The 144,179-nt window shown below is 33.8% G+C and overlaps 1 protein-coding gene across 1 annotated transcript; it reads left to right on the top strand.

Moving 5' to 3' along the window:
• The first annotated feature begins 51,678 nt into the window (after window positions 1-51,678).
• LOC124364965 (zinc finger protein Gfi-1b) lies at window positions 51,679-129,883 on the top strand. The gene is made up of 6 exons (XM_046820817.1): window positions 51,679-52,184; window positions 76,962-77,141; window positions 93,296-93,967; window positions 96,877-97,168; window positions 98,232-98,431; window positions 126,400-129,883. Exons 1-6 carry the CDS (start codon window positions 52,040-52,042, stop codon window positions 126,660-126,662), a joined length of 1,752 nt encoding a protein of 583 aa, XP_046676773.1. The 5' UTR covers window positions 51,679-52,039; the 3' UTR covers window positions 126,663-129,883.
• Window positions 129,884-144,179: the final 14,296 nt, after the last annotated feature.

Genomic DNA, 144,179 nt, shown 5'->3' with positions numbered 1-144,179 from the left:
CTGGCCAAGAATCCAAGAAGTACATGAACACTTTTTAGATGCCGAAATATGCTGGTTTCTTCATAAAGGTATTGCTCACAATGACAACAGTTGCGTCCATCATTATCTATTATTTTTAACATTCGTAGGATAAAAGGCGGAGTCCATACTGAAACAATGACTGGATCAATGTTTTAAAGCGTAATATATTGAATAATTGTTCTGAATACATTAATAAATGATTTAAGCTTGCGCTTTGTCAGTATCAGGGTTTAAAATCCGAAGGTCCAATTGTGGAAACGTATGTGCTTAATTGTAATCTTCCTTAATATTTTCCAAGTGATATTCATGGTTTGACAGGAAAAATCCTCAAGAAAGAACTAATACTACTTTTGGACAAACCGGTGTTATACCTTGGATGAGTTCCTGATACTTCTACAATGAACAGTAGGCTAAGCTTTGACATAATAATAATAAATTATTTATTGCGTAAAACATGAAAAAAGGTTATAACAATCGTCAAGTTGTTTAGCAAAAATGTTCATTCATTCTATCACCGAAGTCCCTCTCAAACATACAATTTTTTGCGTTCACTCTCTCTCCTTCAATCGAAATTATCCACCACTTCCCCGGCAGTCAACCAATTGAGACGTCTCAATTGTGTACCATAAACATGAATCCATTTCTTTATGTCATTGGATTTGTAATGTATAATAAATATTAAGTATATGCTTTAAATTACCAATTCTAAAAATTGGTTATGTTGGATTCATGAGTTTCAGCTGGATATTTTGTGACGTCTAAGAATCCTTTGACCACGTTATTATGGCTTTTATACAATACTGGTAGGTCTCTACCCACATTAAGTTGTATATCGAAGCGTTAGAATGAAGCGTTGCGGGCATAGCGAGTGTGCCACGGTCAAGGCTGCCTCTGTCCTCTGCGCTCTGTAGGACGCGATGGGATTGTGTGGGGCTCAATTGTTGTGAGAACCACCGTCTTGTTGTACGCTTGATGGCCATTATTTCATAGAAGCTGCGCGCCCTGCCCACTGCTGCCGTGACTGGCTTGGCAATCTGACCGTGACTCATCTGTCGTGGTCGCTTGATTTTGCTGGGCCGGTCCTCACTGGATACGAGTTTCAACATTCTAGGGCATTCTGGTATTTGCGAACTATTTTTTCGGTAAAGGTGAGTCCGCTCTTTTCAGTCCTATGATGTCCATCTTCATGAGCCTGTGCGAGGAGAATATTATCAAACAGAATAAAGAGGAGAGTCGATACAGTATGAGGTCGTCGGTGCTAATAAAACTTACATTGGTCACAGGCAGAATTGGAATCTGCGCTATCTTTACCTCGAACCCACAGTCCGATGCATTAGAGTGTGTGAACACTGCTCTCCAAACTAATCTAAATGGACGGCTTAGTAAGTTCTTTACTTGTACACCCCACACTCTAATCACTCACGCATTTATCTTTGAAGAAAGGACATTCCATATTGTATTAATATTTCCAGCAAGACGAAAGGGAAATTATACAAAAGTATGAATAGTGTGGCAAGATTTAACAAGGCTTCAAATTATTCATGTTCATACGATTTATACAGTCGTTAGACCACGTAGTACAACGTACATACGTGTAATACTTGTTTTAAAATTTCATCCGATAGCTCTTCAGATTAAAATTTGTGATCATCGTGAAACATGTCTTGATGGATAACTTGGAATACCACAGGGCATACCTCTAGATTATTGATTTTTAGTTTTTAAGTTACTCGTACATAGCTAAGTCGAAAAAGTAGAATCTCCATTGTCTAGAATGTCATAAGTCAAAACCTTTCATAATACTAGATACTGATTTCTCGGTTTAACACTAAATTATGCAATAAAACAATTATTTACTGCTTAAAGCCAGTGCAGAGGTCTGCTCCTCTTGTTCTTTGAACGGTCTTGATTACATTGGACAACGAGACACGTCGAGTATGCGATTCCTAATCCTCATCTTCCTCAATAAATCCTCATCTTCCTCATATCAATCTTCCTCATAAATCCTCAACTTCTGACTATTCCAATGGACAATAAGACCTTCTTCGGCAGTAATCATTATTCGAAATCTTGAAAGATCTTCTAATGCAAGATTTTTATTTCCGGTACCTACTGAACTTCCATTTCATCCTTTTCTGAATGTATATCATAGAAGAGTTTTAACGGCACACAAACCAAAAATGTGTTCGATGCTAACTGTCCACGTACGTTTTAATGTTAATTACCTTTTAAATCTCCCCCCTCCCCTCGGGGGGACTAACATTGGAAAACAGTCTAGGTCCCGAGAGACAATTTGCACTGCATAAGTACATAAACTGTTTTACGATAGATATATGTTTTCCTAAGAAAGTAATCGATCAATCGTCAGCCGCACTAATGTTGGTGGAAGTTGAATTGAAGTTTATGAAAAGGTTTAAAAATATAAAACAAAACTTTTTTATGATTACCTTTTTTCCTGAAAACTGAAATTGACCGTCATAAACATAATTAATAGTCAATTAGATAAAAAGACTGAAAGTCTCCACATTGAGGGTCTGTATATTGTATGCATATGTTTGTTGAACTAAGAAAACATGATCTGTGAAAAACGAGAATTTCAGGAAGACCTTGTTTTAGATGGTGACCTAAAATCCGGGCGAAATCTTTTGCTACCCGTAACTCGCTAAAAAGCATTTCTGAATCCATGTTTACATAAACCTTTTCATTATTTTTACACTTATAATGAATGTTTGTGTATGTCTTCGTGAAACATCCTGAATTTATCATTAATCTTGGTGCTAGTTTAGATCACATTATTTTATATACCCACGAATCTACAGCTTTTTCAAAGATATATAACGGCCTAAAATTATTGAAATAGAAATTTAAAGCAAGAAAATCAGACTTTATGATCATCTAAACACGATTAGAATGTATTTATAGTTTCCACATTTTCTGACAATAATGCCTTCGGCCGTCAGTGTGGGACAGCTCTAAAAATTAGGGAATAAAACTTGAGTTAACCTTCCGCCGTGATTGTTATTATCAATCTTGAAGTTTGTGATGCTTAGGTTAGTTCGATTCTAACTACCCGTGAGCTTTTTCTAGGTTTTCGGTTTTTAAGAGTTACCCTGACTCCCAGTCTTGGAACTGATACAACCAATATTAGAGTGAACAGTCTGTGGCTTAATGCAGCCTGCTACGAATTTTTCCCTATAGTTTCTCACCATAACCCTATAGCAACAGACCTAGAAAAAAAATTTCAAAAATCAAATGTTTGTGGTATGATTTATAGTTTAGATACGTATAAACCCTGGCAAAACAAACGTGTGACTTTAAGTCCTTGGTTTTTGCCCTTAGACCCACAAAAAACACAATCTATGAGAAGGAAACATGCCACTACTAATCTTCTTCTCTTATTTAAGCCATTTTCGTTATGTAACAAAATTTTTATAGGAACCAGGATTTTCCCGGACATTTGCCGTCGTTCAGCGAAACAAAAAATCAGTAACACTACGTTTCGAGATCTGCAATCTGATCTCTTCTTCAGGTAAATAACTAACCTAATACATAATTAATTACAAACTAGGTTAAAATAAACAAATCATACCAAAGCGTTGTGGCATGCCTAAGTCAGGAACGCCTAAGAATCCTAGCAACGATGGCAAATGTCCGGAAAAATCCTGTTTCCTTCACAATCCTTCCATCGTCAAAAATAAACTTCAAACAAAGAAACTTTTTGATTTTTTTTTAGACTTCCTATTTGATTCAGCAAACCGTTACAAATCTGTTAATTAATTTAAGAGAATGTGTTATAGTAACAATACTTGCCTAATTGTTGTAAGGCCCTCTATTTATAAACCTTTCAGAAATTATTCTGGAAATATATTGTCATTGGGAGTGACAAATGTCTCCCAACAGGAACAATCCCTTAAGACAAACCGTCCGGTCGCGACCGGCGCAGATACGGGAATGTCCCGTGACGGTGAAGTATGGCGCGAGAGATTGCCCTCCATCCCGGCGAGTGGACCATTTGTCCCCCGGTCCCTGGACATCCCTGGAGCGGTGGTGGCGGAGGAGGGGGGCGGGGTGTGAGATACACTTATCTCGCGGTGAAACAGGTGTTTGTCGGAAGCAATGATTCACTCCGAGACATCTCGCAGAATTGGATCTCTTTTGACCCTGTTGGTACGTAACATCGCAGTTATTGTCCTCGACTTGTGCTTACAGTTTATTCTCAATTACCATTTACTGGGGTTCAGACATTTCAAATTATAACATTACAGCTTCGTGGCTTTACGAAGTGGGAACATGGAAGGTTTTGAGTGTTTTTAAACACTCGAACGTAAGAGAATTGCCTAATGATTATTTCTGAAGCTATTCTCCTTAAATTATTGCATTATTGCAATTATTATACTCCTGTGTATAACCAACCCCTGGGGTCATATATAACCCTATGAGTAACAAGATCCCGAAAGTCTGTCTATAAAGTTTACAGTATTGCCACTTCTGAAACAACCTAGGTCCCAAGACCTCAATGTTTAGCATGGTTCATGTATTGGAATATCTAGATTTTAGGAACAGTCTCCAGGACCACTTATATACTGATTAATTTAGGCTATTCTCAACTGCTATCTTTAGAAACACAGGTCATGCATATGTATCTGCCTCCAATACACCTTTCGAAGCCTTAGTTCTATACCTTCAGTACTAAGCCAACCTATGGCTTTTAGACATCCGGAATTTTGGACTTTTGGACACCCTAGCCTCAGGGCATATCGTGCTGAGAGAATCTTCTTTTTTTCTACAAGTCTTTGGGGTGATCCACTATTTGGGTGCTTTAGCCTTTGATTGATCTAGCGTTTAGGTGATCCATGCTTTGGGTACTTTGACTTTTGAAATCAAATGGCTCATAGGGTTTTGGTGTTTGGGCCGGAAGTCTGGAAATTTGGCCAGTTCTGGTATGAAAATTCTCCTATAGGAAATATTTGCACTTAAAAAAACTCCCAATTACAGGAAATAAACATTTGACCAACGTAAAGTCTTGTAACTGCCAATCCATTGCTATGGAAAGTCCTATTTTTCTTAGCTCTTCGACTCTAGACTTCAAGGAGTTCCCAATCACCATGGTGATGCTCTTGGTCTATGATAATTCTCTTCTCCTGAGAAGTCTTGGGCCTCAGGAATTAGAAACACGCTGATAATGGTCAACGTCAATAAGGCATACTTTTCTCAAATATTGGACTACAACTGTCACAATTTTTACTGTGCTCTTAAATGATTAGTTATAAATTTTATAATATTTAAATTTATTCTTTTATAAGCTGTATGAAAAATTATTTTAAAGTGTTATCATGAATTCCGTATTGATACATTACTTACAAAGACTTACTGAGAGAACCGATGGCCATACGTTATAAGACATTAGACTTTGGGTCGCAGGTTAAAATCCTGTCTGTGATCATAAGACTTTTTCTTAGTACCACCGGTATTTCATTGTATTTCCTTATTCTGATTGATAAAATCCTCATGCAGACTCATGGAGTTGGGGAGAATAAAGCTTTAAATAGGATCGGGTTTTTCTAAAAAAGAAGATTCCTATTGCTGATTAGTAAGTCTTTTGTTAAAAAATCTAATGTTTATAAATTGAAAGACATTGTTTTATTGCGCAACCTATTTAAAACACTTATATTGTGCCAAAATATTTGATATGGTAAATATAGCTTTTTGAAAATTTCAGCCAAACACCTAGAAATAGATGGATTTACTCTGCTTGTATTGGTTATATATATATATATATATATATATATATATATATATATAAATATATATGCGTAAACTGTACGGGACTGACAGTTACAAGGCTTTTGCTGGTCAAATGTTTATTTCCTGTAATTAGGAGTTTTTAAGTCCAAATATTTCTCGAAGAAGGATTTTCAGATCAGAACTGGCTAGATTTCCAGACTTTTCCAGGCCCAAAACCCAAAACCCTATAAGCCGGGTGATTTCAAATGCTGAATTACCCAAAGAATGGGTCACCCAAAAGCTCTGTACTGTTGTTAGCAAAAACTATAGATATCGGAAGCTATAAAAGTAAATTATTAAAGGTCATTAAAAAATATGTTTATATTATACGTTATAGGCTGTCTGATAATGCATCTAATTAAAAATGTTCAATGACATCACAAATCATTTTATTTTTAAATTTTTTTTTTATAACAGTGGACTTAGTTTGGCATTACAAAGAAGAAAAGTACGTATCATAAGAAAAATTACGTTAAAATGAGGAAAGGCTTCTTGTGGAAAATACTCATAGTCACAGATGAATACTAAAGTAAAAAACTAATATTAATTGCAATCATTTGTGTAAATAAAACTTTACAATGCTCCTTGAAATAGTCAGTAAAACCTTTAAAAATCCCCTTGTGTTCGATCCACTCACTAAGGTACCCTCTTCACCATTGACCTCTACCCCCTCCCCCGCAGATAAAACTACCAGCTGGCCTCTCTTACCAATTATTTGGAATTGTTTTGATGCGGGCCGTCCAGCTGACGCCGCGCCGCCCCCTCCGTCGAACTTCGATCACTAAACAAACATCTCCCGCCGTGCCGGGTAAACTGTCAACTGTTGATTCACTGATTATACCTCGTGCCGTGACGTCACGAGATGTGGGCTGCCGTGACAGTTGGGCTGGGAACGGGTTGTCACCTCGATGGGGACATTTTTAATCCAAATTATAAGAAAATAAGGGCTCAAAGAAAATACTGGAATTAATTCAAACTGTGTCGTTGACACTGGGGTGACATGGAAAAGTGACACGCTTTAATTGGAATTTGTCCCATGTGAAAATATTCTCATACACAGTCTATCTATACACGAGTTTCAAATATTTCCTTTATGATGTGTGCGTTTATGTCAGTGCGAGGAGTAGTGATTCTGATAATCCATAGTCTAAGATTGTACACAAAGTGCACCTGATGAGACAATGCGAATACCCCTTTACTTATATTTGACTGAATTTAGTAATCTAGGTGTTTCTGATGCCAAACTATGTAAAGTGTTTATGCTTCGCTTCTTCTTCGGCGAATTATTTTAAATCTATTTAGACGAACATAGCTCCAGATTTCAGTCATAAAACACACACACACACACACACATATTTGTATAAGTTACTAGCGGAGGACGTACTGTACACTGAGGTTTTCAGGAGCCTGAGGGCGATTTTACACAAATCGGCAAAACCGGGATTGCAGTCCGGATGTATCTAATCCGGGCCGGCTTCAGCAGCAGGGGCCAATGCAAGTACGTAGCCAGCGAGGAAATCCAAGGGGTCCGGACCCCCCTAACAAATTGTTCAATTACGTTTTTAGTAAACGATTATTATTATTTTAATAATTCAGTATTACTGACATGTACTGTTGAAATATCGTTCTCAACAAAGAAACGGGTCAAGAGCTTTTTAAGGAACAAAATGGGGCCTTACTCTCTGTCCACTACGGGCAAATATCAGTTGTCTGGAAGCCCCCAAAATGTTTTCCTGGCTAGGTTCTTGGGCTAATGCTTTCTTACGTGCATGCTCAAACATGTACCGATTCACAAGAAGCAATGGCGATGGAGGAAACTTCTTTTCCTGCAGTATTGGTAGTTTCTATGCAGTGGATAGTGATGGCGCAATTTAAACGTGATGTTATGTCATTAATTGAAATTTTAGAATCAAGACCCAGTTTGTATTTTTTAACTTTCTAACACTTTTTTACACCATTACATTTTTATTCATTGCGCATTAAAATACCTTTCTCAAAGACGAGAATATTTGAAAAAGTGTTTGTTTTTTTGCATGGCAGGCATTAAACTAGTATTTGAGATTATCTTGTAACGAGGCTTGCATAAAAACTGATGTAGGATATGGCATTTTTTGCATTTCCTTTAAAGATCTCTGTAAGAGTGTCATGATTGTATTGATAAAAAATGTAAAAAATGTTGCTTCAACTTGCCTTCATTCATATCACGTATTGCAACCAGGCTTACCTCTTCCTTACACTATTTACTAATTCACAAGTAACAAAGAAAAAAGAGGACTGACAGTCCGATTTGACAGTCCAGCTGGCGCAGTTCCAGTGGACACCAGTTCCGCAAAGTTCGCCCATGACCTCTGCGGTTCTGTACATTGGTTCGGAGGGAAACTTCTAACTCGCCAGTAGCCCATGTTGCTCTCCTGCAAAACTTTGAACAACCCTACCGTGTCATTTCGTTGTCGGTTTTGAACGACCCCTCGCTACGTGAGTTATACTGTAGTACAATATTCAAATTTCCCAAAACAGAACAAAAACTGTCTAAAATTTTTCAGATTTACAAAACTATGTTTTACCCGTCTATCGTGTATTTGCTAAAACAACTTTCTTCGTCGCAACATGAATATCAGAAATGCCTTCTACCAAATTACTTTTGAGACTCAGAGATAAACATTGAAATCTATGAATTGCATGCTGAGGTATAGAAGTAACTGTATTAGCCAAATAAGTTCCTTTAGAGAGCTTCTGCAATAAAGAGTTCACATTTGTGAAGCAGTTCTAACGAATAAAATATCAAACCGACATAAACGCTTTAAAAACATCTTTGTTCTTGTACACATTTTTATGACTGATATTGTTTTCGCTCTCGTTAACTTTTCTTATGATGGTAATAGCGCACAGTTTAAAAAAGTATGTGATAAAATAAAAGAGCATTTCTGTAATTTCCAACCAAACGTAAAACTCTTTTGAACGGAACTCTTAAAACTGGATCTCCTAGTTATCTTTCCGAGCGATTTGTCTTTATGTCTTCCATAAGTGCGCACAATACCCATCTTGGGTCTTCTCGACTCGTTGTTCCTGTCCATCGCACAGCTATGTTCAACAACTCTTACACAGTTTCTGCCTGCAGACTGTGGAACTCCCTTCGTTGCATCTTTGAAAAGAAAGCAGGATTTTGGAGAGGTAAATGGATTGGTTTGTGTGTAAAGGGCGGGCGTGAGCTGCAGTGCTTTCGCGGTGACAATGCCATTAGTGTAAATAAGGAAAATATATTAAATATTAATTAAGATTAGCGCATGTTGTATTTTATTTCGTTACTTTGTCCGGAAGGGTTTTAATTATGATTCATTATTTTAAGAATTTGTTGAAGGCTGTCTGTAATATTATATTTTTTTATTTTTGTATCTGTTTGATGTTATTTTTCTGTTAAATAATAGAGGGGACTCTTTAGTCATAACTCTGCCTTTTCATTTCACATTTTCACTTTTTTCCGACTGTGCTTGAAGGGTCATGTACCCACGGAGTCCCGTAAACAACAGATATTAAATTAAATGTACTTTCTTGTAGGTCAAATTTTAATTTTTTATGAAGCAATGATGACAACCAGATATATTTTTAATGATAGTACGACAGTTTTAATTGACAGTTTTTTAAAACTGACCAATTAACAATACATATAGTTGTATATGTACGTTTAAACTATATTCACCGTCAATATATTAAGGGTTGGTTTAGCGTATTTTCATGAGAATTAGAATAGCACTCACTCTCTTCAGTACTAAATATACATGTTTTTACAACCCTTTCCTAGTTAGTTTATTTTGGCTGCTTGGAGGTTGTTCGGAAAAGTATGGATCTGTTCGTTTCCTTATTTTCAAATTTAAATGATATGAGTTGAATGAATTAGTCTACTTTGCAAGTATAAAAATTAGTACGGATTCCTTTATTCATAAATTCAATTATAAATCCAATATGTCTTAGTTATTTTTAATATTAAAACTTTATTATGTTTGGTAAATAATAATTACGTAAGTAATAAACTAGATAAACACGGATGCTCAAATAGTGATTTCACATAATTGGCCACTAAATGCGCGAGTAACGAACATCGAAACATTAATTTTAAAAAGAAAAAAAAACACCTGTAAGCTCTATTGCCATAGAATAAGTTTTTTGAAGTTTAAAATCACGAGTAGTACAAAAGTCGTCCAAGAAGATACGAATACGGGTTTATCTATTGGACAAATAGATAAACCCTAACGAGGATATAACTATGGCACAAATACAAAACTAACTACGGCATATATGACTCAAATAAGGCTATAACTATGGTATGATTAAGGAGGAAATATTATGACTCGAATGAGGATCTAAGTGTGACACGAATCAAAAACCTAAATACGGCATGAACATGTATGACTCGAACAAGGATCTAACTATAAAACGAATTAAGATCCATAGCGTGAATAAAGATCTATTTATAAGTCGAATGAGGATGTAACTATGGCACAAATACAAAACTAACTACGGCATCTATGACTCAAATAAGGCTATAACTTTGGTATGATTGAGGAGGAAATATCATGACTCGAATGAGGATCTAAGTGTGACACGAATAAGAAACCTTAATACGGCATGAATATGTATGACTCGAACAAGGATCTAACTATAAAACGAATTAAGATCCATAGCGTGAATAAAGATCTATTTATAAGTCGAAAGAGGATGTAACTATGGCAAAAATACAAAACCAACTACGGCATCTATGAGTCAAATAAGGCTATAACTATGGTATGATTAAGGAGGATATATCATGACTCGAATGAGGATCTAAGTGTGACACGAATAAGAAACCTTAATACGGCATGAATATGTATGACTCGAACAAGGATCTAACTATAAAACGAATTAAGATCCATAGCGTGAATAAAGATCTATTTATAAGTCGAATGAGGATGTAACTATGGCACAAATACAAAAACTAACTACGGCATCTATGACTCAAATAAGACTATACCTTTGGTATGATTAAGGAGGAAATATCATGACTCGAATGAGGATTCTAAGTGTGACACGAATAAGAAACCTTAATACTGCATGAATATGTATGACTCGAACAAGGATCTAACTATAAAACGAATTAAGATCCATAGCGTGAATAAAGATCTATTTATAAGTCGAATGAGGATGTAACTATGGCACAAATACAAAACTAACTACGGCATCTATGACTCAAATAAGGCTATAACTTTGGTATGATTGAGGAGGAAATATCATGACTCGAATGAGGATCTAAGTGTGACACGAATAAGAAACCTTAATACGGCATGAATATGACTCGAACAAGGATCTAACTATAGAATGAATTAGGGTCCATAGCGTGAATAAAGATCTATTTATAAGTCGAATGAGGATGTAACTATGGCACAAATACAAAACTAACTACGGCATCTATGACTCAAATAAGGCTATAACTATGGTATGATTAAGGAGGATATATCATGACTCGAATGAGGATCTAAGTGTGACACGAATAAAAAACCTTAATACGGCATAAATATGTATGACTCGAATAAGGATCCAACTATATAACGAATTAGGGTCCATAGCGTGAATAAAGATCTATTTATAAGTTGAATGAGGATGTAACTATGGCACGAATACAAAACTAACTACGGCATCTATGACTCAAATAAGGCTATAACTATGGTATGATTAAGGAGGATATATCATGACTCGAATGAGGATCTAAGTGTGACACGAATAAAAACCTTAATACGGCATGAATGAATATGTATGACTCGAATAAGGATCCAACTATATAACGAATTAGGGTCCATAGCGTGAATAAAGATCTATTTATAAGTCGAATGAGGATGTAACTATGGCACGAATACAAAAACCAACTACGGCATCTATGACTCAAATAAGGCTATAACTATGGTATGATTAAGGAGGAAATATTATGACTCGAATGGGGATCTAACTGTGACACGAATCAAAAACCTAAATACGGCATGAATATGTATGACTCGAACAAGGATCTAACTATAGAACGAATTAGGGTCCATAGCGTGAATAAAGATCTATTTATAAGTCGAATGAGGATGTAACTATGGCACGAATAAAAATCTAAATCACGAATGAGGGTCTATTTTTGGTAGAATCTGACTATAGCACGAGGATCTAGCTTTGGCACGAATGAGCTTCCTAGAACTATTTCTCCACAGGAACATTTAAAACGTTAAACATTTAATGTGGAAGATGTCCGAACAACGGAGAGCGGAGATGGATTAATCCCTCGGTGGTCTTTGGTGCAAGAAAATAATTGAGCAAGTTTAATCCGAACTGCGAGTCCGGGGTGAGTTTACGCTTCAAAAATCCTGGCTTATTGCGGGCGGACTAATGAATGGCCCATAAAGCGAATGGTCCGGCGGCGGCCACTTAATGAATTAATCCAGGGTATAATTGTAGGGGCAAGGATGGAACTGTAGGGTGGTAGAGTGGTCGGTCACTTGTAACTTTGCTCCGGCCCTAGTCCGAGCCTCCCCCTACCCCGGACCGTCCACGATTTTACTTTACTTCTCTACTAGTTTATAGGGGATATCCGTCGCAACTGTGACTATACATTATAAGTTAAATGTTCTGTGACGTTTGCTGATAACACAATAGAATCTTCTGCTGTATTAGTTTGTGAATAATATTATAATAATTCTATCAGTTGTTATGCTTTTTTTGCAGTCGTTTCAACTGTAATGCATTATTAACTATCAGTATTGCTCGTGTTGTGTTACCAATAAATATACCATCGAATTTCTGGTAAGAAAAAACTGTCTCGAGTTATGTTTTAAGAAAGTTATTTTTAATTCTGGACAGAAGGTGGAACTGCTTGTAAACTCGAGTGTAGCATTTCTCGTAATGTTCAATTTCTAGTGATTTGAACTAAAAATTGTTAAATAAAATAAAAACTGTGCATATTAAAATATATATAATAAAAATATTACGTTAGGTTAAGAATACGTTTCTCTTACGTGAAGATGTTGTGTTTAACAACTTTGGAGAAATAATTAAAGAAGTTTTGATTTGTAAAAGGCCTGGTATTATGGCATAAATTAAAAAAATACACAGTTAGTACGTATATTTTGATTAGTAAGTAATTAAAAATTATATTTTAGCTTTATTTTTAAATTCGGCGGAGTTTTGAGATTGCAATCCCCCATTTAAAAGCTTTTAAAGGGTTTATATATATTTTTTTAATACACTTTTTATCTATATACAATCGCTTTCGAGTGAGAGCTCTATAATTGATTTGCAATGTAAAAGTTGAAATCTGTTCGGTATTATTATTCGCAATTATAACTACAGCGTAAATATATTTTATTCAAAGCAAGGTTAAGTATTAGTATACAAGTTTGTACTGTGAAAACAACCAAACCAAAGTATAATAAGTGTATACTGTTCAGCAATGTTTCTACTTATTATAAAATACTTATTGGATGTGACAATACAATTGGGTATGCAATTTGTTTTTGTATAAAGTAATACTATTCTTAAATAACATTTTTTAGACTAACGATTCAACTGTGTTGACTAATTATTCCATTCACTATAAAAGGACGGTTTCTTTATATCTATAGATGTCTTTATTGAACAGTTTGCTGGTACGTAACTTTGAAACAATATAATGAATCAATAATTTTAATTTCAGCAAGTTAATTAGTTCTCAACACCGGAAATCCACTTTAGAGCTCTATTTCAAAATCAGCAAAAGCAAGGAAAATGTATTTACTGAAAAATATATTTACTTTTCTACACTTCAACAAGTTTTTCTCAACACTGTCCAATCCTAGTCCATAATAATTGATAATTAACAACTATTTTAACTTTTAAACAGTATTTATTGATTTTGGACATAGGAAAATATTTGTATGTATGGTCTTATGACACGATATTCTGAAGGATATTCTTAAACGGTTTTGAAAAACTTGAATTTTTTATGTTTTGTCACGATTTTGAAACTGTTAAATAATTTGAATATAATTTGAAAGGGGTTTAGAGGACTAATAAAATGTGTGATACATATATGCATGTGGAAATTTTAGGACTTAAATTGGGACTTCTAGTTCAGGCGCAACGTTTACATGAAATCTATAAAATTTGCGAGTAAGGCCCTTTGGTTGAAACAGCCAGGTTAATTCCCACACACGCACGCACCCCAGCACTCACATGCGCAGGGGGTTGAGGGCAGCCCGGTATCTGCAGTTTTCCGGGGTAGGGTACGATAAACGGACCCGGTTTTTTATATCGAAATTGGCAAACGATATTACTTAATCATAACCATCGATATAATCAATCGATACTGATTAATTATTTTTAACGATTAATTAAATAAATAATCTATATCAATAGCTGTAAACACTTTCGAATAATACTCTTAATGTAATATTTCAATTTAACATTGTAACATTTGATTATTAAAAATGAAAGTCAATTTTAGAAAACTATACGACATTGCTTTGGAAGATGATAAGACATGTTTTTCATGACTTCAACATGTTGGACTCGTGCAGAAAAACCCTATTATGTGAAGTTTGTGGGAAAGAAACAACTGTAACTGTGAGAGGAGCAAATATGGTCGTCTTCAGTTTTCATAATTTTGGTTATAATAATTTGTTTGATCACTGTAAATATTAGATTCATATTTTAATTTAAAACATATGATTGTTATTGAGAACTATAGATACTTTATATCGATTGATAGTCTAGGGTTTGAGATGCGAATATTAGGTATCGATGATTACATTCTTCGATATAAAAACCGGGTCCGCTTATCGTACCCTACCCGTTTTCCGTTCCGGCTTCTGGGAATTCAGATAAATCTTAGACTCACGAGTACAATTTCATTCTCATTAGCTATGTATTATACGTTGGTTGGTATTATTTTTCTCGTTGCGATTTCTATCTATATACTGTATACTAATCACTTTAGGATTTAAAAAATAAATTAACAGACATCTGGATTTGATTGAAGAAATGCACTAGGTGACTGATAGGGTGGACATGCGACCGGTCCTATCCCTTGCACTTGTGAATCTATCTGAACCCAGCCGCAATCGCTATTTGCTAATACTATAGGAAAGCAATTTAACAGAATTTTATAATCGTCATTTAGGAGGATTTATTTTGGGTTTTTACCATAGTTTTAATGTAGTGGATTTAGTTTATATTTATTTCAATGTTAAATTATTTAAGATGTTAAGATGTTGTTGATTATTTATTAGGTTTACGCATGTTCCTGATTATTTATCTTTTCTTGCATGTCCCTAGTTATTTATTGTTACTTTTGCATGTGTCAAATTTTGTTATCACTTAGTTGTTATTTAATTCTTATCATACACTACACATTTATTACTGTTGCTTCGTTTTTATATTTAACTATATTATATTTTTTTTTAACTATTATAATTTTTATTTATTATTGATTTTTTGTTTTTACCTTTTCGTTGATTATTTGTTAACTTATATTTATTACTAATTCGCTGTTTTTTATTACTTATTTTTAACACTGAATTTGTTATTTAATTATATTGGTATGTATACATTATATTAGTGCTATTATAGTTTATACTCCTTTTAACTTATTACATGTACAAGTGGTGTAATTCCGTTGGAAGAAAAAATAAATAAATAGTTTTTCCCGTTATTTAGAAAACCTTATTTTATACTAACCTTGAATACTTGTGTATAAAACAGAAACAGAAACTTACAATTTACTTGAAGCGTTTATTTAATGCTTTTAAGACTGTTTTATCAGAAATTTTAAAATTTTGAATGTAATTAAATATACTGGACCCAAGTGTATTCTAACGCATGTGAGAATAGAAAATCTAACATGTGTGATAGTTATTCCATCCAAGTACTCCTGGAAACGTAGGAAAAGTCTTGTTTTCCTTTATTTACCATATGTGGGGTTTGAAAATGTGCAGTTTATTGAAATAAAATTATGACCGTTGCTGTAATGCTAATATGCAAAATGCCGTTTGAAATTATTGAATTTTTAAGTTATATTTCAATGCGTTTATACTTTCATAATTCAATTCTTTAAGGCTTACTGAATTTTCGTATATACTTTTCCTACTTCCGTTTTCCTGTCACTAAACAGTTTTGAAATAAACGATTCAAGAAAAACGCTGTACACAGTTTACAGCGAAATATTGAAGGACGAAACAAATAACTGTCAAAGATTTTCATTACGTGGGGACGTCTTTAAAAAACAATGCTGATAAATCGGTTGACACAAGTCCCCTGAAGATGGAGCGCCATTTTTATTTGAGTCCATTTGTTACGACGTGGGCAGGGAGGCGACTGGGAACAAATGTGCTGTCGGGAAAAGATGGGAAAGTCGAAACAAAGAGTGCCCTTAACAGGGACATTTCTCATTTCATAAAATAGCCTTTTGAGCGCAATTAAGAGGCTCTGTAAGGAAGGAAGCGTTAAGCGGTGGGATTGGCGACCCGATTGGCGCCGATTGGATCTTGATTGGTTGAGTTATAGTAGTACTCTCTGCTTGTTAACTCATTAAGAGATTGGACACAAAAAACGAGAAGAACAACTGGTGGATTTATGTGATGAACATCCTGCGGTGACCAAGCCCCCTCCCGCCCCTAAGTGGTGATAACAGCTGATAAACTGCTGGGGTGAGTAGTAGAGGGGGAGGGGGCTTGTCTCTGACAAGTGGAGGCTGTTTGTTTACAGGCTTGGTATGATTTAAACTGGATCCAGCGGTCTCCTTACATTCAAAATTAGTTGTGATGATTAAGTGCGCCGTTAGTTTATCAATTAGAGGAGTTTAACCGGCAACTATCCTGGCGGGATCTTAAATGATGTTTATTCATAACTGGAGTCGTAAACTGAGGAGAATAGTGATCTCTACGTCGTACATGTCTCATAAATCATACTTGGTTTTGTTCTATTTCTCGGAGCTGATGTGGTAACTGAGGGAAGAGGCAACCTCTGGCGGGGGAGGGGGTGGAACTCACCACTCATAGATAACGATCGCTTTTTCTTTCGAAAGTGAAGCGAACGTTTTGAAAAAGTAAAGTAAAACTAGCATATTCCACTAGGAAACATGAGTTTTCCAATGCAATAGATAAAATAAGAACCCTAATATTAATAATTTAATTTGAAAAATTTTCGTTCCACCCTTGATTAACTATATAAATATATATTTATTAAATATACATATGATACATAGAAATTACTCAAATTGTTTAGATTGCGAACATTTTTGCTTTATCTCATTAAAATCAGCTGTTTTGATATATTTTGATGAGTGTTACTAATTCCTAGGGAGAAATTTCTGTTCTATCTATCTAGCTATTCGCAGGATATCACGATAACTAATAATTGAGGTCCAGACTGTATATTTGACATTAAAATTCAAGTAGGTAACCATACGGACACAGTGAGTTTGATGATGTTGTATGTATCTTCATTGGATTTGGCTGCGGGTTAATGAAGTCTATCTTTTCACGCGATATCTCAAGATTGACGAAGACAGGACTCTAAGGATTAGAAAGATTTTCCCTTACATAACGTAGCTATGGTGGAAACTACGTTATGTATGTGGGGCTTGATTCAGTGTGAATGTTGAGTTTTGCTCCAGTTCACCTGGAGGACGCTGCCACAGACCTGACTCCTGGAATCTTAAATCATGTTCGTCTGAAGAGTTGAAAAAAGATCAGTGGCGAAGAAGTGAACGATGTAAAATTTTCACATCAAAGTTCTTTTAGATCTCTTCAGAGGAACATGATTCCAGATTTTAAAAGTCAAGTCTGTGACAGCGTACATTCCATATGCTGCACTAAGAGGAATTTGAACTATCGCTAAATTTACAAAATTCCCTTGTTTGTCCGCATGGTATCTCGAGAACAAATCTATAAACTTGAAATTGTACATGAAATTTAATTTCTGGATAGACAAGATCGATTTCGATGATGGTGCAAAGCTCTCATATGGCCAGGGTCCAGTAGGGTCCATGACCTCTAAACATCAGGGGAGAAGGGTAAAATAGTCCTCTTGTCATGATTATAGGGCAATTCTTAGCTATTTTTGGGTAGTATTTGGATTAAGGAAGCTATTCGAAAACTGGGATGTATCATATTCCGCTAGGATACCACCGATAAAAACCCATCTCCTTGAATGCTGGCCGCGAAGCCCAGTGGTCTGCCTTACTACAACTTTGTACTCAAATAAATTAATTGAGTACACCACACCAATATAAACTATCAGTAACATTCGTTCGTACGTCTCCACGCCAACAAGAATGTAAATTCAGTCAGTAACGTCGTATTTATTTATTGTTATTCATGTAAAAATGTTAGATGATATATTTTTGATTTTCGAGATCGTTCGAGTTCCAAACTTTAAATTGAATGGTTGAAGCAACAGTGGACCAACCCATAAATTTTAAGTTTTTATATCACCCACTACCTTTTGAAAAAAATTATGTAATGGTAAAATGGATCCACTTTTAGCAGCTGTACTCTTTTTTATTGACGATGAACTGTTAGTTCAAAACAAATTTCTCAGTTATTTCTAGACAGACTGAAACTTTACTAGACTTTACTGTCAACTAAATTAGAGAGAGATTTGCTGGAACACCCCAAAACACAAATGGCAAATTAGGCCAACTTTAACAGATCAATCCACATTTTCGAAAAGGGAAAACGAATTACTGCGTGAACAACAAAAAATACTAACTTCACAAAAATAATAATTCAAACAAAAAGTATGGCAGTGAAAATTTTTATTCACAACATGTTTAAGATAAGATTCATGATTTTAAACATTGTATACTGGGATACTCGTTTGCTACAGAAGAGCACACCAATGATGACACTTGCATTATTGCACATTTAGTCTTCGGGTAGCCAAAGTGTTAATTAACGTAGAAATATCAAAAATTTGGGGTTTGGTTATGGTCCACTTTGAATTTTGACCATACAACATTTATATATTTATACGTTTACATACCGTAACATCTGCAAAACTACTTTGCTTAGATGTTTACTGGTAGAAATCTATCCATACAATCTTCCAACAAAACGTGTCACTATTAGACTCACATTACAGCGCATTGTATCTGTTATCAGTAAGACAACCGTGAAGCACAGGCTGATTGATAACGCCCCTTCACTCCCCACTGAGGGCGTTCATGAAAACAATCCCATAGATCATTTATAAGGTTAGGGAAAAATGGGAGCACGATCCATGAGCCTGAGCCGGGGGGGGGGGGGGTGACCCGCAATAATAGTAATGATTATGAGCTGTTGGGGGTGAGCCCCCTCCCCCATCCCATGCTGTAACACCCCCACGGTAACACTCGACAAATGTTTTTGCACATCTTGATTTGGCCAACTGCTCGCCTCTCTTAATGTTGCCGTGGCTTAAAAGTATGGAGAGAATTGGAAGTTACATGCGAAGGGCTGATAAGGATACTGAGTACATTTTTCTTAGAACAATAAATTAATATAGTGACCGCGTTAAAAGTTATCTTACGAGAATGTATATCAGAGGCGCTGAATTTACAGAAACTAATTGTACAACACAACTTTTCGAAGTTTGAAATCTATTCTCTTCATCAGTTAAAAAAATAGTCCATTACAAAAGAAAGAATGACTTTTTTGAAGTGGACTATTTTTTTCACATGATGAAGAAGATAAATTTCCAACCCTCGAAATGTTTTGTTACACATTTTGTAACCTTCCATCTTCAATAACTAGCTTTAAACAAAGGAACGAATTCCTAATCATATAGACCACTAGCTGTTACCCGCAGATTGGCAAGATTTTCTTAGCATTATGGCAAGGGCTTCATAAGCGCCCTTCTTAAATGCCTTTCCTAGTATTCCTAAGATGTCATGAACTGATGACCGTTGCAAGACATCCATCCCCCTTCGGATCTTCACTGCACCCATGTTGCCAGTGAATTGAAGTTCTGATGTTGGATAGTTCACAGTGATCAGAGGTAAAACCATTGTCAATGATAAACTTCGTGGCTTGGTTGAACAGTTAGTAAGACATTTGTAAATGATAGTGAATCACCTATCTGCAAGGGAGGCCCTCCATTCTGAAGTAGAACAGCTATCCACTAAGGTAGAAAGGTCTTCTTCGCTCTCGCACGGCGGTCGGTTAAGTAGTTTCTATGACTTTCAAACTTTGTATTGAAATATACAATGCCATAGGAGCAGAGCACTAGTCGGTGACCTTAGCCTTTTCTAACAAAGCATCTAGATTTAGTAGTTGTTGAATTTGGAATATAATAAAAAACACAATTGGTTGTGTAGATTAAACGAAGGGATTAGCTCATACACTATCAGAAAAGGTAGATATGTCATGGGAGAGATTTAACAGAGAGCCCAACCTCAATCTACACTTGCTTTTTTTCTATGTTACATTTTTAAAGCCCCTTCCCTGTCAGGAATTGGTACATTTTGATTCTGGTCACCATCGTTCGTGTCTTTGGATTTCATCTCGGTATTGTTGGTCATAGGCAGAACAACAACCCGATTTTGTAGTCTATACAGCCGACACTATGCTGTTGGCTCGAATAATTAAAAAAGTTCACCCAAACACACCACTTGAAGACTTTTTTCTTTAACTCTTCCAGGGATATTGTACTTGTTCTCATCTAAGACCCAATAGCCAGGTTAAATTTTAGAGCCTACTTTCATCTGCCTATAGACTTAATTTACTGTCTTCTATACTTAGTTAGCATAAGTTACAAAAGCGCTCTTCAATACTATGTTCAGGTCCGTACTTCCACTTTAATTTACAGTAGTTTTAATTTAGGGATTGGCTAAAATATGTTATGTACATTTTTTATTTTCGGTACAACTGGTCTTAGGATTTTCTATTCTAAGCGAAATTATATAAAATTAGGTACAGAATGTAGTGTTTCTTCATAAGAATTTTCATGATGTAACAGATCTTGATGTGACAACTATGCTATAAAAATTAAATTTTGATGGAGCTAAAATCAAATGCTATAGTTTCAAATCATAAACATTCCCTAACACATTTCATGTGCAGTTCAAATTAGGAATACAGTGAGTAAACATTTTAGGTTTTTGTTATTAATATACGTTGCTAACTAATTTCCTAATTTATACCCATTGTTAAGGTATTACTATACAATTTTTCAAATGGGAGTACCACGTATAGATTACCGTATATTCAGCTTCTCAATGAGTTCACATAAATGATAAAGTTATACTTTTATTTTTAACATATTAATATAGTGAAATATTAAAAAAGGAAAGAACAATTTGAATCAATATTTACTTTATTCTTAGTTAGCAGAATTGAAGTAATATAATTTTTTAATTAATTTCTCCGTAATGTGACCCCAACACAATAAAGAACGATTTGCAAGATTAACGTTCTGTGGGTGAGTTGCTGCCGGAGAACAAAACAAAGGCGACGATTTTTCATGTCTGAAACCAAATTAATGAAACGGATAGATACAGTTTTCTGGTCCGCGGAAGCGTCAGCAAAAAGTTCGCGACCGATAAAAAATGTGGGAACTCTTGCAGACGCGTGGAGGAAACAAAGCAGCGATTGTGCCGTTATTAACAAGGTGGATTAGTTTGTCGCTGAGGGATAATTCGTGCGGTTCAGTTGGCACCATCCGCGCTGTCTCATGAAGAACTATTACGATTCTATACATAGAAACATTATAATAATTCTGCATGTGCCGTAACCTTCCCACTTTTTATTTGGAGATTTAAACGTAAAATGAATTGATTGACAATAATGATCATGTGACTTGATAGTATCACGGGTGCTGGGTGCTTACAAATATTCTAATTGTCTTGCTAAAAATGTTTGAAAATAGAAAAAAAATTGATGTATTTAGATAAATTTTTGTTTTATACGAGAAAAAAAGTTCCTTGATAAAAAATTTTACAATTAATTCCATATTTACTTAATTTTTAGTGTATGCAAATTGAGTTTTGAAAACAATAAGTTATTGAAATAGTGTACAGTTGAAAAAGAACAAAGATTTTGGAATTAATACATACTCTAAACACTGATATATGTTTAAATATCCAAATTAAATACTGGTTTAAAACACTTGTTTTACCAATACTAAATGTTCCTTTTATATTAGTGTGGAACATGCATGTACATTGTATAATGTGATATGCTGATAATGGGACATTTTTATTGTTAATTCAATGCTTTTCTACAATATTGGGTAGGAATAGAAAAAGTATTAAATTACTGTTGTGTAACTGCATCTCAAGAATTAAATAACATGTTATGAAAAGTTTAAGAATGTTTTCAAATTGTCAAAGTTTGATTAACAGCCGTCTGTTCTGGCGGCCATTATCCTATGACTGAAATTAAGGGCGAACTTTAACTGACATTTAACTAAATCGTTCTTATGGTGTAACACTGCAAGTTCGCTTTTCTACAGCCGACGTAAGCAGATATATTGTACGTATTATATGAAATAAACAACCTAATTTAATTTGTATACAAATTGAATCTCAAAATACTCTATATATTACGTAATAATTAAATATTCAGAAATCAATTGCTCAGAACTCATGGAACCCTGTTACTCGACTAAATACGATCTTTTCAGTTCCATGCTGGAGATCATGGAGAGGAAAAACTATTTCCATGATCTTTGCTCATCTAAGAGGGCTCCCACTAAAGATAAAGATATGTTTTTTGAGAAAATGAAAGACATTTTAGATAAATATTTAATGGGGAAACAACAATATGAGCAGCTACACTTTTTATGTTAGGCAGGAATAGTTGGGGCGAATAATGTCTGTAACGTATTCTAATTTTAAATTTAATTGGGTATACGTATAAGATAGAGAGCAGTAATGGTTTGGATAATATAGCGTCGTACGTTTTTGCAGGCGCTGTCCAAGCAGTAAATAAACGTTTGTAAAATAAGTTGGATTGTTTAATGAGAAGTGTTCCAAAAAAGTGAAAGAACATAATTGTTTGTCACAAGAACAATTTAATACCTCATACAATCTTATGCTCATATTTTTTATGTTAGAAATCATTGGAGGTATATCTCCTTAAAGATAAGATGAATAACGGTTTTTTAGAAGTTTTTGTATAAAACACGTACCTGTGAGTAGTTAGATGCTTGTAATAAGATCATTCTTTTTTGAATAGCTAGTAAAGATATAAAATCAAATACTTTTGTTTAAATATTAATAACATATTTAAAATGAGAGACCTCTCATAGTTTTTATGACCAATTAATCCGGTTTTACTATAATATAAGTAAGGCCGATCAATATAAGGGGTTTAACAACGTTCACATCGTTCTAATGGAAAGTTTGCCACCAATACAGCCCTCAAAACAGTTTCAACCAATACCAATATCTTTGGTGAGATGAAATAAATAAATTAAATAACAATTAATACAATATTAAAATAGCATGTGGATAAACAAAATGGATAAATAATGGATAATGGATAAACAAAAATATTATGGATTCAGAAGATAAGTTTATAAAAATTTAACAATCATTACTTTTTGACGCAAAATAATGCACTTATTGGTCAGATAATTGCTATCTAACTCTGGTGCTTAATTTAAAGATCATTAAATTCAAATCTAAATACAAATTATAAACGCCTTAATTACCGTAAAACTGTATTTTCGATATATACGAAATGTTCTTGAATTATTTCGTCACTAACATCGAATTTCAAGTCTACTGTTGTTTAATGCCAATTCACATATTTAACAATTCTTGACAGATTTGTTTCCGATTTTTTAAAATTATATTTTAATTACATCCTTTAAAAGCACTTGAGGTCTCTCGTTTTCATGGTGGAAAATAATTTCACTAACGGTGGGTCTATAATACAAGTATAATCACTACTATCCTTATTTTAATAATTGAGTGATCAATTTCTATTTTTTGTACGTTTTCTTTTTTCATCGTCCTATCTATGTCGTATATGCTGAAATTATATTATTCGAAACCGTCGTTTAAAATGTTAGTGCAAATGTTTTTCTACTGTTATATAAATATTAAAACCATTTAAATTGATCTGATTCTGCAATTAGATCCAGCTTCTGACAAAATAGATGGAAATAATCGCAGGGGTGTCCCCTAATCCCAGCCTCCGTCAGGTCCCCAGCGACATATGCCCGGCTCCCCCGTCATCGGTCCATTCACAAATTAGACATCTAAATCACTTGGTCACTCTCCCAAGGCTCTCCTAATCACCGTGGGGGCTCGGTGGGAGGGGGTAGAGGAGTTAAGGGGTGAGCTAGACCGGAGGGAGGGGGTGTGGTTTGTTTTGATATGCTAAACGTTTCAACTGCCTGATTTAGTTCTACAATTTACCACTGGCCATTGTTGTGATAATGTTGAATGAAATTGGGAGGGAGGGAGTTTTGTTTTTTACCGCGACAATTGATTCGACTCTGAATGTGCCATAGCAGAGTACAATACAAGAGTCAAATTTTGTTGTTATCATAATTTCACCGTAAGAAAGCAAATTTTTATTTAAAGAGACTGGGATGATCATCATTATTACGAAATAAGTCTTTATTATGTTCATAATCTGAACACCACCTCAAGCTGGAAGTTGTGGACTACTTAATTAACAATTCGATAACATGAGGATCCATCTCAGCTCCGTGTGTGGTACAAACTAAGTGTAGGCTACTTAACACTCATTTAAGTTCTATGCTGACATACGCGCTCAAAAAAAGTTTATCAGATATTTTTTCCTTACAAAACATGAGACTTCACTTGTAAGTAGATGCCGAGTAAGTATCAATCACAAGATATGCAGTGGGTTTGGCTTATTATTTAAAAAAATATCATATGAATAATTTGAAAGGATAACACGATTTTGAACAATTCTAAAAATCCAAAAATACATAAAAGACGTCTTTGTGCTGCAAACTTTCAGTCTGTCATTTAATAACAAATATGGTTCATGACGTGATGAAAAATAAAAAATGTTAAAGAAAATAACAAAAAGATTAAGGTATTATTTTCTTAATGTCAATATTACAAAAAGGTAAATATTTTTATGGCTACGAAAGGTTTCCATGGAAACCCTTCAGACCCTAAAACCCTAGACAATAGACAATAGACAATATGCTTTATTAACAACATCATCAAGACATGTTACAGAGTCAAACAGTTTTTAAAAGTGAATTGTATTATTAAATGAGAGGTCTATTTAAAATTCATCATTCCATGAGAAGAACTCATCGAGCGTGTAGTATGCGTGGTCTTGCAGCCAACACCGTAAGGTTCTCTTTATAGCTCTTGGGTTATCTTTCAGATGATCTGGTAGCTTGTTGAACAGTTTCATTCCAGCATATGATGGTTTTTTTCTCGTACAATGCTGTTCTATGGATTGGTAGAGTGTAATCCCCTGCTTGTCTAGTGTAGTGGCCGTGGAGATCTCTTTGTTTTGGAGGATTCTTAGTTATGCAGTAAAGTATGGTTTCTATGATGTAAATGAATGTTACTGTCAATATTTTCCAGTTTTTGAAGATGTTTCTGCAGCTCTCTCTAGGTCCTATTCCAGCCATTAACCTTATTGCTTTTTTCTGCATCACCAGAACTCTGTGGAGATTGCCAGCTGAAGAAGCACCCCAGACTGATATTCCATAACGCAGGTGGCTTTCGAATAACGCATGATATGCTGTTCTCGTGGCTTCATGAGTACTAGTTGTCTTGGTTCTCTTTAATGCAAACAATGCTGAGTTAAGCTTTAGGCAGAGGCTGTCTATATGGTTTTTCCAGTGCATGTTCTCGTCAAGTATTATGCCAAGATGTGTAACTTCATCAGCTGCTTGGATATTTGGTAGTTCAGTTACAAGGGCCTTTTTACTGCCTAGAGTCATTTGTTTTGTTTTTTTTTTCTCATTGAGAACGAGGTCGTTTCTCATTGTATATTCTTGAGCCATGTTGAAAGCTATGTATGTGTTTGAAACAGTAATCTGAAACTAGTTCAAACAAATTTTAAAAATCACTGATGATAATATGTATATTTCGTAATACAAATTTAACTGACACTAAACACACTAACTAAACAGCTGTTGACAAAGAAGTTTAAAAACTTACTTTGGTGGCGACAGTTTAAAGGTTGAGAAGCTGAAGTTCATCATAGAAGCTGATACATTTGTTTCCATTTTAATTTTATAAATTATTAAGTTCACAATGGTTGATCAGTAGTGTAATGCAGATAACAAAGACAAAGTTACCCTATAATCTTTAATCCATATTGTGCTAATGGTGAATAAAAAGCATTTTATGCATTTTAAATACTTTTTTTAAGTTTGTTTTTCGGAAATACTATTAAATCCTTGGGGTAGGGTACGATAAGCGGACCCGGTTTTTTATATCGAAATTGGCAAACGATATTACTTAATCATAATCATCGATATAATCAATCGATACTGATTAATTATTTTGAATAATTAACTTAAATAATCTATATCAACAGCTGTAAACACTTTCAAATAATAAACGTAAGGTAACATTACAAATTTACATAAGTAACATTTTATTATTAAAAATGGCAGTCAATTTTAGAAAACTACACGACATATGCTTTGAAAGATGATAAAACATGTTTTTCGTGGCTTCAACATGTTGGACCGAAAAAGCCCATTATGCGAAATTTGTGGGAAAGAAACAACTGTAACTGTAAAAGGAGCAAATATGGTCGTCTTCAGTTTTCCTAATTTTGGTTATAATAATTTGTTTGATCACTATAAATATTAAATTCATATTTTAATTTAAAACGTGATTGTTATTGAGGACTATATATGGTTTTTATATCGATTGATAGTATAGGATTTGAGATGCGAATATTAGGTATCGATGATTACATTCTTCAATATAAAAAACCGGGTCCGCTTATCGTACCCTACCCAATCCTTGTTATAATAGAACCTTAATGAATAAAGCTGTGAGTGATTTCACATATGGTACTAAAAAATGGTTGTCTTCCTTGATTTTGTGAAATGGCATTTTTACAGTGGATTAAGGAAAAACAGAAGAATGTGCAGTAACATGCCTCAACAAGCCATTCTTCCCCAGAGTACAGTTATATATTCCCCACAAGACTTCTATATCGCAAACCTATTGTTAGTTATTTTGACAGTAGTAGGCTTCTCGGTTCTAGGTATATATCTCCTGCAATCTTTATTATCGGGACAATAAGGTAAACTCAACGATGAGGCTTGAAATATCTTATAGCAAAAGAATATTGGAAAGGCCGAAAGTAAACTCTTTCTTAATAAAGTAGGTTTCTAAGATCTACATTTGCATATATTCTTTACCGGAAGTAGATTAAAAGGGCTGTAAATAAACGAGTTTTTACACGTGTGGGTTTCCGAGACCTGTGTAATGTATATATATTTTCAAACTCAGTTGTGGCGTCAAAATGTCCAATTCAATCAAACGAGAAATGCCCCTAAAACTTGATATAATAGTCACTTCATAAACCTATGATCATATTAACTATGAGCATTAAAATAATGTAAAAAAAGTAAAGAATGTCTTATTCCACCAGGCGAAGTTAGGGCTTAGAAGCCCTCTCTAACACTAAATACCTGATGGTTACCATGGGTAATGTGTTCCTGATGTATGCTTACTTTTGAAACATATAGGACACTATCATATTACATCATAAACAGGACATTGTTTTTGTTTTAATTGATTGCGAAGCAGCGGGTAACGACTAGTTCAAAATGAACATGTATTTTTTATATTGTATAAAAAATATGTAAGTTGGTTTTATGTCCTATGAACTTTGGCAAGTGACAATTCGTACATAAACAAATTGAATTTTTTAAAAGTACTTTGTCTAAGTTTTTCTTAAAATATTTAAGAAATTACTATATTTATTAAGCTAAGTATAAAAAAGGATTTTTTGCCTTGTTTATAGTGAGACTTGTTTTATTACAAACACAATAAAAGTAAAAGGTACTCATACAATTTTCTAAGATTATGTTGGGTGTACTAATACAATCTTGTCAGTACACTACACGTAACTGTTATTTTGTATAGCGCATACGTTTTACACTCTTCTATTTTGTGATAGGTTTCATATTGTTTATCTTCTCATTGTGATGAGCTCATATACAACTTTACCAATGTACCATAATAACCTAAAACTATCTATAGGCAGATTAAATTTTGAGCTGTGCCAAGCTCCATGTTACTCGTATATGTTTAATTAGTATGTACTAAGGATAGATACCAGAGTTTGGAAGTTAACCACAAACTAACTTGTAGAGCTACGAAAAACTAGAATTTTCTGGAGTTCTTGTCTTAAAATTCTGCGTTACGAGACTCATATCAACCGATTTTTGAAAAAATATGTTATTCAGCCTTAATTCTGAAATAATACAGTACAATCATGTCTTTGCTCATGGACTTCATTATACCAACCTACCGAATTAAATCCAGCAATTTTAAGCTATTTAGTTTATGGTCCATCGTTGTTTCATTTATCTTAAGTTATATGATGGTTTGAACACATCCGAGAACTTGGTAGTTCTTATGTCGGCTACCAACATTGAGTGATAATGCCAACATTATTTGCCAAAGATTTTGGTAGTTTTGCAGTCAATTATTATAATGTATTTATGGACCCAAAGTAGTTACTAGTGGGTCTTTTACCTGTTAGCCAATAACATAGACGGTGTAGGAGTACGCAACCCAACCTGTCAAGAGGTTTCGCTGATGTTACATGCACAAATCTATGGCTTATTTTGCGAGATGCCCTGACAAATAGGCAGGCAACCAGTCATACAGAAAATACATTTTTACATCTCTACGACATATAAAAGGAAATTGTGTTACCTTACTGACTTACAGGTCACAATGACACTCAGCAAAATTCCATGATTAGAAAAGCACTTTCATAGAACTCACACGTTTCTATGTAGACATGGAGTTTCATACAAAATTTACGTCTACGGAAGATATATTTCTCGAGATATCTTGGTAGATGATACTTTCACTTTTTTCATTATTATGTTTGTTTCATAGCAGCCAGCGTTTTAGCAGACACACGATTTTCTTTTTACTTTACACTACGTAAAAAGTTGCTAAAATGTTGTTTTGTGTTTTGGGATAGTTAGGCTAAACTAGTTAATATGTAACATGTTATACTTCATATACACATTAATATTGTTTACAATATTAGTTATTCTGATATCTTCTCGTAACCATCATGATTACCCGTAAGATCACTGTACAATGCCTATATAGAAATTAAGCTCCATGCACATTTCCAGCTCCTGAAGTGACAGGCTTTGCTAACGCTCCGCCAAACTAGAGAGACTCAATGGATTGCGTGGATGACGATACAATACGTGTTGTTGTAACACTTGATCTCCCGCGCCCCCGTGCTTTCGCACCCTCCAGTCGCGCGTTCGCGCGGAAACCACGGCATCTGCTGCCGCTCCCTGACCGACTGCTCATTCGATTGTCGTCACCCCTTGCCTGCTCAGGGGCCACAAGACCGCGGACTGGGGTGAGAGGGCATTAAACTTTGATGTGATCGTGATCACAGTAGTTATTTGTATTGAATATTGATAAACTTATTTTCCGCAAAAATTGTTTAGTTCCATCGTGTTCGCTAAGCAGCATGACTACTAACCACATGGTAGGCTTAAAAGCCCAATAGAATGTACTCTGTATGGGTATATTGAGAGAATTGAGAGATTTAATTTCTAACTGTCCGTACGATACCTCGAAAATGTCACTCGAAATGTCACTCCATGGGATTTGGCCAAGCCTTAAGGAATATTTTTACATTGGTCTTGTGGGTAACTATGATGGGAAACAAAGAATTGTACCAGGAATAAATCAATGTTACAGGTCTGTGACAAGATTTTTCCAGCGCACTCTTGCATTGTGGTACCCTCCCTATAGCACACGGCAAATTTTATAATTTGAACAATGCTATGAAACCTATCGTAATGAAACAACTGTGAATTTACCATGTGGCCAGGTACCTTGAGAAAGAATTCATCAGAAGACATAGACAGGAGTGAGTTCTGTGAAGGTGCATATCCAATAATGGATTTGGCTGAAAGTCATTAAGTAGTCACTCATTAGTCTTAAGATTTCTGTTTAGCCTACCGGAGAATTTAAAAAATGTCTTTTCTGAATGATTTTCTGTCTGTCCGCAGAACATCTCAAGAAAGATATGTGTTTATAGATTTCAAATTTGACATGAGCTTCAGCAAAGCTATTTAAACAACACGTGGTGGTGTACCCTGCCTTCTTATAAGGATTATAGCTGGACACAGATGATAGCGACTGAGGACAAACATAAAAAAGACAACAAAATAATCAGCGTAACCACTTGTCTTCTCAGTCAGGGCTCGGGTTAACAAACATTTTATAGATCCTAGAAGTACCTAATGTTGATTTTGTGCATAATCTTAGATCTCAAGTTCAAATACAGATGCAATTACTTGTATTTTGCAGTTGAAAGTGTTCATAAGAAAATGGAAAGTGTACGTCTATCTTAAAACTTTAGTGACTAGGTCAAAAACTGCATTACTGTATGTTATATATTAGAACATTTTCACTACAAATATTAAACCACTTATCTTAGTTAAGAATTAATGTACATGAATGTTGTTTTGGAATGCCTTAAAGCGATAGGAAAAGCATAGTTTAGTATGCTAGCAGAGCGTGTAGTGTGAATTCAAAAACATGACAGATCTTGGAACGAAATGTGAATGTGTAAGTGACACGAGCAGGTCAACATTGCCGCCTATCTGGTGGCGGTTTCTGCGTGTATCTCGGTTATAGAAGGACAAAATAAGAGATTTTGACAAAAAAATTATTCTAAATGTTATTGCAAAAAGAACACAAATGACATTAAAATCATGCTAGTTTGAAAATTTGTATTGACCTCCTCGGCAATCGAGTACGTCAACGGTTATAACGGTTATTGCAAGATAACCAGATCAAGCAGCGTCGAGCATGACTGCTGCTTGGATGGGTGACCGCTAAGCGATCCTGTCCTTGCAAGCAGCTCGCCTGCCCGGCCATTGGTGGTGGTTCAAAAGTCACCTTTAAGCAGTTGGTCCCCTCGTTAATTGTTATAGAGCTTAGTCCTAACTTCGCCTGGTAAAATAAGACATCTTTACTTTACTTACGTGATCTCTCGGTTACAGAGAAACAGCCTTACACAGTTGTTTTATTTATGGAACACAGCTCCAGTTGGCAAGTGCATTAATTTGCTAGTATGCCTTAATTTGCTAGTATGTTTTTACAATTTACATTGCACTACTTTGATGTGTGTGTACTTTTGTGCACTTGAGTGTTTCATCCGAATTTCCCGAGTTCCCGATCCAAAGTTCTAACTACAGATGTCAATGGAAAGACATGGTTGGAAACGAAAATCACTGTTATCGTTGAAGAAATCAACATCCACAAGCAAATATTTAATTCTGACGGTTAAACAAGGGTTTCCTTTACCAGACCATCAACATTTGTCAGGTTTTCTGATACAAGATTGAAAGGTCACGGGTGGCTTGAAGGTTAATAAGGAAATCATAGATATCCTCGGTAGCGCTGCGGTGACCGCGGCGCCTCGACAAGTGTGGACTTCCCGTGCCGTGGTGTGGGCGGGCTGCCGCTGCCTCCCTGCTCAGTACCCTCGGCACGTGCCGGCTAGTCAGGAGATGATGATCGGAGAGCGTGCCCGGTCCCGGCGCCAACATAGTTAACGATTGGATTGGTGACAGAACAGAAGGTGATCGCTATGTATCTCCTGTACCTTTCTATTCAATTGCGTTGATGTATTGGTACCAAGCTTATAATCTTGAAGCAACCTAACTATCTTAACTTTAGGAGTATTAAGTATAATATAATGATTGCATTGTACCTACTGTGCTTGTGGAGTATGCTCCCCACCATATTTTAGGGCAAAGATAGTCAATATAGTCATGTTTTTGATTGCGTGTACATCAAATACATGAATGTATAGCATGCGTCAATTCCTCGTATATAAAATTTTACTACACACTCCAAAATCAACATTCAAACATAAAATAATTCATTCACACGTTTTCCTTTCATTCACCAATTTTCCCACCTATTTTTATCCCGATTTTCTGGTCTCCCAGTTTTATGCCAAAAACTCGTTGACATCACAAAATGCCTGTGACGCTAAAAGTGTTTTAGACTAGTTCTGAGCGCCTTGGGTGTTGATCCAGTGTGGCAGCTTGTTAATAAACATAAACAAGAAACATTTTTGGCTTTTTTATGGTAACCCATTTCCTTCAAGAATCTTAGACTGGAAATGGCTGAGCTAATATTACATATCTGCTTATAATTACTGGATGTGTCAGTTTCAGTTTAAATTTGTTTAAAGGAAATGAGACTCTTCAGTTGGAGGGCGAAATTTCTAAAAAAAAAAAAAAAAAAAAAAAAAAAATACTGATCACAATTCCAATGTAATGTGAACAGTAAAAGCTAGGAACTCTGCTTTGACCCTTGTAAATTTTGAAAGGTCATACAAAAATTATCATTCCAAGGTAGAATTTAAAAGTTGGCAGTCACTCAATTTTATTACAAATCGCACAATGCTTTTGGATCTCTTGCTCTTTCGAACCGCAGCCGGGCGTAACTTTAAGAGTATTAGGTTGAAAATAATGACTGCATTGTACGTACTGTGCTTGTGACGTATACTCCCCACCCTTTTTAGGGTTGAAAGTAGCACCTTAATGATATGTAAATGACTAGTAAGCTTTTGATGTTTACCTAAGTGTGAGTAAGTCTTTAATCTCTCAAAAAATGTAACCGTTTTAAATGAAGGTTCTGTTCTACAATACAATGATTACTCACTGAAGTAAAACATGTCTCTAGCTGTGTTAGTAAAATGGTTAACGAATATTACCAATTTTAATTAATACAATTTGCTTTGTAGCAAATAGTTTTTAATATTACGAAGTATTGAAGCCTTACATGTTCATAATTCAATCGGAAGGTCATTTTGAAACTAAAATATATAACTAAATAATACCTCTGAATGACAAAATAAATTATAATTTACATTTATTGTAAACGCAGAAAATAAAGAGCTCGTTGTATATACGTTTAACATTTTTTACTCTACCTACTTCCATAAATAATAATTTAAAATTCATACAAATAAAGAACGAACTAGTGAACAGCGAGGAATCATTAAACAATCAAATTGCACTTGATTCTGCTTTGGAGAGAATTTAAAGCAGCATTGCCAATTAGGTAAATTGCTGAGGAAAAGACCTCTCGGAATTAGTTGTTGCATTAGCTCTAGATGTGGGTCGATGAATTTAGCGTTTAACTGGTTAGAGTATTTAGTGGAAGTGGACATATGGCGTCCGACTACGGCGAGACAGCTGGTCTTGTGTGACTCAACATCACTGACTGACTCACTCACTGACTCGTCTCAGTCGCAGATCCTTCTCCGTATCCTCCTAGGCCACTTCTTGCAGAGGTTCTTGCCGGCCCGAGATTGCGGATGTTCGCAAATCCGCGCACATCTGCTGTTTGGCCCAGATGTGGCAAGAGTTCCTCGAGTCAAACTAGGGCAAGTGCATGTGAAATTTATTGGTTGTTTTCACCCGACTTTTTCTGCAAGACTGTTGGCGACTGTAGGACGGGCGTGTTTTTTTTAATCCTTTATGGACTATTTTTGATTTGTTTTTATACTGTGAAGCATTGATCAACAGGAGAATAAAAACAAATTATTAAAGAGCAAAGCACTCGTCAGAAAGCTAAATATTTATGGATATACACTTTAGATTATCTCAATAATTGTTCGATCTAGAGCGTTCAGATTTGACTAATGCAATAGATTGTAGCATCAATGTTTTTACAGCAATACAGTACTGTATGAAACAGAAATCTTGATGGGATAAAATAAAAACGTACACAATAATAGCGATACATTTAATAAAAACAAAAACACAGTCAAGTGTGTAAATACCTAAACAGGTTTAAACATGAAAAACACAACAAATATTCAAACTTCGACACCTTCTTTGCTTGAAGTCTGTTAATATTCATAGTCGTTTAATGATATTATGTGTAAAGAGGACTAGTTAAGAACTTAAATATACACGATGGAAAAAAGAATAGATATTAAAAGTTCGAAACGTTGATGGCGCTAGTAAATATAATGACATTTAGAATAATGGTTTTTTTCTTTATCAAGTGACAACCATTAAAGGAATTTTGAGAATAAAATAATTTTTTAGTTTTAATAATTTTTTCATTAAATTTAATATCAGACTGATTTAATTTAAATCGGGCAAAACCTTATTTTACATTAAACAATACACCCAAATTCATAAATAAATTACCATTGGCATAGAAATATAATTATTGCTTAGTGGTGTAACAAAAGATAAAAGACGGTAAAATATTTCATTGTTGATATATTTTTGATTTCAAATATACAGAACCAAGCATCAGATGAGTAGATTATAGATAAAATCAGTTTATGCCTGAAGAGATAAGAAGACTAAGTTAATTAATCAACATTTTGTCTATTAATTTCGTTTCATGACACTGATATAACTTAGATCTATTGTTTATAATGGCTGACAGAGTCTAGTTAAAAATAATGAATGGTGTGATTTGGTATTTTTAAACCCTTTAACCTGACCCGATTCACTAGCCCTTCCATTTCGACCTCCACTCAAACTAGCGCATAAATTTCTATCTTAGAAGAATTTCCTTTAATGGTTCCTCACGTAAAACTGTAAAAAGTTCTGAACAGATACATTGAACTTTTCTCCCGTCTCCCGGTCTTAAAACAGAACGCTCTTATTAAAAAAAACGCGATTCTGAATCGATTTATTAAGGATTGGTCAATTCAATCGTATTATGGGGGTTTTATGAGATTACTTTAGGTTTTTTTTAACGGGAACCGTATTATCGCAAATGGATTCATGTTCTATATAATCAAATACATATCATATAATCAATAACATATATCTGATATTTTTATAATCCGATGTTAAATTTTTTTTTTGATAGGTTGTCTACGTTTGACAAAGTGAATAATCAATTCGAGTCCTTCAGAATATGAATTAATAGGTAAATTTTGGTCATTGTGGAAAACCCTGATGTGTCGCATTGTAAGAGCTACATAGTGTGCGAAATCCTATTCAATAAATTTTGCATGAAAGCCTTAATGTTTATAAATTGTATCCTTGAATATCACAAGATTCTCTCTCCAAGGAGACGCAAATTTTGTTTGGTGATGTGATACTTTGTTACCATTACAAAATCTGCAAAATCGTTACCATACGTTTTGGTCAAACGTTTTTAGGTTTAGAAGTTTTATCCCTTAATACTACAGGATCCTCTCCCCTATGGGGTTTAAGGTGTCCGTTTTCCATATATCTTACAGTAATTCCATACTCGACAGGAAATTATTTTACACTTTTGTATTGATAGTATTTTTTTACACTTAATAATCGGAATTTTTAAACGCATACTTATAAACAATTATTATGTTTATCTATTTGCTTTATTGTGTTCAAAAATAACCATGATTAGAAAAAGGCGCTATTACCTGAAGAGTGCTTAATCTTCATCAGATTATTAAGTTGATCAGGGGGTTTCATTTACTCAAGGGTTTATCTGGGCATAAAAGGAAATTCCCTGCAGGAGGGTTAATGTAATCGGGGGTTGATTACAAAAATGCGTTTAATGAAATTTTTTATGTAAAACATAAATTTATGGTGGTAAATATGGGTTTATAAAATAAAATAAAAGTTACTTCATGAAAATTCCATAACACGAGTGGATAGAGTTTGTCAAACCATACAACTTTTATTTGAAACACTTTTCCAAAGTTCGTTTCTGAATCAACCAAATGTCGCAGGACTTTGACTACCTGCTGGAGCCTCTGTGGTGTCGGGTAAGTGAGTTGTGCTGTAAGGCGAGATATACTGTAGGTGTCACTGTAAATAGATTACCGTGAGACTGTCCAGACCCCGGCAGCCGCAAATATCGCACTCCTGGCGTTAGATTTGACCCGCACCACTCTGTTCTCGCGTTATGTACCCATTGTTAGCGATCTGTCTTTTTCATTTTGTCCACCCTTTTGTTTGATACAATTCGGTCAAACACGGTTAAAAAAATAATAGTAGAGCAAGTGAAGAGCTTAATGGTGCAAACTGTTTCTGGTTAAGTTAGTGTCTTAAGACGTTATACACCTTTAAGAAAACTTCCCCGAATACACGAAAATAGAACGCTGGTTTCATGACTACAAGAGAAATTATAGGGTAAGAAAACCTGTGAAGTTTTGCACACGGACCCGAATAAAATGGTTCAAGATTAAGTGTGGAATTGTATACAATATTTGCACCTGTTCTAACTTCAAGAATTTATGTTTTTAACTATTTCCAATTTGAAAACTAACGTTTTAATAAAATATAATGTTAGAAAATTGATTAAAGTTTACAAATTCTTTAATAATTTAAATTAATTTTTGTAAATAAACACACACACACACACACACACACACACACACACACACACACACACACATATATATATATATATATATATATATATATAAACATTGAATCACAAAAAGTATTTCCTTCACCGGGACTCGAACCCGGATATCTTTACTTAGTCGTTTCTGTCACATATCCGTTAAGATAACCAAGCTAACATATGTTCGGAAGACCAAGTACCTGTCAAACGACTTTTTCCATTCATTAATTTTCATAAATGGCTATAGCCGAATTTAATCTCAATAAACATTCAATCACAAACAGTACTTGCTCAGCCGGGACTATTGTATATAATTATATACAAAACATATAAATAGGTTTAAAACACTTATAGATTATTTGTAAAAAGATCCCGCAGAACAATTTAACTCTTACTTTTCAGAATTTTTGAAAAATAAAGGCCTCAAACCTTGTACGATAAAGAAAAAAGTTTGCTAACACCAGACTCGCCTCTACTCCTGTATTTTACTCACTGTCTAAATCATATAAACCGATTGACCTTCCGCCTGGACAATCCATGTTCTATGTCATATGAATATTACGTAGCTATGATTCTTACACGGAAAGAATTCCAACCTTCGTTAACGCTTATCTACAACCTCTGACTAAATTGGTAGAACCACATGTCAAGGATACCAACCACTTCGTAGAGAGACTATTTGAAATACTCCAGCCCTTGGATTTGTACACGAATATTCCTCATGGCAATGGAATTATTAAGAATTTTCTAAATTTAAAACCTAAAAATACAAAATTTTTTTAATTTGTTGATTTTCCCATGTAAATTCTTAACATGAATAATTTTAGATTCAAATACAAAATCTATTTAAAAGTAAAAGGAACTGAAATGGAAATCAGGATGCCACCTTCATAAGCAAATTTGTTTAGAACTTATGGAACTTCTTTTATTTTAATTCTCAAAATTCAAAACTAGTTTGCTTCTAAGTTAATGGCGGTATTTTTATCATTTAAAGACATGGCACGAACACCAAAACTTTTAATCAAACAATTAAATTCATTTCAGTTTTAAAATTCTCTTCAACATTTGTAATAATTTTATTACATTTATAGATATTCGTGTGTTTTTAAAAACCAATATCCATCTCAAAGTTACGAATTTATTGCAATATTTCACCTATTCAAGTTGCCATCTTGTAATAATAAAACGTTTATTCCAAAAGTTGTAACATTTTGAGGACATTTTTCTGAACATTCTGATTGCCATCACACCCAAAAATTTAAAAATAGTGTTAAGAATAGACAATATCCTTAAAATGATGTAGAGTATAACATGCAAAAAGCCAAATTTTTACTTTTAGGAACTACATCAACCAAGTAAAAAGTTTACCACATTTTTTCCAGAGCTATAGAAAATGAATGGTTTGATTAAAACAGCACATCGTATATTATAAAATTTCACCTGTAATAAGAAATTTATTTAGTAATTTCTTTAATCCACTTCGGTAATTTTTCAAAAGCCTAAAATTTTAAAAAATGTATTGGTAAAACCTAAACTACCTCCTAATGAGTTATCCCGAAAGTTCAACTAACCTTTTGGCTGGAAATGTTGTAAGCCTCTCTGCAAAACGAGTAATTTAAAATTAATTCCAAACCTTTGCTGTCATATATCAACAAAAGGAATATTACCGATAATTGGTAAAATGACTTGTGAATGCAGAATGTCATTTAATAATTGTGTAAAAACTGTTCCAAAGACAATTGGTCAGACAGTAACTATATCATTCAAACCCTTAGCTTCAATACTAAATGCTACCCCACGTAAGCTAAACTCGTGTTATTTTACTTTTGCCTGTCTTCAGGAAAGGTATTTTAAAGAGCCATGCCTAAAAATACTACATTAATGTCCCATGCGAACAGATTATGGGCTTCCTTGATGCGAATCTTCCTTAAAATTCCATTCTGACAAAGTTTCTGTCAATTATGATTACATTTTATGTTGACCAGAACCATTAATGACATGTAAAATGTTTTATTTCGTCGGTCACCAAGCAACACGATTAATTCATCTTCATTTTCCCAAGCCTACGGCAGTTTTGGCGATGTCGAGAAAAACCCTTTTGCACAGAAATTAATTATAGTGATAATTAATAATGATACAGTTAGGAAATGATAATACAGAATGTAAGCAGATTATTCATTACATACACTTAATTAGGAATAATGATACTGAGATCTAAGAAAAGAAATTCAATCAAATTTCTTTTTTAATGCATCCTTTATTTGCAACAATACACTTTTTCCCCTCGTAAATTCTTTAAATTACTTAACTAATTTTTGTTATTTTTTACGAATTTTAACTCAGTTTATTGCTAAATAAAGGCAAATATTCGTTCACATATATAAGTATTTTACAATTATGCTTCATACTACTTTATGTACGATTAAATTCAGAGCATTCATACCTCAAAATTAAAGTTAGATCACAAATGTAACACATATATATTGTAACTGTATTGGTTCTTACCAGAGGAGGTTCAGTATTCTCTCCCAAGTCAAGTTACAGTCTCCCATATCCCAACAAGTTCACACTCAATCTTGAAGCTATCGTCTGAGGAGCGCCTGGCAAAGTTTAGATTGCTCCTTTGATCCAGATATTTAAATCATGCAGATCGTTTAATGGAAATCAGGCCTGGCGGCAGCGGCGCGCAATTTGAGGGGAAATTGCTTCTGCTTTGTCGAGGAAATCCATCTGAGTTTAACCGCTTGGGTGGCGTCGTCTCTCGCACCATCTTGCGGTTAGGTAGGGTGAGTCTGATATGGGTGTAATGTGCATCATTACATCTGTTCGCTTTTGTAATACAGTAATGAATATTGTGGGACGTTGACTTGTAATTATGATACACCACAGCGGTTATATTACGTCTTACAGAATTAATTACGTAAAAATTTAAAAAAATTCAGAGTGTACAGTAATAAATGGTAATTAAGTTTTTAGTTCACGAAACTGTCTACAAGATGCGAAAAAATAGTGTAAACTATACGTTCTTCATATAAATAATCTTGGCGTAGTGTCCTTTTTAGATAAAAAAAACAAGTTTGTTTTATATGCTTCGTGTTTTATTTAAAAAAAAAACAAAAACAAAAATAACAGGTATGTGATGCCATTTTAAAATCTTAATAACATTTCAAACAATAATAATTAGTTTTAAAGCTACTAAATTTCAAATAAACTGCGAAAAAGTTCAGTTAAAGTGAAATTTCGGGCAGTAGAGAAAAACTTCTGAGAATAAAACGCCAATACATGTGGTACAACTATTGTGTGTCAAATGCTAAAAACAATTTTGTAACCAATATAGTTCTATCAATACCAAGGACCCTTTATTATGCATCAAATTTATGAGAATTGCAATATCTGAAATAGTGAAAAACAAGTTAAGCCTTTAAAAAGTCTTTTTTATGCTCTTTAAGAATCCATAGTTGACTATGTGTAATTTTAGTCTATGTATTTTTTTGGGACATTGATTTATTTATTGACATTTCTTTATATCTTTACTAGCTAGTGTGAAAATTATTTTTTATCTCTTATTCTGTTTCATTTAACTGTTTAAAGAGTACACTTTACGTACTTTACACGAAGGTCACGGCTGTATAACATTTAATCATCCCTTTAATGTGAGGTATATCCCATAAATCTATGGTGTTTAATTATTCTTACAGGATAAATATTGAAGTTTATCGCTACAACCTTATCCTTATACATGACGGAAAGTATTTTCTACTTATTAACCAATTTAACGTTTTACATATGAGGGTAGCAAAAACGTTAAAAATACAAATATAAAATGTTTGTTTTTTTATTTTTTAATATACAAAACCTAGTATCAGATGTGTAGATAAAAGATAAAATCAGTTTATGCCTGAAGAGATAAGAAGACTAAGTTAATTAATAAACTTTTCGTCTATTAATTTCGTTTCAAGACACTGATATAACTTAGATCTATTGTTTATAATGACTGACGGAGTCTACTTAAAAACACTGAATGGTGTGATTTAGTATTTTTATACCCTTTAAACCTGACCTGATTCACTATCATTCCATTTCGACCTTCACTCAAACTAGCGCATAAAATTTCTATCTTAGAAGAATTTCCTTTAATGGTTCCTCACGTAAAAATAAGTTCTGAACAGATACATTGAAATTTTTCTCCCGTCTCCCGGTCTTAAAACAGAACGCTATTATTAAAAAAAACGGCGATTCTGAATCGATTTATTTAGGATTGGTCAATTCAATCGTATTATGGGGGTTTTATGAGATTACTTTAGGTTTTTTTAACGGGAATCGGATTATCGCAAATGGATTCATGGTCTATATAATCAAATAAGAAACATATATATGATATTTTTTATAATCCGATGTTAAAACATTTTTTTTGATAGGTTGTCTACGTTTGTCAAAGTGAATAATCAATTCGCGTCATTCAGAATATGAATTAATGGGTAAATTTTGGTCATTATGGAAAACCCTGATGTGTCGCATTGTAAGAGCTACATAGTGTGCGAAATCCTATTAAATAAATTTTGCATGAAAGCTTTAATGTTTATAAATTGTATCCTTGATTATCACAAGATTCTCTCTCCAAGGAGACGCAAATTTTGTTTGGTGATGTGATAGTTTTTTACCATTACAAAATCTGCCAAAAATCGTTACCATACGTTTTTGTTAAACGTTTTTAGGTTTAGAAGTTTTATCCCTTAATACTACAGGAATCCTCTCCCCCTACGGGGTTTAAGGTGTCCGTTTTCCACGGAAATATATCTTAACAATAATTCCATACTCGACAGGAAATTATTTTACACTATCGTATGTTGATAGTATTTCTTTACACTTAATTATCGGAATTTTAAACGTATACTTATAAAAAATGATTATGTGTTTATCTCTTCACTTTATTGTGTTCAAAAATAACCATTATTATAAAAAGGCGCTTAAGGAAATTGTTTACGTCAAACATAAACTGATGGTGGTAAATATGGGCTTATAGAACAAAACTTGCCTTCGGCTCGCTGGGGGCTATGTCCTAATATGGGTGTTAAAAAAATTCGCCGGTAAGCGGAATTCCGGGGACAGGCTATGTCCATGCATTTGATTAGGGTTCTGGGGAGTTAAAAGTAGACCAGATTTATTGAATTTTCCGGATTTAAACCACAGTTTTGACTTCAAGGGCGTTTTATGGCTGAACCGTTAGAGATACGGCAAAAAGTGACCGGACCTTTCTTGTCGGAAATTGAATGACGTTATCTCACGTTTTCCGGTCTTGGATTTTTAGCTACGAGCTTTTAATTAGCCGGTACAGAGCTTAGGAGGAAAGACTACACTGGTCAGCAGTTGTGAATTGTTTAGTGCAAAATAAAACAAAAAATGACCAGCTTTCAAATATTTTCGGGCTATTTCCCCTTCTTAGCTACAAATTTTAAATTTCTAGCATACCAGGAAGTGAATTACATTCTATGTACTGAGTAAATCTGCCCCACAGGGCGTTATGGGACAAAGCTGTTTTATTACCCTGAAGAGTGCTTAATCTTCATCAGATTATTAAGTTGATCAGGGGTTTCATTTACTCAAGGGTTTATCTGGTCATACCAGGAAATTCCCGGGAGGGGTTTTAATGTAATCGGGGGTTGATTAGAAAAAGGCTTTTAAGGAAATTTTTTATGTAAAAACATAAATGTATGGTGGTAAATATGGGTTTATAAAATAAATATAAAAGTTACTTTCATGAAAATTCCATAAACACGAGTGGATAGAGTTTGTCAAACCATACAACTTGTATTTGAACACTTTTCCAAAGTTCGTTTCTGAATCAACCAAATGTCGCAGGACTTTGACTACTGCTGGAGCCTCTGTGGTGTCGGGTAAGTGAGTTGTGCTGTAAGGCGAGATATACTGTAGGTGTCACTGTAATTAGATTACCGTGAGACTGTCCAGACCCCGGCAGCCGCAAATATCGCACTCCTGGCGTTAGATTTGACCTGCACCACTTTGTTCTCGCGTTATGTACCCATTGTTAGCGATCTGTCTTTTTCATTTTGTCCCACCCTTTTGTTTGATACAATTCGGTCCAAACACGTTTAAAAAAATAATAGTAGAACGAGTGAAGAGCTTAATGGTGCAAAATTGTTTCTGGTTAAGTTAGTGTCTTAAGACGTTATACAACTTTAAGAAAAACTTCCCCGAATACACGAAAATAGAACGCTGGTTTCATGACTACAAGAGAGAGAAATTATAGGGTAGGAAATTTGTGAAGCTTTGCGCACACACCGAATAAAAACGGTTCAAGATTAAGTGTGGAATTGTTTACATTATTTGCACCTGTTCTTAACTTCAAGGAATTTATGTTTTTTTAACTATTTCCAATTTGAAAACTAACGTTTGAATAAAATATAATGTTAGAAAATTGATTAAAGTTAACAAATTTCTGTAATTATTTTAATTAATTTTTTGTAAATTAAACACACACACACACACACACACACACACACACACACACACACACATACACACACACACATATATATATACATTGAATCACAAAAAGTATTTTCCTCCACCGGGACTCGAACACGGATATCTTTACTTGGTCGTTTCTGTCATATATGCGTTAAAATAACCAAACTAACATATGATCGGAAAGACCAAGTACCTGTCAAACGACTTTTTTACATTCATTAATTTTCATAAAATGGCTATAGCCGAATTTAATCTCAATAAACATTCAATCACAAAAAGTACTTGCTCCGCCGGGACTATTGTATATATATATATATATATATATATATATATATATATATATATATATATAATTATATACAAAACATATAAATAGGTTTAAAAACACTTATAGATTATTTGTAAAAAGATCCCGCAGAACAATTTAACTATTACTTTTCAGAATTTTTGAAAAATAAAGGCCACAAACCTTGTCCGATAAAGAAAAAAGTTTGCTAACACCAGACTCGCCTATACTCCTGTATTTTACTCACTGTCTAAATCACATAAGCCGATTGACCTTACGCCTGGACAATCATGTCCTATGTCATACTAATATTATGTAGCTATGATTCCTTACACGGAAAGAATTCCAAAGCTTCGTTTAACGCTTATCTACAACCTCTGACTAAATTGGTAGAATCACATGTCAAGGATACCAACCACTTCGTAGAGAGACTATTTTGAAATACTCAAGGCCCTTTGGATTTGTTACACAAATATTCCTCATGACAATTTAATTATTAAGAATTTTTCTAAATTTAAAACCTAAAAAATACAAAACTTTTTTAAAATTTTTTGATTTTCCCATGTAAATTTTTATTTTTAACATGAATAATTTTTAGATTCTAATACAAAAACTACTTACAAGTAAAAGGAGCTGCAATGGAAATCAGGATGCCACCTTCATAAGCAAATTCGTTTAGAACTTATGGAGCTTCTTTTATTTTAATTCTCAAAAACTAGTTTGCTTCTGCGTTAATGGCGGTATTTTTATCATTTCAAAACATGGCACAAACACTAAAACATTTAACCCAAACAATTAAATTCATTTCGTTTTAAAATTCTCCTTCAACATGTGTAATAATTTTATTACATTTATAGATATTAGTGTGTTTTTAGACCAGCGACACCCTAAAAAACAAATATCCATGTCAAAGTTACGAAATTTATTGCAATATTTCACCTATTCAAGTTGCCATCTTGTTATATTAAAACGTTTATTCCAAAAGTTGTAACATTTTGAGGACATTTTTCTGAACATGATTGCCATCACACCAAAAAATTTAAAACAATAGTGTTAAGAATAGACAATATCCTTAAAATGATGTAGAGTATAACATGCAAAAAGTCATATTTTACTTTTAGGAACTACAACGAAGCAAAAATTTTACCACATTACTTTCCAGAGCTATATAAATTAATGGTATGATTAAAAACAGCACATCGTATATTATATAAATTTCACTGTAATAAGAAATTTATTTAGTAATTTCTTTAATCCACTTCGGTAATTTTTTAAAAAGCCTAAAATTTAAAAAAATGTGTTGGTAAAACCTAAACAACCTCCTAATGAGTTATCCCAAAATTTCAACTAACCTTTTGGCTAGAAATTTTTTAAGCTTCTCTGCAAAACGATTAATTTAAAATTAGTTCCAAACCTTTCTGTCACATCACAACAAAAGGAACATTACCGATAATTGGTAAAATGACTTGTGAATCCAGCAATGTCATTCAATAATTGTGTAAAAACTGTCCCAAAGACAATTGGTCAGACAGTAACTATATCATTCAAACCCTTAGCTTCAATAATGTTCTTTGGCTTAGATTATAAGATGACCCTAAATACTAAATACTACCCCACGTAAGCTAAACTCGTGTTATTTTACTTTTGCCTGTCTTCAGGAAAGGTATTTTAAAGAGCCACACCTAAAAATACTACATTAATGTCCCATGCGAACAGATTATGGGCTTCCTTGATGCGAATCTTCCTTAAAATTCAATTCTGACAAAGTTTCTCTTTATTATGTATACATTTTATATTGATTTTGGAACCATATATAAGATGTAAAATGTTTTATTTCGTCGGTCACCAAGCAAGATTTAATTCATCTTCATTTTCCCAAGCCAACGGCAGTTTTGGCGATGTCGAGAAAACCCTTTTGCACAGCAATTAATTATAGTGTAGAATGATACAGTTTGGAAATGATAGTTCAGAATGTAAGCAGGCATACACTTAATTAAGAATAATAATTCTGATATCTAAGAAAATAAATTCTTCCAAATTTCTTTATTAATGCATCCTTTATTTGTAACAATACTCAATTTTTCCTTAGGAAAAGTTAGTTTAAGTAGTTTAAAGAATTTAACTACTTAACAAATGTTTGTTATTTTTTTAAGAATTTTAACTCAGTTTATTGCTAAATAAAGGCAAATATTCGTTCACATATATAAGTATTTTACAATTATGCTTCATACTACTTGATGTACGATTAAATTCAGAGCATTCATACCTCAAAATCGAATTAATTAAAGTTAGATCACAAATGTAACACATATATATGTAACTGTATTGGTTCTTACCAGAGGAGGTTCAGTATGCTCTCCCAAGTCAAGTTACAGTCTCCCATATCCCAACAAGTTCACACTCAATCTTGAAGCTATCGTCTGAGGAGCGCCTGGCAAAGTTTAGATTGCTCCTTTGATCCAGATATTTAAATCATGCAGATCGTTTAATGGAAATCAGGCCTGGCGGCAGCGGCGCGCAATTTGAGGGGAAATTGCTTCTGCTTTGTCGAGGAAATCCATCTGAGTTTAACCGCTTGGGTGGCGTCGTCTCTCGCACCATCTTGCGGTTAGGTAGGGTGAGTCTGATATGGGTGTAATGTGCATCATTACATCTGTTCGCTTTTGTAATACAGTAATGAATATTGTAGGACGTTGACTTGTAGTTATATGATACACCATAGTGGTTATATTACGTCTTACTGAATTAATTACGTAAAAATTTTAAAAATTCAGAGTGTATAATAATAAATGGTAAATAGCTTTTTAGTTCACGAAACTGTCTACAAAATGCGAAAAAATGGTGTAAACTATACGTTCTTCATAAAAATCAACTCGGTATAGTGGCCCTTTTTAGATAAAAAATGTTTTAAATTGCTTTGTGTAGTATTTAATAAAAAAAGAAAACAGATATGTAATGCCATTTTCAAGTCTTAATAACATTTAAAATAATAATAATTACCTGCTAAATTAAAATTTTTTTTAAAGTTTAGTTAAAGGGTAATTACTTAAACATTTGAAAAATACAGTGTATGATCATTAACTTTTTATCTCGCAAAACTGTCTACAAGATACTAAAAAATTAAAAGTCAATTATCGGGCAGTAGAGAAAAAATGCTGACCAAAATGTACAGTATAGTCTAATATTATTGTGTGTCAATTGCTACAAACATTTGTGTAACCAATAGGGTTCTATCAATACCAAGGACCCTTTATTATGTAACAGATTTATGAGAATTACAGTATCTGAAATACTGAAAAACAAGTTAAGCCTTTAAAAGTCTTTTTTGTGCTCTTTAATAATTAAGAATCCATAGTTTACTTTAAATGTGTACTTTTAGGGTCTATGCATTTTTTTGAGACATTGATTTATTTATTGACATTTCTTTATATATTTACTAGCTATTGAGACAATTATTGTTAATCTCTTATTCTGTTTCATTTAACTGTGTAAAAAGTACACTTTACGTACGTTACAAGAAGGTCACGGCTGTATAACTTTTAATTATCCCTTTAATGTGAGGTATATCCCATAAATCTGGGGTGTTTAATTATTCTTACAGGATAAATATTAAGGTTTATCGCTACAACCTTATAATAATACATGACAGAAAGTATTTTCTTCTTACTAAAATATTCAACTTTCTGTACAGATACATGATTACAGAATGCTTAGACAGCGCCTGCTAAGACGTATGACGCAATATCAGTGTGTATCATTATTGCTGATTACCCCTTACCTCCCGTTGAAACGGCCTTGAGTTTTGCTCCTTACGAACAATGTTTTTACGCTTAAAGTTTTTTTGTATGACTATGGAAGATGTCTTATTTTTAGGACATAATGGATATGGATTCAAACCCTTTTAGTTGAAAAGGGCATGAATGTTTGAACGATTAAGTACAAAAGTTTTAAGATTCGTTTCTGAATAGTGAATGTAAACGACTTTGGATGCATTTCATATCTTTAAACCACGACGAGACTTTTCCTACGATTTTACGCCTAAAAGCGAGGTTTGTAAAATTATTAACAATGATTTGAGAGACGCTAAAGTAGCTTTCTTTAGTAACATTAACACTCCACAGCCACAGCTTTCCATACATTTAAAGGTGTAAACCTTAAATATAAATCCAAGCATACTTAAACAAATTATCGATTTCTAAGGTTATGTAAATGCTGTAAACATTTCCTGTCTACTTGAAAGAAAATAATGTTAACTTCATGTCTTAGATGGTTTTCTACACATCTCGTGTTATTACATATATACAGAAAAACAAGGTCAACCACCGTGTTGGTCATAAGACTATTAATAATTATAATTAGACCTGTGTTAAAAACAAAAATTGAAAAATATTGTTCATCTATTTATTATTATCATAATAAATCTATAAAATTGTTATTACTTTACTTTTTCTGTAGGTTAAAAATATCTGATTGACCCTATTACAACGGCGATAGCGTTTATAAAGATTGTACGTTATGGATATCCAAGCTTTGTTCTATATTCCATTTTAATTGTTTTATGAAGAATGCCGCTGATATTCTTATGGAGGCTTAAGTTTATTACCGAACATTTTGCTAGCTAGACGTATATTAAGGCGTCAATAATGCCGTAATTTCCATCACCGACTTACAACAAAAAATTCTAAAACCTTACTTTTTCATTTTAAGACATTCTGAACCAAACTTTACTTTGCAAGGTTTATCATATTTAAATACTCTTAGTAATATTACTGATTGTATTTAATAAATCGAGAACATTTCTATTCAGTGGTACGCTCACACTACTCAAAGTCTGTAAACGATTTAAAATATTTCTATGTTCCAAACATAATAAAATCTAGTGGCATAAAAATGTTGGTTTATTAAAAAAGCGAAATGTTTTTATAAATTACTTCATGGTTTTGTTTAAATATCTTCAGACATCAAAGTTTACATCGTGTTTTCCTGATAAGATACAAAAATTCAGATGGTGATTATTTACACAACAATAAGTAAAACTGTTCCTATAAACACGTGTTCTAACCTGTTTCATTTCCACCTATCAGTTTATTTGTGTTTTCAATTTTTAAAAATCTGTAGATTTTCATGAAATTTGTTTTTTATTACAAAAAAAAAATAAAATTTGTTTTCACACTCTTTTTGGTTATACTTTAATACTTGAGTAGATAAATTAATATTTAGTATTACAATAAAAATATTCTAATTAAAATGAACTTACCTGTGCAAAACACAAGACCAAAAAATATTTTCTCAGGTACATTATATCGTATTTTAATGCATTAGGTATAACATTTTTTTATCGTTCGTATTGAATAACCTTAAAAAAACTGGGAAACAGATGAACTGAAAACAGCAGGACGAATGAAGTAGGAATAAATTGGTATATGAATGAAAATGGTTTGTGTAATAAGTTTGAGTGTGATATTGTGAATGAATGGCTAAATTTTAACTCAACTTGACTATGGGCATGCATTATATAGTAGTATAATATTTACTGGGAATAAAGAAATAGCTTGATCGAGGGACAAGATTTTTGCTGCCCTAAGGTCTCAAACTAGAACCAAACGCGTAAAGATTCAAAGCATGAATGGAAAGGTACCTATAGTCCGTCCAGAGACCTCTGAAGTATTTTGTATTTTCACAGAGACAAGCGTTGTCGTACCCGTATCAGTATTCTCATTGGAATCTTATAGATGCTTTAGTCGTGTTAGCTTTTTGCTATACAATTTGTTCATCTATTTCTTCTTAGAGCAATATAGTACATTTAAGTCAAATCTAATTGATTTGTTTTACTTCAAGTTTTCACATTTGTGTAGTTTCTTGGGATGTCCCTTGATAGAAGACTGACGTAGGATGACAATGGCCTATGACGACTCCGGCATATATGCTATTACTTAAAAATTGTGTTCCCGTACAAGTCCTAAAATTGGCATACCTACTGTGGTCTAATACAGGCTACACTCACATTTTGCATATTTGGGAGTGCCGATCGATGGCTGTGCGATCTAAGACGTTAGACTTAGTTAGAGTCTGAGTTAGAGATAGCTTAGGTTCGAATCCTGTCTGTGACCGTTCCACTTCTTATCAGTACCTTGTACTGTATCGACTCTCCCCCTTATTCTGTTTGATAAGATCCTCGCACAGGCCGGTGGCCCATGAGGACGGGCAGAATAAGGATTAAAAGGGATCGGATTCTCCTTTTTTGTTTAAAAAAAAAGAAAAAAAGAATTAAAATATGGTGTGAGACTTTGAGAAATTTTATGCAAAAAGTAAAACAGAGCGTGTTTTCAAGCTTCAGAAAAAGACTGTTGGAATCATTGGCAAGATGAAATCTTGAGAGTCGTGTAGGGGATCCTTTCAGAGAGCTGGGATGACTGACTCTGCCTGTCTCTATATTCTTAAGGTGTCCCCATACTGCCGATTAAGATGAATTTGGTTCGCGGTAGGGAAGTTCACCATTATGAAACAAAAGGTAGGAATAACTTCCGAACTTAGCCCTAAGTTGATGTTGTGTCATCATCACAACATCTGCGCAAGAGGTTGGTGTCAGATCAGATTAATCAGGAGGCTCCCTGAAAGCATAACAATTCCAACGATCAAAATCAGTTCAAAACTTGTCTCAGTTCATAATGAGCCGCTGGGATTACTGAAAAATGCTGGATTTGGGGTTTGTGTGGATATGGCAGGAGATAATGTATGTATGACTGTGTGTGAGTTTGCTTGGATTTGGTGATTTTTAATCTGGTTTGATTTGACGATTGCCGTAACAATGTTAAATTGTGACAAAATGCAATAAAAATATTGCCATTCTTTGTTTGAAGTTTATTTTTGATGGGCGGATTGTGAAGGAGACAGGATTTTTTCCGGACATTTGCCATCGTTCAGTGAAAAAAAAAAAAAACTGAACGATGGCAAATGTCCGGAAAAATCCTGTCTCCTTCATATTTTCATTATTGACATCATGGTGTCTTTAACAATTTTCACTAAAAATCTTGACAGTTGAACCTAAATAGTGAAACTGTCCTAGAAGTGAGGCCGCGCCAACAGGTATATAGCGGACTGACGTACATTACGGCTTACAAGAAGCTGGGGCAAGATTGCCGCCGGGTGAGGGGGGTGGCAGAGAGGGTGCGCATGCGGAGCGAGAGAGAGCGCTGTGAGAGCACAGTGGGAGCGAGAGAGAGCGCAGAGGGCGCACTGAGATTCAGGGGGCGGAGTCTACATCGGCCAATCCCCTGCCGGCTACCCCGTCTTATAAACAAGCCCGGACTTCATTACAAGAAATCTCTAGGAGAATGTGGGTTAGGTTGGGGCTGTCGCCAATATAGATAACCCGCCACCACGTACACAGCTGAGACGAGAGTTGGGATTTACTCTGTATAGCGCTGAGCCACAGCGCGTCGCACGGGCCAGGACAATGCGACATGAACGTTGCTATTCTTTATCGTTCATTTAAGGCAGTTTATACTTTCATTACTGCAACGTTTGGCACTTCCATAATGGTTTATGGCAATTTTGGGTCTACTGCTTACATGTAGTGTCTGCTTCTTTACCTTCAAAATTCAATTAATTTCCCCTACTTGATTGAAAATAAATCAAGTTTCTTCTTAAACTGTTTATTGATTGTTGCATCAACATAAGTTGTATCATCAAATAATAAAATTATATACAAGCAAACGAGGACAATTATACACTCTAGCATGATCTTAATTACATCGACGATTGGATTCTAAAACCGAAAACTGAATGTTATAGTAATCCATTACTGACAAGTAATTGATTTTTTTATACTTTGAATTCATATTTTAGTATTTAAGCAAGAAATTACAAGTTCTTATCAACTATTATTACACAATTAGCATGTTACAGTAATTATGATAATTATATGTAAGTCGTTGATAAAAAAGAAACAAAAATATACATCACAAGTTTTTTATGGTAGACATTAAGGAAATAAAAGTTTATAGTTTAACATTATACATTCACTGGCAACAGCTTGACATACACCACCGCGAAAAGTCTTACATCATCATTAGTGTGTCATATAAGTGTAATGCGAAAAATATAAAACAAAACAATAACTCATGTACAGTACGTTATTACTTCTTAAAAGAAAGAAATGTTTTCAATGCTTCATTAGAATTGTTATAGTTCTGCGCCACAGACTATAAAATAAGTATATTGCTAACAGAGCATAACGTTAAAGATAGGAAGGAAAGCATGAGCTAATAAAAATCGCTGTGGCGGATAGATAATATAGGAGCATCAATCGAGGTGTAATCAATTGGTAAGATGGCAGCGGTTGGAACAGATACGCAGCGGCCTGTGAAGTATGGAAAATCCCTACCAACTAGAACCGGCCGATAACACAACAAGATTTTAAAAGAGAAATCAAGTATGTAATTGTCTAGAGTGGGGGGATGGGTGAGGGGTCGGGGGCGTGTTGTGGCGGCGGAGGGGGTAGAGAGCACCGCCCCCGGAGGCTACAACCATAGACCACACTATCAGTGGAGTCAGTGTGCACGTGCAACGGTCCGCGGCAGTATCACAATCACCTCTCTCGCGTAATATTTCCGACTACTGTACATTTTGTAAATTATTACAAGTTTCCAAAACGAAGCAAGTGTTTTTTAAACATAAATAGGGGAAGGTCTCTTTTCGGTACCGATGTTTAAGATCAATAGCCTACGTTAATTATCAGGGTCATTGTGTAGCCTAACTATCATGGGAACGTAAACAATTTGTAAAATTTTCGGCCGATTTCCATTTTATCCATAAAAACAAATTTCCCCCAAAACACGATTTTTTATTTGGAGATGATTTACTTCCGGAACTATCCGGGTTGCTCCTGTGCGTGTACTGACTAGACTTGCTCGATGATGGAAGTTACCCTCTCGGCACCCTTGGACTTCAGTGTCGCCGTCAAGAGCGCCCCCCGGCTCGAAGTCAAGATGCCCGGAGTTGCGCCTAGCTCTGATGCCAGCAGCGCTTTCCGCGTTGTCACCCCCAAAGGAAAACAAGGTTTGTTCGCATTTTTACAAATAGAAATATAAGAATAGTTCTTTTATTATGAGAAATTTGATGTAACATTCACTCTTGTATCATTGTTTAAGGTTAGGAAATTGGTTTCAACTGTACTTTATAATCTTAGATAAATTTAGGTATCAGTAAAAAATATATTTTCAAAGTTATTGTACAACTGCTGGGTTTGATTTAAGTTATAATTATTTTAAATGTGTGTTTATTTAAGAAAGTACTTTACATTTACTAAAATTAAAATTACTTGTAGTAGTACTAATTTTCATAAACATATTTACTTGGGATGTTATTGGTATGGTATAAAAATTAATTTTTCTATCATATAATATATCTTTATTATTAAAACAATTGAAAAATATAAAACATATAGCAGACATAATTGGTTTAAAACACTTTGCCATATTTTCCTCTTACATTTATTTCTGAGTCCTATCAATTTAATTAATAAACTACTTACATTTCGTTTTAGCACAATTAATAAATAATTTAAGAATAACTTGTTGCATTGTTACAGATGCGTTTCATCAAAACTAACTAAAAGAAAATATAGGCTACTAACATAACTTATTGCGTAACAATACAAACTGAATGATGTATTATAGAAATAAATAAATATATAAATTATCTTAATTAAGACCTGTTTTAAGTAAGAATTAACTGTTCTTATCTTTCAATATTGATATCTCAAATAACAGTGAATGGTGACATTTTCGATTTTAGCATTCTATTTAAATTATTTTATAAATTTTGTCTTAAAGACTGCTGTAACACAATTTGTTGGACACAATATTTACTACAGTACAGTCCTAGATCCTTATCCAAATTTATTTTCATGCCTCATAAACTTGTATTTGTTTTCATATTCAGTACATACAACATACTTAAGCGACCGCAGTCTGAAATGCTTGTGCCATTTTCAATTTTTGAGGTATTACATATTTCTCTCAATCTGAGCATTTATACATGATTATATTTATAGAGTGTTGCAAAAACAGTAATAGATTTTAGATAACATAACATAACGTAAAGGTGTCCAAATTACATTTTGCTGTTAGAATATGAGTGAAATATATTTAAATTACAGAATCTTCTTCCCAATACACTGTTCACATACCTTTAATTTTATCTTGAACCATTGAACTACTAAATTGGGAGTAATTTATTATTAGTTGAGAGAGAACAAACCATTTTCATGTTGGTCGAAAACCGTGATTTCTATCTTTTAGTCTTCAAAAGTAAAGGTAAGCGATATCGGCCGAGCGGATTGAGTTACAAGCATTACATTTGGCATGAATGACTCTCTTCACATAAGAAAAACAAGGACCAATTTTGGTGACTATAGTTCTTTATGAAAAGTGTACTAAAGATATTTAAAATATCAAACCATGCTCAAATTTCACTTAACATTTACTATACTTAAACTAATTATACTACTTACTATATCTATTTCATAGGTGTATAACTACAAAATAATATATTATTAGTATGAAAATTACATATTAGTGCTATTGTAGGAATATAAAGTTCATCAAAGTTTTCAGTCTACGTTTATTTTTAAAAACATATCCATATCAAATTTGGTGTAACAATCTACTTGAAGATATGACGTTTTGACACGCCTTGAGAGCTCTTTAAGTTATATAAAATCCTAAAGAAGTGCTGGAACTGTTTGAAATTAGGCATAAATTGTAGCCTAAACTAAGTTTCTACTTTTTTTAACAAACACCAAAAGTCCTGAAAAATTTTATTTCGGCCATTTGACGTTGGTGATGACAATATATATTTTACATCTTTATATAACCTTTTTATAACTGTAGGATAACTGTTGTAATATATTTTGAAAGTCGATTATAGATTGTTGTAAACTCATTTCTCAAAGTTAATTGTGGTGTATGTTTGTTTTGTTACGATACAAATTATTTTAAGATCACAATTATTAAATATCGGGGGAGAATTTAAAATCCGGCAAAATTATTCAGAGAGTTTGTTCAAACTATTGGCAACACCTTAGTATAGAAGATCGATTCTGTGACAGAAGCAGTACCTAAGACGTATCCCAGCATAAACGGCTGGAGCTTCTGACTAAGTACATGATACAATTATGAGATAATACGACAAAAAATATTAATTGTAACTAAAGGGTTTACTAAATACAAAATTGAAGGTGGTTACTGCATGATTATGAAAATAAGATAATGTTTAACCTTTTTGTTTGCCCACCATAATATCCAGTAGGTAATTCGACCGCTGGTCGCTGCACTTTGGTTATTTCCTAGAATAGACAAAGTTCAAGATGCAACATTAAAACTTTTTAAACACCGTGCCATATACAAGTGTTCATTAATATGAATAAAGAGGCACGTCAAAGCAACTTATATGTTGATAAGAAGATTTGTATAAATAATTCAATATTGGTAGGTAGCTACTTAAAAAAATTACAACTGTAGAGAGTTTCTTTATTTACATAACCTTTTATTAGGTTTAAATCCTGCAAACAACTTCAAAAAATGAGCACTTATGGTTCAAGTGAATGAATAGTTCTGACGCCAATGTTAATTATGTCTTCCTGCCAAGAGCAAGAAAATATGTTACAAAGTGAATATTTATGGCTATTGTAATTTAATACTAAGAATAACTTTTTGGTCCATAGCTGATTTTGTATTTTTTTCGATCAAGAATAAGTTGTATATATACAAACACAGTTCTAAGAAGCCTACTTCTATCAAAAGACAACTAAGATGGGTTTTATACCAGTCTTAATTTAAAGTCAAAATTTGATAGTTACATACTTTGTCTTTATATTTCAAGCTTAATATTTGCTAAAAATGTACAATTAAGAGTACACTAAAAATGATACTATTTACGTGTTTGTTTCCTTTCACAGTGAAAATATTTTTAATATTTAAAAGCATTTCGAACTGGAATCGGTACATTAGTTCAAAAGCACAGTCCAGCAAACTTTCATCTACCAGAGTTCTTGCCGACTGCTTCAAAGGGAGTCTTCGGAGTCAAATTCTGAACATCTTACGTTTTAGGACATTTTCTAAGGTAGATAAGTGTCGTGAAAACAAATGGTTGTTCCTTAGAAAATTTACACACTGTAAAAATATTGAAAATAGACGTTAAATTAATAAAACATATGGTCGGGCTGTGATAAAACAATGTTTACATAGAACAGTTGATTCGCGTATATGTAATATGCTCTATCAATTAATATTTCATAACTTTACAGACCAAGATGGGACTTTTCGCTACTTTAAAGGCCGCTGGAGTGTAGCCCGGATTCATACCAGGGACCGTAAGAATGTGCATGTAAAATTTCAGTACAACGGGTTGATTAGTTTACGCGTGACAACAAAACAAATACACAAAGGCACTTACGCATTTATAATATTAATTAGGTTTTATTACAAACTTGCTGCTAAGCTGAATTTGCGCTATAGTGTTCATAAAATAACATACACAATGCCCCTTGCTTTTGAAATGTAGTTTTAGATTGGCAGAAAATAGGATGGATTTTCTTTTCCATGATTCCTCCAAGACACGGTTGGTATTTATTTATTCATCAACGGTATCCATCCACCATTTTTACAATAATAATTAATAATATTTGAATAACACAATACAATATAGGCCTACTAATACTATATGAATACACAATAATATATGCATTAAATATGTGGACAACAACTAAGACAAAAAAAAAGTCAGGAAGCTGGTGAGCAAAACAGCAAGTGTAACAAGACTAGTGTCCAGACAAGAAAAGAGGGCAACAATCAAAAATAAAACTTGAACGACTATAACAGTAAAATGTTTAAAGCAATAACAAGAGATAATCTTGAAAAAAACTATAACAATATGATAAAAATTTTAAAAATAACAAAATTAAATTTCCTAAAGAAATAACAAAAGATAAACCTAGAACTATCTTCAACAACCAAGTTGGTATCTTACAATGTTTTACGAAATGAATTTCTAAAATAAAAATATGGTATAAAAATATTACTTAATAATGTATAAACTGGTCAGTACTTGAGTAGATAAATGAATCATAAATCCAGTAAACGTAATTTATGTATTTGAGGTTTGGTTTTGAAGTTGGTTTATATTTACCATGCTTACTAATACTTCCACGAATAATATCTGAATTATTAGACTTGTGTAGTTGGTACAATGATAAGCAATCAGCGTGTTTTAGTAGATTGGAGGTTTGCTGAACATTATCAACAGTCTGACGTCTAGCCGTGGTTACAATAAGCGTGAAATACTGCCTGAACATCGCACAATCGAGGAGGATTGTGCGTCAAACGCACTCCTGGAATGACGTAGAGAAGCGTGCTCAGATCATACGCACGTTCCGTGACACTTAGCGCATTCGCTGTTCAGTCTTTCAATATACGAGGATATAGATAATATTGAAAACAGAAATATAAATAAATGTAAACTTTAAATTTCTAATTACCTAAACGGTTATGTGTACAGGTTAAACACCTGATGATATGTTAACTATATTTTCAGTGGCGTGTGGAAACCACCAGTCCCCCAGCTGATTTACACTTACCATTACATATACTCTTAGGAGACAATATAATCTTTTAAGGGAAATTGTTTATTTTTTCTAAATCTCTATACTGTAATGTTTTATTTAAAATTCAATCAGTAACATTGGTTTATTAACAAATACTATGTAACTGATTCAAATTTCAGGGAAGCCTTGGCTTGTGTCTTCGGCACCTGATAGATGTTTTGTAAGAAAATTAATTCTTTTCATGCAGTAGAAGTAAAGGTACAAAATGTTAAGATAACAGTTATTAATAATTTATTGCTGAAACTAAACTTGTCTAGTTAAATAATATAAAAGTAAACATTTTAATCTATAGTACAACGGAGAATCCAACATTGAAATTTTCATAAAAGAGTACTACACATTGAAGTTTTTTAGATAAAGATAAACACAATGGACGAGTAGTGAGCTGCGGCGGTAAGTAAAATAAAATAGTGAAGTAGTGGTTAATATAAAACAGCTGCAATATTTAATTTTAAGGCTTAAATTTGTGTTAAACAGTTAAATGAAAACCTATTAAAAATAAAAATACTTGAAATTAAGCGATATTGGAATTATTGTTATGCAAGGTAAATTTTAAATTGAATTAACTTCTACATTGTCGGCCGTATTTGATGAAATACAGTTTATAAACACGAGATAAGGGCAAATAATTTACAAAAGACGCTGAAAATTCTAGTTTTTAATTTTTTTTATTTTTTTTATTTGTAAGAAAATCCATTTTTATAATGCAAATAAATCAAAGATTACATACATTCTTAAAAGAGAAAGTAAGCACATGTCAAGGAAGTCTATAATAATTAGCTACAAAATAAAGGCACCAAGATATTGCAGCACAAAAAATGGCATACATATAAATGAATTGAATGTATATACATAATAGGTTCATACCACTTAAAAATAAACAAACTACAAAGGAACTGTAATGATAGAAAATCCAAGTGAAACAACAAACAACATATGTCGATATAGTCATTAGTGAAACTATTTAACAGATTCTAAATCAAAACTGAGGAATTTACTAACTAGTTAACAATGTGACAGTTAAGCAAAAAGACAAACAATTAACAATATATCAAGAAAACAAACAGCATTTCTGACAACATTAAATGACAAGCCTATAGTCATAAAAATAACAAGCCTATAGTCATAAAAATAACTAACGAATAAACCATAGTAAACAGTTTCACAAACTTGCATGAAGTAGCTACTATTGATATTTTAAAAGAAACAAATTATATGGTAATAAGCAGAGTGCTATTTTGAACTAATAAAAATACTCAATAACAGTGCTTTTTTGCACGATTCTCAGGTAACAATTGTATGCCTCTGTGTGAAATTTGTATTAAGTTAAATAACTTAATTTCTTCTCCTTTCTACAGAAGGTCAATTCGGAGTCAGAAAAGAAGTCGATACCCTACTCAGAGACCTCATTGCCCAACCGATGAAGCCTAGGTATGGAGGAGTAATATAATGTAGGATGTATGTAGAGCAATGACTCCTCTCAAAGAAATGCTGCGTACGGGCGTGGGAGGAGAATTTGATTGTAACTTTGATTGAAACAGCCTAAACAAACATATATTTTGAATGTTGAACAACTGTCATTATCTTATATTATATCTAGGAAGTAAGAAAAATGGAGTTCTTGATATTGATGATAATGGGCATCTACAATCTGTTAATGTAAGGCGGCCATTCGACGGTGTGAACTGTGTTTCATCAACTGATAACATATTGTTGTCATAACATAAAGTTGTCTTTGATTCTCTACAAAAGTCTGGTATGACTAAGACAGATAAACTAATCACCTTGATCGACATGTATTATAGGCGATGGTTGAGTTGAAAGGATGACATAATTCGAACTCTTACAAAAATAGCAAATGTCCTAAACAGTTAAAACTAACAAATTCTATATGTTGTGGTCTGATTATTATTAGTATTAATAATAATATTGAAACATTTTCAGCAATACATGTATAAACTCACTTGAATTGAAATATACTGCTTTAAAGAATATTCGTTAAATTCTAATATTATAAAATATATAATTATAAATCTTTATTTATTTTGAAATTACACACAAAATAATATAAGAAATTATATTTTTATCTAAACCTAACTTATGATTCTCATGAATTATTACTCTTTTAGGTTTGAATCTGTAATAAAACTTTCCTCGATTTTCATTCCTTACTCCGAGTATCCATATTTATATTTAACATTATTTATATTATTTAATAGGTATTTATAAAAAATATAAGCTCCATCGGGTAAGTTTTTATGGGCTAATTAAAAATAACTTTTAAGAGTGACAGTGTGGTTTTATGACATCTTCCGTCTTACTCAATGGACCCTTAAAAGCATAAACCATCTAGGGAGCCAAATTTGTAATAAAGTATAAAGAAATTCAACCCGGATTTGTCATTTCATCTGACCATATATTCACAAGTTGTGTAATTTGTAACTTATCTTATTTATTTGATGTCGCATATGCTCGTATCGAATAATTAGTTGAAGAAAGTACAACATACTTTCGTACTTTCGTAAACTATCGCAATAGTTGCTACAAGTTCATATGTTCCTACGTCAGGTGTGAAGAAAGTTACACACGTTGGTATATATTGCTACCTAAAATTGTATTTTAATGTATGTTGTTCACTTCATTTTACGAGTTTACATTGGTGTGTAACTTAAAAAGTGTAGGTAATCATATCAATTTTCAAGAACCTTATCTAAACATTCTGAGCATAATTTAAAAAATGTTAGAAAATTGTAAAATTAATACAACAACAAACATCACTTTAAAACAGCCACCGTTAAAAATTCATTGACTCTGAAATTAATTGAAGATTAAAGGAATTAAGCCTCCAAATGCTTTGTGGAACATTTTCAAGTTCGTTGGGAAACCCCAGTTTTAATATGATCAAGTATGAACAGAAAGTCAGCTAATCTTATACAAACACAGTGAATGAATCGGTGATAGGCCTAATAAGTAATAAAACTAGGATTTAGTTTTTTCTTAAAATGAAGGTGTCAGATTTTAAGAACAAAAATTCCATGAATTTGGATAATATTTTGCAGGACTTTTGTGGTTTTAAATTGTACAATATCCTCAAAATTACTGATTGGACATTGAAGAGCGCAATTGTACATATTGTCTGAAATTCCTTTATATTTCTGACAAACATAACCATAAATTTAATGAAAGATCCAACCGGTTCACATAAGATCAACAATTTAGAATGGAGGGACTTGAACTAAATAAAAATAAATAAATAGAAAGAACCCTTTGTTCAGCTGTGGCGTATTGCGTTATGTGCAATCACAAACGCTCCTGGTGGTTCAAAATACCTATGTAAACGGAGGACAAAAAGGATCAAGATATATAGAGGTCAAATATTGCCACTCATTGCCATTATATGTTTTTATTTGGCTAATAAAAATCAATTAATTAATAATTTTAAACTCGACGAAAAACCTTATAGCTCAAAGCATCTTGACGTAGATTGATCTCATAAAAGCAAACAAAAATACATAAATTGGCCAGACTTCTATCTATTACAGACATCACTAGTAGACCAAATCCAATAATATCATACGACAATACGGGTTTCACGTGTTCAACTTGAAAAATATCTGAGAAAAAAAGAATGGATTACGGTAACACCCTTATTGTATCTAATGCGCTCCCAAAACCATCAACATTTAATAAGGCATTTTAGATATAACCGTAAAACTTTGTGCTTGCAATATATATTATATAGGCTATTAATAACATCATATATCAACTAGCAATTACCCGTGGCTTTACTCGCAGTTCTAGGTTGAAACACCAAGAGCGTATTTTTTATTTTTTATTTCCAACGTATCAACCATTACAAAAGCGAGCATAATAATTTATAATTATAATAAGTTAGCAACAATGACTAACACAAAACTAAAAAAATAAATGATGTGTATGGATAGTTGCCTTGTAATATGTGTATGAGATACAATAAACAATAATAAATATCAACAAAAGGCAACAAGGAAAAGCCGTTAATAATAATAAAAACAGCAAACAGAAACATATAAAGTATATGAACAATATAAAAATGATAAATTGGATATACTAACAACAATATAAATAATTCAATAACAATAACAAAAACAAAAACAAAAATTCCGACTGCCAGGCAATAAGGCACAGTGAGCCTTGCTCCACTAAGACAGTTAGAATGGACTTTTAAGGTGCAATACACTGCACTGATAATGAGTATTGTTTTTTTAAATGACATTCAAAATAATCCTGAGATAAGTGATAATCACTGAAATATATTCTCTCTTGATCTATTTTAGATTTGAGTTTAAAGATGGGGTCCTGAATTCGGAGGGCAAAATGTTTTTATGAGTATCTATGAAATTTTTTAAATTTGCCTCCAATATTTCATGGTATTTTCTAATAGCTCCAACGATAAAAGAAACAATTGAAATACTTTAGGCCAGTACGAGGAATTTTAAGTCAAAATGAGGACTAAAGTAGAAGTCTTTATGATGTAATATATGATGGCATTTTACTGTAGTCGTTTAAAATCCGAATATAAACAAACCCACACAAAGAAATCTTCTTCACGTAACATAACATTTGAAGTGTAAGTTACTTTGACAGATAATTAACAACGAACACTTATTTATCTGCTTTTAAAAGTTATTTATACCTTTATTATAGTTATTTATACCTTTTTAAAAAGCGTATAAATTAATACTTTTTACTTTGACAGGTGATTAAAGCACATTTTTTATCCGCCGATTAAACAAAGTTCGTAAATATAATCGATAATAGATTTTTAAGGGAATTTTCCAGACCAGCTGAGGGATTTTAGGGAATACACAGAAGTAGGAACGGACATGTTAATCAGGAAACATGAAGAAACTTCATATACAGTTTCAAAACAATCGAAACAAGTAGTTTTTACGCAATTGGAGTAATACACCACACAAATACACAGAATTAGTGAAAACGAAAACCCTATATGTGAAACCAGGAACATGAAGAAAACTCCATATACAGTTTCACAACAATCGAACAAGAAGTATTACGTAATTCGAGTAATACACACACAATACACAGAAGTAGGATCGAAACCTATATGTTAATCAGGAACATGAAGAAACTCCCATATTACAGTTTCAAAACAATGGAAACAAGTAATTTTTACGTAATTGAGTAATACACCACACAAATACACAGAAGTAGGAACGAACCTATATGTTATCCAGTAACAATGAAGAAAACTCCATATACATTTTTTTCAAAACAATCGAACAAGTAGTTTTTTACGTAATTGAGTAATAACACACACAAATACACAGAAGTAGGAACGAACCTATATGTTAATCATGGAACATGAAGAAACTCCATATACAGTTTTCAAAAACATTCGAACAAAGTAGTTTTTACGTAATTGAGTAATACACACACAAATACACAGAAGTAGGATCGAACCTATATGTTAATCAAGGAAACATGAAGAAACACCATATATACCAGTTTTCAAAACAATCGAACAAGTATGTTTTTAACGTAATTGAGTAATACAACACACAAATACACAGGAAGTAGAACGAACCTATATGTTAATCAAGGTAACCATGAAGAAACTCCATATACAGTTTCAAAACAAATCGAACAAGTAGTTTTACGTAATTGGAGTTAAATACACACACAAATACCACAGCATTTAGGAACGAACCTATATGTTTAATCAAGGAACATGAATGAAACCTCTTCATATACAGATTTTTCAAAACAATCGAACAAGTAGTTTTTACGCAATTGAGTATAATACACACAACATAATACACAGAAGTAGGAACGAAACCTATATGTTAACCAGGAACAATGAAGAAACTCCAATACAGTTTCAAATAACAATCGAACAGTAGTTTTTACGTAAATTGAGTAATACACACACAAATACACAGAAAGTAGAACGAACCTTATATGTTAAACTCAGGAACATGAAGAAAAACTACTCCTTTAAAACCCTTCAGGCCCTCTACTGCGCTACCTAACTGCGACTCAAGTACGCTAACTCACCTCCACAACATTGACTGACATACATTCCACTACGGTTAACTCTGCCTCTGGTCACTCACCCAGATCTACTTAACGACACTCCTCTAAAACTACCTTTTGAATACTCTCCCACATTGACTTCCGAAGGAACCCTACTCTCACATATACACAGTTTTTCAAAACAAATCGAACAAGATTAGGTTTTTACTCAATTGAGTAATACACATCACAAATACACAGAAGTAGGTTAACGAGACCTATATGCTTAACCAGGAACATGAAGAAACTCCATATACAGTTTCAAAACAATCCGAACAAGTAGTTTTTACTTAAATTGAGTACTTACACTCAACAAATACACAGGGAAGTAGGAACGAAACCTATATGTTAATCAAGAACATAGGAAGACCTCTATATACAGTTTTTCAAAACAATCGAACCAAGTAGGTTTTTTACGCAATTGAGTTAATACACACACAAATAACACAGGAAGTAGGAACGATACCTATATAGTTAATCAGGAACATGAAGGAAAACTCCATATACAGTTTCAAAACAAATCGAACATAGTAGTTTTTTACGCAATTGGAGATAATACACACTATTCAAATACACAAAGTAGTAACGAAACTTGCCTTTACTATATGTTAACCAGGAACATTGAAGAAACTCCATATACAGTTATCATAACAAATCGAACAAAATTAGTTTTTTTTAACGCAATTGAGTAAATAACACACACAAATTACACAGAAGTAGTAACGAAACCTATAAGTTTAATCAAGGAACATGAAGAAACCTCTATATACAGTTTCAAAAAACAATCGAACAAGTAGTTTTTTACGCAATTGAGTAGATACACACACAACTTAACACAGTAAGTAGGAGAACGAAACCTATATGGTTAACCAGGAACTGGCAGATGAAGAAACTCCATATACTAGTTTCAAAAACAATCGAACAAGTAGTTTTTACGCATTGGAGGTTAATTACACAACACAAATACACAGAATTAGGAAAAAACGAACCTATATGTTAATCAAGGAACATGAAGAAAACCTCCATATACAGTTTCAAAACAATCGAACAAGTAGTTTTTTACGCAAGTTTGAGTAATACACACACAAATAACACAGAAGTAGGAACGATACTATATGTTATCAACCAGAACATGAAAGAAACCTCCATATATACAGTTTCATAACAATCGAACAACGTAGTTTTTATACCGCAATTGAGTAATACATCACACAAATACACAGAAGTAGGAACGAACTATATATGTTAACCAGGAAGATGACGAAACTCCAAATACCAGTTTTCACCATAACAATCGAACAAGTAGTTATACGTATTGAGTAATTACACGACACAAAATACACAGCATGTAGGAAACGAACCTATATGTTAATCAAGGAAACATGAAGAAAACCTTACTATATACAAGTTTCTCAAAACAATCGAAACAAGTAGTTTTTACGCAATTGAGGTAATACACACACAAATACACAGAAGTAGGAACGAACCTATATGTTTAATCATAGGATACATGAAGGAATACCTCCATATAACAGTTTCAAAACAATTCGAACAAAGTAGTTTTTTTTTAACGCAATTGAAGTAAAATACACACACAAATACAACAGAAGTAGGAACGAAACCTATATTGTTACACCAGGAACAATGAAGAAACTCCAAAATTTACAGTTTCATAAACCAACGCACAAGAAGTTTTTAAACGCCAATTGAGTAATTACACCCACAAATACACAGAATTAGGGCAACGAACCAATATGTTAATCCGGAACATTAATAAACGTACTCTTATATAACAGTTTTCTAAAAACAATCGAACCAGAATAATATACGCAATCTGAAGTAATACACACTACCAAAGTACACAGAAATTAGGAGTAACGAACCTTAAATGTTAACCAGGAACATGAAAGAAACATCCAAATATACCAGTTTTCAAAACAATCGAACAAAAGTAGTTTTAGTAATTGAGTAATACACACACAAATACACAGAAAGTAGGAACGAACCTATATGTTAACCAGGAAGATGAAGAACACTCCATAGTACAGTTTCAAAACAATCGAACCAAGTAGTTTCTTACGCAATTGAGATAATATCACACAGCAAATACAACAGTCATAAGAACGACACCTATATGTTAATCAAGGATACATGAAGAAACCTCCTTAAATAACAGTTTTTCAAAATAAAAACAATCGAACAAGTAGTATTATACGCAATATTTGAGTAATACACACCACAAATACACAGAAGTAGGGAAACGGAAACCTATATGTTAACCAGGAACCATGAAGAACACTCCATATACAGTTATTTCAAAACAATCGAAACAAGTAGTTTTTACGCTATTGAGTAATACACACACAAAATTACACAGAAGTAGGAAACGAACCTATATGTTAACCAGGAACATGAAGGGAAACGCTCCATATACAGTTTCAAAAACAATCGAAACAAGTAGTTATTACGCAATTGAGTTAATAGCACACACAAATACACAGAAGAAGGAACGGAAACCTATTATGTTAACCAGAGCACCTGAAGAAAACTCCTTATACAGTTTCAAAACAATCGAACAAGTAGTTTTTACGTAATAGAGTAATACACAACACAAAATACACAGAAGTAGGAACGAACCTATATGTTAACCAGGAACATGAAGAAAAAAACTCCATATTCAGTTTGCTAAAACAATCGAACAAGTAGATTTTTTTTTTTTTTTTTTTTTTTTTTTTTTTTTTACTCAATTGAGTAATTCACACACACAAATACCACAGAAGTAGGAACCGAACCTATATAGTTAATCAGGAACAGATGAATGGAAACTCCCATATACAGTTCATAACCAATCGAACAAGTAGTTTTTAACTGCAATTGAGTAATACACACAACAAATAACACAGAAGTAGGAAAACGAACCTATATGTTAATCAGGAACAGATGAAGAAACTCCATATACAGTTTCATTAAACAAGCGAACAAGTAGTTTTTACGCAATTTGAGTAATTAACACACCACTCCAAATACACAGAAGTAAGTAAACGAAACCTTAATATGTTTAACCAAGGGAACATGAAGGAAACTCCATATACAGTTTTCAATCAACCAATCGAACAAGTAGTTTTTACGCAATTGAGTAATACACACACAAAATACACACAGAAGTAGGAACGAACCTATATGTTAACCAGGAAGATGAAGAAACTGCCATATACAGTTTCATAACAATCGAACAAGTAGTTTTTTTACGCAATTGAGTAATACACACACAAATACACAGAAGTAGGAACGAACCTATATGTTAACCAGGAACATGATACGAAACTTCCCGTATACAGTTTCATAACAAATCGAACTAGTAGTTTTTACACAATTGAGCGTAATCACACACACAAATACACAGAAGTAGGAAACGAACCTATATGTTAACCAGGAACATGAAGAAACTCAATATTACAGTTTTCAAAACAATCGAAACAAAGTAGTTTTTCCGCATTGAGTTTACACCATACAAATACACAGAAGGCTATAGAACGAACTCTATATGTTAATTTCAGGAACATGATAGAAAACTCCATTATACTAGTTTCATACCCATCGAAACAAAGTAGTTTTTACGCAAATTGATTAATACACACGACAAATACACAGAAGTAGGAACGAACCTATATGTTTAAATCATGAACATGAAGAAAACCTCCATATACAGTTTCAAAAACAATCGAAACAAGTAGTTTTTACGCAATTGAGTAAGACACACAAACACACAGGCAGATACTATTACGTCTTTATATGATAGTATAGATATTACAGTACCTCAAATGTGAACCAAAATACAATTTAAATTACTTGTTTTGAGTCAGAATCAACTTATCTACCAAAAATATAGAAAAGAACCATTCTTTTGTACATTTCGTTACAGAAGGTTTTACAGCTTTTGAGATATGAATAGTGAAATGCACACAACGCTGGTGATTATTGTGAAACTTGTGAGAGCATGAATTATAATTGTAATCTGATACATCTCGTCATCGATCACATAACCTTCCAGCCACATACGCGCAGGAGTGCGCCTTCTAGTAAACAAAGTGATTAGCCAATGAGAGGGCAGAGATTGGTCACGTGACTGGAACATTTAGTTCTTCGCGGTGTCTTTCATCTTCCCACGCCCGCCCGCCAACAAATCCCCATCCTCTGAGTCCCACAATCAGCGTCAATTTGTGAGACAAACCCTTTTTCACTCCAATTGTCCAATTGCCTTCGGACCGCATCTGGAGTTTCCAGAAGAAGACGGTGGTTTACCTCCCTACCCCAATTACCTCAATTGATCAATGGCCATTTATTGCTTATTTCATCAGAAAATCAAGGACACAACTAGAAATAGAAGACTCTCCAATAGGTTGATTTCAATTTGGTTGACATTTTCCCCCCAAAAGATATTTTCGCCAAGCGTCATGAACGATTTCACCAACATTACAAAGAAGCAAAGGACAGTCTTGAGAATTAAGAAAGAACTACATTTTTATTGGTACAGTGATTGGCAGAAGAATCAAACGTGTTTCTTTATTAATACAAATTCAATATTCTATAAATATCCCAATTTAGTTGATCACTTACTTATTCTGATACACAAGAACCAAATCGGTCAAGTATGCTAAAATACGATTTGATAACAATTTTGCTCATAATTCGTATTGACAATACACCTTCGGTTTTTACATTATCGCCTAGGAATTTTTGGAAGGGATAAAAATCTAAACGAATTCCTTCGTGATGAAGCTGGTCAAGATCGACTAAAAGGGAAATTCAGTAGTAGGTCCAACAGCCGTATAGAAGTACTTATTCATTTAACGTTCTTTCTTTTTAGAAATGTTACATTAGAATTTGATGATGAAAGTTGACAGCCTTGAATACTTCATGCATTAATACTAGCCAGTTGAAACGTTGAGAGTTGTAGGAGATTAGAAACATTAAAGGATTCTTATTATAGAACAAAATTTAGTTTTTAACACAAAATGCATTTTAATTTCTCGATGTTGTCCTGAATATATTAAGAATACATAATCTCACCGAAATGTACAGGTATATTATTAATGTATTATTTAAAATAGAAAACTTTCAAATTAACAAAGAATTTATTGCTTAAAATGAATGTAAACACAACAAAACCTACGCGCACTAATGTCGACAGGCATTACATGACTGCAAAGCTAAATATACTTGACTGTTTTATTTTTAAATATTCGACACCGTTATGCAATTCATGTAGACATCTCGACTTCGCAAACATTGTTAAATCTGAAACTAAGGCGACTGAGTTTATTTCAGGAGCTGTAAAGGGATCAAGCCCTTGCATCATTGGGGTGACTCACTGATAACTGATGACGGAGATATAGTGATAACAGCGGTCACTGCTTTATATAGAGTAATCTCTGGCGTGGTTACAGAATCCCTGATAAAGTCTAGGTAAATCTCAAACCTGGGATTGTTGAGAGCGATGGAATGTGAGCAGATAGTGAGATCTCATTGAGCGATGTTAGGATAGGATGCTGCCAAGGTAAAGTGTTTCTTTAACACTCAAATTCACTTCATGATCTTTCTTTACAAGTTTCCTTATTTGAGATAGATGACCTGAAGGGAGCAAGGACATTTACCATCATCATTGGATGTTACAAAAAGTGAACCCTCGATGTTTCGGGAAGTAGTATCCCCCTTCTTCTTCACTGCTTAATTATAAAACATAAGGTTAAACTTGCAAAACAAATTCATAATGGTGTGCTTATTAACTTGGCAACGTGCATGACTGACTTTTAGCCGGTTCACATTCATATATTTAAGTTCATTAAATTAACGAATGCTTAAACTTAGGTCTATGACACCTGATGGCGACAGCAGATCCCAGTACTCGAAACGTAATCTTTCAGTTGTAACTATGGAAAATGTCTGTAACCTTGTTATTCTTATATATCTTTATGTATATGATTTAATCTATTGTCCGTAAAAATTAATGTATTTCCAAGTCAAGATTTCATAGTGCAAACTTCGAGCCTGTTTCAAACTGAGAATATACCTACTGTGCGATAAATATTCCTGGATTATATAAATCCTGAAGAATGCATTTCATTTATTCACATTCATAACTCACTTTTTAAAGCGTAAATGTTTGTATTGCAGGAATCACTTCTGGTTTATTTTATACCTTCCAGTTGAACCTACCACTGGACATTCTTAAAACCGAAGTGTCAACCTTATGAATGTCCGGGAGCGGCACACCACTAACCGCTAATGTCGAGATTCTGGGGTGCAAGGGCAATTCGATAGGTCTAGTCTACTGCGGGAGATGACTGTTGGAGTTGGTGAGGTTCGTTCCCTAACCTCAGAGGTTCTTGCTAGCCTCAACAAGGGTGTGCCACCCCTTGCCTGCTTTGACTGGAGAGGTTGATTCAGAGCTGTCATCCCCTTCTTTCGAGGGGACATGACGAGATTAGTGCCTTAAATTCTACTTCATGGATCTCGATAGGAGGCGGCCCTTACCCCAAACCTTACCCACCCAGAATATACTGTCACTCCGGAAGCAGCGCAAAGGTCCTTATAGGGCTAGGTGCAATGTTATCCTAAGAGAACAAAATAAAGTGTCCGTATCTCATTTGAACAGGATTTGCACGTTCATTTCTCTATGCAGTGATAAATCTTTACTTTTGGAAGGCCACATGGACCACATTGTTATGTTAAAACTATTTACCTCAAATCTTTTTTAAGTTTAAATCAATATTTGAGATTCCGCACCAAATAATTTGGCTTCATACTGATGGTAAAGTATTTTAACCTCTTCAGGAGTAATCACGGCTTAAAAAGTGATTATGTTTAACAAGTGGAGGAGTAGTTAATTTTACAGTAAAATACGTCTTAAGAGTAGAGTTTTCACTTTATGCTATTTTTATTAAATCATTTTTATATAACTATGGGATCATTAAAATATGTATTTTACATTCAAAAGTTGAAAAAATCGTTAAAAATTAAGTTTTAGTTATCATTGTCACTATGGAAACCCCCTCTGTAAAGCTGAGCTAAACAGTAAAATAGGTGCAAATTGGAAAAGCTCTTTTCAATACAAAATATGAATGACATGCCGTCATCATGAATTTGCGGAACTAGCGGAAAACCAAAGATCTTTTTAGTGTCGCAACTTAACATAAGATAGTAACATTATTGACATAGAGACAAAGTAAGAGTCTCTATAAATGATGATTGGAGGAAATATAAACTACTATTAGTGGTTTTATTGTCCAGCCCCTCTACAAAAGAGTTGTATGGTCATTACTAGATATTTTAGGTATAATTAGTAAAGAACAGAACAATAAACCAAACCATAATATTTCCTGATGAAAACGGCTCAAGACGTGATTTCTCCTCTACGGTAGATTATATTTAAACGTCTGAAGACGTGGTTACTATTTAATCATAAAAGTAAGCACTACTTAAAGGGTTAATTGTTGTTGAATATGTAGACGATTCAGACCTGCCCAGACCCGTAAACCGTGGACAGTGTCGTGATGGTACTAAATTACATGAAAGGGGGAAATTTGTTAAACACTTGAGTTCTATAAATTAATAAAATAATAGAGTGATAATAAAATAATTATTCATTCCTGGTAACAGAAATAATAACAACTTAAAAAAAAAACAAAGAATAAACTATTAGAGCCAATTCCGACAGTCAATTAAATACTGGATATGTTTACAGAAATCTATTACCGTTGGTGAACTAAATCTTGAACGTTTACTTCAACTACAGATAATAACTATATCTGAAATTAAAGTAAAAGTAAAGTAGAGATGTAAAAACCTAAATAAAAATAAAGAACTAAATAAGATACTGTTTATCCGGAAAAGCCATTAATGTATGTATGTAGTCTATTCATAGCGTATCAGAGGTATGGAAGTTAGCAAATGCAAACAGAAATACCAAATACTAGCAATAAACTCTTTAAAATAAAGAAAAAAAAACTTCTTTAAAATAAGAAAAATTATTTTTGGAAAAAGCGCTAGATAAGTATTTTTGGAAAATACCTATTTAGCGGCCCCCATTAACCAAAATACGCCACGTAGAACCGCTTGTTTATAGTATGTATTTTGGATTATGTTTTTTGAACATTTCGCACATTGAACCAAGGAAATGCTCAAGATAGCTAAGCAATCTCTAAATAAACTATTATACTAGTTTTTGGCGTATTCTGGTTGTCGGTGTCGCCAGTAATTTAGCGGCGCGCACTTTTTGTAATCTTTACAAATAATTAGCTAAATACAACTAAAAACAATGTCTATTTTGCTTTGTTATACAGATTTTGTGTTTGTGCTAAAATTGAATTTAGTCAATAATGTTTTTTATAAATCATAACATTCCAAAATCTAAAGTTAAATATTAAAAAAGCACTAGTGATTGCTATCTATTGATTATCTATCATTTAGTAACATAGAATAAAATCTGTGCAGAGGTAAGTACAAGATAGATGTTTGAATATAGGACTGAAAAGTCAAATTTTTATTTTTTTACAGGGAAAGAGGAGTTTATATAGGAAAAGAACTGTTTACGTAGAGAAAGTATTGTTTGGAAGAGGGAAAATCAGCTGACTTAGCAAAAGCGATGACTTTTGCAGATCTCATCCGTATTTAAAAAAAAGCTACAGTATCAAAGACAGCTGTTTACGTCTCATTTTCAAAAGTTAGCCTTATTAAGAGAACACGTGTATTACGTGACACATCGCGAGGGATTTTCCACTAGAATCTTTCCCTCGTCAAAATAAACTCATTATCAAAAACCCCGTTTAAGAACCGTTATCAAATTATGAAATGAAGTAAACAGATTAAATCGTAAATTAACTAAGCCGCAACTAATAACACTCGAAGAAAGCAGTATATCTCAGACTTAAAAATCATGACTGGTTGATCCACGCTGTTAGTGAGCCAGCCATTATTGATATCGGGTAAGCATAATCAGCGCGGGTTGAAATCAGGAGGATTTCGGTAATTACATTATAATCACCAATTGGTTGACCGTGCTGAACTAATCTGTACTTGAGATACTACACGTGATTAGGGATTGGACTGGTTTGGTTTGGCAACAGCCTCTTCAACAAATCAGAAGTTAATTGTAAAATAGACTACCGATGATTGATTACTTTCAGTTAATTAGATTTAATTCTGATAATTGGTAAAAGATAACTTTATCGGAATTTTCTAGGTTCCTCGCGTTTACCTGGTACCAGGTGCTTATCTATGTATACAGACTGGTTTTAATTTATTCCAGTATAAATATTTAAGGGCGGATTAAGTACAGAAGTTCAAGAACAGCTGGTTTACCATTATCTTTTACTGTAGCAGGTGATTTTACATTTAGATACGACAAAAATAAAATATTTGAAAGAAATTTACTCGTTCTCCAAGATGACTTCATTAAGTTAATTTTATTTAATATAGTTACAATACAAGAGTGATTAAGTTATATTTTATAAAAAAGTGTTTTCAAAATGTGAGAGGGGCAGTGGTCCCCATATGGCCGCCACTGTAAAAATGTAACTCTATCACTATAGTATCAGTATAATTTTTGGAAATCTCAGTGTTTCTTTTATATGAGTTTTTACTTCACATTTTTTCTCTTTTCAATACTAAAATATATACCCCCAAATAATGAAAAAGTTTTGTTAAACGCTTAACTGACTTATTTAACAACCAATTCAAGCCGCACAAAGACGAGAACAGCAGGAAAAGATAAGGGTTTGAGAGCGTTCTCAATGAGAGTATGATTTATTTTTAAGTCCTATTTACCGATAAGAAACTAATCAATTACATAAAAAATAGGTATATTTTTGCTATAACAACAAAATTCATAGTTATAGAATTAACTAAAGAATATAATGAACAAAGACAGCACATTGATAATAGATGTAATACATATTTAAACATACTATCCTAAAATTTGGTTATATTAAAGTCAACCAACTCTTCTATTTTATATCACAGAATTGTATGTAGACAAAAATAGGTTTCGTAAGGTTTGAGGATGGGAAATATACATTTGTACACTACATCTCAAATTCCCTCGTATTCCTCGGACAACAGTTGTCATTTTACTAAATACTTGATGGGTCTAAAAACCTTCTTGGATTTTTTAGTCGATTGGAAAGAACTTCCCATCTTGCTGCAACAGACTCCGGATCCTGAAAACTCCAACAAATTTGTTATCAGACTCATTCATCTAGGTGGTGAGAGATCCCTAAGCTCAGTAGTAGTAATGATGGTCATTCAATATTTAAAGAGACAAATTAGTCTGGGAAAAACTGTTTATTTTTACAAAACAATACAACATAATCCCCTTGAACATTTTCTACTTGTTATAACGGCTACAAGCCTTTTTATTGTGGCTGCAAAGAATTCTTTATCTAGATATTTAAACCAATTCCCGATAAACCTTTTCATATCCACGTTGTCTTGAAACCTCTCCCCAAGTAATGCCTCATTCAGTGCATCAGACCAATAAAAATCACTAGGTCATAAATCAGGACTTTGCAAGGGGGTCAAAGCAGTTCCCAACCCAGTCTTTCGATGGTTTGCGAGTTAGTTCAGCTATATGAAAATGTGCGTTGTCTTGCTGGAGAATCTCATCTCTCCTCTGAGATCCATGACGTTTCTCTCTCATGGCTGGCTTCATCTTGTTTAAAATCAAATCCTAGTAGTATTGGCTGTTCATCATTATTTTTATTACTCTTCGAGATAATAAGAAAACTGTACCTTGAACGTCCCAAAACACTGTCAACATGATTCTTCCTGCTGATGCATGGCTATGGTTTTGAGTTTTTCTTGGCAGGTTGGTGTGCTCCCACTTCATGCTCTTTCACCATGCTCTTTAAACTTTAGACATTCTACAGTATATATTCAGTGGTTTCTCGCCTTCAGCAAGTAAAATAAGAAAACAGAATGTTGTTGAACTAATGTGGAATTCTCTAGCGGATTCGCCATCTTGAATTGTATTGTTGAGGTTATAAACAAAATAATGTTGATACATCAATATCAAAGTGATTCCAAGCTATAAAATATCGAACCTGCTCCACCAACACTTTTTCTTCAGACCAATTTGTCTCTTGTTATTGAATGACCTTCGTACCCGTATTGTTGTTTCTAGGCAGGGAGTTCATGGTATTATCAGGAATCACTCACCTGGGCGGCGAGATGTTTCCCAACATTCCTGACGCTACTTAAGGACTTCCGGATCTCCCATTTTTATAATCTGTCATCGGAAATCATGACCAAAGACCTCTTGTGCCACTGATTTGGAGTTATGCCATGTTGTAATTCTACAGATTCAGTTTTGCTATTGTACATTGTTTTGCAGTTTATAACAAACGTATAGAAGGTGATTACATGTGCCTGCCTTTAAAAATAAATTATATTTATATTTAAGGTGCTTACTTAAATTTTATATTTGAAAATACGCTTATTTTAAAGTCACTGGCCCTACAATGTAAATTTGATTGAAGATTAGAGCAGTATGAAGCCCAGAGACATCCAACTTACGTTTCTTGGTCAGAATCATTCCCCGTACCGCAGGACGCATCTTACACTAACAAAAGTAAGCTGAACTTTTAGAATACGTCCTTATAAAATCATAAATTAATTTATGCCCGAACAGCAACAATTTTTAAAGACGCGTACTTTCCGACACTCCTTTCTACGCTACCGTAGAAATTGCTCAGTGGACACGAGCTTAAGCCGAATAAAACTGTAATTTGCATCTCACCTCAAACTTAATGTATCTGGAAGGAATTTTTAAGATTCGAGAATTTGTATATAGTAGTTCATAACTCTTCCTTCCCTGCAGTGACATACCTTAATAGTGTATATGCATATAATTTATAAGAGTATGATAAAAATTAAGGAAATGCATAAACTACCAGAACCAGCTATAGTCAAGACGTGTGGTCAACCTTACATTTTGTATGATTGTATGGCTTTATTATTGTCTGTAGTAACAAAATACAAACCACACTTGTTATAAATAATAGATTGCTCTAGCTGGGAGCTGGGAACAATGTGAAAGATCCCGCGGTTACCTCTGTGCTCGCAGCCGATGTGTCTGGAGCCGCTGTCGATACATCTCTCCACTGCCGATATGTCCGTACTCGACCCGCCGACTTGCCGTTAACAATTCATGGAACTGTAAGAGGATTGCTGCTACAGGCCACAAATCCTAGCCGTCAAATTGCTTTTATCGATTCTTAGCCCGCTTTACCTCAATAAATTAGTGGATCTCATATGGCCATTCCGAGGTTCTGATCGGTCGCACTGTCGATATTGATGAGCGGTCGGTGTCTTGTGGGCCAGTTGGGGTTTACACTCATTTTAAGCCGAGAGATTTTAAGTTTTGGAGGTAATCAAATATGAAAATACTAATACTACATCGCAGTTTCGCATACGATATAAGATGTATACAATGGACAAAAAATTACAACCTTAGCATCCATAACTGATCAAAAGATTTGCACTGAGGCCCAGTCTGAGGATGGGTAAGTAAATAAGTGATAAGCAACATGAGTATTTTTCCTCTAATGGTAGGAATTGTCGATACATTTATAAATTTTTACTTTTATGAAAACTAAACAAATATTTTATAAAAAATGAAGGGAAATGATCTATACAAGGTGTTTCGTTCAAAAGATAAAGGGAAACTGATAAAAACTAATGGTCCCTAGCACAAAATGATTTTTTATATCACACGTTTCTTAATTTTAACGATTAAAACCAAACGTCAGTCACATAAGTAATAGTGTTAGTGTCCGACTACGAGATAAAAAGAAATAAAAGTCACGATTTTCAATCACAAAATCGGTCTGCACATGGCTGACACTAATGTAACGTGTGATATTGACGTGTCTGACAGCTGGTACTAAGTTTAAAAAGAAGTATTAAAAAAAGTAAGATTTGAGAAGAGATTATCATTTCACATTTTTATCCTTTTTGATACTCCCATTACTAACGTCACCAAAAAGTCAGCACTGCTAATGATCGATTTTTTCTTGTAGGTAATTTGTCTATCGATAGCAATATAAACTAGGTTGTGTACTTAAACAATACTCATTGTCTCTCTTCTTATGAAGTATTGCAACCAATCAGCTCATATTAAATTGGTAACAGAATTTTAGAATAGCTGCATGAATAACAGGTTTGTTTTTTTTTTAACAAATTCCTACTTTCCGATGTAAGTGATGCTTTTTCTTTGAATGGTGTTAACTGTATATTTTGTTATAAGAGTGCAAGTTAAATATTATAGAGCATCCTTTACTCCTCCTTTCTTCTCTTTTGGATACATAATTCCTCAACCTCGTAAGCAGCGTGTATTTCTTAAGAAGAAATATTGTGGAACAACTTTGACTCTTGATAAAAATTATTTGATGGAGAAAAAGAGAGAGAGAATATTTATCAGGGGTCAAATTATGATTATCGCGTATAAAAGTTATGAGTTAACTTTTAAAACGCATTGGGATTTTTGAATTATCAACTGCAACATGGTAACTCAAAAGTGAAGATAAGGTATACCATCTGTCCGAAATGCTTCCTACAATATTCACACGGTCACAGCAAACAATTCTTACCGCTCTCTTTTGAGAATCAAATATTGCCTTAAAACTATCTTTAGTGGTAAGGCCTCAATACATCTCGTACGCTAGAAGTGACTTGATGACTCTGCAGTATGGAGTAGAGCGAACAAAACAACATTTTACAGTCGAAACCGTTAGTATTGTACAATACCGTAGTGTTTGTCTGAAATGATTTTATTTTTCACAAAATTTAATTTGCTGAAGAAAAATTAATTATATATGCTATCTCAAATCTAGAAATACGTGAGAAAATATTGCAATTATTTTAATTTCAATTTTGTTAATGTATTTATTTCAAACTTTATTGTTAACTTAGTATTTACTTATGCTCCATCATTTACGTTAGGATCAATTGATCACTCACTATGCTTGATCATGCGCTTTGTCAATCCCTTCCCTGACTCTCTCTTCGGTCTCAACTACTCATGCCTCTCGGGTTTCCAGGTTTACGAAGTCCGGAGCTGTCAACCTCCGGAGGCAGTTTCTCACCCCCGACCTCGGCCGGCGACCTCGGACCCTACTGCAGCAGACTGTGGACCTCCTCTCCCCAGGCAAGAGGGGAGTTTCTTCCCCTTATGCCTCGCTATCAACCGATCCATTCCTCGCCGCCGACAGCCAACCCTGGTAAGTTTCCTGCTCCTTACTTCCAATTCTAGCTGCTAGTTTTAGGAATGAAAATTTTTTAATTTTAATTTTCAAAGTGATCTTCCCTTAACAGAAAAGTGTTACAGTGCTACGCTACAGATAATTTCGAACGCGTATTTCCTTTGTATCTAGCGTGCCGCTTTAGATTTAGGTGTTAAGAATATTACATTTTCGACATTATATTTATAATTATTTTAGATTACTCAAGTTCTTACTCACAAGTATACTATATTTACTTTTTAGACTTATTAAACTAAATACTCATATATTATAATTTTGTCAATGCCTTTAATCTCCTTTTGATGAATTTATTGATCTGATTTTAAAGTCACAAGTAACGAGAGTGATTTTAAAATTAAAACAAAATATTATTTATAATAAACCTGCATACACTTAAATTAATCGGCAGGCTACAGGTCAAGTCACCGAATATTAATACGTTGTGCACACAGCATACGCAAATTTAAAGATCAAATAAAATTGTACTTCTTCTCGAAAAAATTCGTTTTCTGCTGTAATGCAAATTATTATTATGTTTAACAACACTCGATTGGACAATATTGAACAGTTTTATTGTGTGGTGGGTTAATAAATTACTCTGACAACCACTGAAATTCATATCATGGTGAATTTATGTCCAGTATAGGCCTGTATTTACTCCGAAAATAAATATACTATCTCATACTAAAATTAGGACTCATATATTAACCAACTTAAATATGTTTCCAACGTCCAGACGGTTATTGACTTAAATACTGTTGTACCTTATCACTGAATAAAATTAACCATATTTGTGGTGTAAATGGACAGAAGTTAGAAGGTGTTTTGAAGAGGTCTTAAAGAATTAAGACCTCTTCAAAACAGCACAATGCAACTGTCTAAAAACTGTTTTAAATCCAAATAGGTGAATAATAACGATGTAAACAAACCCAAAATGTAAAATTATACTTACAAAAATTTAAATATTCTTTTAATATTTCTTACGCTAACTTCAATTGCAATAAAATTACACTGGTCCTAACTTTATTGGGTTCTGTTTTTCAGATCAATTGAAGACAATTCGTTAAAACTTACTTTTCCCAAAGTCACAAAGTCACTGAGAAAGTAAATCTTGAAATGTAAATTTGACCAAACGTTTAACACATAACGTCATAGAAACAATCATAATTTAGAAGCGCGTTTCAGCGGTAACGAGTTTAAATAAACAGGAGGGCTGGAAACAAAACTACCTCTGGTGTTTTTATTATGTCAATGATGTCGGAAAATAAAGCAGAAACGAGTAGGCGTGGAGGGGCGGGACGCCGGGGTGTATAAACACAGGTTACCTGAAAACAATTTACTTTTGAGATTTGGCGGATCAAACGGTCCCGTGTTTATGTAAACCCAACTAAAACTGGCAAAGCGTGAATGAGTAATTTAAAATTCAATTTCGGCGAAAATCGCCATCCATTGCAAATAAAACCAATGAAATTATTTTGTAATTAGGTATTTGTTGGTTTTACCCTCGTTCGCGAGCTGTTTTCGTTTGCGAGCGCTTTAATTACCGCAACTATGGCGACCGAAGGTCGTTTTATTTATTGTTTCGGCGTTGTTGCTTTTTAATACTGTATTTTGTAATTGATTCGCATTGTACTTTTTGTTTGCTTTTCAGAAAGTTTATTTGTTTTTGTTACTGTTCTTTGTGCTAGAAAAACTCGTATAAATGATACATCGATGAATAATTTAGCAAATGCGTAAAGGAATTGTTCCACTTACTGCGACCGGTTATGTTAATAAAGAGTAATTAAACTGTTGGGGAATTTTGTTGGGGAAACCCTGCATTATAAAATGCAATTTTAAGTGGTATTATTTGTTCGATAAAACACATATAAGTGCAATTTATGTAGGAGAAAAAAAGACTTTACATGTCCAGAAACTTATATGACACCAAAATCCTTCTCGTAACACATAGAGAAGTTACAACTTTGGGGTAGTAATCCTTTATTTGGAGAGGAGAATGACGTTTGTTCCGACTGTCTTCTCTAACTCAGACAATTTCCAAAAACTATCAAACCATTGGAAATCTCATCATAGGAGAATTAGCTGTCAAATCAACCTGAGAATGAGTATTCTAGTATGAGTTAACTAGTCCGAGGCGACTAGTTAACTCATACTAGAATTAACGAACCCATAACAGAGTGCGGTCATGTTCGCCAGTAGGCTAGCAACAATTACGTCATGGCGAAGAAAAGTATATCAGAGTATTTCATATTAATTAAATCAAAGTGACAGATAACGCAAAACATGTAGTTACTATGGATATTATGAAACAAACTTTAGATGACATACTTTATACTGAAAATAACCTACACATCTGTTTAATACGCTATTCCAAATTCGTTTCAAAGAACTTAAAGATTACAGATAAACATCTCTTTTATGTATTTACATCGATAGATATATCCTATGGACATCTTTTCTATGTAACCTTTAACTTAGTACGCATTGCCAATTGCGCAGTGTAGCGATTACCGCAAGATAATCGAGCGTGGCTGCTGCTTGGATGGGTGACGCTGAGCGTTCCTGTCCTTGCAAGCAGTCCGCCTGTCCAGTCATTGGTGTGGTGGGGGTTCGGAAGTCACCTCTAAGCCTTTGGTCTCCAAATTACAGGACAGAGAGGGCTTGCTAGCCCTAACTTGGTAAAAATAGGACTTCCTTCATAGCATTCTACTTTAATATTTAACTGTATAACGATTTACGATGACTATATATCAATAAAAGTTCCAAATTGTAACAGGTTATCTTAATAAAAAATTGTAAACTAAAAAAAGGAAAATCTTTTAATGTAAAACGTCCCTCTTTCGTAAAGTTGTATTTCTAGAGTATAGCTGGTATTTATATTATCGTTATTTAATGATTTGGTGCGGAATGCAAACTTATTTAAATCTAAATTTCGGTCACGAACTTATTTCTAGATTCAGTTTGATAAAATGCTCATAGTGACTGAATAGACCACGTTAGATCGAAGAATACAGTTAGTACAAAGCACTTAATATATGAATAGAGAGACATAAGTTTTAATATAAAAATATTAAACTTAAAAAAAATGCGTTTTAAATGGTATGCACTTTTGCGACAGACTCGACGACGCGTGTCCCTCTTGTTATTTTATATTAGCACTTTACAATAAACCTTAATATTTCCCGTCAGTTTTTAAAATACACTTATTAACCTCATTGGGGGTTACTTGTAGAACTCACGTGTCAGTCACCAAAATTGAATTACTAATTCTTGTAAACATTCAATTCTTGTAAAGGTCAAATCCGTTAGTTAGCATGTAAAACTTGCGCCGCTCACTCTGAGAGTGCAGGCCGCAGGGTTGTATCGCGGGAGGGAATCTGCCAGATTGGGGCGGGCATGTTTTATTAAGCAGCGAGTCCATCGCATTACAGTAGTGCACCTGGGTCCTTGGCCCGCCCGTACAACGCACTACCCGTGAATCACCGACCGCCGCCTGGCACCTGATCCTGCTCGGTCACCTCAAATCCTGTCTTTGCACTAGACCCAAGTCAGACTCGATTCTGATCCAAATCTGTTCTGGATACATCGTTTTATCCAAATCTGGATCAAACGATCCAAATCTTTTTATCATTTTGAGCTATTATTGACTGAACTAAAGCATCCCCATGTTGAATATTGAATCGGTTCTTTGAGGTACAGTATTTAAAGTACTGTAGACTATCTTCTCAATCAGTTCTCTCTAAGGGCTTTGTAAGGCTAATAGCTAAGGATTGAAGTAAATGGAGTCTGTCCACGATCCTCTCAAAATACTTCCAACTTCAAACGTCTTTATTTGACACAGTTGGATACAGTTTATTGTGCAAATTATATTACAACTATATAATACAAGAGTACAATATGGTATTAGTTTGACTAGTAACTCGGTTCACGAGACGGTAGCTGATCTCAGGTCATTTTGTCCTCAAGTGCATCCTGAAGTATAGAGCATGTAGGGAAAGCGGTTTTTAAATGTATTTTAATTAGTTAAACTACCACTCGAAATTTTTAGATTACGTGGGGGAGAATTTTAAATCTTAAGCCCAGAGAGGGAAACTGGTGGAACGAGGGAAACGGATAGATCATTCAAGAGACTTTCTTTGCATGTATTATTATGATCACTAAACGATAACTAAAATGATCACTAACTGATAAATGATAACAAATATTTGGTTTTGAACATGAAATTGTTTGATTACTACGTCATAAATGAGGAAGCTTGCCCTAATAATCCCTACAACCCCGTGCACTCGGCCGGTCCAGAGTGTGGAACTCACCGCTCACCTGGGACACGGATGACAGATGGAGATCTGCAGTGTACGCCCCAAGTGCACCACTCCCGTGTAATCCCTACAACCCCGTGCACTCGGCTGCCGGGATGTTTACAATCCTGATAAAACAAAGCCCGTGAACCGTTACTTCGGCAGTTATCAGCGGACAAATCCCGCCGATAGATAACGCGGACTAAATGAAATCGGTCCTGATGGGTTTATGGCCACCGATAGGCCGTTGTAAATCAATGCGTATCGCGGCCTGAATCTGACGCTGAGCCTCCTGCCAATAGCCGCAGGACGGGCCGAGGGGATAAGGGTCGCCTTAGGTATCCGATACCTTGAGCGGCCCGAGATAAAGAGAAGAAAACAGAAAAATGACTTGAAGCGGCTAGCATCCCGTTAAGTTCCTTAGACCTCCACGAACAAGATCTGCCTACAAAATAAATGCATGATTGACCAACGGTAGCATTGCAGTCATCGTAAATCATCTTAAAGTTGAGAAAATATGATGTCCAGTAAGGTTTCATATATTAAATTATTTTTACACAATTTAAAAGAAATATTCAAGATTTTTTCCGGAAATTCTCATAACAAATCAGTACTTACCTTTTGCTCAAAAATAGAAAACATGTCACTTTGTTAACATCTAGTTCGCTGAATAGTAAATGAAAATATTTCTGATGCGTATACAACAATTTTCTAAAGACCACATTAATCAGAATTCCTAATAGTTTATATTAAAGTAAAGAAAAAAGGATTTGATTTAACCACAAACAGATATAAGGTTGCGAATAATTGATTGCAATTGGTATGACACAACAGTGTTGCTCTTAATCTCATGATCTGAACCTTCAATGTTCATTTCATATTCTTAAGATTTCATTTGTCTTATTCAATATTCCACATACGACGTTTACAAACTGTTCTTTATTAAGTCCATGTTTTAAGCTTACCACTAAGATCATTTGATAACATTATTTAAAATTGAGTATTGATAGTTACATTCAGTATTTTCCGCATACACCCTATTGAAAATAAAGTCGACTCGTAAGAAAACATATCCGTTTTGTGTATTACGATTAAGACATTACATATAAGAATAGAGAGCTTACCATGAGAATACAACAAGGAATAACCCAGACAATGTAGTTTAAGACATTGTTGTTTTAGCATAAATTGTAGCATGAATAGTTCAACCACTCATCATTATAGCAATCGCAAACTTTCTACTAAAACCTATCATATTATATAAAAACAATAGATCATGCAACAAATTGTTGGAACCACACCATTTACCACGTGGATCCGAAGAAATTATATTCATCAACCAATGAACAACCTGAAGCTGTCATCAATCTTAGTTGCTGTAATCGTTACTATGATAAATCTTGTCATTCCAGTATTCAAAAGAAGAAGTGCAACATCAACCAGTCAAATACCATTTAAATCCACGTTTTATATCTAAATACTCATTATGAAAACTTGTCTTTTGAGTAATAATTTCCAGCAATAAAGCAATTAAGTACCTCCAACATTTTGCCGCTGAAGGCCCAAGACTTTTCCGGAGCCACCCAAGCTCTCCAGCTCTAATCACTAAGCAGCTGGTGAGGTCAACTCAGTCAGAGTCTCTCAATCCTCTAATTGCCTGCATTAATCAGTTGCATTGATGAGTCTGTGGTGGTCGCCGCCGCCAAGATTGAAAACAACGTCAGTCATGTCAACGTCCAGCCGAGCAGCTGATCCTCTTCATCTGCCTCATCAGCTCTTTGCAAAGGATCTGAGTTTAAAAGTTTTCGTTCCTTTCCATCGACAATTCTTTTCTATGAGATCAAGACGTGAAGGGATTTTAAAGAGCTCCTTATATGTAACATTTAGAAAAGTATGGAGCAATACAACATCGTTATTTGCATGTATTAACAGTTCAGACGTTAATCAATTAATAAACTTTGATAATGATCTTCTTTGACTACTGAAAAATTTGAATAAAAAATAAAAATAACTATGCAGTTTGTTATTCCTATGTTTAAATTAAGTTTTCCTTAACAGGAATATGAATGTATGAAACTAATGCATATGTTTCAATTAAGGTACCAGCTTGTTCAAGTCTATATTATGATATTAATGGTTATCATGAATGCAAAACGTAAAACTGGATATACATCCCTTGTGTAAGATACGTACTATGTTGGCAAAGAAAGACATTTAAGCTTAAGTACTTTACCATAATTTCCCTATGCAATATATGTTGTAATAAAATGTCCATAAACATTTAAAATGGCAGAGTAATTCGTGCCCAGTCGTGAGTTTTTATCTAAAATCCCCCTCATATTGTATAGATAAAAACACAAAAACAGAGAAGTTATAGCACAGAAAAGATTTTAGGACTGGTTACATGATAAAAGCACGGTAAAACATTATTTTTCTGAATTTTTAGATCCCTCTTAATAGAATTTAATTATGATGTAATAAACTTTTCCATTATGATATTTTAATATCAGATTTAATCCAAAGACAGAGAAGAGGGGATATCGTTACTTTTTGATGACCATTACATTTTAGATATTTGTGTGTGTGTGTGTATATATATATATATATATATATATATATATATATATATATATATATATATACTAGCTGTTTCCCGCGGCTTCGCACGCTTTTCGTAAGTTTTGCCCGCGTATGAGCATTTCTGGTTGAAGTAAATTATATTTCCAACCCCGATGTAGATTTTACCTTGATGTCACGATCAAGAAAATATGTCAAAAATGTATTGTACATGCATAATGTATTTTATTACAAAGTGGTCTACCACTCAACCTTTAAGTTCAACCAAAAATTTAGTTTAGACAATTATACATCATAACTTAGCGCCTTCAAATAGTGTTTCACTGTTTAATATACGTATCTATCTCGTAATTGCAGGTTATAATGTGCAGGCGCTTTGAAAACTTTTCTTCATTTTATTCGTTTATATTCACGACATAAGCGAATAATTCAGATAATAACTATCCTATCTTCTAAGTTAGACTAAATTACGGATACATGTGAAATTTGATTGAAATTGGTTCAGTCGTTTTGGAGTTTATTGGCAACATACATCGTGACTCAAGATTTTTATATATACAGTATAAGATATGTATGTTTTTTTTTTAATTTGAAATTATATGTATGTAATATAAGGTATTATTGGTATCCATCAGGGAAAGTGCCTGTCTTAGTCGCACCTTATCGGTTATTGTGTTATCAGTGGTCTAAAAACTGTGATTTATTGTTATCAAGACAAGAATTCGTGAACGTCTCGGTATCAATCTAATACTTCTTACCATTCGATGGAGCTAAAAATAAAACGCATTGTTCTCCGACAGTTTCCCGATATTTCGCCAGTTGCAGGATCGAGGGGACAGGTGGTACTCGAGTGGACATTTTAATTACAATCAGGGTTTAGCGGTTTCATCCATCAAACAAAATGGCTGCAGATCGATCATCCTTATCTCGAGGTCTTACTGCGCCACTGCTCCGCGCCGCCGACAAAGTCGCCGCCTGATAACGTCCGGGCCGCCTCTGATAAGGGTGATGTCACCGTTTGCCTCTGGGCCGCAAAATCACCAAGACTACCTAATGAAATAGCCACGGAATGAATAATACATTAGTGGGTAAATAGTGTTTCTCAAATATTAACTGTTGCAGGACTATGGCAGAGTCAAAAATTGAAGTGAAGCTCCTGAACAAAATACTTTAAAAGGTCTTTCAAGGGAAGATAAGAAGGTTCTTATGTATAAAATAGCGTTTAACTAAACAATTGCGAACCCAAACTTTACCTTGCATTAATTTTATATTCTACTAGTATATGAATTTTGTTACTATCGTTCTACACATCACACAGCTAATAATGTTTTTGCCCTTTAAGCCCTTTAATAATGTTCGTATAGTTTTTATTACTATTGAAGGGTTATTTATTGGTTGCACATAAATCTACTTTTATTAAAATATACATCCTCTCTTCGTTAGATGTAGCGCGTGGTTTTCGATTTATTTATTTCAATTATATATACAATAGCCACAGATGCAATATCCTTATAGCTATTTTGATATTTTATAAAACCAAACAAAACACAATCAATTTCAGTGCAAAGAAAAAAAGCTTTAAAACATGAATAGTACGATAACCAAAAATTAAAATAATTCCCTGTACAAGTTCAGACACTTGGTATACCTGACTAAACAAAAGAAAATTTTTTATAACAATACACAATTGAATAGTTTGTTTTATAATAACTCAACAAACTTTATCAATTTGGATTTTGAACTCATCAGAATGTTATTGAACACATCTACCTCCTGCTTAGATAAATTTAAAAGTCTTAAGGCTCTAAAAAATAAAAAAATATAGTATTTGACTGTGCTATATCTGGGGAAAAAAATACTTGATGGACGCAAGTAGCTTCTAGGAACAAACAACTGGATCTTATTTAAAAGAACGTAACTAACTGTCTATTGAACAATGAATAATTTTGTAACTAAACGTAAGACCAGATTTGTTCCTTCTGTTGAGGATTCATGGTTTGTCATATATGAGCCTGTAGGCATTTGTATATCTTGTAGAAATTTCTATTTGTCGTGCCGTGGTTGTTAAACTACCATTAGACAGTTGGACTATAGAGCGGGCCTTAAAAAACATTGCATAGCTGTAAAAAACCTATAATTAGATTTTTTGTAATAAATTGATTTTCAAAGAATTTCAGCTCGCATCTAAGGAGAAATTTCCACCATTATACCACGGGTTTTTAAACGACCGATGGCTTACGTACAGAAAACACAATTAGTATGAACTAAATTTGGGACGTTATGGTTAATTATTCTCAAATTTCTTGTAGTGGAATATTTGTGCTTATTGAGTTAGGCTATTGTGGTGGATGAGATTGTACCATTCAAATACAGTTTGATTTCGTAATAAAAATAATTGTTATTAGTACAGTTCTTCCTGACAATAATTAAGGACAGAACCGCTATTTATGGCCAATCATAAAACTACTGGTACCTAACAAACTCCACAAACACTAAAGATCAGAACGTCGGAAATAGTAGGGGTTCCGCAAGGACTCGTTATCGACCCCACACTATTTCTTCTCTTGTTGGCCAGGCCATGTTTATTGACGCTCGCTATAAATCTATTTGTGATGTCCGGCGCGCGAGCTAAGTCAACAACCAACAACCCCGTAATTTACGAGGGTAGTTCGGTCACGAACAGCGCCAGTCTGTTGACTAAATCGAGTTCTGGCTTTATGTCCGTGTGTCAACGCTGATAAAAACGTCCAACTCTTTGTACAGCCTCGACGTTGTTGATTTAAGAACGACGCAAATCTCGCGCAACGTTTTGCCCCGCCTGTAAAAATACGGGCTCTGTTTAGTTTCCAAGGTAAAATCTGAATTTCTTTTCCCTTCTGTATTCATGGCCCTGCTTGGTTCTTTTGTTCTCATCACAAACCCGCACTGTAAAGGTGAAAATTTTCCAGTTGACTTGATAATCACATAATTCCAGAAATATCCCATTTTAACGGAATCGTGTTAAGCTTTTCACACGCAGAAGAATTATGATTGAAATTAATTTTGTTATACATGAAAATTAATTTGAAAGATTTGATTCTAAAGGGACTCTTTTTATAAGACACTTAGGTGTTAAACTATATTGTATGCCGTGATTTACGCATTTAAATAGCATGTTGAAAATACTGCTGATGTGTATTAAGTAAGCCTAATGAATGGCAACCGAACATAAAAATATTGATATCAATTCCTAGTATGAATTGACAAGTTTCGAGTCATTTTATTTCTTATACTCTCAGTCTCATAATCAGTCCTGAGAATAAAATGTTTTCAAATTATTTTAGATGAAACGTGTTCATATTTTAGTAGAAAGTATTTACAGTAGAGCGTCAATAATCCGGATCAATTCGGACCCGACCCCGTCCGGATTATTGAAATGTCCGCATTTTCGAAATGAACCATAAAAAAGAGGTAATGACAAAGTGGTAATGAAAAGGTACGTGCAATCGTGCATTATTAAAATTATTTATTACGTTAATAATCAAAGCTTTAAATTTTTAACTTACAGAAAAAATACAGTAGTACAAAATTTCATAGTACAAAGTATATCTAGGCTATATAAAACTAAAATACTATCCCTATGTATAACTGTGTTTAATAAATTACTTAAATTACGATATATATATATATATATATATATATATATATATATATATATATGTATATGTGTGAAGATTTTCTTAAATCTGTACATATATAAACAAAATATTTTTCAGCCAGAATTGAATCCGGATCATGGACGGTCCGGATTTTTGACGTCCGAATATTTGACGCTCTACTGTAAAAACATTTTACTAAGTGAAGAATGAAACACAAGGTTCTGACCCTCGCCATTTGAGAAACCTCTTACACTAAAACACCTTCAAGTCTTGAAACCAATCTGACCCAATCTTCCGGGTATCTCTATCAAGAGGGGAGTTCCACCCCTATGGATGGCAGCAGTTATAACCTAATAGTTATCAATAAGGTTGATGGCACACACTCAACAGATGCCCTGCGAACAATGCGGGGTGACAGGGGGTGAATGTAATGAGGGGGTGCAGGCAGTAATCGTCCCCTTCGCCGAGACCTGATGAATGACCTTGCGATTTGTCTTGTCTGAACCAAGCCTTCAGTCCGACTAACTAGAGGATTCCCTATCGAGATGAAAGAGTGACTGCAATAAGGTGTCAGTTGATCTGGTACACCTTTAACTTATAATTTCTAACATTTTTTTACCGAGTATACAATAATAGTGTAGTAATTTAAAGATCTTAAGGCATCAAAATTTTCCAGGAATCATTTCCAATATTATCACTATCGATAAATGTACACACTATAATGGAAAGAATCTCATGTGAAAAGATTCAGGGTGGGAACATTCAAATATTATAATCAATCAGAGTGCCTGCAATAAGGTGTCAGTTGATCTGGTACACCTTTAAGTTATAATTTCTAACATTTTTATTTACGGAGTATACAATAGTAGCTTTTAATTTAGTTATTTAAAGTACTTGAGGTATCCAAGTTTTCCAGAAATCATTTCCAATATTTTCAATATCGATAAATTTAACACTATAATGGAAAGAATCTGATATGAAAATTCAGGGTAGGAACATTTAAATATTATAATCAATCAAAATGTTTGAACTTTAATTTTTTGATCGATAATGCGCATTATCTTCTACAAAGAGTTTTGGGCGTAAGAACCTTTCTTGTCCAATATTATTTTAGAACTTAATCAACATGTAGTTTCGTAACAATGTATTAATAGTGTTAAAATTTAAATTGAGTAATCTTGTATGCTTTTGTTAACAATAAGTAAACTATATTTTTGTAAAGGCCAAGAACTTTAGTTGGCGCTTTATACCTAAATAAACCTAATAACAACCTAATAAAGCAATTTAAATTTTACAATGTAAATTTGTTTAAAATATTCTTGTTTATCATACTGGCTTTTTACCATTACTATTTAATGCACAATATACATGAGTAATTTTAATGGTATAATTCAAATTAAGAAAAATTAAAACTCAGCATGGGCAGCAAAATTAATTCCCGATTTTGCAAAATAGGTGCTGCCCTAAATTTATTAAAATTACGAATATTAAGTTATTTTTCAAGAAGTATTTATATCTTTGAATGATACTTCAATTGCTACCAAACATTAATCGCCTCCTCGATAAATATATTTAATTGGTATCCTGTATAAATTAAAGCAATATTTTAAAAAGCGAGACTTAAATAAATCAAAGTAGAAACGTGCAGTGTGATTCAATGAATGGCTGTGTTAACAGGTATCTATGTGTCTTTTTCAGTCGTAGCAATTGGGTTCTAAATGTTCTTGTTTTACATTCGCAGTAAAATTAACAGTCCGGACCAAATGAGAAGAAAATCTTTTATATTTAATTTGATTTGGTCAATAATTATTATCACTTGTAAATTAAGACATGACGTGTTCAAGCATGTATTTTTTGGACAAGTATAAATGAGGAGCAGTGTGACAGGCAGTGGATCTTTTGCTAAGATCGAAATATTTGTAACAAGGTTTATTAATTAACAGCCTAATTAGGAATGGAAAAGGAATGCGCAGTTTCAGTGAAAGCCTGAAAAAAATAACTGCGATCTTGATTATATTGAAAAGCTTAAGTAATACATTCTTGAAGCTCTTTCTTATCGGAAATTATATATTAATTTAAACAAACTCTCCAACTCAGTTGTGTGGGTCCGAAGATGTCCTCACTGAGTACGAAAGGCCTCACAAAATTAAAAACTTATATTATTGGAGAGTTTGTTTAAATTAATATAAGCTTACGTAACTCCACCACCAATGCAGAATTATAACTCTTCTAACTTTGCTAATGGGGTAGTAAGACGGGTACAGATGTTAAGATAGCCAAGTCAAGTAATATAGAGAGTGGCTGCTGCATGGATAGGCCTTTAGGCCGCTGGTCCCCAGTAGGCTATAATTGGCAGAGAGGGCTTCTTAGAACCAACTGCGCCAGGTGAATTCTTTACTTTTTTTTCTTTAAACCCAAGCCTCAAAACAATATCCAAACCTCGAAATTCCTAAAATCCCGTTTCAGCTAATACCAAACCAACGTGTCCAAAAAAGTATAAAAACGAACGATTATTTATTTCATCAACCGTCATGGTTTAAGAACCATACAAACGACAAGTGATAAAGCAAAGACCGTAACATTAAAAATATTCTCCCTTAGTTCAGAAGTAATTTAGTGATTAATGGGGGATGAAATTATTCAAATGGTCACCAAATAAAAACAAGACCTACACCATCGCCATAACCTATTGTGTTTTGTCATGAATTTCCTTCTTTTTTATTTTATCATGCTAAATCAATTACGGTCAACAACACAATAGCTTTGATCGGACTTCTACGCTAAACTGGGATAGTTCATAGTTCAATAACCATTAATTAGGTTACTCACTCTCAGTACTTAATCTATTTAAAGGGAATACAAATTTTGTATGTCTGCTCCATTGTGGTACTTAAAGGAAAGTTTAGACGATCAAGACAAAATTCGACAATATGATAGCAACTTCGTTTTGGAGTTTTCATAAGGTATTTCTGAATATCCAGTTATTAAAGAAGATAACCTCGACGTAACACGATGCTAAAATAGCCAAAACTTCTTAACAGTCCCCTTCTGATTTCTCGTCTGTATGAGTATCTCCAGTAGGAAAGTCATCTGTCAAGTCATTGTATCGACTACATGACTCAGGCCGACAACTCTATCGGGCATCCCCCATAAGTTTCAATCTGTTCCCGGCGGAGCCGATGGCAGTCTGGACGATAAATCAAAACAACACATCACATAAACAAGCGGGGGCCATAAACAATTCAATTAGAATCAATACAAGATTTCATTGGGTTGCGAAGCACGTCCACCTCCCGACAATGCACGGTTTAATCTACGCCAAGATTTCTCAGTTTAATTAAAAAGAAGTCGGGCTCGTTGATGAAAACTACCCAAGGGCCTGATTGTTTTAATCAAAGACCTTGTCGCCTGTTTACACCCCGCTTGGGGTATTGGTTCCGCAGTGCTGCGCCGGGGTTGGTGATTTCGGTAGCTTCCGATGTTGCTGTGCGCTTCACTAAACATTTGCTCAATAAAGCGTTAAGTGTTTACTAAAAACGCTACTCTGGTTAAAATAGGGACACATAATATAATATTACACCAAAAACCAAGCTTTGGTAGGTATATATTGCATTTAATTTCCATACGTAAAGAATATTACAGAACACAAATCTGATTACTGAGATAAATATAGTTAGGGTGCTAAGCATTATGAATTTGAGTTCTCAAAAATCAATTATAGTCAAAAGCAATTAGTTTTGTAGGTAATTTTGAGCATATAAGTTAAAAAAAATACAACTCTTTTAGCTTCCTCATTCTACTAGCATAATTTCGTCCTTCTCTTAATAAAATGGTTTTCTTATTTTATTTTTTGAAGTAAGTATAGTTTTTAGAATGAGGGATTTAGTTTTTTATTACTTTATTACGTTACGTACGTTATTACTTAGATTATGAACTCGTGGAAGCTAAAAACACATAAAAGAAAATACATTTTTTAAGGTTGTCAAGCTATTAAGGAGTGTTTGAAAGACATCCAATTTTGTCTACAAGATAAAATAATGCCTATTACGCCATTCATATTTAAAATAATATTATAAATAATATTTAGATTTGCATGATTTGTATAGATCATTTAGAATTAGTACTTAGAATTAATTGTCATTGATTTCAGATTTCATTACACTAATACCAGAACTAGGGTTTCAAATATATATTTACGAATAATGGGACAGTTATTCTTACATCAAGGGAGTTTTCTGAAAACATGATAGTTTCAATAGGACTTAGTTGAAAAGACTAGCGTTCAAGAAACCCCTTGCAGACAGTTTGGAAAACTCGCATAAGCAAACCAAATTATACTTCAATAAAAATGTTGAAATCCTTTTCAGTTAAAAATTTAAGTTAAAGTTGAAAAGTTAAATCATAATTCATTTTGGCTTAAGAAAAAGTAAAACAAAAATATAGTTGGGCCTTTGTAGAATTTATTAAATAACGAGCAAATTTTAATAAATTCTTTAAAATACACTTGTGTTTGGTACAACCCCTACAGGGTTGTAGGTGTCGTATACTTACTTCCACTTCCATTGAGATTTATTAATGATAGATTCAATGTATTATTTACACTAATTTCAGTTAAATGCAGCACCATGCATATTAACCTCTCCTCCCTACACGGCAGCCCCTAGACACGGCTCGGGCAGTCGTACGCTCATAATCCGCTAATTTTCTATTTGTTGCGCTCGCACCAGCTTAATCCCTTTCAGCCGGGATCAAAACTCCATTAAAACTCGGAACGAACTGGCGGATGAGTTCGGCGTAGCGGTGTCACAAAGAACTCATCACCTCGATATTATGTCCGAGCGTGATTGGTTTTTCCATTATTCACAAGCGGCCCGAGGATTGAATTTTCATTATTTCCCGCCAAATCGACACGGTGTGATATTTTCCCGCCGGTTTATCCGCCGTGTGATTCGTTTCGACGCCGCCATTACAATTCACACCGTAATCCTACCACCCACCCCCTCCACAACGGCCGCACAGCCAAACAAAAACCACTGCGGAATAAACAATGTGGTCAAAACATTTAGTGGATTTTGTTTGACGCTTTGATTACGCTCTGTTGTTTGTTGTCACATCCAGGGGAGTGCAAAGTTTTTGAAATCCAATTTTTCGCGCCGGCCAATTTCCCCGATGATTGGACGCGCGGAAATCCCTCCGTAAGCCGCGTGTCGCTAAAATTCGTGAAATTCATCGCCGAACCCGGCCATTGCAGTTTTGTTGTAATCGTACTTCTGTTCCAGTGTTAATTCAAATCCACAAGAGTTGATTGCTTTTGGCCAGTCAATACTGTAAAATGCATCATCACCAGTTTGGGACTCTCATGGTACCCCGTTTTAGGCGCATTAAATTGTTTACATTTCTTTCAGTCTGCGAATTTTCAAAAAAATGATTATAGCTGTAGTTAAATGGTACCCATTAATCACTGGGAAATCTTTTGAGAAATATTTTTTTTTTTTAATTGAGAATATTTCTACTTAAGCAGGAGATGAATTAAAAGTTAAAATTACAAATATTTTTCCAATCATCCGGTAAAAGTCATCTTTCTAAAATTACGTCATTAAACTTGACCATTTTGTTGCAGACGCTATCAAGTTTGGAGTGGACAGATTAATGGAAAAGTCTGAAGACGAGGAAGAAGATGAGGACACTTCCAACAACAACAATCATCAGATGAAGAACATCAATGGGGTGAGGAGTGATGTTACCACCATGACAGACGGTGACGCCGGGTCTCCCAGAAGGGTGGAGTCCTGGCGAGTCTCAAGGTCGAGGTCAAGATCGAGGTCGAGATCGAGATCAAGATCGACGTCACCAGAACTGGAGGTGGACAGTCCGCCGAGAACTCCCCCATTGGAGGTCACGATGCGGACAACTTCTCCCGTCATCAAGTCCAAGAAAGCCGAAGCCTTCAGTGTCAGTGCCCTACTGAGGCCGGATTTTCCTCGGATCAGGAAAGATCCAGGAAACTATCCTCCTTTCTCAGAAACAATTTCCGTGACTAGGTCTTTTTTCTATCCTGGGTTACCTTTCTCCGACATCCTTCTGAAGGACAAGGAGCCGATCAACTCAGGACTTCTTCCCCGACATTTTCTGTCTCCACCTGGATTTCCGCTGGCTCCTGGTCTGTATGGAACACCTAAGGACGGTGATGTAGATGCTAACAAGAACCTCTTAACCGGATCTCTGTACCTCAGCCTCGGCGCTGTCCATGCGGCTGCAGCTGCAGCCATGGCGAACTCCTCTGTACCTCAAGGTACCTAATTATTTATTACATTACATTTATTATTATTATATTACATAGCATTAGTTTGTGGCTACCACGACATCGTCATATTCTGTGATTAGTCTCGTATGCATGCATTAATGGTCTTGTCAGATTATTTTAGGTATAGCCTACTTTCTTAGAAGTTGAAAATGTTATACTTCTGTGATATTAACTGTTATAAAATCTATAATAATAAACTGCTAATTCCCACCTCATTGTTGAAAAATAAATTATTCTTGTGGTACATTTCATGTGCGGCAATTACCTTAAAACAATAGATTAAAGAAATATTAGTATTAGTTTTCAATAAATGAAATTTTGGCAAATTCTGTTCAAAGATTTTACCAATCGCAATACAACTTCATATATAAAAGTGTTTTAAGAATATTTTTACTTGTAGAGTCAGAAGAGCCAAAAATATGATACAATTGCGAATGCCCACCATTAACATTTCTTAAAGTTTTTTTGTGTGTGGAAAGGCATTACATTAGCATAAAGAACTGAAAGCTTTTGAAAACGTCCACAAATGATTATTATGCACATGCCAAATTTAGTATTATCATTCTCAATATTGATAAAAACGTTCGTAATAAGATGATGTCAATGTGTACAACAATGTCAACCAACTAACCACCATATTTGGTTAAATGTATAACATACCATATATAATAGTGAACAATATTTATTTATTATAATATCTAAAAATATAGCAACAAATGTAATAATAACATGTTAAGAGAACATAACACATTTTTACATTTTTACACTGATACAGTGGAGTAAAAATTGCTAAAGTTAATAAAACTATAAGGAAAACTTCAAGATATGTTGCAAAATTATGCAAACGAGTATGTGTAATCAAATAATATCTCTGGAATGCTAAAGTAAAATTTGAAATATGCAAAATAAATTTTGATGCATTTTGTAGTTTTCATTATAATCTCGAGGTATCCTACAAGTCATTGCTTTTTCGGTTCCAACTGAATTATTAACGGGTAAAACATAATAAACTAAATCCTCATAATAAACAACGAAATATATTTTAAAGTAATCTAAAAGTGTTTTTACTTTAGTGGCTTAATTCCAAAAACCAAATTATGCTTATTTGAGTTGCTATACGGTTTTCAATTGCTTAATTCAAAGTACGATATTGACAAATGTTCATAAAACAAAAAGTCATATGGAATGAATTATACACCGTGTCCCAAAAAAAACTGAACAACTTTATTAGATTGTAATTATTTTAATAACACACATATAAAAGAATTTTTTGATTTAAAGTAACACGCATAATCTTAAGTTATTTTGGGTACAACCTTTATTTGTGAACCTCAACATGGTTTCCATTGTTGGCAAAAAGATAGTCGATTCGGCTATCTAACTCTGCCCACACACTCGATGACGCATTTCCTCATTAATTTTGGAAAAGGCCGTGATAATCCTTAGTCTCAATTCTTGAATGTTTAACACTTTAGACTTGAAAACCTGGTCTTTTACAAATCCCCAGACAAAAAAATCACATGGTGTTATGTCTGGGGACCGTGGGGGCCAGGCTATGGAACCACCGCGCCCAATCCACCGACGAGGGAAAGTGTCATCAAGTGATTCTCTTACAAATAAGTTCCAGTGCGGAGGGGCACCATCTTGTTGAAAAAAAACGTTGGGCTGTAGGTCTTCTAGCTGTGGGTAAGCGTAGTTTTCTAGCATGTCTAGATAAATGTTACCATTAATTGTTTTTTCATTGAAGAAAAACGGGCCAATAAGTCTGTCATAGGAAATAGCACACCACACATTTAACTTGGGACTGTCTCGAACATGTTCCCGAACTTGATATGGTCTTTCTGTACCCCCAAATACGCACGTTATGTTTATTCACTTTTCCACATACATGGAACGTGGCCTCATCAGAAAACACTACCTTCTTTAGAAAGTTCTCATCAGCAGTTAAACGATCAAGCACAGTAACTGCAAAGTGTTTACGTTTAAGTTTGTCATCTGGAGTAATTTGCTGCAAAATTTGCAGCTTATAAGGTTTCATTTTCAAATTTTTCTTTAAAATTCTTTGAACACTGGATTTTGATAAATTTAACTCACGTGCTGCAGTGCGAATAGATTTTTGAGGACTCCGTAGAAAATGTTTGTTGCACGTTCTCAATAGCTTCATTTGGCAGTTTAGGCCTACCATTGTTTTTTTGAATGTTTTATGCTGCCAGTTAACATGAACTTATCATACCAGGCTCGAATGCTGTTCCTTGATGGTGGATGGCGACCATAGCGTGTTCTAAACCTTCTTTGCACTACAATATCTGATTTGGTTTCAATGTACCACTCAACACACTGCGCTTTCTCCTGTGCATTCATAGTGACTGCTTTATTGTAGGTTATGTTTTTGGGTTAAGCAGTTTGAGCAAACAACAATGAAACAGCTGATCTTTACAACTAACATTAAAAAAAAAAAAACTTTATAAACTCTACCTTCATGTGGTCATGCTTATAATAATCTAAATTTAACTTTGCGGATTTTATTAGGCTTTAAAGTTGTTCAGTTTTTTTTGGGACACGGTGTATAATGAATCTTACCATGCTACAACTGATACATTAATCTATAATAATCTATAAACAGCCATTTAAAAATCTACAGTTTTTATATTAAAATATTTTATTTGATGTTGAAAATTAGCAATTGTTTCATTCAAATCTGCTAATAGTAAGATCTTGTAAAAGATATTTTTAATATTTTGGACCTTCTCCTTCTTCTCGTATCTCCAACTTTGCTGACTTTCAACCTAATTAACACCTTAACTTCTTCATTTAACTTTTTAAATGTTCTCATTTCTGTTCCATAAAACAGTCCTCAATGTTCCAGGTATTTGATATTTAAGATCTTCTTCCCACAGGTGCTCCAGGAAGCGGGACCATGTTCTCCGGGATACCTCCGCACCCGCCCTCCCCCGAGGATCTGTTCCGACTGAGACATCAACTGCTGACCTCCAGCGGCCAGGACCCTCACCACCACCACCTGCTGATGCGAGGAGGTGACGTGTACAGCTGTGTCAAGTGCGACAAGATGTTTCCCACTCCTCACGGACTGGAGGTCCACTCCCGGCGTTCTCACAACGGCAAGCGACCGTTCGCCTGCGAGCTCTGCAACAAGACCTTCGGGGCCGAAGTCAGCCTCAGTCAGCATAGGTAGGTGGCGATCCGAGCAACTTGAGGGAACATTTTACTAGTGTTCTGAGTTAAAATATTAACCATGATACGAAGGATTCTAATTATTATAGATCCAACTAGATAATTATTCAGGCAAGAATGATTTTCCAAGAGAATAATCCTTAAATAGTTTTCTCAAGAGAAAATCCGTAGAAAGTCAACTCTGCATATCCTAGTGACTTTATATTTTAATTTGAGTTCAACGAATGTATTGAGAAAAAGGAAATGCTTTGGTAAAAGAATATCCACTAAGTCCTGTAACATTTTAGTTCGTCACTTTATAATCCTTTATATATCACTGTATGATCTAAAGTGACCAGGTTCACCGCCTGGTTTATACCTCCCAGTCCAAATTACATTGGGTATAGCAAAACCAATGTGTCGCTTACATCTGGGCAACACAATCAGATGTCCAGGAGTAGCACATCACTTACCTGAAATGACGAGATATTGTAGGTGCAAGGGAAGTCCATAGGTCTAGTCAGCATCTACTGGAAGATGGAAGATGGCTGTTGGAGTTGGTGGGGCTGCCTAAGAGTTAAAGGTAGTTGCTAGCCTAGACATAATAGCGAGCTACCCTTGCCCGCGTTCACTGAAGAGGCTGGTACAGAGCATGGCTGAGATATAATACCCGCAATGCTTCCTTATGGAACTCCTCAGGAGGCGGCCCCTACCCCTTGACTTTCCCATCCTGAATATCCTGTCAATCAGGAAGCACCGCAAATGTCTTATTAGTACTAAGTGTTTCTCAGCTTCTTGTCCTAAGAGAACAAAAAATACCCAAAATGACTTCATGGATACCCTCGCAAATTCGAGTAGGTGTACGCATTTTGGTCCACTTGTATGTACAGTTTACCTAGATCTACTAGTGTACGAAGAAAATAGAAAGGGAAGGAAGAAAAATCTATGATTTGAAAGTAGGCTACATAACGAGAATGAAACGATCCTTAGATGACTAAATTGTTAGGATGAACACTATTAGGATCTAATTCTAGACTAAGACATTTACCTTTCTATTTAAGAGCTGCCTAACCCCGCACAGGTGGTTGTGTTGTCGCAGGTCAGTTCACAACGTGGAGAAGGTGTTCGAATGCAAGCAGTGCGGCAAGACGTTCAAGAGGTCGTCCACTCTGTCCACCCACCTGCTGATCCACTCGGACACTAGGCCATACCCTTGCCAGTTCTGCGGCAAACGTTTCCACCAGAAGTCCGACATGAAGAAACACACATATATACACACTGGTGAGTCCATAAAGCGTCAGAGTGTTAAGTTCTCATACTGAATGGATCGATAAAGGTGGCGGTGGAAATTACTCGCCATCAATGTTATACCGGATGTCTTAAAAGTCCCCCCCCCCCCCATATAAACTTGTTTATGAATAAAGATGGGAGTGTTTTACTTGGAGGTGTTTCTATGATCACGAGGAGCGTTTTAATGGCCCTAAATTGTTGGCCCCCCCTCCCCCAATGGGGTATTTTAGTGGTAAGTCAATACTTTTAAATAGGAACACCTAGTGAGTGACACCTCATTTTAAAAATATTATAAAAAGAAGAAGAATAGCACAAACTAGAGGTAGCTAATGATACGTCATCCAAGTTGGTGAGCAAATAAAGTTGAATTGTTTTATAATACCCTCACATTACATTTAATTACATTTAAAGTTATTGCAAGACAGATAAAAAGTCACTCACTAGTTGACTAGAACTAGAACCACCAAGATAGTCTTGGTGCTAGTCTTGGTTCTAGTTGATTTTGAGAACTTGTGCCAGAAAATCATAAAGCAAGTTATTATACCGATCAACAAACATCAACCACCATGTTTAACATTGCATTTATTAGGTTTCGTTTTGTCTGGTCGACGCCCATTAGGAAGTCCTGAGCTGTGAGATGCTGGCGGCACCCATTAACCAAAATACACCCAAAACTAGTGGAAATAGTTTGTTTAGCGTTTGTTTAGGTTTGTTTAGCTAGGATTCCACTAGTTTTTGGCGTATTTTCGTTAATGGGTGCCGCTGGTGTGAAGCTAGCAGCACCCACTGTTTTTTTTTGCCTATTTCTCACATTAATGCCAAAAAAACGGTAAAAATAGCTAAACAAACCTAAACAAACGCTAAACAAACGATTCCAATAGTTTTGGGTGTATTTTGGTTAATGGGTGCTGCCAGCTTCACACAGCTGAAGTCCTGGGAATACCAATAGCTGTTCTTTCCATTTTATCTCTTATTGGTTACCAGTTAGTATGTGAGACACATTCAGTTCACTTTGACACAGCATCTGGACTGGACACATGTCTGTTCATAAAAAAGTAATTTGGGGGGGAGTACTTTTTTTATAAGACACCCGGGTATATTCTATTGCTTCTTCACAGCATGCCGCTAAAATGTCCATTGCCAATTCTTTGGTGAGACAATGATTTAATTTTCCAAGTCTTCCTTAAAAATTTGAGTACTGAATTAGGATTTACGAGACGATACTAATATTAGACATAAATGTACTGTAAATATAAAAAAATGTGTCATGTTTTTATCTTAATCCTAGAAGCAATAATTATAAAAGCTAGACAAGAATCATAAGAGAGTCTAAGTTTAACTAATGTACTAATGATAAGCTAAGTGTCAAGTATCAGTAAGGTGTGAGGTTCTGGACATTACAAAAATAATCAGGATTCGAATTGCAGATATCTCTGCAATTGTCTAGAATTATAAGAACATTTTCATGGAAGTTCAATTAGTACCAGAGCAATCAATTACTGATAAGGTTTTTGTGAACAATCTAACAAATGTCTCAACTCTGAGAAGACGGACATAAATCCTCTTGTGGTACCATTTTAATTTAATAGAAACGTGGTAAATTCGGAGTATGAACAGTTTCCCTAGAATAAATATAACCAGTAGCTGTACTAGCTAGTTTAACTCTTTCCTAGGCAGTATACAGTGAGTGTGTGCCATTACTGAAACTACTCGCAGTCAGGATGATGTATCTAAAGGGATAAATGCTATGTCAAAGATTAACCAGTAATTGTACTAGTTTACAAAAATGAAAAGGATAGGAAGATTGTTATTTAAAGTTCAAAATCACGAATGCCTACTTCTAATTAGATTAGCTGTAACTGCAAAAAAATCGTCAATATACAGCATAAATTTAAATAAAAATTGTTTTTAATGCATTTTTAAATTTTCCTACCCTCCAAGCAGTCATCAAAAAAGGTTTCATGCTAAACTGGAGTGACTTAAAAAGGATCCATAAAAGAAAATTCCTTACTCTCCTACAACAACGTAAGAATTTTTTCTTCTCTGGTGTATGACGTTTGAGAAATAACCAGATGTACAATACAATTATAAATCCCTAAATCCTCCGATGCAAGATTCCTCCGGAGAAGCGCTAATCCTGTGGTAATCCCGGCAAGACAATGCTGACCGCCTACGTCTCGAGTAATGGCCCTACCTTCCCTTGTTACTTACCCGCTCCTGTTGTAATTAGTGCATAATTCACCGGCGACAATTAATAACGGGATCTGTTGTCTGGTGTTAATCACTGGAGAGGAATGTTCCTGCCCCGCGCTTCCAGGAACTGCTTCATTCTTAGACAAATCTTGTTAGAAACACGCTCCCCGTGGTGGAGCTTTACTCTTGCTAGGGGCGTACTTTGTTGACAATGGAACACTTAAAACTCTGCTGAACGCTTTTAAGTTTTCTTATTCTTATTTGAAATAGTTCAACTGTCAGTTGGACAGATATATTCCTTAATTTTTCCATCTATACATAATGTATAAATTCCAGTTATTTTATGGTTTAAAATTATTAAAGGATATTTTTTTACTTTAGTGAAATATAGTACAAAGTGAATGTTGTATTGAATAATAAATATTACACCGGGTGCCTTATAAACCCCCATATAAACCTTTTTATGAATACAGATGGGAGTGTTTTACTTTGGGGGTGTTTATATGACCGAATAAGCAGCTTTTTGATAGATAAACATTTTTGATTCCTCCCCCTCCAAAATGGCGTAATTAGGGGTTAAGTCAATATATTTTAATTATAAAACGTTGTAAGTGACACCTAACTTTAAAGGTGTTATAAAAAGAAGAGGAAAATCACAAAGTAGAGGTCTCTAATATTACTCTATCAAATTTGGTGGCCAATTAAAGTTGAATTGTTTTATAGAATTATTGTATGCACGTAAATCTAAGTTTTAAATTTTTTTAAATATATACAATAACATAGGTTACAGATTGTGTCATAAATATAAATTTTCTTTCTAAATTGTACTGAAAAGAAAAGAAATTTATAAAATATTTAAGAACGTCAGCTTGTTTTAACTCAGTTTAGTAGTTTCAATCACGTGACGTTTTTTCATTAAAAGATAGCTCATAGTTGTAATATTTCGATAACCCAAAATAAAATAATTTGTCAAAACTAAAACATATGTAACTACTATATAATTTTACACGTGGTTGATTTACAAAACATTTTCTTCAGACATGAATTTCCTTTCACATCGTTAAATAAAATATATTCTTGAGAAGTTTTACACACACACACACACACACACACACACACACACACACACACACACACACACACACACACACACACACACACACACACACACACACACACACACACACACACACACACACACACACACACACACACACACACACACACACACACACACACACACACACACACACACACACACACACACGTGTATTTCTCAAGATATATATATATATATATATATATATATAGGAATAGAAATGGAAAACAGAAAATGTTGTACTTCTTATTTGGATAGAAAAAAAGTTCTCCATAACTCTCTGGGGGCTGGTACCCTATTAGCGAATCAAAAAGGGTACTCAATTGTACTTAAATTGAAGGATCAATAGTTAAGTTCTGTTTCAATGGGTATTTTACCCTCAATATGATGAAGAGCGGCTGATTACTTACATTTACCTAAATAAAAAACCAAAATAGTAATGTTAATAGATTAGCACTTCGTATTAGAGCATAAAATAGAGAGCAAGGTTTCAAATAAAGTACAATATTAAAAAAATCACACTATAATCTGAAGTTGAAACAAGTCCTTCACGCTTTTCCTTCTAAAAGGGCACTTTTCACTAAGGACTAAGGATTGGCAGTGGATTATTCCAGCGTTACAAGGCCAAGAAGCCACATCATCCCTTTGACTCACTCCCTTAATTGCTGACGCCTCGCAGAAAACAATTTCTTAATATCTTGCGCATAATCCGCCGTAAAGAGGGCTTTATCGCCTTCAGAGCCCGTAATTAAACATTCTGCGACGTTTACGAGACACGAAAACCTTTATAGGCTGTCAAACCCGGCTGGGCATTCTTCAGGGGAGTGCGAGGATCTTCATTAGGAGATGGTTCGGAGACAAATCTCTTGAGAAGTTTAATGTTTCCGTTCTTTTGATATGAATTAATCACTTTATTGAACGGTTTTTAAACGTTCTCAAACCCATGTAGCTGAGGACAGATTACATGTCGAATAGAATGAAACTATTCCTGCGTGGATTAATCATCTGACGAATATTTCAACACGGCAAGATAATTTAAGTGTAGACAAATTAGAAACAATATTAAGAGTAATACTGATAGAAGAGTTGCTTCACTCATGAACAAGTTTAAATTTTTATTCGTTGGTAACGTGTCTTTTCATACTCCTCTATTTTAAATTTCGTTGAAATTTAATTCAGTGCATTTTATATTCCTTTGGATAGGCTGTACCAATAGCACGTCTGCCTCATAGTTCCATCAGTTAAATTAATATATTAATGAGGACTTTCTCTCAAATCTATGACAATTTTCCTGTACTGATATGCGTTTCGTAATGAGGACTTTCATCCATATCATTATTTCTTCATTAATAGCATAGTTTAATAAAGTCTCTTATATGTTATTATTCCTTGATCGATATACATCTCTTAATGAGGACTTTATACCAAATTTATTTCATTTTCCTATTATTGACGTGTATTTATTAATAAGGACTGTATCTAACATCTATGCCAATTTTCTTTTTTTCGATTTATTAATGAAGACTCTATAAAATGTATTTCGAAGTTCCTTAAGTAATATGTATTTCTCAATGAGTACTTTATCTCACTTCTATCTTAGTTTCTTCATTAAGATTCATCTTTTATTTCACATATATTCCATCGTTCTTTTATCGATATAAATCTCTCAATGAGGACTTTATCTCACATTTATTTCAATGTCGATATGTATCTATTCATAAGGACTTTATCTTAAATCTATCTTACAGTCCTTCAGTGGCATAAATTTATTTAACAACTACGTTGTGTGATAAAAGAATGGTATTGCCTCGGAAAATATTTATGATATTACTAACTATGTTATTTAGTACTAGTTAGTACTATGTTATTTAGTACATAGTTGGCCAATACGATATACGATGGTAAAAAAATAGATTATTGCTAGTTTATTATGATGATGAATATTGTTCTGCAGGATCTAGTTTTCCTTCGTTAATATTTACAATATTAGTAACACTTGCTTTAAATAAATGTGCTTTAAACTAATTTCAAGTGCAGATATTATGTATCCTTTGCACAAATACAATTCTAATCATCCTAGGTTCATCCTAATCATTGTTATAATTCGTGAGGGACATTATAAACTCTTCAGTCTAAATCTAAATTTATTTCCACCATCCTCTTGAACTTGTTCGCCAGCCTATGGGAGAATATCCCATCGTGCTAGCGGTCACCCCCACAGGAAGTTCTCACCCCAGAAAACCAACTAGTAATCGGCCAGTAACTCCGCGGTGCTCGAATGTAATGATCCCCCCTCCCCTCCGAGACCTATCGACCCCGCAGGGTGGGTCGGGAAGACTCCCGCCTTAGAACAATATTTTGCCACCGGCAAGAGCTCAATCTAAATTTCGCGGCAGCTGGCGGTGTTTTGGTTGGATCTGGAGTGTTGACGCCCGTTACGGATTGCGAAATGGTTCTGCGGGGACAAATACAGCAGTGGTGTTTTCCTTGCTCTTCACACTCTGTTATTTGATTTTCCCGCCGACTGTTTGTATTTTTAATCAGCTGTCCAACACTGTTCAGCTCTGAATAATTATGATGGTGCCGGATGTTGTTTTCTAGCAACACTGTTGTTTCACCCGAATGTTTGAAGCTGGAATAGTGAAAAACCGGTAACCCTCGATTATTCAAAGAATATTCGAGTGGCTGGTAACAAATAACAACTACCAAATTTAACTCGTATAGTAAAAATTACCAATTTAGTGAACACCACAGACAAAAGTTTCGAAATATATTCATACTCGAACAAACATAAATTGTTTAGTGACAATAAAATTTCTCCTTTGAATGGGGCGCTGCGTAAATAAACGCGAATAAAAGCCTATTAAAACAGTTCTTATTATCACTACACAGGACTCACAACACACTTTGTTACTATTTTCCAAAATAAATATACTCAGCAGAATATGCTTTAAAGTAGTAACTAACTTTTGTTATTTTTGGTCGTGAACAACTCAATTCCTTTTTAATGTAAATCATTTAATTTGATACGTAATTACAAATGGCCCAGTCATTGTTCCATTTATATCGCTTAATTATGTCCACTATCGCTTATAACTATTAGTCATTCGTCTTATATTTTTTCTTCTGCAAATAAGGAACTACAAGACTATATTTTATTCTTATTCTTTTCATCTATAACATATAATTTTTCAATATTGGACAATTTAATAAACGCTGACCAAAACTGTTTTAGAGTTTGAAATAATTTATTCCAGCCAAGAGTCTCTTTGCCATTTTCCTATCAGTATAGTGATAAGCTCGAATTTATCAATGGGGCTAAACGTTTGATTGCATTAAGTTTGTGAAAAATAATTAATTACATTTATATGATTTACTAACATTAAGGAGCAGCAGTAACACCCTTTAGATGATTACTTTCACCAAATTGCCAGTTACATTGTTAAGAGTTGTATGATCAAACAAGTAATGATATAAACGCAAACAATTTTATATTGAAGTATTTATGAAAGTTTTGAGAACACTATAACAACAAAATAGCTTAATATTTCTATAAAAGTAGTTTTGTAGACCACATATAAACACATTTATAAATTTGTGATTGTTATGTTGTAAAACATTTTTACACCAAGAATTATTGTATTATATACCCTATTATAAATCTTGCATTTATTGCAAAAGTATTCAATTTCACTTACCTTTATCTTCAAAATTACTTTTATGGCTTTGTACAAAAAATGCACTCAGTTATCAATGACACTTAAGCTTCCTATTAAAAACAATCTCTTACGAGTAAACCTCAATTTATGACAGTATAAATAGTTATGTAAATATGATATGAAAAATAGAACACTATAATGTTTTTCGAAACTAACAGGTTCATTATTTTACAGTGCTGATAACAATACATTCACAACAACAACTTGGCTAGGAGATTTTACTTTCGCAATTCGACAGCTGTTCATAGAGAACGATGTTTTTGTGGCGAACAAAGAGGACCAGAATATACAATAAATCGGTACTATAATCGAGTATATATAAAAATATGTTTATCGATAGTAATTTATAAAAAGTTATATTTCTAAAATGTATGTAATTATACACAATTTATTGCAGATTGCATCTCATTATTGGCTACAAAAATTAAATTCTTTTCCTGCCAGTTTTAGGGTTAATTACAAACTTTTTTAATTGGCAACCCACTTCGGAATAACCAAAGTGTGGTTTCTGGAGGTTTGTTAAAGATTCCTGAATCCAAACGTATCCAAAGTAATATAAACTAAACAAGGAAAGAATTCAAGAGATATGGTTTAAATTTATATTTATTTTATTTTTCATAATTGTATGATTTTGTAAGTAAAGATAATAATAGATTGATAAATTTATAAAAGAGGATTCTAATTACACATATGCCGAGGAACTTATCGCAACTATAATTTTTTTAGACGGTTTGGGTGTGGAGAGGGGTGCTCCCTCCCTGGATACGGCCATATCGGGTTTGTACAGTTTTCAATTTCCTTGCATTCATAAGCACTTCGCTCAGAAAAGTTTTATATGAAAGTAAAGCAGTACATTACATTGTTAAACGTATGAAGTGAAGTAAGTATTGGTGAAGAGCATCTGACGTTGCAGTAGCAGGATCAGGTAGTCCGGCTCAGCACGTCTGTCTGTCTGTCTGTGCTGATTGTATAACCTCGTTACCGAACCACAGACTCAACTACCCAAGTTGATTTGCTGAAGCTCTGCTGCAGATACGTGAAGATTTTCAATCAACTTTGTCTTGCTTTACTTCATCTCTTGCGTTATCTCAAGCAACTCGGGAACTGAGCTTGCTCTTTGTTGCTGTTTCATCTTGAGCTGAGCCACTCTGTTGAGATTATTCCTGTAACTAGATTTAAATCTCTTTACCCAATGAGGAATAAAGTTTTTATCACACTCTTTTGACACGTCAAACCGTTATATTTCTAAAAACATATCTGTACCTTGACTTTTACAGTTATAACATAAATTTTATCGTAAATAAACACCATTTAGGAATAAAAATTAATGCAATAATAACGATTGGAAAAAGATTAAAAGAGCCCTCAATGATTTTAATTTTAATTCGTACCTCAATCGATTAAGTAAAGGTATTCGAAGAAGATTTCCACCACCCAAGTGAGGAGAGAGGACTTGTCCTGTTTACTAAATATCTATGTTTGCTGATCATTTTGATCATTTTCAGGCCAGGCCTAAATAATAATGTCGCAATAGCTTCGGTCACCAAACTTATTTTACCTTCGTTTCAGAAAAGGCAGTGTGATTTAGGGTTATGTTGTGATTTTAGTCGAGTATTACAATTTGATTTCAATGCTGAGTCTACCTTCCTCTTACTGCAGTGTCTGGTATCTGAAAGTCAGCGATGAAGACGCTCAAAAATAACCTTTACATAGTTTTGACATAAGAGACACCTAGACTACCAACTAAAATAATATACTGTAATCTAGTTGAAGTGGCAGTCTCATTGTCTCATTAGGTGCACAATTGAGTGCACTTCGATGTTTCTGACACTATCTATAAGCAGAACGGAACAACTGAGTTTTCTACACATAACGTCAACTTAAATGGTTTTATATCTGCTTTATTATTCTAAAGATCGGCTTTATTATAGGGATAGTTCAGCGTGATAAACTATGCTACTAAGATAAAAATTACGTCTGAATTTTCTAATGAAAAACAGGAGTTCTCCAAGGCTCAATATTGGATTCTCTCATATTTCTCGAAAATGTTATAAGGTAATTAATTATTTTTCTGGAACGTAAGATGGAGAGTATAGATTAACCGTTTCTCTGTGTCCTTTCCGTATAAGTTTAATACTCCACTACGTAAATCCAGCAATTCTAAATACAATTTTGTTATTATTCTATTACCAAATTTTACTTAAATGTAAAAAATATGTTAACATTTAAATTCATCATAGAGTGAGTTTTTTAGTTTGATACATTTGTAATAATTGTACACTTAGTTGCACGAAAAAACCTGTTGGTTAGAAAATTAATAAACTTCCTAGTGAATAGATCATTTATGTCTTGTGGCACATCGGTCATTTATTGCAGCTCGATCTGAACAAACTACAGAGTTGCGTCTGTTGGAGAGGTTTGGCGAAAGTTTTGTGGATTTAGGACCAGGTGGGGTTGCGACAGCGTGAGAGGAGGGGGATGATTAAAAGGAGTGTGAAGCAATTCCGTAATGAACAAGAGAAGTGGACACAGTCCGAGCGCGGTATGGGGAGGACCCTAGGGTCCGGGGGACCTCTCACTAATTGTGCGACTTCACCACCTCGCAGATTCACCCCACAGAATGTCCGGCCAGTTTTAATAACACGGTCACCTGATTGTCGCTCTCTTTAAATGGCTTCCTTTCTTCTACTTCTGTACGGTTTAGAGTGAGTTTCACTGGATAAAAATGTCACTCAACGCCAAATGCGAAAACTTTCTATTCCACCAGTCGCGTATCGATATTCATTACCTTACTGGTACGGAAAGGTGAGCAATCGATTTTTGGTTGAGATAATCTTTCAAATCATAACCCTTTTGAGATAAATTCCTTGAAAAACAAAAAAAAGTAGGAAACTTCGTTTGATCTCTCCACAAGGAACTACAGATACTTAAAGTAGTAAATTTAACAATTATGTACACTCAAATAGAGGTCCAATAACACTGGGTAAAGGTAAAAACATGTACAATTTTTAAATAAGCTATGGCTTCAGGAAGTCACTTATTTTTTGTGGCTTATCGCTTAAGAAAATTAAATGTTTTTACAAAATATAATAAGAAAAACATGTTTTTTTAAACAAATCTTCTGTAGAAAACAATTTTTGTATAAATAAAAACTCCTTTATTAATTTTTATCTACGTGCTTTAAAATCTCATACCCTTATCTTCAACAATTAACACAATTCTAGTAAATAATGGGATATTCCACGTATCATACAATATATTTGAACTCAAGATAGTGTAGTGACATACTAAAGTAATAATATTTATACAGAATTTGAATAATTGATTAGTAAAATATATTTAAAAGGGGACAAATTGGGTAGATTAAGATAAAAAAATCAATAAAAACCTGTGCAATTTAGGTGTATTATACAAGCTATATTTATTAATCCTTACAATAATATAATTCACAACCACATAACAAAATATAAAATGTTTTACTTAAAATCACTGACAAACACAGTAACATCTAAACGTTTAGAAATATTTAAGAACAGAATGTGAGTAAAGTGACATTTTATAATCAATAATAATAAAAATACTTATTTATTACCAATAGAATCTAATAAAACGTAGACATTTCATATAAACGAGTATAAATAAATATGTATTCAAAATTTAATAACAAATATTCATATGCAATCAGCCCAATTGTAAATAATCTCATTCCACTTTTGTGTATTACGATTTGTATGATTTCAAAAATATCACAAGCGTTCAAAGTATACGATTTGGGCAATTTTATACGAGGCCAAGGTACAAAAGACTGAGGATGAAAATGTAATTCTTTACAGTACGTATTAAACCTAAGTACAAGGAGGTGTAACTGATAAATAAATCTTAGCCTTTCAGAGCAGATAATAATCGTTATTATAACACTCTGATGTTATGTACTGACTTTACCTGGTATGAATATCGCTTACTGACCTTATTACCTGGCAAAGCCTTATTTAAAAATTATAATATTAAGAGCCCTCACTTGGAAACTTCCTTCTTGACCCTAAATAAATAATTTCTCTAGAACATACATTCCTTTAACTGGACCATGTATCTTGGCTCCACTGATGCTGATGACCACAATACCTGATATCCACAAAACGATCTTGATTATGACGCGTGATGACCACGAAATGTTGACTACGAACTCGACTGAAACAACCACAAATTAGCTTCTAACTATGACTAAAATTAATTAAATAAAAATTATTCACCAGAATGAGTAACTTCTCTACTGCTTTGAATAAAAAGCAAAAAGGTATGAATCGAATGACTTTGATAATATACTGTACAATACAGTGTACATTAAATTTTATGTTTACAAAGAGTTCACGGTTTAATAATTAATTGTTATTATATGGAAAATTAAATACTTACGGATAGAAGTCGCGGGAATTTGTCTTCGCAGCTGAAGCAGGCCTGCGGATTTCAACATTTAACAGACATACACAAAAACAGCCACGTATAAAAAAACCGGAGAGATTCACATTTTGATTGTTTTATCGTAACATTTTACTCTACAATTTATTACTATCAATATATTATAGGAGCTTCAGGAAGTGACATGTTTTCAATGAATACAATTTAAGAAAATTAAATGTTTGTTTAAAATACCATTTAATAAAATTGTATTTGTTAATAAATTAAACATACACAATCCCTCCATTCATATTCCATATACTTACTGTAAAAAACCACATCATCAACCGTTATTATACGGAGCTGATTAAACACGCTCCTAAAGCTCGCCTCAAACGATTTGTAATGGCTGTGGAGCAGTCTTTGCAATAAGATAACGTTTCAAAACCCAAGTGACACTGAAGTAACTAGTAACGAAGTAACCGTGATTTCCCGTGGCGGCACGGTTCCAGTTTATGGAGCAGTTATCTTGTACGGTACAAGTGAGTTATCTCGGTTTATGACCACAGCGCCGTGAGAATCCCCCACTATTGACTTACGTGTTGTAATAACACAGTTTATTAGTCTGAGAAAACATCGGCGAGTCGATCTCCAATACTCTTCTTAGATTTGTGGCTTCGATTTTACACAGTATCTTATCGCGCTTTACTGCCGCCCTCGACATTCTTCATTAGCCTTTCAGCTAAGGGGCCTGCTGGCCTGCAGACAGGAATATTCTGAACGAATTTACAAGATTAACAGAAAGGGGGTAAAAATAAGAAGCAATCTTTCTAACGTGATGGTTGACTTCGAAGGTATTTTATATGGCCAAATGAGAGTATCATTTTCATTAAATTTTAAATAGAATCTGAGTGATACTTCAATTTATAGATTAAGTATACGGTTGTTTCGCGAAAAAATTGGCGCAACTTTTAGAATCATATCAGACAAAAACTAGCAAAAATATACTTGCGAATTGTATGTATTATTTTATTTGGCTTCGTTTATTGCGTTTTTATATATTTTTTAAATCCCATCTGAATCATAATCTTTACGTTATTAAGTGGCAGTATTCAAAAAATTACTAATTTAAATATCTTGAAAGCGTCAATACTGTGACAAATTTCTAGAAAAGTGTTTTGTTGAGAGTTCTACGAAAAATCCTACACTTTTCTATTTGTGTAAATTTGATGGAAATAAAACAAGTAGGCTACATACTGTAATTTATCAATCAATCCAACGGAAAGTGAAAGCATTATCGAAACCCTAAAGTAATGTTACGTACTTTGACTGCAAAGTGACCAGGGAACTTATGAAACAAATATTTCATCAGGTTTTCGAGCCATTTAGTTAGTGATGAATTAGTCACTCATTTCTCACTATTCACCAAGAGATACAACTGACACACTTATTTCACCTTTCTGACACTTTTTGTTTTTTATATGGATGGGTGTTTTGGGAGAGCCGGTGGCTAAACGGTCTAAGACGTCGGTCTTTGGATCTGAGTTGGAGATACCAAAGTTTAAACTCATGGCAGTGTCTGTAGCACTTTGTACCAATCGCACTGTATCGAGTCTTACCCTTATTCTGTTTGATCATATCCATGAACAGTCCAGTGGTCAATGAGGACGGATATAGTAAAACTAAAAAAGGTATTAGCTTACTTAAAAAATAGATTAAAACAACTTAATCAGTTATTAACGTACAGTATATATAAGTAGAGTTCTCGCAAAGGCAGTTTGAAGCTACTGTTTATTGATGAGAATAAATCAGGACTGATACAATTATATAAACGGGTATGTTTTTATTTATTACAGTATCATATTTTTTTTTCTAAAAATCGGATAAATCACCTTTGGTGAAAACAGAACTTCTCATCCTTGTCGTCACGTTTGCGCCGTCAGTTTTTGTAACGCGCGGAAGACGACGGCGCGGATGCCTGCACACTCGCCGTTAATGAATGCGCACTAATGAACGCCGGCTTGATGAGAATGCCGCCACGTACCACCAGAGCTTGGGCCGGATCAAAAATCCGATTCGGAAACAACGGATTGTGCTCGGTTATGCGCGACACGATGGCACGGCAGGCGCGCAGCGCCGAGCACTTTTATTGATATGAATTACACCCGCATTACTTTTTATTGGGATCTCTTACATCGCTTCCTTCTTTTATTGGGGAACCAGCTCCCGTTCTTGAATTATGAATGGGATCGGTTTTCAGGAACCTCCGGTTCTTCTCCTCCTTTACTGTCTCCCTTACTGTCTTTGATGAATGGCCTCGGTGGCAATTATAACACTACAACAGTGTGAGATTAAATATATTCTGTCGTAACAATAATACAACAAGCCAGTAAATATAATAATATCAGTATCTTTAATTCCCGTAAGCTTTTGTACATAAGGTTTGCAATGATGTACTAAGTATACCAAGAGTTCTTAAAAGGCTGAACGAAAAATTAATCTAAAATAAAAAAGCTCTTAGAATTAAATGATAAACTTACTACTTCTAAATTTTTGAGGGATTTTCAGCCCGAATCTGTGTTTATATCAGTTCTGAATTACCACATATGCTAAAGATTAAAGATTAATCATGTTTAAGTTTCTAGGGCTTCATTTTCTGTGGTCACATGATTTCATTCTATAAATAAATCTATAAGATCTCTATGTAAACTTCTCTTTAAAATTGCTTCATTTTCAAGACCTCATTATACTGTAATTGTTGAAAATGGGTTTACTCGAATTGTTGGATTGTTTACAAACAGCCACACAGACAGACAGACAGAAAAACTTTAGAATTTTCCCCAGAACGTAGAATGCTGACTACATTCAGCCAATTACATTTTGGTATCTTCGTTACATCGTGTTATATTGCAAAATAAATAGTAGGAAATAATTTGTACATACGAGTTTTATGATGTTATTTAACTTTTGAAATTCCTGTTCTGACGATAGCATGAAACATTTCCCGATGTCGAGAAAATCAATCGGCCGAGAGCATCCACAGACAGACAGTAACCCTCACTCTCGCCCTCGCCCAGCAAAGGGAGGACCCTCTAGGGACCGGGGGCCAATCGTGTTAATTGGCGATACGATTTTTGTCGGCGGTGGTCCAAGGTCCAATTAAGCTCCGGTTCTAAACGGGCCGGAAACAAAAAGAGACTGCCAGGTTAATACAGGGAAACAAAAACCTTCACTTTGATATTCCCCAGCTCCCTTCCCTTCCCACCCCTTCTTACCCCCGCCTCACCCCAATCATATATCTGTAATCTTCTCTTCCCGGCAGGTCAACTTAATTTCGTCTGTTTCTATCCACCGCTTTCTCCCGATTTGTTCATAAAATTCCCCTCGTTGATTTCCCTCAATCGTATTTTCCCTCATTCCAATCCTCATATTTTCCAAACGTTTTTCTATTATCCTACGACAATTAATTACAAGAACTTAATCCAACTCTAATCCCATTTAGACCCCAGTTTTCACAAGAAGTCCAAATTGTTACCATTACCTGTTGGCCTAATTAAAATTTACTTCACAGTAGGGTAAGGGCAAGGCCCTTCTGTGATCGAGAAATGAAAGGTTTATTTGCAGGGAGAGGGGAATGTACATTTGCAAAAGGTAACGTTTAATATAAACAATAAAATAAGCCTCTGGCACTGAAAGGGTCCCTTAAAATATTTATAGGTTCTAAATAAATTCCTATATTTTTGGTGTGCTCTAGGCTTTTTAAATAAATAAATATTATTACTATTTGTTCGGGAGAAATATTTCTTCCGGGAAGAAATCGGCGAAACGCTTTACAACGTCTTGGCCTGCAATGTTACTTTTAAGATCAATAATCTCTCTGTCTGTGCACTAACGCCTGCGATGTAACTAAAAGCTGGTTTATATGATAAAGAACTATAATTAGAGGAAAGGATTTCATAAAGCTTCTTAAAACATAAAGTGTGGAAAGTTTTTAAACTCTACGAATTTAAGTATGTTGGATAATTATTAATTTTACACGTACCCTACTATGATCTAAGTCAAAGAAAAATTTACATCTAGTTATTATAATGCTTTTTTCTGGGCTAATCTGATATTTGAGTAAAAGTGTAAAAGTAATGTAGTCTATGTGTTTAGAAGTTTTATTTCCTTCAGAAATGGTTTACAAAGTTTTTGATTTTTTATAGCATTACTAACAGGTAATAAACATAATATCGCCATAAAATAATGAATTAGTTGGTTAGTGTAACTTACATAGACAATTACAAGATTAAACACAAATTAGGAATCTATCAAAATAAAACGAGCAAAGAACGATCTTTACTTCGACATGCCCGATGTCAAAGCGACTGCAGCGTGTTCCTCTGACAAGTTCTGAACTCCTGATACTGCAACACTACGGACAGCATGGGATGGTGACAAGTTATACGGGACTGTCTCTGTCTGTTGTCGCACTGCCAGTTAGGTGTTTTTAAATGGTTAATGGTTAATGGTAAATAGGTAATGAAAAAAACTTTATGGTTCCTGTGTGAGTAATACATTTTCAAAAATAAGTCATTGTATAATTAATTGCTTTCTCTTAAACAACGTCTTATATTAAACAGTAGTCTAGTACTAACAGAGAGGTATGTTTCGTCGATTTGATCGTATATTCAAGTAATTAGCCACATCTTACTTTAACTCATGTTCCTTCGGAAATATTGTAGCAACGATATATAATCGATAGGAATAAAGAAATCAATTCAATCAGAAAATATAGATATTCTTCCTAAATTATGTAAACATAATATTGGGAATTTTTAATTTGGCCTAAAACTTTCTGTAACATTAATTGCATTATAAGTTTGGACTTCAGCCTGATAGAAATCCAGTTTTCATGGATCCAGTTATATTTGATATGTCTATATTATTTAAAATTTCTGTTTTAAATGTAAACATAAATCTCGACGTTCCCATAACGCATAAATTTATTGAAGATTGATACACAGGACATTTTTATTACGTAGGCCTCAAGAAACTAAGTCAAAGTAATCTAAACCGAGCTTATCGCACGAACAATCTTTAATAATTAAAAACGAATTATCAATTAAAGAATAAATCCCGCCGCCGGTGATTCCCACAGACGGGCTCGACAATGGAATAGAGACATAAATCCATTTGGTAGGGGATAGAGACATCACTGGGATTATGATTAACAGCTAATATAATTATAATGTGGGGCGTCACGCGTATGGGGGCGGTTATGGGATTGGCGGTGGTGCATCGCGGGCGGGTGTCGTCTTTCACACGTCTGGGATAGCAATCACGTCAGATCCACTCCCGTCAGATGGAGGGTCGTTCAATACGTCACCTGGGTACGTGGTAGGGGAGGGGGGGTTCTCGGAAAGATAGAAGAAGCTGAATCGACATTATAGAATACATAAGATATGTCACGATACTTAGTAATCCTGTTTAATTTTGAACTAGAAGGCCAATCGTGGAAAAGCGACCCCTTAAGATCTATGGAGATCAATCATGGCATTCCTCTGATAAAAATTATATGCATATTAAATTTGGATTTTCAATTTTCAGTAATTCAGTTGGTTCTCGATATATCGGGCAGAAAGACAACCAGCTATATTATAGACTGAAATAAATATTATTTACCATCAAACTCTGAGGGCATGGTTGGCTTACGCTCAGCCAATGATAACATGTGGCTACATTGGGCCTGAAACAGTTACAATGACATCTGTCAGTGCCCAAGACTCAATGAATGAAATGAATTGCTCATAATCGAAGGATGTTTGAAATTTATTTTGAGGCGACGCCGTTTACAACTACCGGTTTCGTTTTATGCCCAATTTTGCTGAACTTAAGAAAACACATTATCACAAAAGACTAATTATTCAGAAAGAGATTTTAGGCTGGAATTCAGTACAACGGTAAGTTTGATTCGTCTGTTACTGAAGACATTCTATATAAAAATTAATGAACATTGCTATTTGAAATTGAAAATGTATTGAACAGATTTCTAAAAATGAGATCAAGCTCCTTCAGCACATAAAGCAGAAAAACCAAACGATTTTTCCTGCTTATTTTAGAAATGTCATGTGCTGGGGTATGAAACAGGCTTATTAAATGTTTATTGGCTCGGCGTATAAAAAGCAAACACTGGCCTATGAAAGTACATTTTGTGCAAGGGTTTCTTGGCCGCCTCATAGAGAAAAGCCTGTATATGTTGGGAGGATGGGGGGACAGAAAAAACCAAATCAACATAGGTCTAGTAGTTGTAACCCTGGATAGTTGTTTTTCAGCGATTTGTGATTTAGGTAGTAGTTTTCGTGTTATGTCTCTTAAAATTGAAATTGTAAAACAAATCACTAACAAGATCTTACAGTTCAAGTCTCATTTATCCGAACTTGACGGGACCGAGGAAATTCAATAGATTTTATAAAGAAATGTGTATAAAAATTGAAAACCCCTATACATTTACATTACTTTAGGCATTTCTTAAGTAGTGTTTTATTCTGAATTTTACTCGTTTGGCTCAATTCATTTAATTAGGAAAATCGGTTAATCGGGTTCCGGTTAATCGAGATTCTGGAGTAATACGGTAAATACAATTTAAAATAAACTTATAACTATTTAGAATTCTAATACATTATCACCATGGTAGCATTTTTACTGCTGTACAATTACTGCAGGATAACCTTTTCTGGTTTATTTATTCAGGGCGAACATCCCGAATTAAAATAACAGATACCGGGTTTGTTTATGCCGCCGCACCGGGATAATCTCGCCGGGCGAAGGCACTTGCATAAAGCATTAAAAGATTAAGGCAGAATACTGGAACGGCAGTGGGGAACTTAAAGGGCTATAAAGAAGAGTAAGAAGAATGTAGAGAGACCGGGTGTGCACGGTGGTCGGATTGTAAATCCTGGAGCAATTCTGTAAGTGGGAGTAAAAAACAAGCAGCGACCGTCTCCTGGTTTAATTTTTAACGTCGTCCCAACTGTCTCTACTTCTTGTGCGGGTCTGCCTGATGAAAACTGGATTAGGAGAAACCCTGCACGGGGTTGGGGGAGGAACTTAGGGGAGGAGTACCACACTGTTATTAGAAGGCGAGTTTTTTTTCTCAAAACACCTCTTACGTTCTTTTAATATATTAATTCCCTGATTGTTTATGTAAATTTAGAGTTTTACGTAAAAATAATGACGCACTAATTCCATCCCTTATTTTTTCGCATTGAAAACAATCCACTATCAATCAAGCATTTACTTGTACGATTCCTTATTTACAAGGATTCCACTAGTCTTTGTTATTGGGCACATTTGTATTGCCTAAAAGAGTTTCTTTATGACTTCTAAATCACGAGTGACATGTACGTTACAAACCATGATATGTTGACTAACACTAATTGTTTAGAACTGAAGAAGAGATCAGATTACAGATCTCGAAACGTAGTGTTTTTCTGTATCACTGAACGATGACAAATGTATAGAAAAATCTTATTTCCTTTCTTCATCAAAAACACACTTCAAACAAAAACTAACTGTTTGTTAATAACACTACTAAAAAATTATAAGCATTTTTCTTAAATCACTTGGACGGTCTGCATTTCTAAAAGCTATTTTTCACGCCTTAGGTAAAATGCTTGAACGTGATTATTCTCAGAGTAAACAAAATTGAATGTATCCAATGGTGGAAATACGAGTATATTAAAAACCCTTATTTAACACTTATTAGGAAAAGGGTAAAATTCAACTTATTTTTCTAAACCAAGGGAAGTTTAAAAATAAACCAGAAGAGGGCAAAATAAATGTGATTTGGTTTAGATTTATAAAATGATATTGGATTTACATTGTGATTTATAAATCAAAATGAAATAGTCCTAGTAATCCTGATTATTTTAATATATCACTGATATATTATACTCAGTATATAACGGTGTTGATCATACGGTAACCGTCACAACAATAAAAAAAAAGAAATCAGGAGCACTCTTTCATTTGAATATTTTATTGACAAGTCCTTGTTGAAATAAGGCTGAAACAAACCAACAATTTCAAAGTCAAACAGTTGAGTTGCCACTCGAAGCGATTAATCTCAAAAGAAACTGAGTAAGCACCGCGCTGGCCCGGCTGACCCAAGCAAAACCCTGGTAAAATCCTCGACCCACAGTACTTATGCATGACTCTAACCCTGTTAACGCGTTTGTGAATCCTTAGTCACAAAATGGATTATCCGAGTTGCCCGCAACGCGCCCGTTCCCCGAAAGCTTTTATTAATGACCGGTCACTTTTGACTACCACGATTCTGGTAATCCCTAATCCCGGATAGCTTTGTTTGCTGCGCGCCTGCGGCTTCGGCGGGATCCCGAAAGAGATCCCTAACGAGAGTGGGCATTTGTTATGCCCTTTGAGACCCATCCTTGCGATTTCTTTTTCGTTTTGTAATTTTAAAATCTTTCCCTTTTCTCCCAGATAATTCAGTTTAAATCTTCCAAACATTTTTGCCTGGGCTGCGCACAATTATTCATAATTGCTGGCACAATACTGGCTTTGATCATTTTATTCAAAAGGAAGAACAAAACCATAACTCCAATCTTAAATATTTTATTGCATTTTGGAAGAAGATGGATGTTTCTGATAGGGTATTCACTATCGGTACAAATATAGTATGCAACTCACATATACAAGGTACTCGCAGAAATGTATCGTAACTTGAAGAAGATTGATTTAGTCCTATCTTATTCCAAATTCGTTCAAAAACAAATTGTCAAGGCTCAATTTTAATTTAAATCTTACTTCAAATACCATAATTTTATTACTCCTAGTTTGATAGAGATTCCACCATTGTAAACATTATATAAGTCCTAGAATAGGACTCGTGTAAACTACAACACAATATTTATAACTTATGAATTAATCATCATACAACACGTATTAAATGGGAACAAGTCCACACCAAGTGTTACTTAACAGGCTTCGCTGAGGTGGTATTCAAAATGCTGTTTATAAATTATTTACATAGGCTACCTGTATTACTACGTCACGTGACTGTACTAAGTTTGATTAAAAATTAATGTATTTTTCAATTTTCTCGTTACCTTCATGGTTACCCACAAGACCAATGTTGACATGTTTGCTAACGTTTTTTAAATCCCAAATCTAGAGTGACGTGCACCATCATCGAACCTGATGTTGTCTGTGTCAAATTGAAGCTTCATGCACAATTTCAAATATATTGATCGATTAGTTTTTTACATGAATAATATCTCTCAAGTGATACGCTTCGCTAACGCTCAGCCAACTACAAGCGTTACAACTACTAGGATATTAATGGTAGTTAGTAAAAGACGTAAACATTAACATTTTCAATACCGAAAAACATTAGTACAAAAACTTAAACTTAAAAATACGTACGAAAGCAATGAGTAAAAATGTTATGAGGAGGGTTAGCCACTGAATAAAATTCTATTACATCTACATTATGAGCAAAGAGAAACGTTAGAAAGAGAACAAAAGCGGGAGCCTCGATAATCGTAATAATGTGTTGCGGGGTGTAGGGGGGGAGGGGGTTACCTGTTAAATCTCCCCTAAACAGAATAATAATCCGGGCGTGTGGCGCGCGGCTTTTTCTGCCTTATTAATAATGAAGGGGAAGAATTATGCGCGTACACAGGATGTAGTGGGGGTGCGCGGTGGGTGCAAAGAAAACAGCGCTAAATGGATAACCGCGCGAGGCGCCCGTCCAGGCGCACACCCGCCACTTGTGGAGGGGATTAAAAAAGCATTAGACAGATGAGGTTAGGTCGTAATATCATTAACGAGGTGGACACATTGTACACAGTGTATGGATTTGAGTCGGGCATTCGTCCACCGTGTACGTAATGATCGAGAACCTTCAAACTAAGCTCAAGTATCATGATAGTCCTCCTCATTTCTCTAAATAACACCATCCTGAATATTTGTACACCTCGATCAAGCAACCATTTATTACAAATAAAAAAGTATACTGAAAAGCTTTAATGACAAAAATACATATATGCATGGTTGATCAAGTATTATAGATGAATTACATGATTATTTGCTTGAAAACATCTTTAGGATTTGTAGAAACACTACCTTCAAGTGGGAGATATGCAAAGCATAAACATACACTGGAGATCGTACACAGACACACACACACACATATTTATATAAGTTCGGAACTTTTTTTAGTAATTCTAAAGAGAATTCCGTGACAGTTTATATAGAATAAATACGAATAATTGTAATATGGTATCATTACATGCATCTGTAGAAAAGGGTTTTAGGGATACAGATCCCGACCCTTCCTTGCCTAGAAAGTGTTCCGCCTTCAGCAATCCGTCACGTTGGCAACATCAGCATATCCTGCTAGTGTATGAACAACATTAACGTCTGAAATTCTTAATTGCGAATTTATCCGACACTTAGAATAAAAGGAAATTTTTATGTACGGGCACGATCTTGAAATTGATTTATTGAGATAAATTTTATTGCATGTTACAATGATTTTTAAGCTTTACCAGTTTGCTTTACACTAGAATTCCTGTTAACCGAATATGTTTCATCCGGTCACTGGTTTAACCGGTTACAAACATCGAAAACATTCCTTTTAACCGGATTATTTTTGAAAAGGTTCCATTTTTCGAAATGAACATCGGTAACACCTTATCTGTTCTCTACAACCCATTCGGTCCATCAGACTTTATATATTTTTAACTTTAATTTAGTAATATTGCATACAAATCCACAATTTAAAGAATTTCACGGAAAGTCGGTTAGGCCAAATTGTTATCCGGCCTGGCACCCGGCTTCGATTATCCGGTTAAAAAGCGTCTACTGTACTGATGCCCATGCTTTACATAACCGATTAAAAAAAATACTTTGAAATTTTCTTTAGTGTGTAGTTACATCTTTTACTCACGTGTTCAAGAATTAATTTCAAAATTTATATTTACGAATAACCTAAACCAATAGGCAGAGAATAATTGATATCGGCTATAATGTAGAATATTGCAATAAACCGATCATAACTGAACACTTCCGATTTTGTTAAACGTGCTTGAGTTAAACACTCATTTTCGGCACGCTGTGGTGATTTAAACGGGTGAAGAACAAGTATGGTACGGCTGCGGACACGTCTTTCAAAGTTAATTAGATTGGCAATTTCAATAGATTGGGAATTATTTTAATTCCAATCTAACATTGTATCTCTTGCACATTTACAATAAGTAACCGGTATCTGTGAAATTCACTACAAAGTGTTGATGCTGTATAAAATAAGGCGAATGGACAGGTGTGAAGCGACAGTGCGAGAGGACGATGTGTCGACGGTCAGTCTCCAGGGTCAAGGGTCACGGGGATGTAGGGTTATGGAGTGGGGGGGGGGGGGTGAGCAGAGATTCAATTTTTGTGATAGCGACTGGACGCAGATTGAATGTCCAGGTTATGTCCTTTCCCCTGAGGCCGGTAACAAATCTACGCTGTATTACGGCAGTTTCGGTTATGGCGCTATCTCTGCCAATTTCTCTCAACTTCTTATGATTTAATCTAGATAGAGCGCGTCACTTTTGTTTCTAATCTCTGGAACTTGCAATGAGTACTATACGTTTCGCTAATGAGCATAAAACCGCTTACAGTTTTAAACCACAAAGGCTTTTCAAGCCCCTCACTATACCAAAGTGATGTAGTCAGAACTTTTAAAAGAAAGAGTTTACCGAGGTTTTGTACGCTATATACAAACTCACGCAACTCTACAAAAAATCCTTGATTGAGAATTTTTCAAGTGCAAATTATGAGTATTGCAACTGTTTTATTACTAAAACTTTGATAGATCTTTTAATTTTTTTTCTACGAGTATACAGTATTTTGGGACCCAATAAGAGATATTATGGAAGGGAGATTGTAATCCCCAAACTCCCCTTTGCTTACGTCACTGAAACAACATTCCGATCCCAGACACCCCAGTTTTGTTTCTAAAATTCCAATCTATGACTAGCTGTTATGTTCTAGTTATACCTGCAAAGTCATTTATTTTTATACTAATTGAAACCAAATTCATATGGTTGATGCGTAAAATTGCTTAATGGAAAAAATATATTTATCTTTTATTAGTTTTCCAATATCAGGCTCAATCATATAGTGAGTATTCACAAAACTTAAAAAAATATCGTCTTAGTACCGTCTTATAAAGAAAACCATTAAGAACAAATTGAAATTTTGACTGTTCTAAAGCAGCAGGCCTCTGCATTGTGACGTTAAAATACTTTTTTCCAGAATCTTTTATTCCAAACCTATCTAAGACATCAGAATATTTTAGACATCCTGTCATACCATCAGGCATAGAGCTTTTTCTTCTCCTAGACATTTTAAAATATTCCCATTTTTGGAACTTGACCTATCAATATACACAAATACAAGTATTATAGTTCTTGACGAAATTCACAAAAATACACTAATTAGATTGAAATTGGTGTATCTTCTTCACTAAAACTAGGATCTTCGCCGTAGCGTAGAGGTAAGGCTGCGGCTCTCTAATCGAGAGGTCCCGGGTTCGGTTCCCCGAGAAGTAGTCAATTAAATTTTGTAAGTAGATTTGGACCGTTTCCATGTAAAAACGTCTAATGTGCTCAATCGAAATGCCATCGGTGTAGAGAGAACTCCCTTAAAAAAAGTTGGTAACTCCAGTGTGTCCATGATTACAATGTACAACACGAAAATAAAACGAAATCTCCAAGCAGCCTGCTGGGCGCGTCTCCGGAATAGTAATAGCGCGGCGGTGGCGGTCGGCCGGTCGGGAGAAGATGGCGCCGCAGTGATTGGTGGCCGGTTACCATGGAGACGGAGAAATCACTTGACACCCGGTCACCTCATCGTCTTGCCTCCACCCCGCACCACCAACACTCCGCTCTTATATGTCACCTATGTCGGTGAATATAGCGGCGGTTCCACATCGATTTTCATTTTTCTTTTGTTCCATTATTTGGTACTTCTGTATAGAGTCTTCTGATTCACCACATGCCTTTATATGCATCCGGGGTAGAATGTCTCCATCTTTGGTGATGTATACGGTGATTTAAATAGCAATAGGTTTTATTGCTCATAGGGTTGTTATATTAAAAATGTACTAGTCATAAATAAGGAGTATCTAAGGACAAACAGAACTTGAAGATAGTTTTTTTCCGAACTGACTGTACTTTTACTTCTCTTTGACCCGAAAATCAGTATATTCTTTCCTTGAACAAGAAGAACCAATGTCAAGGATCTTTCTATACAGAGTTACCACACAGAAGGATAGAAACCGACACGATTTTAAAATCCTGCAGGATCCTTAATAGAACATTTGTTTGAATTAATTTGACAGGTACATTGATAACTTCACCCTTACTTTTTGTGTTGAATATGAATGTTTGACTTGTATATGAGTCTTAATGAGCGATACATGAAACAGAGGCATTAACTTAAAAAAGGAGTATTTTATAACTTAGGTATATTTAAATATATATATATATATATATATATATATATATATATATATATATATATATATATTTACATTGAATCGCATAACAGTACTTGCTCCAAATACGGAAATAATCGAACCCGGAATCTCTCACTTGCCGGGTGAATGGTAGCACATTACACCACAGAGCCCTCACTTTTTACGATTCAATTATTTTGTATTTGGGCGTTTATTTTTTTATTTTTTTAGTGTAATATATAGAATACACTTTATTTCCCATAAATATGCACACATTACAACATGTAAACAAAAGTCGTTTGACAGGTATTTGGTAATCTTCCGATCATAGCACGCCTATTTACAGAGCATATCAGTGACTGGATACGGACCATTAATACGACACATAATTGAATCGAGAAACAAAGTAAGCGCTCTGTGGTGCAATGGTAGCCTGTTTTCACCCGGCAAGTGAGAGATTTCATTCGACTGAACTAGCAGTGATAGAACAACAATTTTGCGATGTCCAAATGTTTATTGAACAAAATCCTAAGGCAATTGCCATTTTATACAAAATATTCAGGTTCATATGATTATACAGATTCATGCATATATAGATTCTTATCACCTGTATATGTTTAAATAAATGTGTTAAAAGACAAAAAGTACTTGCTCCGAAGGGACTCGAACCCGAATCTCTCACTTGCCGGGTGAATGTGCTACCATTACACCACAGAGCCCTCACTTTTTTCGATTCAATTATTTTGTATTTAGCGTTTATTTTTTATTTTTTTTTATTGTAATATATAGAATAAACTTTATTTCTCATAAATATGCACACATTACAACATATTCAATACAAATATAACTGTAAAGCATATACATAGCAAAATAATCTTCTGCATAGCACGGGATTACAGAGAATATCGGTACTGGCTGACCTTGACACATTAACATTCATGCCACACATACATACATACATATACCGAGAAACAAAGTAGGCCTATTGGCCTCCAAGGCAAAGCCTGTTTTGAGGCATTTACATATTTCATAGACATAAAAGAACTAGCAGTGATAGAACAACAATTAAACATATCCAAATATTATAACATAATCCTAAAACCCTCTTTCCAACAAAATTCATTCAGGTTCATACTGATTCATACAGATTCATACATTCAGATTCTTTCACAAATGTGTTTAAATAAATGTGTTAAAAGACAAAATACCTGTCAAATGACTTTTTATTTACTCATTAAATTTGTATATGTGGCAATAGCTTTTAGATTTTAATAAACATTATATATATATATATATATATATATATATATATATATATAATATATTTAAAACCCTTAAGTCTTTTCGTTATGAATAAACGTGGCGCCTGTCATGCTTTAGGCTTAAACTGATCAAACTTTCACAAGGCAATACGTAAATAATAAACACACTCATACAATCAAGCGTGGTTCTCTGTATTCTTGTCAGAAGGAAGCCGAAGACCACAGAAAAATAAAACATAGAAGACTCACTACAATAAAAAATCACACCTCATCACAAAATCATCTATTATACATACTAGCTAGCTACACAAATACAATTTTGAGCTACTTTTAGAATCAAAACTTATAGTATAAGAAAATCACATACTGTTCAAAATCTTTATCTTGTTAATATTTTTTTCTATAAACATACATTTTGATACACCTCAAAATTGAACAATATTTACTATTTTTAAACAATCATAAAAATATTGTATGTTATAGTTTATTATATTGACACTTTTAAAATTATCAAAATTAATCTAAGCTAAATGCAAAGATTGTTCGAAAATCAAAATTTTTGTTACATTTAAATATTGGTAATTGTAAGATTAAAAACGAAATTACTTTTAGTTATGTCTGTAAACAGTGATTGAATTAACCAGATTTGATTGATTAATTTTAAGAGTTTATGTCATTTTAAAAGTTACTAGTTTACAAGTATTAGATTTTCTTGGAAACAATGCATAACATATTAATCTCAAGTAGCTTTCTGTAATAAAAAAATCGTCGAGACTTCGAACAGGAAGCAGTTGTTATTAGAGACATATTTTGGATAGTCACTAACGGAACTACAACCCTTTTCAATAATATATATGACTGTCGTAACACCTTTTAAAACTACATTTTTACTAGAATAAAATGTAATGATATTGTAATGTTGCATTAATGTTGACTGAATTTGTGTGAACAATCAAATTAACGTCCTTCAGTAATTGATTTGAAAAGTAATGATACTATATTTAGTTTTGTTACTAATTAATTCGTTACTTTCGTTTTAATACAACTAACCAATGTGTAAAAACGATGTAATCTTTTTCCTGCTCTCTATCGTATATCGTTCGAAAGGGAGTTTGAATTAGGACATTTAATTTCTTCGTTTATAAAAATGCCTGAGTACTTTGATATCAATACAGCTAATTTCAACAACCTAAGTTATGAGTCCTTTAAAAAAAGACTTCAAATATAAAATATTTCAGAAATCATGCTTCTCTGAATCATGCTTGCATGGAAGAATAATATTTATAAATGGATATATAATCATTATTTTAATCTTATTGATATTATTGATAGAAACTCGTATACCGTGTGTTATTTCTTACGGTATATTTGGTACACGTATATAATCTCTACATGTGTTTAGGAGAAACAATACTATTTGTTTTAAAACTCTTGCAGGTTCTTAAAAGCTCTTGTAAGGTTCTTGAAGATTGATTTTCAGTCCGAAAAAATATCAAAATCTCATTCAAATAAAAATGTTCAGTATGGTCTCTGATGTCGAAACGAAGTAAAAATTCATTGTGAGCTTCGTCGTTACCCACTTTTTTGGATCTCTTCAGACGAACATGACTCCAGATTCCAGAACTCATATATTTAACTGAGTCAAATTCCAGGGGGTGCACTAAGGGGAAGGAGAACTTGAGTTAAACTCAACATTAAAATTGAATTAACCCTTTCCACCATGTTATGTTAAATTGTATAATTTTATAACGTGACTAACCGTGATTTATTTCTTGTTTCAGGAGAAAAGCCTCACAAGTGCCAAGTGTGTGGGAAGGCCTTCAGCCAGTCCTCCAACCTCATCACGCACAGCAGAAAACATACGGGATTCAAACCCTTCGCCTGCGACCTTTGCGGCCGAGCTTTCCAGAGGAAGGTGGATCTGAGGAGACACAAAGAGACCCAACACACAGAGATGAGACCCGCAATAGACCCTGCCAGACCCTCGCTGAACCCCCAAGATCCTCAACAGTGCAGATATTTGTCTGAGTGCCCACCCGCATAGAACCCGGCCCCACGGCAGGGTCTGAACCCCATCAGACCGTTGCTGGACCATGGTAGATCCTCGTTAAATCCTCAAGACCCTCGGCAGTGCAGTTTTTACTCCGAATATCCGTCTGGATAGGCCTTGATCTGAACTCAATGAGCATTGACTTTTCGGACTTTCCGCTGATGATCTTTTGATCCAGAATCTTAACGATGCATACATGAACCATTACAAATGACTGACCTAGATTGACAGACATAGCTTTACTGAAGCTCAGAACCATGAGATCGTTGTTAGACAGTCATGTTGTCTTTATTATTATTCTGGTAAGACGCTAAAGACAATGGAGTATTTAAGTTTGTAAACTTCAATTCAGAACGTGAAGTAGAATATAAGTACATCGTCATATTCATCATAGTTTGTTAAACTAGGTTTATATCCTACAAACCTATCTGTGAAATCCACTTTTGTAAATATCCACATGAGTTGCACCACCTATTATAACTGTATATATTTGTTTATCAATGTAAACCATACCAAAGACGTACTCATTTAGCATTTAACAATGTAAATATGTAATAACAAGATTGCAATGTACAATATATTATTTATTACCTGATAGTTAGTTAATTGTTACTTTATATTTTATATAAATTTATGGTAGGCTGTATAAATGGAAATAACTTCCTGGTAAATATGGTTCCAGAGGTCGTCCTTCTCTAAAAATATCATAAACAATAAATTAAATAAATACGATTGTAAATATTTAGAAACACGACATTATTTATTAATATTAAATAAATAAACAATACATCACACTGACATTGCATAAATACCGGCTTGTAATTCAGAATCAAAGTGTGTTTCGGCAACATTACAGTATTATTTATCATTATTCAACAAACATTATATTATTATGTTGAAAAAATATAAATGGACTAAAAGTAGTTAACTGTAAGATAAAACACTTGCCGTTTAATGTTTTAGTTAAATATATTTCGAGAAACATAAATGTTTGCTGGAAATTGAGGGAACGTAATAAGTATTAATTTACCCATTTTTTGGTGAAAATGAAACATGAATCGAGACTCAGATATAGCATTAAAGTTATACAAACTATTTACGTAATATATTAAATTTATTTCAGTGTTTTAACAGTAATAAATTAAAATTAAATAATAACAATTAATTAATAGCAGATTTAAAACAGAGTTAAGGTTTTTATACTGACTTAAAAACATCTTTTCGTTGCGCACCAATAAATTATTACGGTTCCATCCAGGACCACTAATGCAGGTATCGAGGTTGGTAACCCTACCTATGCAGATCATGAAAGGGAAGATCTTGATTAATAGGAGTGTCGCAAGGCATCAATTAATGAGACGGGGGTTTTAATCGTAAGATCGCACTCGAAGACACAGCTAATCCAATTGCCACCCCTTGAGACCCCCCTCCTCCGCCTTCCATCGTGACGCCATATTCTCGGAAAAGCCCAGCTCGAGTTTCCGAACCACTTTCGGTCCTGGATTCTCCCGGAATACTAATACAAACCAAAGTGAAGATTTATAAGACTCGAGTTACATCTTAGTTTTTCCCTTGTCACTCTGGCCTCTTGGATTTCCTGATAAACCGATATCATCCCTCCCCCTCCTTCTCCTCGCAGTATATTCACATTATCTCTGATCTCTTCTCGACTACCTCTCCTCCAACATCACCCGTGGAAAACTCAACTCACGTATTTTATCAGCTTAGTCTGATACATAACGCAGATATATTTCGATGATTATTTTTATAAACAACACAAAGATCCCGTCCTTACAATTTCTTGCGAAGTTTCAAATTCAAATTCTTTTATTTTCATATGATTACAGAAATATCGAAACAGATAAATTCGTCATTAATGAACTTAAAATTTAAATAAATTATTTAAAATCATATAATATGATTCTTATAACCAATTGTACTAGTTATTATGTTTAATTATGCTATTTTCATAGTAATTTAAATCATAAACAAACTAACGTAAATTAATTAAATTATATGTGTAGGTCCTGATAATTTATTTTTTACGTATTTAATAGATGATACAATTTGATAGACAGTGTAGTAATTGTGCTTACTTCCTAATAATGGGTTAGGCCTCCTATTCCTTTTATCCTGCTATTATAGTTCATAGCAAAACTTTAAACTTTTCTGTTATGGTATATCGACTAATATAAATTTGAAAAGGGCCAAAACCAAGTCGAAATTGTAATTATTCCAAATTTTACACTATGAAAAATCAAATATTATTATAAATATATTAATAAAACTCTCAAAAACAAAAATTTTCAATCTTCTGTAAACCTTTCGTAAAGTTTGCAGAAGTTATTTCGTTAATAATGTTTTATAAAGCAAGATTAATGTTACTATAATTAATGAATGTATGATATAATACTAAAATAATATTGTATGTGTTTGTATTTAGATTTCAAAAAAAGTATTTATCAGTTGAGCAAGTAGCAAAAATGTCTTAATATAAACTTAAAATACGCTGTCTGAAATGTTTTCATTGAAATTGTCATGTTTACAGCACTAATAATTGCTGTTAAATTGGAAACATATACGTCAATTTAACTTTAAACTTAATTTGTTCTCATAATTGACAGATTCAGAAGTAAACGGATAACAGTGATGTCACTTAGTTTAAGTTTCTAATTATTACTTCGTGGTTTATAGAAAATTCTGTTAAAATTATACAAGAAATCAATTTCATTCCTTGTGGGACATGAATTCATGTTAATTATTTATTGTTATATTATATTTTGTACATTTAATTGCTTATCAATAATGGACCAAATTCTACATATAAATAAATTTGATAACTGCACTAGTATAAACATGGCGCATGCATTGAGGTAGTAGATATTACAATTAAGTATACTGTTTTGCTTTTTAGCTGCTAATAAAACATGCCACTCTCTATGTACAAAACTGTTGCACTAGCATGTACAGAACAGTAACCTGTTATTAAGTCCGTGTAACATATTTAGTGTAGGTTGTTACTGATGTACAAACTCAAACCTCCATATTCTGGTCATTCCAATGTACAAACTTATGCCCGTCGTGTACCGTAATGTATGTACTGTATTTGTATGTCTCGATGTATCTTCTGTGTAGATCGCTGTACATATCTACGTCCTTTGTATTATTTGCTCTAAAATCTTCTTTATTGTTAATAAAACTTTGTTGAAAACTATTGTCTGCTTTTCCTCTCCACCTTTACTTTACATTGGTGTAAATAAAAGCCATACAAATTTCTAAATAAAATTTAGTGAATATTATTGCAGCTGAATGGTTTATCTTATACTTTATTATGATAGTGGAAGCTATAACGTTTACTACAGGATCAGTTTGAAACAATGAAGTAAATAATGAAATAAAAAATTGTATTTAAATATGTAAAACAACCACAATTAATTAGTATGATTGATCATGCATTTTCGTACTAAAGAAGCCTACATTAATGAAGTATTGAAGTAACTGGAATATCAAATTTATAAAGTCTTGCTTTTAGTATGAAATGTAACATATATATGTAAGTATAACACATAAAAGTACAAGTAGAAAACTACAAATTGGTGGATCCAAATAACCCAAGAGACCCGTAACTAAAAGTAAATCACAGTATACATTGAATTTCCTTACATTTCAGTATTGAATTGTGCATTTCATAATGCAGAACATTAGTAGGTTCATTTTAAGTGTATGGAATTATGAAAAAAATATGAGTAAAATGTTAGCATTTTATATTTTTAACCCTTTTGACACCTTCCAATTGCGTCCTCCACAAAAACTAAGGTGGCTAATGATAAATTTCTTTCTTAGGGGGAATTTCTCTTCTTCGTGAAAAACTAAGTTGTGTAAATTACGATCGAATTAGCTCTCGATTCTTACGCTGTCAGGTAAGACGGTTTCAACCAAAGAAAAGCAACAGATACCATTTCCCGATCCGTCATATGAGTCATTGGATTGGTTTACACTTAGGAATGGAAAATGTTCTTAAATTTCTGTAACATTCTTTACATACATTCGTCATATACTTGAATAGAAACTACATCATCTAATACACGGACCTGGGTATGAACATGATAAAATGATCATTGTCTAAGTCAAGTCCGAATCAATGTGATAAGTTCAGATTCAGCGTTAAAGGTTAGATTGTACATAACTGGAATATTTCTACTGCCAGCATATTCATTAAAGTGTCTTCTGGTACAACTAACATTTTTTCGTTCAAAGACACTTCTTGGTCTTTGAATGCTTTACGCTGTACGCTGAATGATTTAAATGTAGAAATTATATGTCTATAAACCAGATCTAAGGTTTTAATGGAGATCACCATAAACTATTACAATTCTATCTACTTAAAATGGGTTGGGTAGTAGGGTAAGTTAATTATTATTGGTCAGATCAGGCTGCAGATACATTAAAAATACAAGTAGACGATAAAATGCAATGGGACATTCTAAAATACGACATCTATTATTTTTAAAGGCTTCATACGTACTTTATAAAATCATTATACAGGATGATTGATATAAGTGTGCTAGTCGTTTCCTTGAAAACTAAAAGAAATATAGTAAAATGTTAAATAGACACTCCCATGGATATTTTATTATAAAAAATGTTTATTAATAACTTACAATATGAGTCGATTTTCAAATTGCTACCTCAAATGCTTTATGTCACAATAGACCATTATAGATAGCCTATACAGTACATACAGTTTTTATATATATATATATATATATATATATATATATATATATATATATATATATATATTCTCAGGGCTTTATTAAGTGTGCGTTTCATACAACTTTTCGTTTTTTACATTTTCCGAAAACTATGTTTTTCTTACTTAGGTCGGCCTATATTTTTCTCCAAACATGTGCTAGAAACACATAGATTTTTTCCCACATATATTTAGTACGTATACAGGGTGTATACAGTAATTATGGCATAACTCTTAACCAGGTAATTTATTAATTCAAAATATACAAGAAATTTCTAATAACGCATAGTCCTATCTTGTTTTCCGGTTTTTAAATATCGGCACATAGGCTACTAAGTTTTCTTACCTTAATAACTCAGTACATGCACAAGAGTAACAAAACATAGCGGAGATTTTGTTGAATATTTTAAGATATAATTTGTTGGGCTACGATAAATAATAATGGAGAAAATTAAAGTTTTCTTGAGCACACAAACCAGCCTATTGTTGTTGTCTTCGTATGAACTTGAGTCCTGGTTTATATTCCATCTGTGATGGAGAACTTTTTAAATGCTGATTACGCTGATATTTATTTGTTTCACTTTAGTCTCTTTGTAAATCGTAATTTACATCCACCATGCTAAAACTCGCTCTTAGCTATTACCTCCGTGGAGTACTTTGGTTTAATTCCTTTAAAATTTCGTAATCTTGTCTAGCTCTAGCTCTACAACGTCCCTTTGTTTCAAAACCACATTATTGCTCATTTATATTATTGTTGGGCTTTTCAAGATAAATATTACTTATTAATATAATTATCCATCTATATTACTTCTTTAAACATGATATGCCTACTTGGTCTCTTGCGGTTGATATAATTTTTAATATATTGAATTTTTCTTTGATTTTGTCTGTCTTAATTCTATTGTTTCTATTGTTCTAATTGTTTCGTGTCTCCTGGTTTTATAATTAAATTAATTGTGGAATCTTAATGCAATTTGTGTATAATATAAACACACCTATCATAAGTTAACCCATATAATATGTTTGAAATATTCCAGTTTTTAGGTCTACGCACCGCCTGCGTACATTAAAGATCTTCGCAAACATCGGTTTCCATTCCACACCGCTTTTTTAAAGATTGGGAACACAATCAAAATCTTAAAGTATTTTTCGGTTCTACGGCTGATGACTGGATACTCTCCACAGTGACCTTTGAAATACTCAAGATTGTATTGTGTATAATATAAATATAATATAAAAGATGCGTAAAATATTGTACAATAGTATGAGATTTGTATTTAAATTACCATTGCATCTTATCATAAGTGTTAATTATTTTTCAACAATATATTTTGACACGTCGGACTCTTTACTAGATTTTGGCCTAGTATATAAAAATAGTATAAAATAATAGTATAAATATATATATACGTATAATAGTATAAAAAATAGTATAGTATAAAAAATATAAATATTTTTATATAAGTAATAATTATTTATGATAATATTAACTAAGCTTATTATAAAGATTTAATAGTTGACATTTATGTAATTAGTACTCTTATTTTGATGCCGCCTCAATATTCTTTTCTACCTTGTACTTAGAAAGCAACTTTGGAAAACAGCCGCTCATTTCTGATCTCCTGATACATTTCAACAAAAGAAAACTAAGAAAGATCTACTACTCTCTACTTGGTCGTTTGTGCGATTGAGAACGGCTCTAACGAACGGAATAATTGCGATTATAATAATTATTATCATCGTATAATATCATCTATACATTTGTTATAGAGTCTAGTATAGTTTTCGTATCTAGGAACAAACTGGTTGTTTTGGTGCACAATCGTGTTAACAAACAAGGCGAAGCCAATGAGGACATACACAAATCGCCTAAGAGACTAAGACGCCATGTGGTGAACAATTATCAGTTTTTACATTAATACGGAGAACAAAATTAAAACTAACTTAACCTTTTTCACTCTGTTCTAAGCCTCAGAGCTAAGCTATCTGGCTTCCATGTAGCTAATTGTGAATACACATCATGCGTATTCACAATTAGACCTCCCCGGGTTTTGAACCCATTATAACATCTATGTATCTATCTATCTCTCAGTTAGAGAGCCTTGGCTACTGTATCCAGCCGAGTCTATAGAGAAGAGCATTGTGCGGTTATGTTTGTTTTATATATATATATATATATATATATATATATATATATATATATATATATATATATACATATAATAGCCCAAGAACCGAGTCAACTTGTACTTTATAACCACAGAAGGTGTTTTTTTTATTATGTTTTCCTTCTATAGGAAACTTATGAAATACATTGGTAGTCAATCACCTTTAATTTTGGAGGCGGTCGAAACGGAAGGGTGTGGAAAGGGATAACAGTATAAAACTGTACATTTTTCTCGGATTTTATTTTCTCAAACTTGAGACACTTAAAATTAACCGCCAGCAAAATAGTTTACAGTTCAGTTGAGTAGATAAAGGGAGTAAATTGCCATAAAGTGGGAAAGGGTCTCAATATGGTTAAATGACGATAATTTATTACTTATTTAATTTTAAATTTAACTGTGTCAAACTAAAAAATTTTATTTGTAAAAAATATCCTTTCATACTCTTTACCTGCGCGATTGATCATCGATTTCTTTCTAAGGAGTAAATTCTTAAATTACTAATTAAGGATGAAATAGTAAAAGGGATCTGGTTCTTTTTTAATATATGTGGAGTTTAAAATAAGGCATATACATGAATATCACCTTTTGAAATATTTAGTAAATTATTGGTGACCAAACATTATTTTTTGAAACAAATACAAACAACATGCAGGATGCATATATTCTGCTGGCCCAGTACAACCAGCCATGCTCAGAACGATCTCTAGAGCACACTATGCATGCAGTCCAGTGCAGAATACATGTGAAGGAATGCACAACGCAACAATAATAGTGCAATAAATATCTCACTGGATATATTGTGCATTCTGGACAAGCACAATATTAGCCGTACAATTTAGTGACGTTGCGTAGCGATGTAGTGAATTCACAATTCCACAAATGCACTATGAATCACGGTTTCACTTTCTACACAATTATATTGCACAATTTTAGTATGTATAAACAGTAAAATAAGTCATTTTTGGACCTCATTTGATAAAAACTATTTGAAACTAGTGAACATTTTCTTTGTAATACAAGCTTGCAGTTTAAAACCACTTATTTATTTCCAAACATACTGTTATTTTGCATTCTAATCTAGTATTAAACAGTTTTTTTTTTTTTTTTTTTTTTTTTTTTTTTTTTTTTTTTTTTTTTAAATATCACATCGTTTTCTCACCAAAAGCATTGTAGTTAATAATCATTTAATGTTGAAGAAAACATTTGTATTCAAATTCCAGCTACCATTTATTTGTTCCAACTTTCACATGTATTTCGAACATGGTTGAATGCTGTTAATTTTATATTTGTTAAAATATGCGATTAAAACTGGTTACAAGGGACTTTTTAGATAGGGCAATCAAACATTGTGCTATTTACAACAAAAGGGTCAACTCAACTGAGTGGCAGAGTACCGATATGTACAGCAAGCAACATTGTGTGTGCGTCCCAGAGTATCAGGGGATCAGAGCATTCCAGTATAAGGTGTTGTCGCGTCTGTATTTATCTTCAGCACATACTATGTGCTTGTACTACAAGTAAATTACGTCAGGTAAGAAATTGAAATAATCATGTTAAAATACTTTGAGCAAATAGATGACATTGAGAACAATTAAGGACATATATGTCACATTATGGGTAAATGGTGTATACAAAATCAGCCCATTAGAATTGTCCTCATAGCCCAAAGAAATTTATTCTATAAAAGGTGGCTTGTGGAAAAGTTATCTGTCTCAAAAAAAGCTCAAACAAATTTAAACAATACAAAACTTTGATTTTATAAACACCTCGGCCGAGTTTTGTTGACCAGCTCGGTACGAAATTTTGTTTTAACAACATTTACAACTCCGTTATTTATGAAACTATAAAAACAAGGTGTTATAGAATGCTTATACGATTTTCAATACACTTTGCAATTACCAATTTTGTTGTATTTTAAACTGTTTTCGTGATATCAATTACAAAATAAATCCTATGAGAATAAATTAATATTTATTTTTATTGCCACAAATATACTTATACCTTCCAACCGAAAGGATTATTTAAATTAATCTTCTTACTTTATTAATAGTATAGCCTACACAAAGATAACACAAGTGTTAAACGTGTTTGTATAATCTTCTAAAACATGTGCAGTTCTGAAATATTTGATCTACCTTTGACAGCTTTGAGTCATTTTACCTCAATGTCAAGAAACCACAAGGCATCTAAGGTAAAGTAACCGAAAGTATTTATCACATGATTTAAATTGGCAGTTTCATGTTTTGTGTAACCTTCTCCAAGCCTGCTATGCCAAATAACTTATGGCGTATGAAACATAACAACGCTTTTCTAGTCGATCTAATTATGAATACCACAGTGGGATAGATTATTTTAGATGCTGGATGTCAGCACACAGATTGCAATCAATAGTCTACATAAGATATTTATAAATTGAAATATTTCATACGAGATTATTTATACTTCAATATTACAATAAAGGCAGACAATGCTGGCGACCATCTTTGATTTAACTGGTAAGAACTATGTTGAACACAAATATTTTGTCGAAGAATTATTAGAGATAACAGTTTTTATTTCTCCCAATACTTCTCTTAAACTGTTATAACTGGTTGTGTCTGACTCTATAAGAAACAAATTAAAGGCTTTTCAAAATAATTATATCTTTGAAATGTTTAAGGTTTTATTTTGCATAAATACGATAGTGAAGGCTAATGTCTACCTGTTTGTTCTCATAATTTATTTCTTTTTCTACGATTTTCTATTTTGTGAAGAATAACATTTGCTTCAATATTCTGACTTGGACATGGTCTTTCTCCTAGAGTCGTGAAATGTCCCTGGTGGTACAGTAACCTTACCGTTTGGGTACACATGAAGAATTAAAAAACCCAACCTTGAAAAATATTTATGGCAAGATAAATTTAAAATTAAATTCGTAAAGTTTGCCAGGGTTTTAAATTGTCCCTCGGGTAATGTTTTTTCCAAAAAATGGATGCATCTTTAGTTAAAATGAGAGCCCATCAAAACTCTTAATGTCAAATGTAAAGCACAGTTTCATAGGGATGTAATATTTATATTCAATGATTAAAAACGCACGATAATAATAAAACTGAACTTGAAGTATAATAACAATGAAAATTTGAATATAAATATTCATTAATCGAGAATTCCTCTTTATGAATACAAGGAAACGCCAAAACTAATTTATTTACCTTAGTAATAATTATATAATATACCTTATGTTTAATCTAATATAATTTCTAACTCTTGGCCTAGTAAGGTGGACTAATCGTTACCTGGAAGCATACCGTCCAGTAATATATTGAAAGTCAAACACATCTTGAGGTATTAAGTGGATATTATTGAATTATAAATACAGCATCGTTAAGTATTTTAGAAAATAAACTTGTTACAACTAAATCTATAAATTTGGTTATTTTACAACATTTTTGTCATGACGTATGTTCGTTTCAACAGTCGATTGTAAAAAAGGTTTTTTTCAAGTAAAGAAATACAATACCTTGCTTTGTTCTTTTAGTAACCAATTTCAGGACAATCTACGGCAGTATGCATAAACGGAAAAACAATTTAAAAATTCTTGAAGGTGGCTTGTTGCTTCAAATTTTTATATCGTTATGACGTTGAATTTAGTAACGATTTGCTAGAGATTCCGAGTTAGTTTGCTTTTTGTTATTTTTAATGTTGAAACTCTGATTAACGAAGTACTCTCTTGCTATTTACCTTTTAATTAAAAAAAGCCTTTAAATTTAATAATTTTGATAATAACATATGTGGTACTTGTCCTTATTAAATAAACTACTGTACACTTCGTGTTTTCCAAATAGAGGTCATTAGTAACTCTCTCAAGATTGCATCCTACTTTTCAACATCCCTGGCGTCTTTTACAACCACAGTGAGAAATTCATGTGATTGAAAATTCTTCTGTTTAATTATAACGGATTCATTATAGCAAGGTAAGTGCTGATAACAAGAGAAATCATCCAGCAATGCATACCGTCCTATCGGTATGAACCAACCTTCGAATTTCGTGGCTTCCGACGAATACAACAGACACTCTTACCACGGGGTCTACGTCAATACAAGTCTAAAATACCTAATTTTCAGTGATATTTTGAATTTATTTTACTGTAAGAACCTATAGATTTATACTTCACAACAAGAAATAGATAATTGTATAATAAATCCTTAAGACAATCATTCAGTTTGAGAAAAGAAAGTAAACCTAAAATCCAATATCCTACAACAAACCTCAATACTTGTTTGTCTGTCTGTGAGTTAATTAACATTATAGAAGCTGTACTTTCTGCCATGTTTTCGCTGAATTTGTCAAATAGTTTCCTGTTGTTAATAAATGACTAACATTTATTCTTTGTTTGAAGGTTATTTTTGACGCTGGAAGGATTGTGAAGGAAAAAGGAGTTTTCCGGACATTTGCCATCGTTCAGTGAAACAATAAATCAGTAACACTACGTTTCGAGATCTGCAATCTGATCTCTTCTTCAGGTATTGTCCTACAATTGTCCTATTACATAAAATTTATATTCTCCTTAGTTACACCGAGGGACAGAACTAATATCATTCGGGGAGCTTAGCGATAGATGTTATATTTCCATACAAAATCCAAAAATTAAAGGTCCTTCAACCAAAACCATCTTTGAGAATAAGGATCGAAGCAGAGAATCAAGCGGCTGGACCTCTTAGAAAGAATCGTACCCAAAATTTAACATTTATACTCTATGGCTTATGTCTTAGACCTAAAGAGACAAAGTTCATTGAGAGCTACACAGCTTAACATATAATGACCTCGGCTTACGCCTCAACGAAGATGATAATTCATATCAACAATTAGTTGATAATAAACGAGTTTGAGGGACTGTCTACAAATTAACAATGATACGTAGTTCACCTAGAAGAGTTACTGGAGAATGGATATTTACTCGGCGATTCACTAAGTTCAGAAATTTAATGTATACTACAATTTATAACAGGGATAACTTACTCGAATCACAGACTGTGTGCTAATTCATAGTTAATTTAGCCTTTAATTTACGTTTTGCAGGTTTTAAAATTAAAAATATGAATTGCGGTTTATGTTTCTTCAGGTACAGCGAATGGAATGTATGCGATCAGAAAATCTATATTAGCTGTGTGATTCACTTTCCTTTACCTTCCATCAAACTTGATTTTTTTAAATATTGCTGTCTTCAGTAATCAAATTTTTGGATGGTTAAAAATGTATTGTATCATCCTGTATCATAACTACAGTTAAGAAAAGAATAAAGATTTACAATCAGCAATTGGCAATATTGTGTATATAAGTATAATATAGGTAGGTGAAGATTCAATCAATCAGTCTGGGATTTGCCTTTTATAAAGTCACACACAAATAAATATAATCCAAACAAAGTAAATACTACCAATTACAACGGTTTCAATGTGTAGCGTACACATCACATTAACTTTGAAGTCCATTGAAACATTTATAATCTCTAACTGGACAAATAGTTTTGCCTCCGCTGGTTTAATCACCGTAATACGTAACTCAAATAACAACATTTGTAAATTTACTAGAACTAAATACAACTGCAAACCCACAACTAAATCCGTCGCTTTCAACAATCCATTGACGTTAATTTCGACTCCATTGTATTCCATCGGAACGAAACACATCAACACTCATTGCGTGGAGAGAAAACGGGATTAGTTTTGTTTGATTAAAATTGCAAACTCGTTTATATTTTAATCCTTACTTTTTGGTTTTTAATTATTTCATTAGTGGTCCTGACGAAGCTAATGCTCTTTCCGGTTTTAATTTGTCAACTTTTTCCGTTCAAAAATGTCAAAGGGAAAAATTAATTTGGATTGCTTTGTATAGGCGACGCATTTATTTTGTTAATTTTAAAGTAATTAGTTTTTATGACGCCCGATTGTTTTACTTCCCTAATTAAGGTTACCACGCTATCTCTTTGAGGTAAAAATGTTAATTTCACCAGACATAATAAAAACTGTCAGCAAAAGAGCGAGTTCAATATGTAGCACAGTATTCCGGCATATAAGGACATATTTCATGATTTATGATTATAGTATTAACTAAAGGACTTCCCAAACTATGATTACCAAATCTGATTGTACTGCGCCAAATGCTTTACATACCGGTCTAGTACAATATTTATATTTCGAATCATCTTAAAAATATTGCACCATGATATGAAAGTTTTGTGATGATTCAAGTGTACATGAGCAAAACTGGATATTAAGTTTGTGGTAATTAAATATCTTACAATTAATCTAATATCATCCAAAAGCAATAGAAGAAATGAGGTTGATACCTTAGAAAATTTGTTGTTTTAATAACTGTCCAATATCCGAGGAAGACTAAATTTGACACACACGTGCCTCATGACTTAAATAGAAAAATGAAAGCATTTTCATGAAGGTGAACCACCCATGTGTTGAAATAGGGTTGCAACCCTAGAATATCTTTATTTTCTTAGACTTTCCCGTGTCCTACAAAGGTGATGTTTGACGCACATGTGCCTTCTACTCTCAACAGACAAATTAAAAATGTGTAATGAATTATCATTTCAACTACTCTTTGGAGTTGAAATGGGGTTGCACCCAGTAAAAGAAATATATTTTATTTTCAACTTCTCGCTGTACTAGAAAGGCACATTTATGTTCAAAACATCTCAAGTAACTATAATATTATAAGTATTTTTTAATATATCAACCAACTATCATAAAAAGCTCATTAGTCTATATCTATTTTATTAAACATCTAGTAAAAATTAGAAAGAACAAGCTAGGAAACTTTATAAGAAAATGTATATTATGTATTAAAAAAGTAAACTTTCCAAAAAAAAGGCTTTTGTTAGACAATTGCATTATTCATCATAGCAATAAGATTTATATTTAAGTATTTTAGATTTAGAATGTCCCTTTAAACTTTGCATACTATGTAAAACGTGTACAATATAAAAAATATGTTATTAAATTATATCTCATATGTTATATGGTATATTTCACTTACTGAAATTGTACATATTATATACCATTTTAACAGGATTATTAGTGTGTATTTTATAAAGTTACTAATATGAAGTTTCATGAAGATCCTTAGCATACCATACTGAAGAATAGCTAATCCCTTATTGATTAAAATAAAGAAATCTATCTTCATAAAATAGTGTAGAAGAAATGCCAAAAAAGTATAAATGATCAGAAGATTATGCTTATTATCTGTAATAAAATAAGGTTTAATAAAATCGTCTTATTAACTCATTCATGTACCCTAAAACTGTGTTCCTTTAATAAACTGTAAAATTAAAGCAAGGTTTAATAAAATCGTCTCATTAATTCATTCATGTACCCTAAAACTGTGTTCCTTTAATAAACTGTAAAATTAAAGCAAGGTTTAATAAAATCGTCTCATTAATTAATTCATGTACCCTAAAACTGTGTTCCTTTAATAAACTGTAAAATTAAAGCAAGATGGGCACGTAACAGGTGTAACAACTTAAATGAAACCTTTAATTTACTTTCAAATTCGCCCTTCCCGCGGAGTGGAGTCCCCAAACACTTTTTTCCCTCAAAGCGGGGATAATCCACCAAATTACAACGCTTACAATACAGTTCACTCGGAAATGTCGCTTCAAATGTTAATGCAACAGTTCCAACTTTTTTATTAGCTTAGAACTTTCTTTAACTTGGTCATGTTAAGGAGTCCCCCCTCCACCCGTCCTCTGCGAGAACCTTCAAATGTATGCAAATTACATTTTGTGAAAATTGTTGCGAAGGGTGCCATAATACGCCCTTTCCCTATAGTTAGGCTAATAGAATCACTTAACCCTAACGTTCAGTTTCCTCTGCGCCTTCTGCTTCCTACCGCCCGCGACTGTACCCGCCCCGCGGAAACACCAGCACTCTCCGCTGCCTTATGTAAATTGCTTCCACCTTGCGCCGCGCATTACGCCCGAAACACGGTCAGACTGTGTGTAGCCAAATGAAAACTCTAAATTTCCTGCTCGGGCGGTGATTACAATGTTTGGGCGAGGAGAGTACACGAGAGGGTGAAGTGAGTGCTTAGGTGAGACTTCACAATATTGTTTCAAAGCACTTTTCATATTATTTCAAATGCGATTCCCACGGCCAAAGACTTAAAAATTAATTTTAATTTTAAATTCGCAAAGTTTAAATTTAAAACACAACAAAAATATTATAGCCAATATAATTCAATATATCAATGAATTATAAATATTATAAAATAATAGCAACAATGATGTATTATTATAAATTATATTACATCAGAAATATATTTTTAGGCGCAAACACATTTTTAAATTGGTAAAACAATTATAATTTATAATTTTGTACCCCAGGATTTTTATACGATAGTATAGTGTAGTAATTTTAATCCATGTTATAAAATAGAACATTAAATATAGTGTTAATTGGACTCAATAAATATTATTTTATTTAAATAACATGGTCTTTATTTACTTATAATAGGGTACTCGCCAGACGAAAAACATACAAATATTTATTTTTTGTCTTATGGTGACAAACTATTTAAAGGGCCTATGCCTTCGTCTGAAGATTTTGCATAGAAACGGATGATGAATGCATGGCTGTTTAAATAAAATGAAAAAAATTATTTATTGGGTTTTCGTTCTGTCTCCACCACGGGCTTTAGGTTAAAGTGTATTTATTTCGATGTACTTTCACAATAGTATGATTTTTGTGTGGGATAACAGTGGGGTCTTAGCATTTTTTTTTTTTTTTTTTTTTTTTTTTTTTTTTTTTTTTTTTTTTTTTTTTTTTTTTACAAATTTACAAATCCATCCATGGTGTAAAAATGAATGAATAACTTCATAGGAACGTACATCCTCATAGGGCTTGAAACAAAACATCTGGAGATTTGTTGCAAGACGAGCCCAACACAACTACAATAAAAGTTAACTGCCATTATATTACGTAAAAACAATATTAATATTTGTTTACACCATTTAATACTAAATTTAATATTCTAAAATGTTTGGTTTTACACTATCCAAACACACTTTCCGGCCAAACTTGACCTTAAAATAGTTAATTGTGATGTTTAAGAGACGGATTAAAATTTGTAATTTCCATCCCACCCCTTCTTTTGGCATCCCACAATTTCATAAACAAATTATCCCAAAACTAATTTGGATGTAACATTTTAAGTTTTATTTTCTATTTATGAGAACAATTCATATTCATACCAGACCAGACATAACTAATTTTTGTCAATTTTTTATTATTTAATATTTTTAAACTTTACGTAACGAAATAAAAGTTTTTCAGCTTTTATTTGTATAGTTACAAATTCATGTTGAGAAATTGTGTGAACATGATGTGTGGGAACCAATACAATGGTTTTGATTTTGAATGAGATTATACCTAACTTCTATGAGAATAATGTGGCACAACGTTTGTGTGCTGGTGTGAGTTCTGTAGAATTGTAGATAGCGCCACCATGCTAAATGTCTTAGTGCTGTAATCCATTTGAATCTTCTAGGAATAACCTAATTTTTACAGCAAATTTATAATATTGCTTATTTTTTAATATTAAAAGTGATTACTCAATATAAAGTGTTGAATACTTTTCTTTAAATATATTTAAACTTAGTGATTCTCTCGTTTGCCACCAGGTTGCGCGCAACATAGTTTCAAGTGGCAACAGGATTTAGCGATATGTTCTATACAATATCTTCTCATATACCTTTACAAAACCAATAGCTATACACTCCTTGTTGTAGAGTGTACATAAATCATATTACACAAAACCGAGTTTTAAATCGGGTTTTTAAAATCGAGTGTATTGCAGTAATTTGAACGCTTGGCGTGCGAAGCATCGATAACTCTCGTATGTTCGTCCATTAAATCCTTCAAGGGTTGAATAAACACGGTGACACGAGAATAGTGATATTGATTGTAGCAACATTCAGTATTTGTCCTGTCCGTCTGTCTGTCTGTCTGTTGGTCAACATCAGATACCTGGCAGCTCACGCAGTAACGACTATACCTAATGTCGACACGGTCATGAATGAATGAAGTGAACCAGTTTCATTTAAAACCACTTAAAATAATCTAACTGTAACAAAAGTTTCATTATCTTAATATCACATTTCTTAGGGTAAAACTTGACAAGTCCAAACATGAATGGCGTGTTACTTTTACTACTTGTTATAAGTTATTACTGTATTTAGTACAATATTGTTACTATTGTTATCACAAATGCTGTTCCACCGAAGTATCGACTGGCTATGCATTTATTTAGTATATTTTGTATAATTTATGTAGTCTATATATGATAGATTTAAGAACTTTAAACATCGTGGGCTTAGTACAAAGCTTTTACTGGGAAGGGTAATGAAGACAAGGTATGTAATTCTTATTCCGTTCGTTGTGAGTTTCGGTACAGCCGAGTTATTCCATCTGAAGCTGTCGTAGGTTTGATCTCTGGAATCCGAGGTCTGCACCTACCTGAAGAGGTCCAAAAAATCTAAACAAGTACCTTTTACTACAAATTATAAAAGTGTTAGTCAAATGATTACTACTTTTTTG

This window comes from Homalodisca vitripennis, chromosome 6 (genome assembly GCF_021130785.1).
Source record: "Homalodisca vitripennis isolate AUS2020 chromosome 6, UT_GWSS_2.1, whole genome shotgun sequence".
Taxonomy (NCBI): Eukaryota; Metazoa; Arthropoda; class Insecta; order Hemiptera; family Cicadellidae; genus Homalodisca; species Homalodisca vitripennis.
The sequence above is the reverse complement of the archived record's forward strand: the minus strand, read 5'-3'. Positions and strand labels throughout refer to the sequence as shown.

Excerpts from the sequence above, each read along its gene's own strand:
- LOC124364965 (XM_046820817.1), top strand. The coding sequence starts at position 52,040 with ATGATGGAAGTTACCCTCTCGGCACCCTTGGACTTCAGTGTCGCCGTC. Across the intron at positions 77,142-93,295 it reads GCCGCCGACAGCCAACCCTG|ACGCTATCAAGTTTGGAGTG; the intron begins GTAAGTTTCCTG and ends ATTTTGTTGCAG. Across the intron at positions 97,169-98,231 it reads GTCAGCCTCAGTCAGCATAG|GTGGTTGTGTTGTCGCAGGT; the intron begins GTAGGTGGCGAT and ends AACCCCGCACAG.